Source organism: Neovison vison, chromosome 13, assembly GCF_020171115.1.
Source record: "Neovison vison isolate M4711 chromosome 13, ASM_NN_V1, whole genome shotgun sequence".
In the NCBI taxonomy this organism is placed as follows: Eukaryota; Metazoa; Chordata; class Mammalia; order Carnivora; family Mustelidae; genus Neogale; species Neogale vison.
The window spans coordinates 16,940,199-17,082,436 of NC_058103.1; the positions used below are offsets into that span (position 1 = coordinate 16,940,199).

Here is a 142,238-nt window from a genome sequence, read left to right on the forward strand (position 1 = left end):
AGGAGCAGAATCCCTGTGTGTTCCACTCAGTAAATGTGTGGGAAAGGCAACTGAATAAACGAATAGTAACTACTTTTTGTATGAGGCAAATGGCAGGGCAGGGAGATGCCTGCCCGGCTTAGTGGTTAGAGTACGTGACTCTGAATCTCAAGGTCATGAGCTTGAGCTCCACATTGGGGGTGGATATTACTTTAAAAAATACAAATATATATTTTTTATATAAATAAATATATATTTATAAATATAAATTATAAATATAAATTATAAATAGATAAATAAATATTTATATATTTTATATTTATATATAAAATATATATTTATATATTAAATATTATATATATTTCTGAGGTAAATGTGCTTCATCCCCAGGCAAATAAAACTCCTCTCCTGCCCACCCCAGGAAGCATACAGCTTGTCCTTCAGGCCAAAACGCTGGTGTTAGACAGTGGGAGTCCAAATAAATACTGGCTCTACCCCAGCTGTGTGACCAAATTCCTTTGCCTCTCAGTTTCTCCATCTGTAAAATGGGATCGTCGCAGTTCTGACCTGTTAGGGTTGCTGCGAAGAGGAAGCGAGTCGGTGTGTGTGCTGCCCTCAGAACGGTGCGGGTCGTAGCTCTGCATTTGATGGTGGATTTTCCCATCAGGCCCCGGGATTCTGCCTCCCCGGGTCCTCCCCAGACTACCCCCATCCCTGGTTTGCTGAGCGTGCTATTTCTCTCCCTTTTGCCTCACTCCGGTGATCGTCCTCCCTTCCCTACCCACCCCAACCCGTCAGCACAGAAATAATCTAATTTTACTTGATTATTAGTCATTACTTTCTGCTGGTGTCTTTATTACTATTTTTTTAAACCGTTCTAGATTTAATTGAGTTGATTGATCAGCACAGTCCCCGACTAGAAGGAGATGCTCTGTAACCCTCTCCTCCCCCCGTCTGTATTTCCCCCCAGAGAGGACAGGGGCTGACTGCTGGGGGTCCGGGGCTCAGCGGTTCTCAGGGCTCCCGACCAGAGTTGGTGTGGTGGGGCGGGGCGGGCTGGGAGCTGAACACCTGCCCTTGTCTGGCTGAGTGACCCGGGGCTCGTTCCTTACCCTCTCTGAGCCTGAGGTTCTTCATCTATAAGAAAAGGGATCGAGGGGCGCCTGGGTGGCTCAGTGGGTTGGGGCCTCTGCCTTCGGCTCAGGTCATGATCTCAGGATCCTGAGATCGAGCCCTGCATGGGGCTCTCTGCCCAGCAGGGAGCCTGCTTCTTCCCCTCTCTCTCTCTCTGCCTGTCTCTCTGCCTACTTGTGATCTCTGTCTGTCAAATAAATAAATAAAATCTTTAAAAAAGAAAGAAAGAAAGAAAGGGGATCGAACCGAAATGAGCCTTCTGATCCCTTCCTACCCTAAAATTCTGTGAAAACTCTAAATCTAAGCTCCCTGCTCATCTCCAGTCTATGAATCATTCATTCCCGTATTCAGCATCACTGAGACTCTGCCCAGACCCAGCCGTTTGCTAGGTGTTGTAGGATCTAGATGTGAGCAAGGCGAGGGTCCTGCCTTCTAGGAGGGGAAAGCCCAACAAGCAGCAAATCTAGTGTTTATATCCGTGTCCTGGGCTGAACAGGGTTGCAGAAGGGAGTCCCTGACTCTGGAAAGTTGTAGAAGGTGACAACGTGGATTCAGTCCAAATCAAAAACAAATGATAGAAAACAAAACTGAACAGACCGGTGTGAGGAACAGACTTTTATGGAGGCCCCCCGTGTGCCAAGTACTGTGCTGAACACTTTCTTCTCCTTTTCTCTTTAATTCTCATACCAGCTCTCTGAATAAGGGAATGTGATAGCAATTTGGCAGATGAGACAGCTGAAGCTCAGAGGTGCTAAGTGGCTCACCTGAAGTCACACAGCAAGTGCATGGGAGAAGGAGACATTGAAATGAGTATGAATGACATTAAAGAGTATCTGTGTTCTTTATACACTTTCACACTATGTTACAATAGTCAATTACTTGAGAAAGGTTAAATATTCAGCTAATTTTCCCAAGTAGCCTTTTCTCTTTTCATTTTTGCTCATTATTTTCCATGCTTACCCTTTTTATATTGCATGTATGTGTAGCTGGTGCAAAGGCCCTGAGGTAGAAATACCCTTGGGAGTATTTGGTGACAAGAAGGAGGCCCATGGGGCTGGAATGAGGGGAGAAGAGTGCAAGAGAGAATTTGGATGGGGAGCCAGGGCTAGCTCAAGGGGGCTTTGCAGACCAGAGTTGGGACTTGATTTTATTCTCAACATGTTCTGTCATCATCTTCCAATACCTGTTGTATCAACAGCTCTGCAGCTCAACCCAGTGGATGTGGCATTATTTACCAGCACTGAGGCTGTTTCCAGTGATGTTTGTACGTGTGCACACATGTGTGTGTGTTGGAAGTAAATACTACAGGTCACATTTCAAGCATGTGACTCTGCGTCTGATGAATGATCTGAGTCTAAGTCGGTAGGAATGAAGTAACTGGTTCAGTGTTTGATCATTTGTGTGGCTCTAGGCCAACAAGGCCACGCTGTGACCTCTGATGGAGAAAGGACAAGGGGTTCTAGGCGCAGGACTCGCGAGTGCAGAGGAGCAGAGCTAAGGAAGAGCCAGGCTTGCTCAGAGGCGTCTGGCCGGGAAGGAGGCACCGGGGATCGACAGGTAGAAGCCTCCTGAACACAGGTCAGCATGCATGGCTTTTCACCTTTTCAAGAGGCAGAGTAGGGGCTTTTATGGTTTCTATCAATTTTTAAAAACTTCTTATTGGACTAGCTTGGCATTTACAGAAAACTCCCAGAGCTCGTGCAGAGTTCCTATGTCCTCTGGTGGTTTCCCCGCTCAACTCGTTGCTTATATTACCCTGGTGCATCTGTCCCAGTGAAGAGACTCCCTTTGCCACGCGACAGTCGGCTGCACCCTGTACTGTATCCAGATTTGATTCCCTTTCCCACTGATGCCCTCTCTCTCCCAGGATCCAGCCCACAATCCTGCACTGCAATGGGTTGTCCTGTGTCTTTAAACTCCTCCGGTCTGTTTCTCAGACCTTCCTTAGTTTTCGTGACCTTGACAGCTGGGAGGTGTGCTGATCAGATATTCTGCCTTTGCATTTTTCAACTTTCTGTTTCCATTTGGAATCCTGATGTTGAGAGGCTGTGGAATGTGGAGGTTAAGCTGGGAACTCAGGAGTCCGAGGGGCCAGGGATCTCCAGCCTCTGACCCTGACAAGTGAAGCAACGATCAACAAGGAAACCTGCCATTACTGGAAGGGGGCGAATACTTACCTCCAGGGCCCTGGTGAAGGTTAACTGGGTAGACTGGGTAGAGTCGGTGCTGGTCAGCTGGGTTTCGGCTTCAGTTTCATTAGTGAGCGAGCACCTGGTGGGACTGATTGTCCCGAAGACCGTGGTCACTTCCTCTCCGGGAGCCAGTTGTGAAGTGCCACAGGGTGTGACAACATTGCAGGAGGCTGGCGCCTTGCCAAGTTCTTGAAAATAGTATCTTAATATGATCCTTATAATAACTCCATGAGGCAGCAAAGAGGGGTTTTCCCTGCTTTCGAGATGTGGGAACCGAGACTCAGAAGGTCCTCAGGAATCTACTGAAGGTCCTGGAGGGAGGAAGGGTGGAGTGGAGACTTGAATGTGGACTTGGGAGGGCCCAGAGTCGCTGCTCGGACCAGCTTCGCCTGGCTGAGAGGCCAGCGGCTTGGCACGCAGCTGTCAGTAGATGTGTGGGGAGAAGCCCGGCTCTGGGGATCCTGGGCTGGAGAGGTTCTGTCGTGGGGGCGGGGGGACTGGCATTTGGCTCAGCAGACGCGTCAGGGCGGGAGACTGGAGTTTGGATTCCCAGTCTTTACATGTCATATCGATCTCAGGCCATTGTATTATAGGCAGTGTTTCATCTTATAATGTGCTTTTTTTTTTTTTTTTTTTCCTTTAGGTGATTTCATTTTTAACCCTTGAGTTACCTGCAAAACCAGCATGAGCCAAAAGCTCATGACGGGCATCCCACTTCCCAGGTGACTCTCAGGACCCATGGTCCAGCTTTTTTCCACAGGCCCACGTGTCACCTCCTGTGTCATATGTCTTCAGATCTTTCTGGCAGATGGCTAAAGCTGTCTCCATTTTCCTGGAAGGGAAATAGAGTGACTGAGACCAGAGAAGGCAGGTAACTATGTCAGGGACACACAGCCTCTGAGCTGGGGCAGAAGCCAGACCACGTAGTCACTGGGCTTTTTCTACCAGACGTAGTAAGAACTTAGAAGACCCTTGTGCTGTTTATTCAAAAACAAAACAGAACAAAATGCAGCAATATAAACTATAAAAATGCATTTCTACCCTTGAAAGGCACTTGTGCATGTGGGTGTGCGTGTGTGTGTGTGTGTGTGTGTGTGTGTGATAAGGAAGAAATATACCAAGCAATTTTGGCACCTAGGCCAAAAGTAAAGTCAACCCTTAGTTTCATCAAGGCACACAGAGGTTGGAGGGGTGGCTAGTCCTTTCCAAAAGGGCCCCCCACCCCAGGGGACCTGTAACACCATTCCTTTGATAACGGTGGTGGTGAGGGGGGTTCCCATTCTATCCACTCTAAACTTTCTACATTCAAGGCTCACAGGTCACCCCCTGCCCAGCTCTGCACACAGACGATGTGGCCCTGGTAATTCTGCTTCTAGGTGACATCTCTCCCGCCTGTCCCCCATCACTCAGGCATGGCCAGGTGTTCAGATTCTGAACAGCTGAGTATCTTCCCATACAGGCTATGTTCACCTGCTGGTTCTGGGGGCTGGTCTTGATATTTGTAGGGGTTGGGGGCACCCAGAGTGGCTGAATTCCCAGATGTGGGTATTAGGATAGACTAGAGATCAAGGCATGACCCCTTAGTGGACCGTAGAAGCCGTATGCCTTGACATCTGTGTGCCTCAATGGATTTTCGCATGTGTAAAATGGGACTACAAATCCAGAGCTACTGTGAGGGTTAAATAAGCTTCTGTGTGTAAACTGCTTTGCACATGATAAATGCTTAGCCAGAAAGGAAATTCGGTGTTTGGGTTCCATTCAATCATACAGCAGCATGACTGTCCTTTTGTTTTCTCCAAAGGGCTTCCAGGTCTGTTTTCTCACTGAGTCTTTACAACAACCCAAGAGAAGAGGGTAGTTTTTTTGGACCCAGTTTTCCAGTGCGACAGCTGAGATCCAGATGAGTGTAGTGAAAATGGCCAAGGCCATTCATTAAAACAGTGCGGGCTGAGCCTGACGTCCCAGGGGGCAGCTGGCTAGGCTAGGTGTGTCCCCATCTACCTGCCACTCTCTACTCACAAGCCTTCCCAAGAGCAGCTATGTTCCCCAAGCCTACTCATACACTCATACTTCCCAGGGACAGAGAGCCCCACCAATCCTGTTTGGTGCTGGGTGGGAGGGTTTGGGGAGGGCTGGGGATGGGGTGGGAAGTGCCCCACCTCTCAAGCCAGCGGCAGAGCTGGTGTCATTGCCAGCAGCATCTTGGTGAGGATGAAGGTTGCATTAGTGAACAGTGATTGAAATGCAAAATAACATTTTGATCGAGCCAGCAGGCTGTTTATTTATCAGATCAATAGTCAAAATGCCCCATCTGGAGAAGTCCTGTGTGATAAGTGACAGTGGTTCCAAGGGCAAGCCTGGTGAGTCCAGCCTGGACCTCCACCAGCTCAGATGAGGGGAGGGCTAAGGGGCTTGGAGGACCCCCACGTCTGCCTTCCCCTTTGCTCATTTTCTTCTTATATATCCAGTTCCTAGAGAAGATGCCCGAGACCCACACTGTCAGAGCCCCGCCTTTGCTGAGGCAGAAGCTGAGGAATCCCAGTACAGCTTGTGTTTATTGAGCACTCACTGTATGCAGGGGTAGCCAGGGGCTTTGTGCTGATTGTGTCATTTAACCCTTTGACCCATTTTGCTGATGAGGAAACAGGTATGGGGAGGCTGGTTGCACGGCCAGTAAGTGACAAAGCCAGGGTCCAAACCCAGGGGACCTGAGTGCAGAACCCTGGTGCCTGGGCCCTGAGGTCCAGGCGAGGCCGTGAACCCTTCCTTCTTGTATGGAATCGGGGTTCTGGCTCTGGAGTCCAGACAAGCTTTTCCCAATCCTGCTTCTTCTTTTTTTTTTTTTTTTAAAGATTTTATTAATTTATTTGACAGAGAGAGATTACCAGTAGGCAGAGAGGCAGGCAGAGAGAGAGAGAGGAGGAAGCAGGCTCCCTGCAGAGCAGAGAGCCCGATGCAGGACTCGATCCCAGGACCCTGAGATCATGACCTGAGCCGAAGGCAGCGGCTTAACCCACTGAGCCACCCAGGCGCCCCCAATCCTGCTTCTTAAAGGTTTTCACACATGACATTGATTTCTGTATTAAAATATCTTATTTATTTATTTATTTATAACAATTTGAAACCCGGTTTCTCAGTTAGTGGGTCTGAGATGTTAACTTCTCTAAGGTCCTTTGAAATGCATTACATGATTTTGGGTTCTTAAAAAAATAGAAACACAGAGTAAGAAAAATCCATGCGTCATTCGTAAAGCCTCTAAACTAGGATTAGTGGAATTCGATGGGCGCTGAGGGCAAGGTTGATCCTTTAGGTCCTTTCATTGGGGCTTGTTGGACCCGGGTCTCTGGGCTCTGTTCTTACGGTGCTGGCTGGATTCCTTGCTCTGACTCTGGTCCTGTCCTGTGGCTCAGGCCCAGGAATGTCCCATCCTAAGAGGTTGCAAGGCTTGGGGATCCCTATCCCACCCAGTTCTCAGACCTCCTCGTTCATTTGTTCACTCAGCCCGTGTTTATGGAGCCTGTGTGCCTGGAGTGTTCTAGACAGAGGGAACAGGAGGAAAGAAAGAACAAGGGTCAGAGGCCCCTGCCGTGGGAGCACAGTGGTATTGTCCAGAAACAGCCCGGAGTCCTGTGGGGCTGGTCCAGAGTGAGCATGGGCAGAGCGGGCAGGGGACAGCATCTCTGGTGGTGGGGTCGGACCCTGGGGGCCTTCTGAGTTACAGTGAGGACTCCTGCTTTCCTGACAGTGGAATGGGAAGCCCCAGGCTGTTTCAAGCAGAGGAGTATTATGACTTACTCCCTTTTGCTTTGTAACTCTCTCCGGCACTTTCTGGCCCTGTGACCCCTGCCGGTTGTCCCCGGCTGCACAAAGGGGGAAATGATAGTACCCATCTCAACAGGTTGTTACACGGGGCATAAGGCATGTGGTCCCATGCCCAGCTTGGAGTAAGCCCTTGGCAGGTGGGCACCCTTATCCACATTATAGAAGTCAGAAGCAGTGCCAGTTCCCCGCCTGTCCAGCTGCGTTAAGATGTTTCTTTGTCATCTGCCCAGGCTGCCCATTAGCACAAAGATGAAAAATTGAGTCTAGAAGAGGAATGGGTGCAGGGAGCCCCAAGCCTCCTGTGTCATCCCTGCTGTGCACAAGGCCACATGGGAAGGCCCATTGCCTTGGCCAGGTGGTAGAAGGAAGCCTTGTCCCCCTCGTTGGGTTGGCGCCCTGCTCCATGGGAACACACGTGGGGAAGTGGGGCTCAAGCCCAGCAACAGGATGCACAAACCAGACCCAGGTGTGTGAGTGCACAGGGACAGAGGGGAGGCCAGCAGTGGGAGCCAGGCATCTTCCGTGCTCATTCAGTCTTGGGTTCCATCAACAGAGGTATAGTGTCTACGATGAGAAGGGTGTCAGTACAGCTCTGCTCTGTGCCTATCAGAATGTACCTGGAAGGCTGGGCTCCATTCAGATGTTCCTCTTTGTGGGGAGTAAACACAGCAGATAAACCACTCTTCAAGGAGGACAGAGGGTGGGCAGGAGTGACTTCAGGATTAGGGGACACTGAGCCTCCTGAGGACAGGGCTTCCCAGGGATCAGGAAGCTGCCTTCAGCAACATGGAGGGCTGTCATATAGAATGGGGGCGGGAGTGGGGAGGCGTCAGACTTGTTCTGTAGGTCCTGAGAGAGTTGCATAACTAGAAGTACCAGAGAGAGAAGAAACATTTTGGCTCTTGACACGTAACTTTTTTTTTTTTTTTATTGACAAATAACTTTCTTGAAAAACACACCCCCGAGTGGTGGGAGAATGGGAACAGCTGCTTCCTGAACTAGGGATCTCCTCATCCCTGGGGTCTTTAGCAAAGGCAGGCAGCCAGGAACGGGGCAGAGGCCCTTTGAGGTCCTGACCTCTGGCTGGAAGAGGGCCCTGCCTGTGTCTCCCTGCCTCCCCCTGCCTCCTCCTGCCTCCTCCTGCCTCCTCCTGCCTCCCCCGCCTCCCTGCTCTGCCTCCAACACAGCGCTTTCCCCCCTTTCCCCGAGTGTCTCCTTCCCTCTCCTCCAGGCTCTGCTTAAATGTCACCTCCTCTGAGAAGCCTTCTTTGGCCACCCTATCTGTCACTGCCCCATCCTACCCTCTGTCCCCTTCCCCTGCCCGATCACTAACTGAATGTATACTATTTTGGTTGTTTGCTTATTGTGTGTGTTGGGGGGCTAACCCTAGCTACTATTATGTACCATCCCACTGTTTCGATGGCTCAAAACAGCAGACGTTTCCAGCTTGCCCATAGGACATTTTCGGGAAGGTGTTTGACAGGTAGCCTTTCATGAGGTTATTCCCAGGCCCCACCTTCTTCCAGTTTGCAGCTCCACCTTAGGGACCCTGGGACGCCCTCCTGGACGCTCTGCCTGGGTCCTGCGTGGCCCGCTGATGGGGGAAGACAGAGTAGGGGGTACAGGATGGGGAGTACCATGGGAGATTTTGATGGGCCAGACAGGGAAGCGACCAACATCATTTTACCCACATGCCGTTCACCAGGACCTAGTCGGTGGCTGCGGCTCACCAAAAAGAGGCTGGGAAACGTAGTCTCTCTGTTGTCTAGGAAGAAAGGAAATTGCTTTTGGTGAACTCATAGCAACTCAGCTGCATATGTCTCCTATTTCATTGACTCCACGTCATCATCTGCTGTTAAAGGCACCATTATTCTTGGAACCACTAATCAAATTAAACTATAGCTATGCCATCGATTCAAGATACGTTCTGATCGCTAAGATGTTGAAATATGAAAAGAAGGTGTAGCTTTAAGTCACTCCCTGAGGGCAGGGACTTGTCCACCTTGTGCCCTGATCCATCCCCAGGGCTGGAATCTTGGGCACACAGTCGAGGTCCCAGGAATAATCCTGGAATGACTGAGCGAGGGAGGGAACGGGTGAATGGGTGAGGCGGTTTGTGAGTCGCTTTCCGGGTCAAGTATCAGAAGGCCCAGGCTTCTGTCCTATCAGGGAGTCAGAGGGTGCTGCGCGCCCCCCCCCCCGGGCAGAGGAGGTGCTGCTGGGTTTTTGAACAGCCGCCAACAGCAGCTAGGACTCCCCGGACTCTGCCCCTCGCCAGCACCCTTCTCCGCTGCCAGCTTCCACTTTCTTCTCCCTCGCTAAGTGTGACCTTGCTCACTCTCTAGCTGTCCACCTCTCCGTGCTTCTGCCCCTGGAGAGGCAGCCCGGAACCCACACATCTCAGAGGAGAGACTCGTTGGCCCAGCTGGGGAAAGGGGCACACCCTTGGGTCAATCAGCGGGGCCAGCGGGGTAGAACGTGTGAGCCCCCGCGTGAGCACACCCTCACTCCTGTTCACGCCAGTAGGAGACAGAGAGGGCGGGAGTGAGGTGTCAGCTCCCAGGAACGGGGCTAGTCAGTTCAGACAGTTGGTTCTGATAGTGCCTGAGTATGGAGCCCCTTTGCCTGAAAAGGGACTTTCTGGGAGGAAGGGCCCACGCGCAGAGAGGCCTGCAAGTGCACCATTCAGTGGTGGATAAGTAGGCTCCCGGATGGTTGAATGCTGGTAGGAGGAGAGAGGAATTGGTCTTGCTTGTGATGGGGTTGAACGTTTCAGGGACTCGGAGTGGAAGCCATCTCCTGACCCAAATCGGCGTGCTGGAACTTTGGCTGGCTTTTATTTACTGAGCACGTACTATGTGCCAGGCTCTGTTCTAAGCTCTCTTCGTGTTCACTCGCTAATCCTCAAGACCACCCTAGGACATGAATACCATGATGATCATCCCCATCTTGCAGATGAAGAAACTGAAGCAGAGAAGGGTTCGATACCCCAGAAGGGACCGAGCTGGAATTCAAACTCGGGCAGTCCAGCTTCAACCACTGAGCTCCAACATCGTGTCTACTGTGAGGTTTACGTGGCATCTGGAAGGTGCCAGATGTGTTCAGTGACAGTAGGTGGGCGGTTCATACCACAGCCGTGGCTTACTGGAGGGTGAAAATACGGCCATGTCCAAGAAGAGTTCAGATAAATTCACAGATGTCCAACCTCCAGTAGCTCATGGAAGGAAGGTTGCTTGTGTGTTTGGGAGCCTACACTGAACGCGTGATGCTGTCATTCCTCCAGACCCTCCGTTTCATGGTGTTCAGAGCCCAGAGCTGGCCAAGAGGGACCAAGGAAGGACCAACTCTGGGTCCTGCTGAGGGGTCCTCCACTGAGAGGACTGCGGTGAAGCCTGGCCTTTGGCATCGGCCTGTCCATACGAGCCCCTGTGTCTAAGTTACACAGAGCCACACTGAGCTGCCACCGCTGTCCACAGCCAACTGGAGCTCCGTCGGCAGATGGACCTGCCCAGCTGCCCCAGGACGGTGGCTCCACGTCCCCTTGCCTCCCCCCTGCTTTGGCAGGGCATCTCTCTTCTCATTATGACGGATGCAGCCTGGAAAATCATGGATAAAACGCTCCGATTGAAAGGCACTAATTACCCATCATTATTTTCCACGCCGTAATTTGTGTGGAACGAGATTTCAATCAGTTGTCTGGGACCAGCCCGGTTTTGACTAATCTTTCTAAGACAAGATGCTTAATTACAGATTTTTGCCATAGCCTCATGCAGCGGGAGACGGGCTTTCGCTGAAGCCGGTTTGCTCTTGGGTTGTTTTGCGGTCCCGGGTCCCAGAGGGAGGAAGGAGGGGTGTTAGCCAAGGATCCCTGAGGAGTTAAAAATCCAGATAAGGTCCAGACTGTGGTAGTGTCATGCAGAGGCGGGTGGCGGGTGGGCGGGTGGCTGCCGAGTCCCCACTCACTGTGGCTCTCAACCCCGAGCAGCCAGCCAGGCTCTCCAGTCAGGACCTTCCAGCGAGTCACTGCTCTCAAGGCTTCGGTTCCTCCTCTGCGGGTCACCGGGGTGGGCAGCAGAGGCTCTAGGGGGTGCTAGGGCGTCTGTTCAGGAAAACGGGTCTGTTGTAGGAAGACACACAGATGCCAGATTTCATTCGCATAGGAGGGATAAAAATACCATTTATTCAAAGAGGTGATTCAGACTATGTAGGGGGAAAATAATTTGAATTAAAGAAATATGTGAGTTTAACAAAACACATGTCGGACCGCATATGTACAGCATGGGATTGATTATAGCCCTTGTTCTTACACTTCTCACCATTGGTCACCTCACCCTTCCCTCCTTCTCCCTCCCTCCCTCCCTCCCTCCCTTCCTTCCTTCCCTCCTTCCATCTGTCCCTCCCTCCCACCCTCTTTCCTTCCTTCTTCCTCCCTCCCTCCCTTCCTCCTTCTTTCCTCCTTCCCTCCCTCCCTCCCTCCCTTCCATGTAGTAAGCACCCACGAATCCGAATCCGTATTCTAGCAGGAAGCTGGGAGGGCTATTCAGACACGGGGTCCTCCCCATCTTATCCCTCCTTAAGGGCTCCCCTGCATTCTTTCTAAAGGAAGTTTAGCTGTTCTGCTTTCAGGTTCCTTAAAGGGCTGGTTCATCACAAATAAAGCCTTGCTGGAGGGTCTGAGGGTCTGTTATAACGAATAGCTTGGTGCCCCCCGGTTAACGAATTAATTATGGAAATGTACATAAGAGTCTCTCAAGTGTTCAGAAACCATTTTTCTTCTGTATAGTGGATTCCCGTTTCAGGCTTATTTATCCTCTTCATTTGCCTAACGAACCACTTTCCCTCCTGGTAAATGGCAAGTTCCTTATGGAAATAGCCTCCGGTCTCTGTCTGGGGACTTGGCTGAGGGAAGAGCTTTGCTGGGTTTAACCACAGGTGGCCAGAGGCTGAGTTTTCTGGAAGGGGCTTCCTGGGAGGATCCCCACAGCTGGCAGCGTCCACCGAGTGACCGCTCGGCACCAGCTTGGGCTACGCGTTTTGCCTCCAGTCATTTATGCTCACTCAGAACAGCCGTAGGAAGGAGATGCTGTGATGGCGCCCATTTTACAGATGGGCACTCTGAGGCCGAGAGAGAGTGACCTCAAAGTCAACAGCTAGCATGTGGCAGAACTGGGTCATCTGCTCTCAGAGAGCTGACTGGGGTGGGAGGGAGGCCAGGCCTAATCAGATGCTGGTGAAATTGAGGCCAGAGGTGGCTCTGGCCATGTTCCTGTTACCCATGGATCGCAGGGGCAGGGATGCCTCCAGGGCCTCCGACCACTGGCCACTGCTCTTTCAAAGCCTGCTTCGTTGGGGCCTCTGTCCCTTCCCAAAAAGTCAATAGTCATCGACCCAGTTGGGAACTGGGTCCCGCCAGCCACAGATGATGGACTCGATGTGACGCCCTCCTCCCCAGCGTGGAGTGTCAGCCACCTCCCATCATCCCAAGGCTGCACCCGCCCTCCCTCCCTCCTGCCATCTGCTCCCCCCACCGCCCCTCCCCTCCATCCTCCTGGCCCTTGCATCCAGGCCCCCCCTCTGACATCTTCCCTGATCCCACCTCCAACTCCCCAGCTTTCTCGCTCCTTCCTTGGCTCTAACTCAGCCTACACCCCCAGAAACCACGTGCTCCTGGCCCTTCCCTCCACCATTTCCTCCCACTTCTACCCTGTCTGCTCTGACCCCCTGTGTCCAAGACTTGTGCCATTCATTGGCCCAACCCTCTGCCCCCGGACCCCCGGCTCCCCTTCTTCCCTCATACATCTCTGTCAGTGATGCCTGTCTTGGGCGGATATTCCCCCCGGGAACATTCAGCCATGTCTGGAGGTTTGGGTTGTCCTTTCTGGGGGCAGGGAGGGGGCTGCTACCGGCCTCTACAGGGTGGAGGCCAGGGATGCTCTGAAACGTCCCCCGCACACCTAGGACCGGCCCACGGTGAAGAGCTACCCTGCCCCAGGCGTCAGAAGGGCTGAGGCTGAGGAACCCGGAGGTAAGCTGCTGGAGGAGACAGGGCTCCCCTGCGTTGCTGCCCCCGCAGAGTGAACTAAGGGGCCTGGTAAGGCCTGTATGCCCCCATTTCTGCTCTCTCCTCCCACCACTGCTCCTGTGGCAAGCTTCCTTCCTTTGCCTGGACTTCCTGCCCGCAGCCTTCACTCCCTGTGCCACTGGCTTCCTGCACTGAGTGGAGGGGGCGGGGAGGGGAGGGGGTCTCAGCTCTCCCCTCTGCCACCCACACACCTCCCTCCCTCTCGTATGCTTCGGCTCCTTTCTGTTCCTGTGTTCCGGATTCCCGTCAACCCTCCAGCGCATCATTCCCACGCTTTGCAAACTTGATGCCCTGAAAAGTCACACCCAGGCTGCTAAAGCAAACCCATGGGAAAATGCAGACTTCTGGACCCCACTCGCAGGCGGCAGGTTCAGGTTGTGATGGAGGTGGGGTCAGGCCAGGGCAGTCACCCGTTCAACAAGCACCCCAGCGAACTCTGGTCAAGAGTAGACTAGAATTTGGGAGAAACTAACATTTTTTACCTTTTGTATTTTCCGTCTCTCCACCTTGATTTGGTGTTCACTGTTAACACTGAAGGGAGAGGCACCGTATCATTCATTGTCTGCTTTGGGGAGAGAAGGGGGGGATCGGTAATTATCCTGGGTCAGTGGGTAGAATCAGGATCGCCCAGGGCACACTGCAAAGTATGGGTTCCGTAATTTTTATTTTATTTTTAAAAAATTTTAAAAAAAATTTTTAAAAAATATTTTATTTATTTATTTCACAGAGAGAGAGATCACAAGTAGGCAGAGAGGCAGGCAGAGAGAGACGGAGAAGCAGGCTCCCCGCTGAGCAGAGTGTGAATTGTGACTGCTCTAAGTCCCCCTGAGGGCTCTATCCCAGGACCCTGGGATCATGACCTGAGCTGAAGGGAGAGGCTTAACCCACTGAGCCACCCAGGCACCCCGATTCTGTAATATTTAAATGCCTTAAATTCCATCCATTCTTTTTCTTTTTTTTATTGTTTTTAATTTTTTTTTTTTTAAGTAACCTCTAACCCTGGCATGGGACTTGAACTTACAACCCCAAGATCAAGAGCTGCGTGCTCCACCAACTGAGCCAGCCACATCAGCCACCAACACAGCCCTCCTCATCAGAGACCGACAGTTACTGACATGACAACAAAACATTCCTTCTCTGCCTCCCAAATCCCCCAAGTTCAAGTGGATGGTACCACCTCAAGGTGTACCAGGAGGAACCCCACCCTCACACCCTTCTCTACCCTTTGCAGCTGAACTTCTTCAAAGAACTGTCTCCTCCAGCCACAGCAATGTGGCTTCCATCCCCACCATGCCTTGACACTCCCCTGGTGAAGTCCCCAGCCCCCTGACTGCTCACTGCAGTGGACACTTGCCCAATCTGACTTCCTCTGACATTGTGACCACCTGTGACCTGCCGCCACTCCCTCCTCGTTGCATTTCCAAGTCATATGCTCGCTTTTTTTTCTTTTTAATATTTTATTTATTTATTTGACAGAGAGAGACACAGAGAGAGAGGGAAGACACAGAGAGAGGGGGAGTAGGAGAGGGAGAAGCAGGCTTTTTGCTGAGCAGAGGGCCAGACCTGTAGCTCCTGAGCTTGAAAAAACAGGCAGAAGAGTCTGGAAGGAACTTTCAACACAGAAAAGCAGCTGTGCCCTCTGGAGGAAGGTCTTCAGTCTACAAATACAAATGAATGAGCCAGTGAATGAATGCAGCAAGACCAGTGAGGCACAGCAGGGGAGCCCCTATGAGCCTGGTAGACCCCCTGGCCCTTTCTGGTGTTCTGCACACACTTTCTGGTGTTCTGCACACACTTTCTGGTGCTCTGCACACACTTTCTGGTGCTCTGCACACTTGTGTTTGTTTAGTGTCTGCCCTTCCTGAGAGAGAACGAGCTTCCTGAGATTGTGGGCTGTGCTTGTTATGACCGTTCTCTGGCCAGCACTTGGCACATAGTAGGTGCCTGAAATAGGCGTTGACTCTCCCTAGAAAAGACAATCTGGGGTTGGGGGGGCGTCAAAATAATGGTCACAGGAAAGAGAAGTCTGCAAGAATGAGATCCTCTGCAACCCCCCCCCCAACAACACACACAGCTGGGATGCAGACAATAAATTAGTGGCTGGATTTCCATGCAACGTGGAGGCCTGGATCATGTTTGCTTCCTTCACCCCTGGAGTCTCTGAAGATGAGATGATACAAGGCCTATGTGAGGAGGCCAAGTGGGGTGAACGACGTAGGCATTGTGAGGCAGTATTGTGAGGGAAGAGAAGAGATTACTGTAATTGCTACAATCAGTGCTTACATCAGGTGTATCTCCTGGAATCTTGAGTTCTGTCCAGTTTGGGGGAGGGGTGGGGATGGAGGGCTGGGGTCTCGGGGCTGTCTCCCCAGTAGAGCTTGTCACAGGGGGCCTGGGTGTTCCTGTGAGCTGCAGAGCCTAAAGCAATGAGCAGCAGAGAATTACAGATGAAGGGGCCCCTGGGTGGCTCTCCCTGATTGCCCTGTGTACGGGTGCTGCGGGGAGGTACCCCAGAAGTGCACTTGTGCTTACTCAGGCAGATTTTCTGTCTGGATTATGCCCTGCCAGGCTGATGGCTTTTCCTGTGGACATACCAGGGACCTGCCGGTAGATGGGGGGGGAGGCAGGAGGCCATGTGGAACCCAGGAAGATGACAGGGCACCACCCAGAGCTGTAAAAGGACCCAGAGGAGACCCCTGGCTGGGGCGCCCCCTACTGATGTGAGGGAAACACGGGGCTTGCCTGAGAAGCGTCTCGGAGGACTTGGGAACATTTGGTTTTGCACAGAAGACGCCGGAGAGCCTGTATCTTCAAACACGACATTCCAGTAGATAAACTTGAGAGCGGGAGCCTTATACCTATCTCTTATCTTTGCATCTGCAGTTCCCAGAGCCTGATTAGAACCGCCTGTGGGGCAGTAAGTTCCTTGTCTCTGGGCTCGTTCAAATGTAGATGAACGCGACCAGCCCTGGGGATGTGGGCTAACCAGGAAATCATTAGTGGCTTAAGGGATGGCGAGGGCCCCTCCCCATCATGAGATTGCATTTGGTGGGGTGGGGGTGGGCTTTTTGTGTGTGGGGGGGTGGTACGGGGGAGAGGTGGGCAAAGCAGCCCTTCCCTGGGTGCTGACCTGTCCTTTCCTCCAGGGACTGCTCAGGAAACAGGGGCTCGCTCTGAGTATTACTGGAGGTAGAACTGTGGCTGCTATCCAGGGGACCCGGCAGGGCTAAGACCCTCCCTCCCAGCCGGAGCCCTCTTTCCATTCACGGGGCTGTACCGCTGACTTCTCCAGGAACTTTCCTTCCACCTGCTCCGTGGGCATAAGCCTTGGGCTCCTCTTTACCTCCACAAAGCCAGGCCAGGTCAGGGACCCATGGACCCTGAGTCAGCCTCCCGACTGCAGATTCTGGCTGGCCGCGGAGGTCTTGAGTATGGGGCCACAGCTGGGTTTCCCTAAATGCCCACCTTCATCACCCTGCTGTGAGCTTTTCTTGCCCTTTTGTTGAAAGGCTCCTCCCCTTGTCCCCTGACCCCGTGGGAGAGTCACACCTTGCCTGCCTTCTCACACACCGGTGTGGGAAGAGGGACTTTTATTTTGGGAAACATTTGACCCTTCGCAGTGATCCTGTCGTGGTGGTAATGCTCCCTTGACTCTGGGGTGAGGCAGGGATGCTGAGAGCTTGAAATGTAGGGTTAAGAAGCCGCTGCGGACGCAGGGAGCTCATGCCGCCTGTTGGAGACCTTGTCTCTGGGGCCCGGTGGGGCTTGGACGCTAGCCTGCTGAAGGACTAGGATCAGGACAGGAGCCACCTTCCACACGGGCCCTGGGCCAGAGGCAAACCCCAAGGGGCAGCCTTTTTCACCAGCCCTACCTCTTGCCCTGGCCAAGCGCCTTGCTAGGCATCTCCAGTCCCAATCTCAGGGATGGTGACTGGCACATGGGGAAAGCTCCCAGCTGGGCTTACCAGAAGCCCCAGTGAGGCTGGTGAGATGGGTTATCAGGTCACCGCACCGAGGTGTCTGGTCCCGCGGCCGCACACCCAGACTTTCCCCGGTAGCCGCCATGGGGTCTTGTCGTGCAGGGAGGTCAGCCAACTATTTTGTGTGAATTGTGACTGCTCTAAGTCCCCCTGAGGCCAGCAGTGTACAGAGAGCCGGGGTGCCCGGTCTGAGGTTGACTGATCAAAGTTTCCTGTGTGGAATCAGAAGGTTCTGGGAGGTAAAGCCAGAATCTTGCTCTGGGCCGCGCAGTGTCCTGACCAGTTGACCTTCTGGGCCAGCATTTTTATCTCCCCAAGGCCTGAGCACAGAGCCCCTCCCAGCCACCCCGCCCACTCGGTGCCCGGAGCCCCAAGCTAATTCCTGGGGCGGGTGTCACACCCACCGCACCCTCGGTGGAGCTGACTTGCCCGCGCTCTGTGTGTCCCCAGGCTGCTGAACAGAATGTCTGCGGACGACCGGCACCTGGGCTCCAGCTGCGGCTCCTTCATCAAGACGGAGCCGTCCAGCCCGTCCTCGGGCATCGACGCCCTCAGCCACCACAGCCCCAGCGGCTCGTCCGACGCCAGCGGCGGCTTCGGCCTGGCCCTGGGCGCCCACGCCAATGGTCTGGACTCGCCGCCCATGTTCGCAGGCGCCGGGCTGGGCAGCACCCCGTGTCGCAAGAGCTACGAGGACTGTGCGGGCGGCCTCATGGAGGACTCGGCCATCAAGTGCGAGTACATGCTCAACGCCATCCCCAAGCGCCTGTGCCTCGTGTGCGGGGACATCGCCTCCGGCTACCACTACGGCGTGGCGTCCTGCGAGGCCTGCAAGGCCTTCTTCAAGAGGACCATCCAAGGTGCGTGACGGTGGGGCAGGGCCAGGGCGGGAGGGGCGGGGATGCCCTGTTGGCGGGGGCGACGGGAAACGGGCGGGGGGGGGCGGTGGGGGAGAATGCCCGCCAGCTGCCGGGTCGGCCGGGCACCGGGACAGCAGGGGTTCCATAGGGTCTCCCCCCGCCTCTCGGTTTCCCTTTCGGGATTCCAGGCAAGACTCGGAACCCCAGGACTGTCGTGCAGACGGCAGACATGCCTCTGTGGCACCCCAGAAAACCCAAAGGAAATCTGCACAATCGCCTCACTGTGCAGCATCTCTCAGTGGTAGGGGGAACAGCTGTCGAGGGCGTGTCCCTAAAAAGTTGATTTTGGGGGAGAAGATTGTGTTCTTGGCCCTGCCATTCCAGACCCCTAAGAGAAGAGTTCCTCATTTTGTTTTTGATTCTTTCCTTTCTTTCTTTTTTGGTTTTGTTTTAAGAGAAAGAGAGAAAGCAGGGGGGAGGGCCAGAGGGAGAGGGAGAAGCTCAAGCAGATTCCCTACTGAGCACAGAGCTGGACCCGGGACTCTCTTGGGAGCCAGAGATCAAGACCTGAGTGGAAATTGAGAGCCCCTGCCTTAACCGACTGAGCCTCCCAGGCACCCCTGTTTTGATCTTTTTTAATTGCACAAGTGAAACACGATTTTCTTAGTTGGGAGTGTCAGGCCACCAGAGCAAGGGAAACCCACTCACCCTGTCTGGTCCCAGCGTGGCCTGTCTTCGAGGGCTTTTTACGTGCATGGGTGTTACCAGCTGATTCGTGTTCTGATGGCCAGGAGGGCGGCTGTCTCTCTTAGAGGGTCCATGAGTGATTTATTCCTATGAACGTGTGCAGGATCCCTGGTGGGTGCTTTCTGTAAAGTCATCCCAAGGGTAACGGAGGCTACTCATGGGTCCACCCTCACAGAGCTATTGCCAAGTTCATGGTACAGGGGCTAGCCCAGAGCAATAGCCTGTGCGAGGTAGGCAGACTCTTAAAGCAGCCAGTCATGGGTAGAGCACTCACACCTTTTCATTCCGTTAACTTTCCCTTGAGCACCTACTAAGCACTAGCCCTTGTGCTGTGGATAGAGTAGACAAAAGCCCTCCTTGTGCATGTAACTGAGGTGAGCTGATGCCATTTCACTGGGATGGAATTCGTAACCTACTGGACAAAACCCGGGGGGCACCTATCCTGCCCTCCTGGTCCCGCCTGGCTGTCCTGAGGAGGGTGTCCTCCCTCCCCCACGTCCCCATTTCACTTTTGAAAGAGTCAGGTTGAGCTTTTCTGGGATGACTTGGCCGTTTATTCATTCAGCTATTTGTTGAAATTTCCTGTGATGATGTATTTATTAAATCCGTGGAGGCCCTTTGTGATGGGTCACATTTCCAGTTTACCTATTAGTGGAGATTTGGGATGTAGACTCTCCGCCTGGGTCCCTGGGTCAGACCGCTCTGTCCATTACACGCTGAATGCCCCTGGGCCTGCTGCCTCAGTTTCTCCATGGGTTCCTGTCCTCCTCAGTAAGGTGAGATACAGTCTTTCCTTCCTCCCATAGAGATGTTAAAAGAAGAGTAAGTGAATCAGTATGTACAAAGCACTTTGACTCTTACCCGGCAGCTTGTAAGTGTGAAATCAACGCTTCTAAGTACTATTTTCACTTTCGCGATACCACTTAGGACATACTCCTAAGACAACAGACACACAATTTATCTTACTGAGCTAGCTTTTGTCATGACATCTATTTAAATAAAGCCGTGTAATTATTTTGACTTAGGATTTAAATTATTTTAGCTATAGGTAATGGTTTTTCAATGAACCCTCAAAAAAAAAAATGGTAAAAGTTCAATCATTGCAGAAGAGTAAAGCAATAAAAAGTATGTTTTCCTAAAGCCCCAGACTCTGGTTCCTCATACGTTCCCCAGAAGGAGCTGTGACCCACAGTGCTTTCAGCAAATATTTACTGAGTGTGTTACGTCAGGTGCTGTGCTCGCCTCCAGGGCTGTGAATGAACGCATCCCCGTCCCTGCCAGCTTCAGACCCTTGAGTCTGGGAGGAGGCCCTGGAAACTCTATTGGAAAAGCACTGTGTGGCCACTCTGAGTCTCCTGCCTCCGTCGAGGTTGAAAACTTCCGGTCCGAGAGCCAGTCAGTATCACTGGATGTTTGACAAACAGATGTTTACATGTTCTTCCCCCTCAGGAGGTGGTCTCTTTAGTTTGGATTCTTTGGGGTCAGTTGAAAAATAGCTTTTTTTTAGGAGACTATCCTGTTTTCTTCACTTCGTATTGCTCTTAAATGAGGAGGAGGGGTTCTGGATCACATTTTCTGAACATAGAGGCTGGTGTAGCCTCAGCAGAGGCCTGGGTGCTGAGAATGTCAAGAGCCCACATAGGAAGGATTTGTAAATAGTCTTAATTATTTGTTCCACGAAGAGGATAATGATCTTTTACCTAGAAGTCAGAGGACAAACAGCAGCATTTAGTACCGTCAGGGCTGAACTGCTCTTGCCTCTTTTCTTTGTCCCAAGTCCTTGTTGGTCTTCTGAAGCAGGAAAAGGTTTCTGTCTAGAACAGGGAAGAAGTACCCTGTAAAGCTGATGGCCTCTTTGGGTTTTTTTTTATTAATTCTTTGTGTTAGTCTAACATCGATTTCGACTTTGTTGTTTTGGGACGTGATGGCTATAGAAAATCTGGGAACATGGAGAGGGGAATGTGACCTATTGAATGATCTCAGGGGCAAGTGGGAACTGTGTGCGTGTTCTGAGTGAGGTATGGGCTGGAAGCAGGAGAAGGAGACATGGCACCTGGCCTCCAGACCCTGCAATCTGATGTTTAGACCACGTGAGTCTGTAGGCCTGGCCTTGGGCTCCAAGCCAGTTTATGGTCCCCTAAGTACCTACCCCATTTAAGGAGGATATTCAGGCCATTGAAAAAAAAAAAAAGTCTGATCATTTGGACTGAGGGTCTTCCATCCCGGAATGATCCACTCACGAATTTATGTGGATGCTTGGAAGCCCTCAGGCTAATGCTAGCTCATTTCCCACCTCCCTCCTTAGACACTCCGGTCTCTTAGTGCTTATCCCAATATGGGAAGAAGTTTATAGAAACAAGGATGTCATGGTAGACTTAAGGAAAAAATTCTCAGGTGCCTATTTCTTTTCTTTCCTTCCCGCTCTTTGTTCTTTTTTTCTTTAGATTTTATTTATTTATTTATTTATTTTTAAAAAGATTATTTATTTATTTATTTGACACAGAGAGAGAGATCACAAGTAGGCAGAGAGGCAGTCAGAGAGAGAGGGGGGAAGCAGGCTCCCTGCTGAGCAGAGAGCCCGATGCGGGGCTCGATCCCAGAACACTGAGATCATGACCTGAGCTGAAGGCAGCGGCCCAATCCACTGAGCCACCCAGGCGCCCCTAGATTTTATTTTTAAGGAATTAATCTTTCACCCAAAGTGGGGTTTGAACCTACCGCCGCAAGGTCACTTGTCACAAGCGCCACTGACAGAGCCCACCAGGCGGTTCTGTAAGTACTTACTGAGCGCTCAGGTGCTGTGCTGGGTGCCGGCGCTCAGCCAGGAGTGGGCAGAGCCTGGAGAGGTGGGTTCAGCACAGCCTCCAGGCTGAAGCCTGCTTTTGGCAGTCAAGTTGGATTAGGACGCAGCCCCACCTGTTCATTTACGTAGAGTCTGGGGGCTTTGGTGGGGCAACCTGTGGATTGAGTAGTTTCCGTGGAGACCTTCTGGCTCCAAAACCTAGAACATTTTACTGCCTGGCCCTTTATGGAAACAGTTTGCACTCCCCTGTGTGACAGCACTGAACAGGGTGGGCACAGCCCTCTGCCCTCAGGGGGCTTGGAGTCAACAGGGTAGTGCCTGGTCTGCCCCATTCTCTGCCAAAAGGGCATTTGTTGTCAGTGCTGAGATGTGATGATGACACCCTGAACAGATGAACTTAGCCACAAAAGAAGGCACCTTCCTGAAGGGACGCGCGGAGGCTCCCCAGCAAAGGAGATAATCGTCAGCCTGATTGAATTTACTAGCATATCTAAAGAAAAAAAAATGTGCTCATCATAGAGGATTGATCCGCCCCAGAGGCACAGAAAAAAAGAAGGCAGACTTTGGCCAAGGCACCACCGCACTCCTAGGAGTCAGTCTGGGGATGGACTGATGTCATCATGATTAACATCTTTCTGATTCGGATCTAGTTCCCCTGTAGGTCTTCTGCTTGGAGTGAACTTGGCTGGTTAAGCACACCAGTTCCTCCTTGTACTTGACTGTACATGCCTGGGCTTATACATCAGGTTTTGGAATTGGGGCAATGGGCCTGTGCCCCTAAGAGATGGCCCCTCTCTGGACGATGATACTGACCTCACAGTAAGGAAAACCTCTGTGACAAGTGCCAAGGTAATGAGGTGGCCTTTGGGGGAGTCTCCTGGGGAACTTTTCCAAGCTGGATCCCCAAACCTTGAGAAATTAGAAGATGCCACCGACCTGCCTACTCTCCCTGCATCTGTGGTGCCTTCTATCAACTGATCGCCTGGTTATGGATGCTGCTGGCGAAGGCTGGGAGAGGTCTCCTACCCGGGCCTCTCAACCTCCTCCCCACTTCCTAGGGACCCTCCTACCCCCTATCTCCTCTCTCTTATCTTCTCACTTTCTAGTCTCTTCCTGCCATCTGCATTTAAATACCTCTAGTATTCCTGTCTAAAATGAAAACAAAACGGCATCCCCATCCCCTGATGCTTCTGCCTCCAGCCCTCATTACCTTCCTCGTGCCCAGTACATCCTGCCCCATGTTCCAGTTGCCTCTGGAGTTAGATGAGTCCCACTTCCAACTTCCAAAGCTCATGCATCAGCCTTCCTGTCGTGCTCCAGTGCCTTTGGGACCTAGAGAAATCTCCACTTGGGTGTCCCAGAAGCCCCCCAGATGCAACGAGTCCTAAACAGAAGCTGTGTTTAGAAGCTCAGGTGTTCCTGTGCTCCAGTCGCTGCTCCCTCCCCAGCAGGCCAGAAGTGGGTTTTAGCTTTTTTAAAATATTTTTAAAGATTTTATTTGTTCGTTTGACTGAGAGAAAGATCACAAGTAGGCAGAGAGTCAGGCAGAGAGGGAGGGGAAAACAGCTCCTTGCTGAGCAGAGAGCCCCATGTGGGGCTCGATCCCAGGACCCTGGGATCATGACCTGAGCCGAAGGCAGAGGCTTAACTCACTGAGTCACCCAGGTGCCCTGTGGGTCTTACCCTTAACTCTGCTTCCTGCCCCCCATCCCAAACTAACATCCCAGCCACCGCTGCCGGTGGAGTCTCCTTCTTCCTTCGTGTCCCCTGCCTGGATGCTTCTCTCCATTTGCCCCAGTCCATTCCAGGCACCCACTGACCACTGACCACGGTAATTTCTAGTCTGGTTTCCCAGCTGCCAGGCTCAGCCCTTCCCAGTCTGCTTTTTTTTAGTGCTGCTAGGGAGACGGTTCTGAACACACATCTGAACATGGCACTCGGCTGTCTTGCTTGTGGGTGGATGGCAGCTCCAGAACGTGGCTGAGGATGTCCTCTGGGATTGCCCCACGCTGACCCGGTCACCTCAGCCCCCGGCCACTTTCCTTTGCAGGCTGTGGGCCAGCCTGACTGCTCTATTTTCCAGTTCCCGGAACTGGTTGCATGCCATCGGTTTCTACATGTCACACGTAGTTGTCCCTTTATTCTGCCTCCCCCAACCCCTGGCCCCTACTTTCGTCCCTTAGGTGTCCAGTTAACTGGCATTTCCTTCGAGAAGTCTGCTTCCTCTTCCTCTGCTCATTTGGCATAGGGCACACCCCTCCCGGGCAGGAATAGGGTTGTATTTACTTTGATTTTTGCTGAACCCCACCTCCTCCAGCAGTGCCTGGTGCCTAGAAAGTTCTCCATGCATAGAAGGCAATCCCTGCAGTGATTCCCCCCACCCCTTTCCCAGGGAGGAGGAACCAGAGAAGTCTGGCCAATTTGCATGCACAAACTTGCAGGGATCTGGATAAACTAGGCCAAGGTCTACTTAAAACAATGTGTTAATTTTAGTTCTACTCGTATATTGAGAATCACATTTTGTAAAACACTTTTTTTTTTTCTGAAAACTTTTCCTTCTCACATTTCGTGAAGCAGGGTTTATCAAACTTTTTTTTTTTTAAAGATTTTATTTATTTATTTAACAGACAGAGATCATAATTAGGCAGAGAGACAGGCAGAGAGAGAGAGAGAGGAGGAAGCAGGCTCCCTGCCGAGCAGAGAGCCCGATGCGGGGCTCCATCCCAGGACTCTGGGATCATGACCTGAGCCAAAGGCAGAGACCAAACTTCTCACACGGACCTTTGACTAAAGTGCCTTTGCCTTTTCTAGGGAGTTCTTGGGTCATTTAACCCAGTTTTTTAGAGCACACTGTCTTTCCTTCCGTCTTGCTTACTTGAAATTTTATGAGCAGAGAGGGGCTTCTGACCCTGAAAATTTCACTTTGAGCTGTACGTCCGGTTCCCGGACCATTAGGACAGTTGTTTTTTTGTGTGTCGATTTACAGTCCTGATTTCCACGACGTTTTCGCTTTTGGCACTCAGCATTTGCAACCGTGAGGTTCTGTTCCTAGGAAGAACCACATTTGGGTGACGCTTCTTTATTCCCTTGTTACTGATTCAGTGGGCTGGCTGACTGGCACTGGTTGAGGTCTCCTTGGGGCCGTAGGCCTGTCCTGATGTTGGGTCAGTCTAAAGCGATGGTCACGGACCCTCTAGATGTCACAAAGGCTCGGATCATAAGAATTTCTTTTCTAAAGGACAGTGTTTGTTTTCTAAAGGACAGTCACCTGCCTTGCATGTGAGCTCATGAAGCAGTTACTCAGTTCTGTGTTGACTGTTGACGGAGTCCCAGCCACTGTGCTGGGAGCTGGGGATAGAGCCTGGGGGGTTGCCAGCTGGGGGGTGGGGGAAGGGCAGTCAACATGATAACTCGTAAAGATTCATCATGACACCCTCAAGACAAAGTGCTGGGCACGAGCAGGACCAGTGATGAGACCAGAGCGAGTGGGCAGAAAAGGTCTGATTTAGACGGGATTTGGAAGGGCCCTGCTGAGGAGGTGACTGTTAAGGTAAGGCAATGCACATGGAAGAGTCCTGGGGCCAGCCCTGGAGGCAGAGGAAACAGCAACTCATCTCAGGACCAGAAAGAAGGCCAAGGTGTCTGGTGGGAGGGAGGCCGAGGGAAGACCTGGAGGGTGGGGGGCATGGGGTGTGCTGCGCTTGGACTTTCTCCGAGGCCAAGTGGAAGCCATTGATGAATACATTGCTGTGGGAAAGGTGCAGCCACCCTTTACCCTTTCCTACATCCCCAGGGCATGTGGCCAACTTAGCAGGTCACCTGACTCCCTTGGGCAGCTCCTGGGTCTGTGACTTAAGATGAGGAAAGCAAGAAAGAAGCTCTGGCAGCCTCTGCTTCTGTTCACTGGTGGTCCAGATGCAGGCTTAGAAGGAAACTCCCCCAGGAAGGGGGCAGGGAGATGATTGATGGGTTATCCTGGCTTGGACCACCTCCAGGCCTTTTGTCCTGGAGAATGAACCTGGGGATCCCAGGGGACACGAGCTAACGGGGCTGCAAAGACAGAGGTAGCAGTGAGTGGGAGTCAGGAGCGGGTTGCTGTCCCCAGCCCTGCCCCTGACCAGCCAGCTGACCTTGGGCGGGGATTGGGTCCTCTGGTCTCTTGTTTCCTCATCTGTACAGAAAGAGTCTGGAACCGGGGCACCTGGGTGGCTCAGTGGGTTAAAGCCTCTGCCTTCAGCTGAGGTCATGATCCCAGGGTCCAGGGATGGAGCCCCGCATCCATCGGGCTCTCTGCTCAGCGGGAAGCCCGCTTCCCTTTCTCTCTGCCTGCCTCTCTGCCTACTTGTGATCTCTGTCTGTCAAATTAAAAAAAAAAAATCTCTTAAAAGAGTCCAGAACCCTGCGGATGCTGTGTGGTGTGCAGGGCACTGGGGCACTGAGGGGAAAAACTAATCACTGTTCCTCTTTGCAGAGAGACAGGGCCAGGGTGCAAGTCAGGTGAGACAGCCCAGTCAGGGCAGGGATGGCATCTGGAAGGCTGTGCAAGCAGGGGTGACCCGTGAACACGCCTGGCAGAAAGACGTGGAAGTGGGGCCCAGGGAGGGCTCAGGGAGGTGGGGCTCCGTGACAGAGGACAGACGGGGAAGGCAGCACGAGGCTGGATATCACAGGGCTCCCTGGGCTTTGTGAAGGAGGAGTATAGTGTTCAGGGGTGGTCTCACCTGGCTTAGAACCCCGATTTGACAATTCCTTCCTTGGTCAACTTGGTCAGCTTGGTCAAGTTAATTAGTTTCTCTGGGCCTAATTTCCCTGTCAAGGAAATGGGATTAGGGGGCTGATCAATGGTTTGTGCCACTGGAATGTCCTTGCAGAGTGCAGAAATCAAACGAGACCTGCGTGTCAAGTCTTCTGCTCGGTGCCTGGGGTATGAGAGCCCTTAAGTCCATTTTGTTTCTGCTGCTCCTGTTCAGCTACCGGAAGCCACTGACGGGATTTTAGAGCAGGGGATTAATCCCATCTCCTTTTGGTGGAGGGAATTCTGGCAAGATGGTTGGGGAAAAAGCTGGGTGAAGTAGGAGAGCTTATTGCCTAGGGGCAGGCGGTCGGGTCAGGAGGTGATTTTCATAGTTAGTTTAACAGATCCACGTAATCACGCTGCTGGGGGCATCCAAGTCAGCAGGGGCAGGAGGAGTAAAAGGAGAGGTTAGGCCGGAGAAATTTTTGGAAGTGGATTCAGTATAAAGAGAAGAGTGGCCGGATTGAGACTGACCCTTGGGTTTTAATTTTAGGCTGCTGTTGGGGGCACGGAAACCTAGAAAGAATTTTCCTGGTGGAAGAAGGGCCAGCTGGGAGGTCAGGGTCATGGACAAAGTTTGGGACGTGTTGAGTTGACCAGTTTACTAGTCTTACCCTGGAAGAGTTGGAAATTGGGGCCTAGAGCTCAAGAGTGGAATTTGTGTAAGGTTTTAGAGGCTAATGAGATCTTCTAGGCAGAGGTTCTCAAAGTGTGGTCCCGAGACTAGAAGCCCCTGGGAACTTGTTGGAAATGCAAATTTCTAGCCCCACCCAGGCCTCTAATCTGAGACTGGGGTAGGGCCCAACCTTCTTCTGTAATATGCCCTCCAGGAGAGCTTCTAGAGAAAGCTCTTCTGAAGGGGGGGGGTGGCGTAGTGCGAAGGAGCTGGTGAGAGGAAGGGGAGACTGAGCCTTGGAAGGAGACTGGGAAGCCCCGTCTTGCCCAGTTGTAAGATCAGTTTCCTGCTATAACTTCTCTGAACCGGGCTGTGCGCTGGTCACCCCCGTTCCCCCCGCCCCGCATGCATATCAGAACTTGCGGAAAGAGGCCAGCGACCATGGAGGAATCCCCGTGCCCAAGACAGTGGACATTCTTTCAACTCCCTTATTAGCCGAGAGGACGACTCTGTGGAGGAACACCAAAACAATGACTTTGATCAAAAATGACTCAGGAGAGTCCCACTCGGAGAAGTTTTAGTGACACCTTTAATTTGTTTTTCCTTTATTTTCTCTTCCGTGTATGCACAGGAATACTGTATGATCAAACCTCTATTTCTTTTTTTTTTTTTTTTTAAGGTTTTATTTATTTATTTGAGAGAGAGAGAGTGTGAGAGAGAGCATGAGCGAGGAGAAGGTCAGAGAGCAAAGCAGACTCCCCATGGAGCTGGGAGCCTGATGTGGGACTCGATCCCGGGACTCCAGGATCACGCCCTGAGCCGAAGGCAGTCGTCCAACCAACTGCGCCACCCAGGCGTCCCCAAACCTCTATTTCAAGCTCAAAGAGATCTCACAAGTAAAAAATGAAAATGCTAGTGGCAAGGGAGCATAGTCAGTCTGATGGGAAGATTTCCCTTTTTTCTTGATGCTACGTAAAATAATGGTGCGGTCTTCTCGTAGAAGCACCGTAGAGTCAGTGTGATGAGAAGTGATAGGAGACCTTGCGTGAGTCCCTGAAGGGGGAGGGGAGGGAAGATAAAATCAAACAGAGGGATTTAAGAACGAGGTGTCCTCCTGCAAGAAAGATTGGGGACGGGATACCTGCAGCATTTAGCTGAATTCTAAGGTTTTCTAGGTGGAGGTTCTTGGCTTTCAATTTGTTTGCTTTTTCCCCCCCTTAAGATATTTTTTTTTTTTTGTTGTTAAATGGAGCAGAGGGAGAAGGATACTCTCTGCTGAGCAGGGGACCCCCCCTCCCCAACGGGAGGGCTCGATCCCAGGACCCTGGGATTGTGACCTTAACTGAAGGCAGATGTTTAGCAGACTGACCGGTAGGAGAGGGCTTGGAGGTTCCGTGGGGGTTTTGCCGAGCGTACAGATTGTGGGCCCCCAGGTTGGGGAGATTAGGATGGACAGGTCAGAGGCAGTTCGATGATAAAGAGTTGGCTAGGCTTTGCCTTGGAGGTTAGATTTCATTCTTTACATAATAAGGAGCGGTTGGGCAATTTCTTGAGCTTAATTCTTAAGTTAATTTGTAACTTCTATCAAAATAATATATGTGTATAGTTTTTTTAAAGTACAATAGAAGTGTCAGTCCCCTCATAGTCCCTGGCCCTTCACATTGTCTCTCCTCCCCTCGGGATCTGGAGGTAGCCCTCCAAGAAGAACTTCCTCCTGGCATTTATTGTTGTAGCTACTAATAGGATTTTACAGCTACGTTTACTGAGTTGGAAGTTTTGGCATTATTTCTTGACTCCCTATTATGGACACTAAGAATTAGTTCCAGTTACACAGCCCATTCCACACACACACACACACACACACATGCGCGCGCGCGTGCACATTTCCCATCTTTCCATTGTTGGAATATGGTTGCATCACGGCTCTCGGTTCAGTTGCTGACTGCTAGTTCCTTCTCCACTTGTCCTTGACTCTTCTCCTGGGTTGGATCCCCTGTTTTCTGGATCCAAAGGCACAGGGGAGGTAAAATTGTCGAGGTCTTGAAGTGTGGAAGTGTCTTGACTCATTCCTTCAGCCCACCCATGAGATGTGTATCTTGGCTTGGTAGAAAATTCTGGCTGGAAGTGACCCATCCCCCGCCCCATGACACCATTGCTGGTTTTCTTGGTTTCCGGTGCTCCCCTCAAGAAGCTTGAGTCGTCCTTTAGAGACTGGATTTTGAGACCTCACTGTTGCACACGGTTCTGGGTGCTGGGGAAGCCTCCGTGAACAAAGCAGAGAAGAAACAAGAGACGTAAATGTGAAGTTGGGCAATGAGCGCTGGGAAGAGAAAGTGGCAGTGCTCACAAGGGCGGGGTGTGTGGCTTGGGCCTTTTTTCCCTTGTGGGTTCAGATACGGTGACTGATCTTACACTCCATCTCCTGTTTTTGACTTGTTTTTTTACTCTCCCTGAAAAATTTTTCTTTCTTTGTTTTCTCGGATTGAAATTTTACGGTTAAAGACTGTGTAGTAGGTTGCAGTTTTTTATTAATTATTTACTTAATTTATCTATTTCATATTTTTGTTTTGCGGTAAAGAGGCACATACAGTTTTAAGAAATAGTCTGGAAGGGGCGCCTGGGTGGCTCATTGGGTTAAAGTCTCTGCCTTCGGCTCAGGTCCTGATCTCAGGGTCCTGGGATTGAGTCCTGCCTCGGTCTCTCTGCTCAGCGGGGAGTCTGCTTCCTCCTCTCTGTCTACTTGTGATCTCTGTCAAATAAATAAATAAAATCTTTTAAAAAAAAAAGAAGGGGTAGAAATAGTCCAGAGAGATCCGGTAGACCTTTCACCCAGTTCCCCCTAAAGATAACATCTTACTCAGATTTTACCACTTGTACACACTGTGTGTTCTTTGCAATTCTACGCAATTTTATCTCCATGGACTCCTATGACCATCACCATCAGATAGAGAAAATCAGATAGGGAAGGGCTATAACCACCTCCCTCTTTCTCCCCTCCCTGACCCCGGGCAGCTACTAATTTGTTCTCCACCTCTCCAGTTCTATCCCGATCTTTTTTCATTCATTCTTCTGAACTTTTACTTTTTTTCTGGAAACTCCTACCTACTCTTTAGGTCTTGGAAATTTCCACCACCCTCCCCTCCCTCTCTCCTTTGATTTCTGCCTTTGTGATGACTTCCTCTTCAGGCTTTTCTCTCTTGAAAAGTTCTGGTGATTCGATTCTGAGCTTGTAGGATCAGCTAGGTGTCTAATGCTAACATCTTTTCTAGCCTGTTCCCGATGGCTTGGGTTTTTTGTTCTGTTTTAGAGTAGTTCCTCAGCTCTTCTGAATATTTTTATATATTTTTTAATTTCTGTGAACTCCATTTTATACTTTTTTTAACCCTTTGTTGCACGCTGTTCTTATTTCGTGAATGCAGTGGTGTTGTTTTTCTTCTCAAGTTGATAGTATGCTGATGATTGCTTTGTGAGCCTGTTTCTACTGACTACTTTGTCCTGGTTTCTTTCCACGTATTTTTCCCTCATTTATTTGTTTTGGTTAGTCTTTCATATTTGAAGTCTTTTTTATGAATGTATTGGTAATCCTTGGCTGTCTGTCTGTCTGTCTTAAATGCAAAGAGGGATAAAAAGAAGAGAAGGAGCTTTCCCTTGGTTTATCTTTATCTGCCGGTCTTCTCTCTGATGCTGTGCAATCTCCCAGGGGAAGAGCCCTATAAATTCCTACCTTTGGGTGAGCGATCGAGTGTATAGACTGCTAGAATTCTGGGAGTAGGCCTGCAGGTGGACTGGATGGTCTCACTCTCCAGTCATCCTGTTTTCAGCCCCTTTTGCCCATGGTGGAGTCTGAGTTCTTAAGTCTAGAACTTGACTTTCTCATATTCCCCAGGGATTAAGCTGGCTTCTCACCACTTCTCACCACTCCTTGGTGGCCACAACCCTACCAAGTACTTGGTAGCTAAGTACTCCCTAAGTACAGATTAGCAAATTCCCCTGTTTCTGGCCTTTACACTCCATTAAATCTTCTGTATCTTGAGTCATCACTGCCCGAGGCTTCTGAGGTTCTGCAGTACAAATGCTTTGTCAGTTAGAGCTCCTTCTTTGGCAGCTCTGGTTTTTTGGGGTTGGTTGGTTGGTTTTTGTTTTGTTTTTGAAAGAGTACCTGGGGGGTTGAGAGGGAGAGGAGAGGCATAGAATCTCAAGCAGGCTCAGCACAGAGCCTGCCTTGGGGGTTCAACCCCATGACCCCAAGATCACGACCCAAGCCAAAGTCAAGAGTTGGACACAACCAACTCCACGAGGTGCCCCTAGCTACTTTGGTTTTCGCTTCGTCCATTCTTTTGCGACCGTTCTCACCCCCATGCTGCCATTCAGCATGCCAGGAAGGGGGAGTTCTGCACAGGAAAGTTGTTAACTTTGCTCCAGGGGTGGTGTCGGGGGTAAACGGGAATGGGACCTGGAGACAAAGGCGAGTGCATAGACGTGAGGTTAGAGGTGATAAGTGTGGGTACTTGCTGTGGGCAGAGGGGAAGGAGGGATGTGACTTGAATTGAGTAGGATGAGAAGGACCTTAGGACTGAAGGAGGGGGAAGAACCCAGACTGCCTCAGTTTTTGACCTAGACAATGGGGCGGCTTAGTGATCCTTTTGCTATGTGATCAGGGCCACAGTGAGAGGAGCAGACCAGGTGCGGATGGGTTCCGTTGAGGAAGTGTGAGGAACCCGAGGGACTTCTGAGTGGAAATAGCCAAGAGGTAGGTGGAGGCACTGTCAGCGGGAGCCAGTGGCGGGAATGAGATCAGCCAGCCAGCAGGGAAAGAGGAAGGGAAGGGTATGGAGTTGACAGTGGGAGAAGAAAAAGAGAGTCTGGGTCCCCCAGAAGAGAGAGAAATAGGGGGGTTTAACCAGGTGACTGCCATCCCAGCCCTTCCAAGCAATGACCTAAAATGGGGATCGTTCAGGCTCTGATGTTAGCCAGAAGCCTCTGAGACATGCGTCCCCCCAGAGCCCTGTCTGAGCTCTGCGGCACCACTTCTGAGTCCTGGGAAAGGACTGCCTGCTGCCTGCAGCTGCTCAGGGACAGCTGATGGGGATGCCCTCGGGGTTTCCTTCTGAGGCATAGGATCAAAGAGACCTGATGGTGGGGATTTCCCCTCCGCCTTGAGGTCAGAGGTGCGGCGGAAGTCCAGGCCAGGTTCCAGGCATTCCTGCCTCCCCTCCACACCACAGGTGCAGGCACTCCAACTCCGAGGTCATTACGGGTCTTGAGGTTCTTGAATGTCAGAACGGATGGCTAGCCTCATGTCTGGCACCTAGGAAAGACTTAGCCTGGAGTCTTCTGCTGAATTCACTCGGGCAGCCCTGCTTGCATTGAAAGTAAGCACAGTTGCCTTGGTTCCTTGTTTGCCCACATGTTTCCCTCACTAAGCCCTTCACGTGCATTCTGTCCCTGTATCACACAGCTTTAGAAGGGGGAATGTGCTGTGCCCATTTTACAGATGAGGAAAGGGGCCCAGAGAAGTTCAGTAACTTGCCTGATGTAGTGTCTGCCTGTGTTAGAACTCCGGATTTATGCCAGCCACTGACTGTGTCCTTGTCCTCTGAGAGCCCACCTCCAAGACGCTCCGCTTCAGCTGCTGCTGATGGTGTGTGTTTGGGTGTATGTGTCCACGTACGTACCACAGAGGCTCCTCCCTGCTCCCCAAGCTCTCCTACACGGCCCTCCAGAGACCACAGGAATTCTGATGAATTAATCTCATCACTTTATCAAGGAGGCACTTACAGAAATTACAAGGCAAGGCCACCAGCCTGGCTTTGCTGGCAGCCAGCCGCTGGGGCCATAAAGCAAATTGAAAGGAACAAAAATAAATAAATAAAATTAGAACACTCTCTCTCTCTCTCTCTCTCTCTCTCTCTCTCACACACACACACACAACCCCCGGGGTCGAGACCGTTGCTCAGATTCTGGTTGTGAACGCTCAGTCCTCTTGTCCTGGGAGAACACCAGTGCCAAATCAACAGACTTTGATCGACCCCCTGCTGGAGCAACAATCCTGCCATACCTGGGACCCATCCTCCTTCAAGGGCTGACAGGCTGGCTGTGCCGCCGAGACCAGGGGAGGTGAAGGGCTAGAGCACATGGGCAGACTCCCAGGGCTGCAGGAGTTACCTGGCCAGGTGAATGCAGGGCCGCGACGGGCCCCGAGAGCTCCCGGCACAGTGGTCCGGAGCGAGACTCGAGCCAGACCATCTGGGTTCAAGTCCTCGCTCTGCCTCATGCTGGACTCTGCTCACCAGTCTCAGCTGTGAGATGGAGGGAAAAAGGCGTGAACTCCAGAGTTGTCGGGAAAAGGAAAGAGGCCGCGCAGGAAAAGCAGAGCTGTGGCTGCTCCACGAGGAGCTCTTGTCCACGTGGGTGGAGGCACCTGGAGGGCCACAGGTGAGAGGGGGAGCAGCAGCAGCTACGTAAGTGGGTCCTGGAGGTGTAGGCCACCAGGTGAGGAGGCAGAGGGAGCTCACTGGGATTGTTCTGGGCTGCTGGAACAAAGGCCTGGAAGCCTCGGTTCTCACGGAGTTCCAGGAACTGGGCAGTCGAGGCATGGGGTGAGAAGGCGGCCAAGGGCCAATTCTACAGAGCCTTCCTTCCAAGCCAAGACAGACTTGGATGAATTAGTTTATATCTTGTTTCCTCCTGTTTATCTTTTCAACTCTGTGCTTATGGGGGTACTGAACCTCGTTGCTAAGAAGTCACAGAAGCGAGTGTGAACTACAACAGGGACAGCATTGGATAAGAGAGGGGCCCCCTCCTGGCCTCTCCCACCCTCCAGCACAGAGCGTGACTCCTAGTCTCCCCTCCCCCACCGGAAGAGGGAGGGAGGAAGATGATAAGGTGAGGCCTAGAATTCACAGTGGATGGGGAGAGGCCGAGAGATAGAGATCTAAGGTGCCCCAGGCAAACCGGCAGCTTCCTCACCAATACGAAAGGCGAAAGGCGGCTAAGGTTACTGACTGAGCACTGACCTTGCACTTGGGATTCAACAATTTTACTACTTCAGAGCACTTTGTTGGGGGGTAGAAGTGGGTTCCTACTGGCTCTCAGAAAATCCAACAGTCAGTGTTTTCCATCTGCCACATGGGGAAGCTGAGGCACAGGAACACTAGAAGGCAGCCCCCTCCCTTCCTTCCTCCAGACCACTTCCGCTACTGGGTTGGCAGCAGGAAGGGACCTGTCTGGTCTCCCCAAGCTTCCCGTGGGGTGCAAGGGTGGCGCAGGCACTCTGTGGCCTTGAGTAACTCATTTCAGCTCCCTCAGTCTCAGGTTTGTGAAATGAGGTCTGGGTGGGCTCACCCCTGGGCAGGGGCATGGTAAAAGTGACTGTTTAAACTGCTAATGCGAGGGGTGGGGTGGGGTCGGGGCCAGAGGGGGAAGGCAATTCAGAGGCCAGGCGGGCCTGGAACTGCCCTTTCAAACCCTGTCCCAGGCTGGGAGTGACCTTTCTGAGGCTGCTCTGTGCAGGACAGTGTCCTTGCTGTGTAAGATGGGCCAAACAGCGCCCCAGCTTCAAAGGAGTGGCCCTCGACCTCAGGATTGGGGATCGGGCAGACAGCCTTCTGGGCATCTGGGTGGGGTGGGGGTAGGAGGTTTGCACTAGTTTCGTGTATGTTCTTTGAAAACCACAGGCATGGGAGGTAGGGACAGGGTTGGGACAGTGGCCAGGAAGACCGTACAAAAACAAAACACTAGGGTCGCTCGCTGTCTTGGATTTTACCTTCCAGTTGCCTTTCTCTCCAACTGTTCTGTGCCCCCTTTCCCTCCTGTTGCTTTTCTCTGCATTGATAGCGGCACAATGCATATTTGTTAAGTAACTGTAGAAAGGTAAGAGGATGAAGCATAGAGGTGTTCTGTGTTAGAAAGGCAGGCACAGCTCTCCTGTAGGATGGGGCGGGATCAGTACCTGCTTGGGGGGATTGCTCCAAGGATTCCGTAGGTGACGTGAAGGTGACTCACCCAACCAGCTTTTCTTGCATGGCTTCTGCATGGCAGGGGCTGACCTCAGGGCGGCTGGAGTCTGAGTGGTAAACAGTGGCAGCCGTCACTATAATTCATTAAAGGGACGAGAGAGAAAATGATCACGAGCGCACCCCTGTAGTAATGCACTGTGGTTATACAATCATCAGTTCCATGTTGAATCGTGCTTTACACCATTTTCTTTTTCTTCTATTTTTTTTTTTTTAAGTGAGCTCTATGTCCTGCATGGGGCCTGAACTCACCACCCTGAGACCAAGAGTCCCATGTTCCACCAGGCGAGCCAGCCGGGTGCACCCGTGTTTTACAGTTGTGAAAGCAATCTCATAACCATGATCTTGCTAATCTTTCCTTTTGGAGCTAGCGCACGGCTTTGTAGAGGAGGAAACAGATCTGCGAGAGGAAAGTGATTTCCTTGTGGTCTGCAGGCTGAGAGGCCTGGGGTCCGTGGGGCTAGAACTCCCAGAGGGCTTTGCCCCTGACTGGGGACCTGGGGCTGGACGCCGTAGGGGACGGCTGGTCTGCACCTACATCCTGGTCAGCACAAGGGCATGTTCTCTGCCTGGGATAAAATGCTAGCTCAGGGGTGCCTTCGGAGCTGGGGGTTACCATTCCCCCAAGCTGTGGCTGCCAGGCCCACCCAGACCCCCAGGACTCCGGGATCTCTGTGTTGAAGGAAGGCAGAAAGATTTTGACAAGCGCCTCAGAGCACCTGCTTTGGGAGCCCCTGCCCTGTGGGAACCTCGGGACGAGGGGCAGTTGTAGGTCCGGCCGGTTGATCCCCGGCCGGCCTGTGCTTGGCCGAGAGGGCCCGGGACGCCGCCCGCAACCCCGTGTGTGTCTGGTTACAGGGAACATCGAGTACAGCTGCCCCGCCACCAACGAGTGCGAGATCACGAAACGGAGGCGCAAGTCCTGCCAGGCCTGCCGCTTCATGAAATGCCTCAAAGTGGGGATGCTGAAGGAAGGTAAGAGGCCCGCACAGTCACGCTGCACCCTCGCTGAGGCCTGGGTTCCCTGCTCCCGGGGGGTGTCTCGAGTCCCTGCATCCCTGTCCCCGGGCTGGTGCAGAGCCCTGGATGTCTCTCCCCACATCCCAGCTAAGGACCCTGTTCCCGGGGGGCACCCACCCCTCCTCCCTCACACACACGCTTCACAGAGGTTTACAGCAGCCTCGGAGCTGCACTCTGAAGGGAGATGTGGGGCATCAGGATCCTTGGGGAAGGACCCCACCTGGGCCCCGAAAAGCTGGCTGGGGAAGGCCCTCCTCTCGGGTTGAGCCCCCAGTTTGCAGTCGGCTTGGATGCTGCTCTCCCTGGTGGGTCCCTGTGTCTAGGTGGCCAAAGAGCAGAGACACTAAAGCCCAGAGTGACAGAGCATGTCCTCTTCACCTGAGCAGGGTAGCTGTGCTCTGCCGCACGTGGGCAAGACACTGGCGTCACCTTGTGGAGGTCCCGTTCGTCCCCACGTTCCTCGCCACCTCATCCTCAAGCACAGGCCATGGGCTCCAAACAGTAGCCAGGATGATAAGAAGTAGAGTAACGTGATAGTGTAGTAATTATTTTTTAAAAAACTGATTGCACGTTGAGGTGATAATATGGTGGATATATTGGGTGAAACAAAAGATAGTGTGATGTTAATATCACCTGCTGTTTTTTACTGTCTTTAAAGGGGTTACTGGCAAATTTCAAATGACCTGGGGCTCTCCTTTGGACGGCGCTGTGCTGGGGCTCCTTGTCACCTGCCCTGTTGATGTGCTCAGATAGATGACCCTTGTTGAGGACCATTTGGGGGATGGTTTGTGTGTGTGTGTGTGTGTGTGTGTGTGTGTCCTCTGCCTGAGCTTTAGAGGGAGCAGGTGCAGGTTCTTACACATCAGCTTTTATGATGCTGGGTCCTGGGATCCTTCCAGAAGTGGAAAGAGGCAGGAAAAGAGGGGTGTGCTGATGATCGCATGACGGGGAGAGGCTGGGAGAGAAAGGGAAGGGGCAGGCAAGTCTGGAATGTAGTCCTCCTCTCAGAGGGGGCTTCTGGAAGCCCAGCCCAGCCTTTGAGGGCCCCACGGCACTCCTCTCATTGTCCTTTCCCTGCATCCACCTGGGAAGAAGGCACGAATTTTAGGATGTTTTGTAGGTAGGACCATCTGGACCTTGTGGAAATCAGAGACCCCTCCCCTGGTTTCTATCTCCAGCAGCCCCCTCTGGCCCAGCCCCACGTGTGGACCTCTAAAACAAGCTGCTGATGTGGTTCCTCAGCTACACTCCCCCCCACCCCCAACGTGGCATGTTGGCCTTGGGATTGCCTTTCTCATTCTGCTTGGCTGTTAGAAACATGCCAGGGGCTTCATGGGGGGGGGTGTCAACGAAGAACAGTCCTCTTTCTAGATTAACAATGGGCTGTCGTAGACCTGCTAAAAGATTGTGAGTTCCTTCATTTTGATTCTACACGGTTTTGGTCTTACCTTGCTGTAGGGTATGACCCACGCTGGTAGCTGAACTAGGTCCTCAGACTCTAACACTAGGCTCGTTCTGCTCCTTCAGAGCCCTCTGGGGCTCACAGGGGAGGAAACAGAGGCTTAAAGGCCCTTGGTATTTGCTTTGGTGCTGGCCTCTTGACTTCCTTTCCATTTGCTGCTGGAAACCAGCCTCACAGTGTCTAGGTCGTAGGCTCCTCCATCCTGAGTCCTGAGGATGGGGGCTTCCACCGCGTTGGGGGAGGCTCGGTGTGAGGGGGCCGGGGCAGGTCAGGGGCCAGCTGTCCAGTGGCCTTTCCTGGTTATAGTCTGTGGCTTCTCTCTTCTTACTTACCAGCATCTGAGGGACTTAGGGCAGAGGGGAGCTGCTGGGCTAGCAACACGCTCTGGGGCTTGAGGTCTCTCAAGAGACCTGACGTTTGTGGGGCTCTGGGCCCAGAGCCTGGAGCTTCCCAGTGCTCTGTGCTGTGTCTGCCCCAACCCCAGGCCGCCCCAACCCCAGGCCACCCCACCCGCAGCCCTGGATTGTGGCGTGGAGAGCAGGGGAGGGAGGAGGAGGGATGAAAACGGGAGGACCGCCACTTGAAATCCCTGTCATTTTCTAAAGACAGTGTCTGACGAAGACTCTCCTTAGGGACTCCCCAGTACTGGGAAGAGAGTGGGAGTGCCTTCTAGTGACCCCCCCCAGAACAGGGGGTGGCCCGGGGGGGGACCCACTGGTGGCAGAGAAGTGCATGTGGCCAAGTGCATACTGGAGGCAAAGGTAGCTCAGGTACCCAGTGGGCCTCTTCAGAGAAGCCAAGCAGATGCCAGACCCCAGTGTGGGGTGCTCAGGGCATGTGGGCCTGACAGAAACTCTGCCTCGGGAAGACGGGCATGGTGGGCCCCTACTTTGGGCTCCCTCTGCTCCGTGTAGCCCTGTGGTTGGCCCAGGACTCGGTTGCAGGCAAGGGTGCAGGACGGCATGTCTCTTTGGTGGCAGCCAGGGGCATCTGAGACGGCTGGCAGGAGTGCGGCAGGTGTGCTGAGGTAAACTGCCTGGGCCCCAGCCTGGTGAGGCCCTTTCTGGAGCTCTTCCTGTAGGAGGAGGGAGCACTCACCCACCCCCACCCTCCCCCAGAGCTGGCAGTTCCAAATCCAGAGGGGGCAGGGTGACACAAAGGCACCTGAGTGTGGACAAAGCCCAGCGCCTCCATTTAGTTTTTCCCCAGCCCCCCAGCCCCCCTGCAATGCTGAGCCTTGGCGGGATCCTGCGATCAGAAGCTCCACGGGGACCATCCCCCTTAGAAGCTTGCCTCATGGAGGCGCCTGGGTCCCTGCCAGGCAGGGGCTCTTGGCAGCAGCTCTGGCTCCTGCTTTTGTTTGGTTGTCCCCCCCCCCACTTGGTGAGCAGGAGCCCAGGCCCCTGGGACAGGCGCAGGCTCCCTGCTTCCCTCAGGCTGACCTGACTCTGAAAGGCAGACTCGAGTCTTCCCAGGAGTGGCTGCTCCTCCACAAGCTTCCACAGTGGGCCTCTCACAGAGGAACGGGGGACTGGGGGCCCGGGTCCTGGGTCCGGCACACGGCTATGGGGGTGGCGGGAGGCCGGGGAAAGGATGGGAATGCCAGCTCCTCTTCCTCCCCATCCCACCTACACATCTGAAGGCTGTTTCCTGCCTTCTGCCCAGCAGCTCCAGAAGTCTCTCACAGGTTTTCTTTTCTCAAGTAAAACAACCTGAGAGAGTGTTTCATGATGGGGGAGGGGGCCAGCAACTGGGGGGCTGGGGGTGGGGGGAGATGTCTCGTCATGTGGCTTCCTTTGGCTCAGCCTCTGCCTTGAGGCCACCGTAGGCTCTGGATTCATCGACTGAGCAATGTAGGCGATGCCCATGGGTCTGTCTCGCTTAAAGCAAATCCAGCGCGTGAAAGTCTGTATTTTCAGAGCGAAAAAAAATGATTTTTCTCTTTATAAAACGTTGACTACAAAATCCACACTAGGTTGGGAGTTGGTCCCTGCGCCCTCCTCCTGGCCCTGAGGGGATCTCGCCCTGCGTGTTGTTTCCACATGCTCTTGGGCCTCCGTGTTGTCACGTGTAGGGCCTCGGAGTTCGGGGTGCGGCCCAGCTGGAACAGCTCCTCGGCGAAACCCGCTGTGGGACTGCTGTAAGCTATCACCTCTTGGGCACCTTGGCTGCCCCGATCTTCCTCCTGGATCCCCTGGTGGGAATCTCAGAGGTGGTACCCATCAGGGCTGTGCCTCTGTCTGGGGTCGAAAGTCAGGATGAGCCTGACCCTTGGGACGCCCCTGGAGAAGCTCTCCCCTGAGAGACGGGCTAACTGGCCTGGCTGCGGTGTGGCCTGATAGCCTCTCGTTGAAGAGCCTGAAGAACCGCTCGCTGGCTTTCTCAGAGAGCCCTCAGGCTTCAGTACAGCTCTGGGCTTCCAGCAGCTCCCCCTCGAAGGACGCGGTCCTGCTGGTTCACTTCTCCTCACCTCACTTCACCTGCCTCAGGCCGGCAGCCTCCCTGTCCTGCTCTCCGTTTGCTCTTCCCTCGGCCCCTGCCCCCCTTTCCCCAAGTGTTTTCTAAAAGATATTTGATTTCAGTGAAAGCTGGGCTGACATCCGTGCAATATGCTCTCACTGTCTTTGTGCTTGTTGGGCGGGCGGAGGGCTCCTGCGGGGATTCTGGGTAATTGGGTTAGTGGCCAGCTCATGTCAGGAAATTAAAAGGAGGCTCCGATCAGGTTCCCGCTGCATGGGATTTAATGGCTTTGTATTTATAGAGTATTTCTGCCTCTAGCCCCTGCCAGAAATACCACTTTGCTGGCCCTGTGAATGAAGAACGAGGATGAGAGGTGACTTGCTTTTAAAAATTCTTTTTTTCTTTTCCAAAATGCATTAGCGTTCAGAAACAAGCCAGCTCTCCGGCACTTCAGAGAGTAGTTTTGAACTAGAGCCCAAGAACCCCGATACATATTTGTATCTCCCCCCCCACCCCCAACCACTTGCCATCTTACATGCGTGCACACCGACGCACACACGTGCACACGTGCGTGTACACACTCAAGTCTGACGGCTCACGAGCTCTTCTCATGCGGCTGCAGCGTCTGGTCTGGTCAGGCACGATGATCGGGGGTGACCTTTGGTTGGGAGCTGTTAACCTGTTGAAGCCATAGGGCCTGATCTTCTCTGTGCTGAATCCTTATTACGGTCCGAGTAGGACTTCGTTGTGCTGAAGCATGAAACAATGGGTTCGGTGGTTGTACAGACCCAGCGAGACCCAGCGTCACCACTGCTCAGCTCCTCTGGTGCCTTACTTAAACCTCCGTAAGCCTCCTTTTCCTGTAAATGGGGAATCCTAATCATAGTCATTTTCATCTCGCTCCCAACTCTTCAGGGAAAGCCCCAGAGTTGTACCCCAAAGTAGCATGTCAGTCACTGATTGGAGAGCCATGGTCTTCACCATATTACATGGTTGATTTTCTTCTGTGATCCAGGAGGCAGTTTTGAACCTCCCGTAGCCTCGCTCCCCCATCCTTGGCCAATGACCTTGCTGCCTATTTTCTTGAAAAAATAGAAACAGTCAAGTGGGGGAGTTTCTTACCCACCAGCTATCGAATCCACAAACCTACCCGCTGTTTCCTGTCCTCACCCCTGTTTAGAGTTGTCTCTGCTCCTGTCAAAAGCCTGTCTCCCCACCTGTGCTCTGACTCGTTCTTCGTCAAGGACTTCAGTCCTGTGGCATCATTTCTGCTTCCAGCCTCATCACTCTGTCCCTCACTGCCGGATCATCTTCCTCAGCACACAAACATACTTTTATTCTCCCCTTATAACATCAAAATTTAAATTTAAGCCCCCACCACTGTATTTTGACCCTTCACCTTCATCCTCACCTGCTCTCACCTCGTTCCCCATCCCAGCAAAACTTCCCCGAAGACCTGATAGCATTTACTGTATCCACTTCCTTACCCCATCCACTTAAAAAAAAAAAAAATCCTTAAAAAGTAAACATTGAGTAAATTCAGGAAAATATTCATAGTATATTAGGCTGAGGCTGAGCTTCTATAAAAAAGAGACTCCCTTCCCCTCTCCAAACAAATGAACCAACACCAGAAGCTTAAACAGGATAGTTGTGTAGCCCTCTCATCTCTCATGTAACAGTCCAGAAGTCAGAGGTGGACTGGGACTGGCTGGCAGCTTGGCCAGCCTTAGCGGGTGGACCCAGTTAATACCATCTCTCAGGTAGCCGAAGGAAGCATAAGCTGGCCAGCTCATTGGAAGGATGGGATCCAGAAGTGGCATGTGTTCCTTCTACTCATAGCTCATTGGTGGAACCTGGTCATATGGCCATGCCCTTGCAGGGAAGTCTGGGAATTGTAGTCTTCAGCCAGTGGGATGCTATGTGTCCTACTAAAAGTCTATTGGTATGGAAAAGGGGAATAATGTATTTGGGTAGGCAAGCACTGTTATATGTCAGAAATATATGTAAAGTATGATGAATACTGATACCTTCCATTTTTTTAAATAGCTTTTTTTTTTTTTAAGATTTTATTTGTTTATTTGACAGAGAGATCACAAGTAGGCAGAGAGGCAGGCAGAGAGAGAGGGGGAAGCAGGCTCCCTGCTGAGCAGAGAGCCCAATGCGGGGCTCAATCCCAGGACCCTGGGATCATGACCAGAGCTGAAGGCAGAGGCTTAACCCACTGAGCCACCCAGTCTCCTGAAAAAATTTTTTGCCCTGACTTTTCAGGTTCCCTTTGTGCCCTCCCCCATTTTCATTACCCTCAAAGGTAACTTAACCCTTGTTTCACACTGGTTTTCCTTCACTTTTTAAAATAGTTTGATCGTGTTTATATCTCTGTGGGTATTAAAGTGGGGGGATTTGTTTAAATGAAATGACACCCTACGTGTCCTGCATCTGGAATGTTTTAGATGATGTTTCTGAGATGAATACCACTGTGCTGTAATTCATTCATTTTCATTGCTGCTTAGCAGGAGGTGGCCAGAGGATGAACATTTGAGGCTTTAGGAACCTGAAGGCCTCTGTGGCAGCTGTGGAACTCACCATTGTTCCAGGGCTGAAGCAGCCACAGACGGTGGAGAGATGAATGAACAGAACTATGCTCTGATGGACAGGCAGAGAGCCCTGGGTTTAGCCCAGAGACCTTAGTTTGCACACTGCTGCACTGTGGTGTCACTGGGTGAGTTTGGGGGAGTTGGTTTTTCCTTTCTACTGCCGAGAGAGGAGTGCTTCACACGCCCAGTGTCCTGGTGGTTGCACAACAGGGATTTCAGGCCCCGGGGGAGGGTAGAAGTGCCGGATCGGTGCAGCCTCAGCTTCATCAGACGCTACGAAATTGTTCTTGATTCCGTTGTACTGACTTAGTACTTGGGTTCAGACCTTGTGGTTGCTCCCTACCTCACCAGCTTGTCTTAATTTTTGCTGGTGTGGGTAAAGTGGTATCTTGCTACGGCTTTTCATGTGTATGTTCGCCAGTATTGGAGAAGCGTGTTTCCTACGCGTACTAGCCACTCGGGATTATTTCTCTGTGAGGGGCTTGTCTGAGCCTTTTCCCTGTTTTTCTGCTTTATTTTTTCACTCTGGTCCTTTTCACTCCATGTGATGTAGCCCCTCCTACCTTTTCAGGGTCATCTGGTCTCCTTCATTCCTCTCCTGTTCACTGGGCTCCAGCCTCACTGGTTTTCTTTTTTTTTTTTTTTTAAATTTAAAGATTTTATTTATTTATTTGACAGACAGAGATCACAGGCAGAGAGGCAGGCAGAGAGCCTGATGCGTGACTTGATCTCAGGACCCTGGGATCAAGGCAGAGGCTTTAGCCCACTGAGCCACCCAGGTGCCCCTCACTGGTTTCCTTTTGATCCTCAAGCATGACAGACTCTCTCCCTCTCTAGGGGCGCCATCTCACAAAGGCCTTTCTTCCCACTTCCCTTTGTTATCATTCCCTTTTGTTTACTTCCTGGCTGAAGTTCTCCCAACTTGAAATTATTCATTTGTTTGTTTACATGCTCTCTACTGTGGCCGCTTCTAATCCAATTGTAACTGATTCAAGGATTGATGAATTGCTTTGAAAATCTGCAAGTACTTAAAAAAAAAAAAGGAAAGAAAAGAAAAGAAAATCTGCAAGTACTTACCCGTAAAATTTTGCAGACAATTTTAGGAGCTTCACAGAAGCCTAACTAAGAGGTTCCTGAAGTACAACTAAGACCTATGATTACAGGGTGCCTGGACCACTCCGCTGGTTGGGCTCAGGTCATGATGCTGGAGACCCTGCTCAGTGGGGAGTCTCCTTCTCTCTCTGACCCTCCCTGCTGTCATGTGTGTGCACTCTTCTCCCTCATTCTCTCTCTCTCAAACAAATAAATTAAAAAAAAAAAAAAGACGTATGATTACAGACCCAGAGTTTTAGAGATAGAAGGATTCTAAGAAGTAATTCAGGCTCCTGGTGGTAAATTACCTTTTAGTTGATCTGTTACATGTTGAGTGGGGTGGGGGTGGCTGCTTAGATACATGATCTAAAGGCTTATGCACAATTGGGATCCGTAGGCGGGAGGGTGAGCGATTAGCAATGTCTGCCACAGACGAGGAAATGGAAGGCCCTGGCATAGCTGACAGCTGTGGGCCATGCCTGATGTGGTGAGTTTAATTTGCCTGAGGCCACGCTGCCAGTAAGTAACAGAGCTGAGTGGTAGCTAGTCTCCTTGGTTATGTGAGAAATCCTTTTAAGAACCCCATTCCAACTCAGTGTGCTTAGCTTGGCCAGTAGCAAAGCTTGTAGTTTTTCCTCAAAGGGGAGAGAAGAGGAAGGGAAAGGAAGGGGAAACTGGGTCTAAATAGCTTTGCTCTGTTGGGTGCACAGTATTGGAGCCAACTTGGCAGTTGGAAATGCAGGGACAGCTCTGGCTTGCTGAAATGCCCTTGGTCATACGATGGCCTGAGTGAGAAGGGTCCAGAGAACAGAGCAGCTGGTGGAAAATTTAATGGACAGGGGGCCAGGGGCTCATCATGCAGAACCATTGTATCCATCCAGGAGCCACTGGCACAAGCCCCAGGACATTAGATAGCATGTGGTTTCACTACAAGGCTCCCTTGACTTCTAGTGAATCAGGTATGAGATTCCCTCTTCACCATGAGGATATGGCACCAGGGTAAGAGGCAGCTCCAAATAGCCATACTGTCCTAGGCAGCAGGATGAGCTCACCTGTCACCCAGAACCCCCTTCAGGACAGGTAGCTAAAGGAGGCTGGGAATGTGCAGGAGCGTAGATGAGGGCATTCTGCTGTGCTGGGACAGTGGTCAGCATTCCCCCATGACCCGCAGCCTCTGGGTACCCACATCCCCTTCTCGGTGGTTTCCTCTTTCTAGAGCTGAGTCAGCTATAATTTGGTAGAACTTACAGGCAGAGTCAGACCCTAAGTCCCCAAGGAAGAACACTGGTCAGATTAAGTCCTGAATAAAACAGGTCTAGCACAGAGCTCCCCAGACATGGCAAGTTCTCAGAATCGCTGGAGGAAGATTGAGAGATTACCTGTTCCTGGACATCACCCCAGACCTACTGACTCAGAACCTCAAGGGGGTTAAGTACTCTTGTCTGTATCTTTCGGAGGCTTTCCGTGGCCTCCCAATGATCCCACTGTCTGGTGGTCTCAAGTTTAAAGCCAAGCAGATAGGACTTGGAGGTCAAGGTTCATTTCCTGCTTTCTGGTATTTCCTGGCTGTGTGTCCCTGAGCAGGTTACCTGTCCTTTCTGGGCTTCAGTTTCACGTGGGAATAACAGTCATGGAATCTCCCTCCCTTAGAATTGTTATGCAGAATTAATGAGATGTGGAAATCGCTTTCTAAACTGTGAAGCATGGTACCCACGTGAACCTGCTTGCATCATTCATAAAGCAAGGACACTGAATGGAGTTGGGGGCAGGGTGGGAGGGGGGACTTGTGGGTCCGGTGAAGAGAAGGGTCCTGACCCTGTATATTTTGCAATGTCAGGAGAGATCCTGCCCTTAGACACAAACAGCAGCTCTGCAGAGGAGACGCCGGGGAGGACATGGGCTCAGAGGCCTTTCCCTCTCCAGCCTGGTCCAGACGTTTCCTGTGGGAGGAGAAATGTGACAGGAGCAGCGCGCCGGGGCCAGGCTCTGGGCCAGGTGCAGGGCCACGCTCCTCAGAGCTCTCGCCGGTTATTTTTAGTGCCTGGGCAGAAAAGAAAGAAACTTGAACTGCCCCCGGCTACTGTGCCCCTGCACTCTTGGCTATTTTTACTTCTGAAAGCCTGGGATCTTGTCCAGCTAAGGGAGAGAAAAATGAGAAGAAAGGAGGGAGGTGAAGGGAAGCAGGAGTTACTTTACTTCCATTAAGAAAAAAGTCAGGCTGATCTTATCAAGTCGGCAAGTGGACATCTGATGAGGATGAGGCAGCTGCCGTCTCTGGGCATGGACAGAGCTGCAGGCGGCTGGAGAAGTCAGCAGACGGGCGCGGATGGCATCAAGAGGTTGGGGGAGCCTGGCATCTCCTCCCTCCAAAGGATTTTCTGCCCCAGAGTGGTCCTGCAGCTACTGGAGTGTTTCCTGTGCCCTGACCTAGGACATGGGATTGGCCACTGTGGGTAGAGGAGCACCAGCCCAGGGAGGAGGCTGATGGGTCTGTGGGCCATACAGCTACAGGCAGAGCCTCTGTCCTGGGTGGGATGGAGACAGCGCTGCACCCTGTGGGTGTATTCCAGAAAGAAGCCTGTTTGGAGCTGTGTGATCCTGGGCCCAATAATCAACCTCTCTGAACCTTACTTCCTTAAGGTGTTTTTTTTTTTTTTTCCCTGCTGTTGTTTTGTTTTTAAATGTGTCTGACTCAGGTAGTTAAAACTAAGGGGGCGTGTTTCTCTCTCTTCCCAAGAAGGAGGCTGTCAGTTCCTTCTAAACCTTACCACCTTCCATAGGCAGGTGAAAGGAAAGCAGTGACTATTAAGCGCCTACTGTGTACCAAGCACTTGGCTACTTTCACACATTTTGTTATTTAATGCCATGAACCTGAGAAAGATGAAGTATTTTTAACTGACAAAATACAGTAACGAAGTCTGCCATTTTGTACGATTCAGAGGTGCAAAGCACACGGACAATGATTCTAGTTCCCCATTTTCATCATCTCAGTCAGAAACCCCGTACTCAGGAAACAGTGACCCCCCCCCCCGTTCTCCCCACCCCACTTCCCCTGGTAACCTCCAATCTGCCCTCCGTCGACTCCAAGTATTTCTTATAAGTCGACTCATACAACATCTCTCCTTTTGACTGAGTCTAATGTCTTCAAAGTTCGTCCATGCCGTAGCAGGTCAGAACAGTGTCTCTTTTTCTGGCTGGCTTGTAGTCCATTGAATAGATAGACCACATTTTGTTCACCCGGTCATCTACCAGCAGATTGTTGGGTTGCTTCCACCTTTTTGACTCTCGTGAGTGTTAATGGCCGTGAACACTGAGATCCTATTGTCGGCTGGAATTCCCGATTTCTGTTCCTTTGGGGACGTACCTGGAACTCGTTGCTGCACCATGTGATACGATGTGGTGGACAGTCCTGTCACTGAGGAATTGCCAGGCTGCTTTCTGTAACAGCTGCATCATTTTACATTTCCACTAGCAGCTAACAGTCTTGTTAATTAATCTTTTTATTTTTGAGATAAGTGAAGATTGACATGTAGTTATAAGAAATACATTACCGAGTTCCTCCCAGTGCTAGCATCTTGCAGAACTGCAGGGCAGTACCATGGCCAGGAGGCTGCTAGTGATATGGTCAAAATAGGCAACATGATTTTTTTTTTTTTTTTAAAGATTTTATTTATTTATTTGACAGAGAGAGATCACAAGCAGGCAGAGAGGCAGGCAGAGAGAGAGGAGGAAGCAGTCTCCCTGCTGAGCAGAGAGCCTGATGCGGGCCTCGATCCCAGGACCCTGAGATCATGACCTGAGCCGAAGGCAGCGGCTTAACCCACTGAGCCACCCAGGCGCCCGGCAACATGATTTTTAATACTAATTATATGATTAACTGAGACTTACTGACCACTTACTAGTGTTCACAGTGTTACAAGTGGTTTACGCGTGCCAGCTCCTTCAGTCCTCAAAATGATCCTGCAAGGTACATACTGTTTTTTTTTTTCAAAAATTTTTCCTTTTTATTTATTTGATAGAGAAATCACAAGTAGGCAGAGAAGCAGGCAGAGAGAGACAGGGATGCAGGCTCCCACTGAGCAGAGAGCCCAATGCGGAGCTCGATCCCAGGACCCTCAGACCATGACCCGAGCCAAAGGCAGAGGCGCAACCCACTGAGCCACCCAGGCGCCCCCATACTGTTATTTTTGTACAGGTACCGCAGTCGAGGCACAGAGAGGTGAGGAAACTTGCTCAAGGTCACTGAGGCGCTAAGAGGGATTGCATCCAGGTCCGACCCTGATGCTAATGCTTCTCTCTCTGCTTTGGAGGCACAGACTTCTCTGGGCGATCCGCACAGATGCTGCCCTCAAACATAGTCACCAGGCAAGCCTCACAAGCCACAGCCAGGAGGGCCCTGGGTCTTTGCTTTCCAGGTGTTGTGATGGAGAATCTCAGCATGAACTTGGCTACTCTTCCCGTTCTTGATGCCTTTCCCCTCTGTTCCTTGCGAGGGTGACCAAGCGCATCTCACCTCCCCACTGCCTTGGTCAGGGCTGGGAAGGAAGAGATGTCTCCTCCCGGGGTCACCAGAGAGGACTTAAAGAAGGAACTATTTATAGAGGGGTGAGCAGGATGGAGGGAACCAGTCAGAAGTGGGGATGCACCTCAGGGCTAGCAGAAGTGAGGAGCCTTTAGTAACGCCAGCCTGAAGAGACCTGGTGGGAATTGCCCCAGCAAGCAGGGGAGAGAACTGTAGCTGTCTTCGGAGGTCAAAGTCCACTGCCTTCCTACCTCTGTGGTTTTGGCAAGGTCCTCACCCTCTCTTAACCTCAATTTCTCCATCTGTAGAATGGGCTAAGGTGTTGCATAGGGTGTTGCAATCCCTAAGTAAAACAACATACATACAATTCTTAGAGCAGAGGCCAGCACCAAGTGAGAGCTGCTTAGTAGATGAGAACTTCTGCTTACGCTTGAGTCGTATCTGTGTCTACACCGGTATTATCTGTCGTAATCTTTTACAGGATTTAGAGGGGTTACCATGCTGGCCCAGGACAGCTCCCTGTCCAGTCCTGGGTTCAGCTACAGGACTCAGTCTGCATAGGAACGTGGATTCTAGTGATCATCAGTCTTTCTGTATTCTTAGCAAATTTAGGAATACTTAAATTTTGTCCTATACATGTTCAGGGATTAACAGTGTTGAACAGTGGTTAAAATGAAGGCTATGTATTTATTAACTTAGAGATCTGGAATATTTTACATGTAAGTATTAATTTTTTTTTTAGATTTTTAAATTTATTTATTTGACAGAGAGAGCACAAGCAAGGGGAGCAGCAGGCAAAGGGAGAAGCAGGCTCCCCAGTGAGCAGGGTGCCTGATGCAAAACTCGATCCCAGGACCCGGAGATCATGACCTGAGCTGAAGGCACACGCTTTACGACTGAGCCACCCAGGCGCCCCTTATTAGTTCCTTTTTTTTTTTTTTTAATTGTATTTATTTATTTGACAGAGAGAGAAGCAGGCTCCCTGCTGGGCTCTCGGGGCTCGATCCCAGGACCCTGACACCATGATCTGAGCTGAAGGCAGAGGCTTAACTCAACTGAGCCACCCCAGGTGCCCCTTATTAGTGCTTTTTTAAATCCAGAAAGTATCAATGAGATGATACAATCTAATAATCCCAGACAGTAATTTTAAGTTAAGTAGTACTTTACTATGCTCTGAGCCTGCTTTCTAGATATTTTGCCAAAACTGTAAGGACAAACAGTAAGGCAACTCTCATTTCAAGTTCAAGATGCCTTCTCTTCCCCCACCCCCACTGGGTGTTTGTAAGACTTAAAAATCCTAATTTAGAAAGTAATTGTTCATTTTATCAGTGAAAATTGCTTTCTGCTGCAAGTTATGAAGAACTTGACTGCTTAGTGGCTTAGGCATCAATAAATGAGATTGATCCCCCCACCTGCCAAGGACTCTGGAGATGGGAGTTTGCTGGCATTTTACAGGCTTCTCAGTCATAGCATCAAGGACTCTCAGTCCTTTTGTCTTTCTTTGATGTGCTTTGGGGTCCTCGCTTGGCTTCCTCATGGTTGCAAGGTGGTTGCCGTAGCTCTGACCGTCACCTTCCAGGTCAGGGGAGGAGAAAGGCAGAGTTGCACTGAACATGTCTGTCCCTTGTATCAGAAAAGCAAAACCATTCCCAGAAGGTCCCCCAGCATGGACTTCCATTATAACCCATTGGCCAGAACCAGGTTGTAGGACCAGCACTTGGTATCACAGCAACTGAAAAGGTAGGGAGGAACCAGGATTGGCAGGACTGGCTAGGACACAAACAAAATCCAGGTTCCCTTACCATGAAAGACACAGAATGGAAAGGCACTCAGGTATACAACTAATAATGTCTGCCAGACCCCACCACTAGAATTTGGTGATTTGTTTTTAAAGGATTCATGATGTAGCATCTTGTTGCAGCACTCAGCATGGGAACAGTCTGTGCTATTACCTTGTTTTCCTAAAATTGTGAGCAGGGTACTCTAGAAAATATAAAAACATATTGCCAGGTAGGAAGTATAAACATAGTTGACCAGTGTCTGTTTAGGCAGCATGCAGACGAATTCAGACCTCTGTCCACTGTCTCTACTCCTTGAGATGCTGTTGGTGCTCAGTTCAGAGCAGACCACATCAACAAAGACAGATGTGTAGAAGGCAGGGAGGTGACTGGCCTGAAATACTATCCAGATCGAGAAAATAAAGAGTGCTTGGCTAAAGAAGGAGGCTACCGAAGGATGTTCAAGTCCATAAAAGATTGTCTTGTGAAAGGGGGTTGGTCTCATTGGTGGGATGGAGGGTAGAAAGTGATCGGGAGACAGACTTTAGCTCAGTACAGAGGAAGACCTTCCTGAGGAATGGGTTCGCCTAAGGGAGTAAATTTCTGGTTGCTGGGAAAAGGACCAGACCCTGAGATTCTTTTGTTCCCTAAGTGTGAGGGCTGGTTTGACCTGGTGCATCATTCTACTCAGATATTTGGCTGCCTCCCATGGGCTGGGTGCTGAGCTTGGGCGACAAAGATGAAAGTCCTTGCCCAGGAGGTGCCCATAGTCCAGCAGGGGGATGAGCACAATGTACTGTGAAGAGTTGTTTTGACGGTAGTTGCCGTAATAGAGAGTAAGCAAAGGGAGCTCAAGAAGGGCGTGGCCAGCTCTGCTCCGGGGAGTCTGGAAGGCTTCTCAGTAGAGCTGATACTTGAACTGGGCTTTTGAGGGTGAATCCAGATCTTCATTGGCCTTTGGGAACAGCGTGGACTGGAAGAATACGGCTGTGTCACTTAGGTGGGGGCGGAGCCTGTGGGAAGGGGGGCTCTGGGCTGGGAAGCCCAGGCCTACACCTCAGGATTCCTCCACCCTAAATATGATGACCTCTTTACCCTTGGGACAGTATCGGGGGAGGAGAGCTCAGAAAGCAGAGCTGACGTGGGCTCTTTCCCTTAAGACCCTACTGAAGAGTGGATGGGAGCAGAGGGAAACACGTGCAAGGTGGCGTGGGAAAGTCCCCATGAAGGCTGCCGAGCGTGGAGGTGGGAGGGACGGCCCCCCTGGCCTACTGGAACCAAGCATGGCCAACTGACCAAGCATTTTCCCACTAAGATGATCACAAAAGCATTATTCGGCGAGCAGAGTTGGTGTCACCATTGCCCCCTCGCCCATACCTGATGATGAGACGGACGCTATGAGAGCCAACTGCACCAAAGCCCTTCAAGCCATCAAGATGGGCGTGGGTCCTTGCCCGCTGGACCTGGAGCCCTTATGGGCTTGTGGCTGGGGTGAGACCTGGGAAAGCAGGCAGGAAGCCAGGAGGCAAGCCTGGCTCATGTTAGGCATCAGTTTGGGCATAATCAAACCCAGTGGGCTACTTTTCTTAAGAAAACAGAATAAGCTGATAATTGATAATGTGTATTGATTGGAGCCATTGACCATTCTGCTGTGAAGATCTAAAGGAGAAAATGTAGATGGAAGATGACACAAGCTGGGTCCTGGGGGGTGGTACCCTGGTGTAGCCAAGAATTGGTGGGTCCTGGCTCCTTTACTGGGCAGATCCCTCAACCATCCCCCGAGCCTCAGTGGTTCTTAATCATAAAATGGGGATAATTGTGCCAGCTTCATATGCTGTAGATGAAAAAGGGTAACACATAGCAAAAGTCTTCCATAAATTAGGCTGTTTACATGATTGTTCTTTTTTTAATATATTTTTTTATTTATTTGAGAGAGAGAGCTTGAGCAAAGGGAGGAGCAGGGGAAAGGGAGAAGCAGGCTCCCTGCTAAGCAAGGATCTGGGCGAGACTCGATCCCAGAACCCTGGGATTGTGACCTGAGCTGAAGGCAGACGCTTAACCGACTGAGCCACCCAGATGCCTCCTCGTGATTGTTCTCACTGTGACTTACCAGAGACATGTACACAGTGTCGGGAAAAGGAGTAATAATAATGGTGATGATGTCAGTAACAGCTCTGGCTTTCTCAACATCTGCTGGGCATTGGGCGCCATGACAGACCCTGGAATGGGACGGAGAGCAGCCCACTGGGTAGGGGCTCCTGGTCGGGAGGGGAAGCCACGGTGCTGTTGGAGCCCTGGAGGAAGCACCTGGCCCTCCTGGGGATCAGGGGAAGGAGGCCCATCGGTTCCTGTATGCACCGAGACTTCTTGAACACCCGCTAAAGGCTGGGCCCTGTGTCAGGACCGAGAACATTGCAGATCGAGGTAGTGGCTGAAGTGGCAAGTGCCAGCCTTGCCAAGGGACGCCTGCCTCATTCTTTGTTTTGTCGAGCAGTTCCCACTCCTGCTGACAGCCGCGGGGTGGAGGGGAGAACCGGGAGAGAAAGTCAAAGTGGGGAAGGGGCTCCTCCTGGACTCCAGGCAGACCCTGCTGTGTAGGAGATGGCGCAGAAAAGGGGTGACCTCATTGTCCTCTGAAGGACATTGACAAAGCTCGGCATTTTCGCTTTTCATCTTAACAGCTTTTCAGGAAGAAGCAGAGCTTGGTAGAGGGTTTGGCTCTCAGTGTTGTAGGCAGGGGTGAGCCGCTCGGTGGCTGGGTCACAGGAGGGGGTCAGGAGACCAGGGACCTTTGCCCCCAAAACCTTCAAGGGAGGAGCTGTCCTTCCTACGTTTCTGTGCCTGCTTCTTCTGCCCTGAGCAGCCGGGAGGGGTGGAGGGTGGGAGCCAAAGTCCTCCCAGCACGTGGGTGTTAGTTCCTGCGCGGATGGGCCTCTGCTGTCCCCTTCAAGGTCCAAGGCACGGCTGGTCGCTCGGATAATTCCTTCCCAGACTCACCGGCCTCTGTACCCAGAGTCACCTTGTCAGCATGCTGACTCGGATTCGTGGCGGGGGGACAGCCTGAGATGTTTGCATTTCAGACTCGCTCCCAGGTGAGGCCTGGCTGGGACCACCCCAGAGAAGGAGGAGGGCAGCAGCCATTCCATGTCCCACCTGCATCCACGCAGCCCTCTGTCACACGCACATGCTGACCCAAGTGCTACCTCATGAGCACCGCTTGGCCGGGGGCTTTCTCTGGGCACCTGCGTGAATGCCCCAAGGCCCTCATCTGCTGTAGAGGTCCCTGGGGCGTGTCCTACCCTGTCTCCCAGGGTCCTCAGTGAGGCCGAGCCTCCGTGGCCGACACCCAGAACCCAGAGACCCCTGCTCGGGAACCCACTGGTTACTGGCTGTCTTCCCGAGTTCACCTTCTGGATAAAGTCTACTCGTCTCAGGGTCTGGAGAACCCAGGTGCAGGTGTGGTCAGTTGCAGTCCATTCTGCCCCTCAATGCAAAAGGGGAGTTCACTGGAAGCTTCTCTGGAGGCTCCAAGAGCACACTGAGAGGCCAGCAAGGGCCAGGGAAAGCTCAGGCACAGGAGATTTTGGTGGCAGGGAGCGTGTGGCCTGGGGCTGCCCTGACCACGTGCCATTTGATCAAAGCCTCTCATGGACTGGGCCTATATGTCCCAGGGCCATGCTTCGACCTCCAGACGGGGGCCAGCAGGAGGACCTGCCGCACTTGGATATCCAGAGTCGGGGGTGGGCAAAGGCCTCCTCCGAGATGACGCACCACAGCGGGATTGAATTACCTTCACGCAAGGAGCAGGGGTGGGATGCCGGGTCGACCCTTTCCCCCCGAAAAAGTTCACTGCAGCCATGTCCAGCATCGAGTACAGGAGCACCTGTCTGTAGTAAAAAGGATACTGCCGCTGGGAATGTGGAGCAGTGACTAGCCAAAGACACCATCCCCTTGGGCGGTCTGGTTGGGTGCCCCTGGGGGAAGAGGTGGTCTGAGCCCTCAACCTGAGGCATTCGTCACCCCAAGTTCCTTTAGGGCAGTTAGCAGTTGAAGGGCTGGCCCCTGCCATTTAGAAAACAGTGATTTTTACTTCTAGTGGCACCTGTGGCTCTAGGGGACTTGTCTCTGGTCCCAGGGACTGAACTGGACGAGCTGTGCATTCTAAGAAACCGCCAGAAAATCGCCCCTGGCATGAAGGGGATCCAAATCCTCATCCTATCCAGTTACCGTCCCTTCCTCCTGCCTCTCCCCGAGAAGGGCCTGAGCCGACAGGACCAGCGGCCGCCCCTGCCACCCTGGGAGGACAGGCAGGAGGAGGTGCTGGGGAAAGTGCCGGACGGGGCCCTGGATGAAGATGCACCGCTGGGGCTCTGTGAGGGCGATGCCGTTGACCTTTGGGAGAGGAAAAGGGGTTGAGTTGGGCCTGTCAGCTCAGAGGCTGAGGAGACCACCCCGCTGTCCTCTCCTCAGGACTCCGGCTCTGTCGGACATACTAGGTGTTTTATTTATTTATTTTAAAAAAAGATTTTATTTATTCATTTGACACAGAGCGACACAGTGAGGGAGGGAACACAAGCAGGGGGTGTGGGAGAGGGAGAAGCAGGCTTCCCGCTGAGCAGGGAGCCCTATGTGGGTCTCGATCCCAGGATTGTGATCTGAGCCGAAGGCAGCTGCTTAATGACTGAGCCACCCAGGCGTCCCTTATTAATGTGTTTTAGTCAAGACCTGTTTCAAGGGAAGGAAACTGGAGCCTGTCGCTCTGCTAATTTGTTGGGTCCCATCCGTTTTCTAGGCCAGGCCGCGGAGGTTGGTGGCCTGTGTGAATGCGTGTGCCTGTGGATGAGGAACCCATCTGAGGTCCTGTCCACCCTGTGAGCTGGTAGGGGTATCAGATGGTACCAGCAGGTCTCTCTAGATAGCAGGAGCTGAGGGGTGGAGTGGGTTTCTGGAAGGCCCTAGAGACCCGGGGAAATAGCCGATCTCTCTGAGAGAGGTCCTCTCTCCTGGGGAGGGATGTTACGGGGGCGTGGCCACACCTGCTTTTTGCACCTGCTGCTGGGAGACTCGGCGGTGTTCGCTCACTAGCTGCGGTCAGGACTTCCTCACCTGCATCCCCGTCGAGGGCTGCCCACACTTCTGCTGCTGAGGGTACTCCCACTGCCCTGACCAGTCTTCACCCTCCCTCTGTTCTAGAAGAGACCGTAGAATGCCATCCTGTAGTCTCGGAAGGTGGGATCCAGAAACTGCTGTTTGTCATGAACCCCTGTGCGGATGCCGTGTATGTGAAAAGTCTGAAAATTCTTGTTTAAAAAAAAAAAAAATCTTGTTTTCATATTTGAGGTGCCTGCTAGAGGCCGAGATTCCTTTCCTCTCTTGCAAACCAACTCAGCACTCCTGGGTTCCCAGCAGATCTACAATAAGGAATGTCCCTTCCCCGACACCTAGAGGAGCGCTTCTGTTGTGTTTCCCTCTAGAGACAGAACAACTCAAGAGCTGAAGGTTGATCAGGATTGGTTGGGTTCAGGAGGATGCCAAACCGGAGTCAAGGCCAGGCCCAGGGGCTGTTGGTATTAGAGTTGAGTGAGGATTGCCCAACTCTGGCCCGAGGCTGGCCCCAGGGCAGCTGGAAAGACATCGAGTCCGGGGGCACAAAGCCAGAGTTGAAATTCAGAGCTAGTGCTAAGTCCCCTGATGTTGGAAAACCTAATACCTTTTCCCCTTCTTCCCCCAGGTGTGCGCCTTGACCGCGTGCGTGGAGGCCGTCAGAAATACAAACGGCGGCTGGACTCGGAGAGCAGCCCGTACCTGAGCTTACAGATTTCTCCGCCTGCTAAAAAGCCATGTGAGTGCCAGGGTCGCCCGTGCCCCTTCTGCCCACATCATGCCTGGAACATCTGGCATCCTTTGGAGGCAATGCCACCTTCCCACGGCTGGGTCTGGGACAGTGTGCATCTCGGGGAGGTGGCCTCAGGGCCTGGCTTGGTGCCTTCATTTAGAAGGCTTTTCCATGTGGGGTTTATAGAATATGGCTCCAAGCGAAGCATGATCCTACGAAGGCCTGGGCCAGCATCCAGAATACCGCCCTCACCTCCCACTCAAAGCAGGGTCCTCTCGAGAGAATTCACCAGCTTCCCTTGGATATTTGTCAGGAACCCAAATCACCACGGCCAATAAGTTTACAAAGTCAGAGGGGAGGGAGGTGACCTTCTAGGACTCCCCAGATCCCGAATTTTCTTCCCGAGTACCTTCCTGTTTTCCCCAACATTTACATTCCTCCTCTGGTCATTGGCAGTGACCAAGATTGTCTCCTACCTGCTGGTGGCGGAGCCCGACAAGCTGTATGCCATGCCTCCCCCTGGCATGCCCGAGGGCGACATCAAGGCCCTGACCACTCTCTGTGACCTGGCCGACAGGGAGCTCGTGGTCATCATCGGCTGGGCCAAGCACATCCCAGGTGAGTCCTGTGGGGCCAGGGACACTCAGCTACTGTCCCCACGGCCATGATCCTGATGCCTGGGAGCCTGGGCTCCTGGAAGCCATCTTTTCTTCTGGGCTCCTCTTCTCTCCTTGTGGGATTGGAGGTGAGCAGGTGTGGGAAGGTACGGTAATGTTCTTGAACATTCTTGGTACTACTCTTCAGAACCAGTTACCATCCTAGAGGGGTGGCAATTGCATCCACGATAGGTTAAGATCCAGAGAGCAAGTTTTTTGAATCCTTGAAGGCCAAGGAAGGGTTTCCTTGCAGATCTTACTGGAGATGCACGAGGAAACAAGGCAGGCGAGAATTGAGGCTCTTGCTTCCTTTAGAGGCTGGGGGACTGGTGTGGTTAAGAACACAGGCTGGGGGGGGCGCCTGGGTGGCTCAGTGAGTTAAGCCGCTGCCTTCAGCTCAGGTCATGATCTCAGGGTCCTGGGATCGAGTCCCGCATCGGGCTCTCTGCTCAGCGGGGAGCCTGCTTCCCTCCCTCTCTCTGCCTGCCTCTCTGCCTACTTGTGATCTCTCTCTGTCAAATAAATAAATAAAATCTTAAAAAAAAAACACGGGCTGGGGAAAGGGACTGGGATTCGGGTTCTGGGTCTGTAACTTATGAACTGTGTCTCCCTGAGCGGGTCCCCTGCGCCCTCCGTGAATAGGGAATGCCAATGGTGCTTCTTCGTGGGCTTTGATGAGGACGAACCATGAGCATGAGTGATGTGCGGGACACGCTAGTGTTCATTGCGGACTCACTGTCACGCTGTGCCTGATGGGGAGGGAGGCCTCTCTCCTAACAGGCAGCATGGAGAGTTATGTGTGAACAGGCTTCGCATGATACGGACTTCATTTGCTGTATGTGGCCCAGACCTGTCTTTCAGCTTCCTCCTGGATAAACGGTGGAAACTGATCCTTAGTTTTGTTTTTGTAGACACCGATACCCACGTACGTTGCATTACACACATGTTGGGCAGTTTGCAAAGGTTGTGCAGTGAATCCCTTGTTCGGTTCTAACAGCGTGTCTCGTGTGTGCTGGGGACATCCCGTGTTCCGCCGTGGACTTGGAGTCTTACTAGCTCTGTGACACGGGGCAGTTTATCTTCCTGTCTATAGATCCTTCTCATGTTTGTCACCAGCTCTGAGAAATGGATACAGTGCGCCTGGCGGTAGTAGCCAACGTGTCTCAGACTTCGCATGCCAAGGCCCACAGTGGATGGGAGTGAGTCAGAATGTCCTTGTGTAAGAGGCGTGCTCAGCCCTTAGGAAGGAGTTGTCCTGTCCCGACCAGGCCTCAGGAGGTGATGCTGGTGTCACTTAGCTGGCAGGAAGCGTAGGATTTCTTCCGCGGGGACTCCCTGGTGGCCCCTGGGGTTCTGACTCGGGGTGGGTTCCCAGGGGATCTGAGCTGGAGCGCCCTTACTAAGGAGCTCAGTCTCTTGGGATGACACACTCAGTGGCTTTGAATCTGGCCTGTGCTGATTCAGCACAGATGTGGGGTCAAGCCACTGCTTAAGACACCTCAGCCTGGATTGCTCCACTAACCCAGGGCCAAATCTGGTACAGCTCCCTCTCTCCCTCCCCGTTCTGTCCCGGGTCCACAAGCTCAGTCCTCTGCTGTGTCCCAGCAATGGCTCAGGAGTGGCTCCTGGCGGCACCCCCAGGTCACTGCTGCTTCTCCTGCCGCCAGTGCCCTCGACACCTCCGAGGGCGGGTGTTGAACCAGGAGGCACGGTCTCCCTTGCACCCCTCCTCTCCCACATCTTCCTGCCCCCCCCCCCAACTCCATCTCCCGCTGGTGCCCACCAAGAGGGCAGTGGGCCGAGCAGGGTGGTTGTTAGGGGCACAGACTTCGGGTTCAGACCGACCTGAGCTTTAGTGTCCTTGCCTGTGACTCAGGAATCGTAACAGAGGGTATGGCACAAGTGGCGCGACTGTGACCGGGTCATTGTCTTTGCTAGTAGTATGAAAAGCCTCCTTTCCCATCTCCATTTTCCTTGTCCAAAGCTGAATTCATTTTGATTAAAAAATAAAATAAACATAGGGGCTCATTTGTCTGTCTGAAACACTAATTTGCCTATTCTGCATAAATTTGCATGCTGAATTATTTGGGCCTGACCTTCTAGTGTTTAAGGTAAAATTAATTAAGAGTCTCCTGCCGCCACATGTAAACCTCCTATTAGGGGCGATGACATATCAAGTGCCTGATATATTTAAACTAATCGACTTATTTCCATCTCAGATTAGACAGAAAACTCACCTGCAGACCTGCTCGCTAGCCCTTAAGGGAGAGAGGGAGAGAAAGCCAGAAGAGGTTTTAGCAGGGCAGGTGCAAGCCAGCAATGCCACCCCCACTGGGGCTGCTATCTGCCCTTGCCCATCCTGTCCTCGACCACAGGACTTTCTTCTTAAGACAGCGCAGGTTGGCACCCAGCCCACTTAACTTAAGCACAGGAAACCCTATTTCGTGGGCCAGTATGGGCTAGCCTCTCAGGATCTTTTCAGAGCCTGGCACACAGAGGGTGCTTCATACTTGCCTTTGCATGCATTTATTGAGCATTAGCTGTATGTAAGGTTTCTTGCTAGGAGTTGGGGCTGATACAAAGAATTCGATTAATTTCTGCCCTGAGGACCTCATTTGGGAATCAGATGGATAATTTAAACAAAAAACAAAAACAACAAAATACCTTTTCATGGAAAATTTTAACCATATGAAAAGAGACCAAATAGTGTCTGGCACGTCCATGCATGCCGCTGCATGGCCCGTGTCACTTCCCCTCTGCCCTGTTTGCCATCTCCTATCCCGCATACTTAGAATGCAGCAAGAAGAACCACGGGCTAGAGTCACCAGGCAGGAGGGACCCCAGGGGCTGCAGCGACAGAGAGTGGAACCTGAGCTAGGCCTTCGGGATGGTGGGCCATGGCCATCAGAAGGCATTGGGGTGCCGAGAACACGAGTTTTAAGGCTGAGCCCAGAAACTGACCTGTGCACATGGGCACTGAGTGACTGGCGTGGCCAGGAGGAAGGATCATTTGAACACAAACTCCTTTCCCAGCAGCCCGCTCCTTTCACTCCTGTTTTTGAGCACACATGTTGCAGGGGTGAGTTCTGGGGGGAGCCAAGGCTGATGGCGACTCATGCAGTACTGCGGCTGCACGTTCGAGTCCATCTACCGCTGCCTTACACCGCACGCAGCCTTCTCCCTTGAGTCGAATTTCCCGAGCCCTGCATTGCTCAGGGGACGAGCCCAAGTCAATAGAGTGCCCACGTCCTGTTCCCAGTGAGCAACACAGCGCACACCAGAGGCAGCAGCCTTGAAGAGGCAGTGGGTGTCCCTTGACAGACTACAGCCTCTGGACTATTAGCCAGTTATCCCGCCACCCCAGGCGGCCTGCAGGCTGCCCCAGCCCGGGAGAGCCTTGTCCTGCCAGCTCTGGGGTCTGCAGGGGATCCCCCAGAGGCTTCCTCCAGAAACCCTGCTGCCAGGTAGCCACCATCTAGCTCCCACGGGGGAGGGAATGCCAGCGGCCAGTGAAATATGGGCTGCCGAGTGACAGCAGCTGTGTCTGGAGTGGCCTCAGATCCTATAATTACATCTCCCTTTATTACCTCTGCTAATGGCCCTCCAGGTCGACAGAAACGATAATAAATTAACAGATTATGAACTCCACTTGCCACAAATTATGTGCTCTTTTTTTTTTTTTTTTTTCTTAAATTCTAGGAGATCATGCTGTCACATCACTGGGGGATGGGGCTTGGGAAGAGCCTGAATGTTATCAGATCAGTTGGTGCAGATAAAGCAGCTTTGGGGGTGGGGGATGAGGGGGTGGGGGCAGAGCTCGAGGTGGGAGACCTGGGGAGACCGACGGGAGCGGCCAGCAGGACCTCAAGGGGGCAGTGTGTGATGTCAGGGCCCCGGGCCACACCAGCCTCTCTGGGCAGCAAGCCCTGACCCAGGCCCAGAATTGCTGATTGCTTGATGGAGGAGACCCAGCCCAGCACAGAAGAGCGGAAGTGGAGGGTGCTGGGTGGAAGGGCAGGGAGGAGGAGTGCTTCAGCCCTGCATTTGGGTTTAAATAAAAGAAAGGATATGTGCTTCTAGTACAGATGTCAGATGTGACAGAGGAATGGATATTAGGAGTTCCAAATTCCTCATCTTTCTTAAAACATCCCTGGGAATTTCCTGTGCACGTAGAACCCCTGTGTGCATGTCTGTGTGCACCTGTGCCTGCGCCTGTGTGTTCTCCCCCAACCATAGGGCTGTTCTTTTTTTTTTTTTTTTTTAAAGATTTTATTTATTTATTTGACAGATCACAAGTAGGCAGAGAGGCAGGAAGTGGGGGGGGGAAGCAGGGTCCCCATTGAGCAGAGAGCCCAATGCGGGGCTCGATCCCAGGACCCTGAGATCATGACCTGAGCCGAAGGCAAAGGCTTAATCCACTGAGGCACCCAGGAGCCCCATAGGACTGTTCTTTAACACTGCTTTATATCCTGCTTTCATTTAATTATGTAACACAGTAGCACTTTCCTGGGGCCAGGCACTGTACTAAGTGTTCTCTGTGATAGCTCATTTCATCCCACAGTCCCATGAAGGAAGTATTAATATTATTCCCATTTTACAGAGGAGGAAACTGAGGCACAGAGAAGTGGACATGCCCAGGGTCACAGCCAGTGGCCAGCAGGGCTAGAATTCCATCAGACAGTCTGGCTCTGGTGTCTGTGCCCTTAATACAGTTATATCTTCCTTACACTCGTGGGTATCTTTCCACACCCACAAAAACAGTTCTGCCTCATTCTTTCTGGTGGCTTCTAATGTGCCATTCATTTAGCTAATATTTAGGTTTATATGGTAATTACATGTATCACATTTGTTACATTTAGGTTGTTTCCTGTTTGGGGTCATTACAGACAGATCTAACAAACACCCTTCCCCAGTTATCTATGTGAGAGAAATTCCCAGTGTGGACTTGCTAGGTTGACGGGGGCAAGCCTTTTGTTTTATGCTCGATTGAGTTTTATTTTGGGAACATCTTAGTATGGACAGATTCAAAAGCCAAAACTAGATACACATGTGTCCACAAAACCCTCCCCTCCATCCCTTTCGCCTCCCCTTCTTTTTCCTAGAGCTGTTTTTATTTTTCATTTTCCCTTCTAGTGTTTTCTTTCTTCAAGGAGGTCTAGCCTTGGAGGGAGGCACAGACACTCAGAGGCGCCGGCTCCCTTCCTCCTGCCACCTGCTCTGCCCTTACCCAGAGGACCTGTCACTGGCTTGTGCCCAAGGGGCCGAGGTGGCGGAATCTGAACCTGTGTCTCAAGGATGAAGAGGGTCTCACTGATTCTTTGGGGGTCCATATTCTGGTCCCCTAAGAGTCAGGGCCCACTGGCATTGGTGCATCGATTCTGTTAGGAATATGCATTGGGTGTCCCCTTTGTCCCAGGCCAGTTGCTGGGCAGTGGGGAAGTTGTCCCAGGCCAGTTGCTGGGCAGCACAGGGAAGCCCATCCCGGCACGCAGGTGCGCTCACCCGGACGTCCTCACCACCCCCGACAGAGCTCTCTCACTTTGCAGGACTCAGCCTCCCGCACTTTCCAGTTGGGGCCACATTCGCCCATGGTGTGTCCTCAGAGCCCCTCCATCTCTCTGGCCCTTCGAACTGTCCTGACCTTGAGATCCCAGCCGAGCTCGGGGCTTGGGCGACCCTTTCCCTCCGGACTGCAAGATCTTGCACACGGGAGCCTGTTCTGGTTCCATCTTGCCATTCTGTCCCCAGTGCCTGGTGCAGGTGCCCAGTGAGGATTTGCCCAAGGAACAAAGAGACAGAAGCACGCTGTTACCTCTAGGGGTCGTACCTGCGTGGTGGGTCTCACGGCATTTTCTCCTTTCCGGAAGCCCCTGCTCTTCCCTCACCTCCCCTTTTGCAGCCTTCCGATTCAATTGTCTGTTGATTTCGCCCTGTCCACCTCCTACGTCTCCCTTCCTGATCTGTCCGCTTCCCGTGCAGCCCCCCGTGTCCCCCTGTACCCCCCCTCCCCGTGTCCCCGTGTGCACACACCCTCACGAGCCGGCTGATTGGGATCTGTTAATTAATGTCGCCCAAGGCCTCTCCCGCTCAGAGGCCCGATAAGGGAAATTGGATGTCCATTCTATCTGCCTTTTATTACCTCCCGGCTGTCCCTGCCACCACAGACTGCCACACACCCCTTGTGCACTGGGATCCAGACAGCACGCACGCACCTTACCCGCCCCCCCCGCCACCCGGTGCCACAGCCTGTCCCCGAGGAGAGGCCGGTCAGTCCAGGCCCAGCCCTCTCCATCAGCATCATTGTCTGTCGGTCACTGTGGATGCCAGCAGCCAGTGATGAGCCTGGGCGGGGGCAGGGGCAGTATAGATCGCACTCAGGAGCCATGATGACTGGCCTGAGAGGGTGCTCCCCAGCAGAGGGGAGCCCACCTGGTGAAGTGGCTTCCACCTCGGACTGCCCCCTAAAGTTGACCACGTCTGTGCTGGTTGGGAGAGGGTCAGTGGAGTTTAGACTCAGGGGACAGCAGGGGAGAGTAGGACAGACTCCGTGGAAACCCAGAGCAGTGGGCCTATGCCGAAGCTCGGGACCACCCCTGGCCTCCAGCCATGCCCAGAAAGGAGAGGGGAGTCAGGCTGACAGCATGCTAATAACAACAAAAGCAGTAATCCTAGTGACCTCCTCAGGCATCACCCTGGCTCCGGCTTGCTGGGCGATGACGCTCTGGGCTTTTTGTCTCATCAGTAACATTTGTGTGAGCTCCGAGAACATGATACCGGTTCTGCAACCATTGTCTCATTTAGATGTCCTGCGACTCTGAAGCAGGCGCTACTGTTCTGCCCATTTTATAAAAGAGGACGCTGAGTTTGTGGCAGTTAACATAGCTTTCACGTGGTCAGCCTACAGCTAGGAGAGGGGAAGTCAGGACTCAGGCCCAGGCAGTCTCCCGAGCACGCTGGACCAGACGGTGACATAATTCTGGAGCCTTCCCCATCGCTGACCTCCTTCTGCTCTGGAGTCGGCGTCCTTGCTAGCCGGCAGGGACACTCCCGTGATTCTAAGCTCACAGAATGCAGGACAGCTCAGGTCATTGTTAGGTGGAGAGTGATGGCGGGGGCAGCAAGGGTCTGACCCCTTGGGGGACAGGCTGCCTGTGAGAAAGTGCCCTCTGACCCTGGAGGCTCTTGAGCTCTTAGTGGCCCCAGGCTGTGGTCATGGGGAGCGGGGGTGGTCCCTGGCCAGGAACAGCTGAGTCCTCTTTCCTGATTGGGCCCTTGGGTCAGCACACACAGCTGAGACTTTGCACTGAGGATCAGGTGTCCCTTTAAAACACCAAAGCCTCCCCTGGCTGAGCAGAGAGAAAAATCCGCAAAGTCCCCTGGGGGAAGGGGACCCTATACTGCTGCCTCTTGATTCTGCTGTGAATTTAATAATTCCTTAAATTACAGATGCATTTAATTAATCAAAAAGCCTCTACAGACATTTCGAAAAAACAGCATAGAACTAACAATAATAGTGATAGCAACTGTCAACATTGACTGAGCTCTTGTTGTGTAAGTCTTTTCGCATTAATTTCCCATCTGACTCCTTGATCGAGGGAAGGACGAGGAGTCCAGCGGGGACAGAGGACGGGGTGGGATCCGGAGGTGCCCGGGACCCCCTTTTCCAGCCAGCCCACCTGATTGCTGCCTCCCTCCTTGCCCCTTCTCTTGCCGCAGGCTTCTCGAACCTGTCTCTCGGAGACCAGATGAGCCTGCTGCAGAGTGCCTGGATGGAGATCCTGATCCTGGGCATCGTGTACCGCTCGCTGCCCTACGACGACAAGCTGGTGTTCGCTGAGGACTACGTCATGGACGAGGAGCACTCCCGCCTCGCTGGGCTGCTGGAGCTGTACCGGGCCATCCTGCAGCTGGTGCGCAGGTACAAGAAGCTCAAGGTGGAGAAGGAGGAGTTTGTGACACTCAAGGCCCTGGCTCTGGCCAACTCAGGTAAGGGCGAGTATGGGTCCTGCAGCAGGCGCTCCCAGAGGTCTTGGTGGGCGGGGCCTGTGAGCAGGGCCACCGTGGGTGGGGGGCAGCGATGGCGAGAAGATGCTGGAGCTTCTTATCACCGGAGGCTGTGCACAGGTTGTCCTGAAGCTGAGAGGCTGGTGATGAAGGCCAGCAATCGGCAGGTGCTTCCCGAGCCCTGGATTTGTAGGGTACTAGACTGGGCCTCTGATGCCTAGCCTGGCACGCTGGTTAAGAACGCAGATTCCATAGCCAAGCTGCTAAGAGTCAAATCCTGCTCCCCCACCCCCCACCTTGGGCAAGTCGCTTTCCTCTTTGCCTCATTTTCTTTATCAATAAAATGGGAGCACTGAAGAGTTCCTACCCCACCAGACTGGGGAGGGATTTGTTCATACAGGATTATATTATACTCACAACATGCCTGGCGCATAAGTATTCAGCTTGTTCGGTAAATTAGTTAGGAACTTACTTAATTCTTACACACAACCCTATGAGCAAGGGTCTCGTGATTCTCTCCCCATTTTACAGATGGGGATATTGAGGCCTGGGGAGGTGAAAATTGCCCAGGGTGACACTGTTAAGGGGTGCCCAAGCTAGGACTCGATCCAAAGTCCTCTGCAAAATCAACCCCCAAGCTTATAAAACTGCTCCTTGAGTCTCCTAGTCAAACTGCCCAGATACAAAAGAGAAAAACCTGCCCAACCGAGTTGGTCTGGACTCTCATTAAAAAGGAGGCTTCAAAAAAAAAAAAAAAAAAAAAAAGGGGAGGCTTCAGGGGCGCCTGGGTGGCTCAGTGGGTTAGGCCGCTGCCTTCAGCTCAGGTCATGATCTCAGGGTCCTGGGATCGAGTCCCACATCAGGCTCTCTGCTCAGCAGGGAGCCTGCTTCCTCCTCTCTCTCTGCCTGCCTGTCTGCCTACTTATGATCTCTCTCCGTCAAATAAATAAATAAAATCTTTAAAAAAAAAAAAAAAAAAAAGGAGGCTTCAGGCCGCCTGGGTGGCTCACTAGGTTAAGCCTCTGCCTTCAGCCTGCATTGGGCTCTCTGCTCGAGCAGGAGTCTGCTTCCCACCCCCCACCCCCATCTGTCTCTCTGCCTACTTGTGACCCCTCTCTCTGTCAAATAAATAAATAAAATCTTTTAAAAAAAAAAAAAAAAAAGGAGGCTTCATGGGGCACCTGGGTGGCTTAGCTCAGTCAGTTAAGCATCTGATTCCTGATTTCCGCTCAAGTCATGATCTCGGGGTCCTGGGGTCAAGCCCCATATCTGGCTCTGTCCTCAGTGGGGAGTCTGCTCGAGGATTCCCTCTCCTCCTTCCGCTGCTCCTGCCCCTGCTCTCTAGCATTCTCTCTCTAAAATAAATAAATCTTTTTAAAAATTTATTTTTAATTAAAAAAATGAAAAGAAGGTTTCACTCCATTCCTTCAGCCCCTTCCAGCTCCTGGCTGGAATCCCTGGGGAGAGGGTCTGGGCATTGGCGATGCAGGTGAGCGAGTTGGAGTGTAATCTGTGTCCACAGTTAGGGAGCGGCCCCCACTGAGCCAGGTGGGGGCAGGTGGAGAATGCAGGGAAAAGTCAGGCTCCCTGTCCTAAAGAGAGTGTGTCAGGCAAGTTTGCTGTAGGGCGGCGTGTGCCAGAGTTCTTGCTCAAGTCCGGGTCCGAGGGACCCAGGTTCAAATTACAGCTCTGATGCTTAGTAGCAGTGTGACCCTGGGCAAGTTGGCAACCTTCCTCAGCCCTGTCCTTGTGTGTAAAATGGGGATATCCCAGTACCTCCTCCAAGCACTTTGCTGTTAAATGATCAGCTGAAGATAAAGCACTTAGGTCAGTGCCTGGCCTCGAGGAAATGTTCAATAAATATTAATTATTATCATTACTATTAATATTAGAGGAAACAAAGTGTTATCAGCACAGGGAAGAGGGAGAGCTGGTTCCCAGGGAGAGACAGAAGAGATAGGATGACCAAGTGGTTTGCTTGATCCTGTTGTTCCATGTTCCGGGAGCCCTCCATCGCCGGCAAACCCAGATTGTTGGCCCCCCAGCAGATCGCTTCATAGAGAAGGCAGGGGATGCCGCAGATGCCCTGGTCAGCCTCCCTTTACTGGGTTAGCGCTCCCGTGCCCCAGCAGCTGAGTTCCGCTGCTAACAACTCCCACTGTCCTTTCCCCAAGACCTGCCCTCACCTGTCTTGCCTAGAAAGCTGTGTACGTTGGCGCGTTTAGCCAGCGGTGACCCACATGAGGGAACAAAACTTCTGCAGGGTGGGATCAGAGCTCTGCATGGATCAGGCCAAAGTCAAGGCCATGTCCTCACTTTGCTTGCTTCCACACTCACTCTCGCCTGCCTCTCTCCCTCCCTTTCTCCTGAAAGCACCCCCGCCCCAGACATCCCAAGCACCTGAACCCTGGTTTGGGGCTCTGCTTTTGGGGAACCTGATCTAATCCAGACAGGCAAGCATTTTTTTTTTTTTTTTAGAACTCCCTTTTATTATTAAACAAATGCAAAATGATAATGAAAATTTTACAGGCTTTTATAACAGACTCTTTACATTTTAAGATTCCAAAATGGTAGTATATTCTTTGTGAGAGAATGCCAGTCCTGTTGTTGTTGTTGTTGTTGTTTTTAATTTATTTGACAGAAAAATCACAAGTAGGCAGAGAGGCAGGCAGAGCGGGGTGGGGGAGCAGGTTCCCTGCTGAGCAGAGTGCCCGATGCAGGGCTCGATCCCAGGACCCTGAAATCATGACCTGAGCCGAAGGCAGAGGCTTAGCCCACTGAGCCACCCAGGCGTCCCCCTGTTGGGTTTTTTAAAAATGGTTTTAAATTTCCAGAATAATTGAGCAGCTGGTGCCGTAGGTCTGTGCCTCTGTTCCACCCCGTCCACCACTGTACCCATGACTCCTCATCTTGTATTGGTGCAGTAATTTGTTACAATGAATGAGCCAATATTGATACATTGTTATTAACCGAAGTCCCTAGATGCCATCAGGGTTTACTTCCTGTGTGGTGTGGGTCTGCAGATTTGATAAATGGGTAGTGACAAAGCTCCCCCCTTTCCTGCCCTGCAGAACAGCCCCCTGCCCCGTAAGCCTGCACTCAACAACTCAGAGGGAAGCACGGGGACCAGCCCTGGCAAGAGGGGCTAGGAGCTTGTGTGGGCAGAGGAACCACAGGCAGCAGAGGAAATGGGAGTGGGAACGGTGCAGTCAGCAGGCTGCCAGGCCTCCGAGGGTACATCCTTGATTTTAGACTTCTCCAGACCTTTTCGTCATTGACCTAGAGCTTGGGCTGGCCCGTGCTGGGGGAGGGGAGTGAAGAGGTGGGAGGCAGGTCAACTGTCAACCTCCTCCCCGCTGGCCTCGGTGCCTGGTTGGGCCAGTTTTCAGCCGGCATTTTAGCTTTGCCATCTGCTTGCTCTGATCTCACAGGCACACGTGTGCACACACACACACACACACGTATACACATGAAGACAGGCACACAAATACAGATGTGTGCACACACATACAGAGACATGTGTGCACAAATGCACATATGCTCACAGACATTTGCTTGTGTGCACACCGATACGTGCACACGTAGACACGCATGTAGATAGACGTGGTCACGAGTATAGGCATGTGCATGCATAGACACTTGAACACATACAGACACAGGCATGGGCACACTCAACACACACATATGTATGCTCAAGTACACACACATACGCACATGTACCCATGTGCACACACACATGCGGACACAGAACTTGATGACTGGCCGTGGCTTAGAAACATGAGCTCAGCAGCACCCTTGCTAGCATCAAGTGTGGCCTGAGTACACACTTTGTCACACGAGAAAAAGTACCAGGGATCTGCCTTTCTTGCCCCATCTCCCAGACCACCGAGCAGGTACAGGTAGTTCAGGAAGTAGGCGGAGTTTGTGCAGCCCAGGGCAGGGGCAGGGGGAGAGCACAGGGCGGAACCACTCACCTGACTGAGGGGGCTGGCGCGAGGCAGAAGCGTGAAGCACATCAGAGGCTGGGGTCTTAAACCCCAGCCCCTCAGGAGCCCGTGGCTGTCTTTCACCCCAAGTCCTGGGCATCTCCAAGGCTCCCTGACAGCAGAAAAAATTCATAGCCATTGATTTTGTAATTAACAGTTTATCAATGCCATCGATACAGACTCGCTGATGGATTGCAAAGAAATTAATCTTGCAATGTTATTTTATTTCATTTTTGGTCGAAGGCAGCTGCCAATTTTGGTCTCCTTGGGGAGGGTAGGGGGAGGAGCAAGGAAGCTGTTGGAGAGGCAGGGGGTCTGGATGGCCACATCCCCAGCCTTAGAGGGACCAGCGCATCGTGGGTGCACGTTCTGGAACCTGCCGGGAGTGTAGGAGTAGAGGCATCTTGGGTATGAGGCCGGTAACACCCCAGCATGCTGAAGGCACTCGCCCTAGGCTGAGTCCTCATGGTAATGATGATAATACATTTATCAGGTGCTTACTAAGTGCCTGGTAATGTGCTGTTTCTTTTAATCCTCACCACTACCCTCTGAGGCATGGAGGCATTTGCTCCGTTTTACAGATGAGGATACAATCTCAGAGAGCCGGAGTAACTTGGCCAGAGTAACACAGCATCAAAGATTCCAGTCTTATCTGCCTCATTTGGCACTTTTCCCAGGAGGAAGAGGCAGGACCCTGGAGGCATGGGCTGAGTGTGGCTGCAAAAGATCAGACAGAAGGAGTCACGAGGGTCAGCCAGATAGAACAGCTGCTTTTGGCGGTTTGGTACCTAAACTAACCCGGCATGCAAGGGCATTGCCCTGCTCTCTTGAGGACCTCAGGAGCCTTGCCCCGCCTGCCTTGGCCGCCTGCCCAGAGCTCCCAGTTCACTTGATCGATGTGACCCCCGGGGCTTCATGCCTTTGGCAGGTTGAGCACTGCAGTTCAGGGTGCTGGCTCGGGCTCTTTAAGGAACATCAGAAGAAGGTGGGCTCTTTCCCTTGAGTCCAGGGATTGGGTGCCAGGAAATGGCCTTGGCTTCATCTCAGACCCTACTGTAAGCCAGCTGTCAGCAGATGCCCGCCTGCCCTGCTGGGATTTAGGCAACTTCCATTTGAACCCGTGACTCATGGCTGAGTCCAAAGCCCTCCTCGGGATTTGTAGAGGACTCCCAATAGCATCCGCTGTCACTGTGGCCCGTGCATCTGGCCATGCTGTCTCGGGCCCCCGCCCAGACCCCTGCCACAGGGCACTTGGGCACAGAGCTCAGCCCCTTCCTCCGTGTTTGCATGCTGTAAGCAGCGGACAGGCTGGTGCCTGGTGTCGGCAGCAGTGACAGTCCCAGTGATGATGCTGGTCATGGTGCCACCAGTGGGGCACTCAGTTCGGGACAAAGACTGTTTTTAGTCCTCAACTTGCATTAATTCACTTAACCTCTTGAGGTACATGTGGCTATTCTCTCAGAAAAGTGAGGCACAGAGAAGTTAAATCACTTGCCTAAAGTCACCCAGCTAGCAAGGGAGGTACACAGGACTCCAGCTCCAGTGATCTGGCTCCACAGTCCACCTGGCATCTCCAGGGCAGTGACCGGTCTGCTCACGTCCAAGTCCTTCAGGATCTCTGCTGACCCCTCTTGGTGGTTTCTCAAGAGATGACCTTCCAAGGTGCAGATGGCTCCCTGGCTCCAAGCCTTGGCTCTGTCACGGGCCTCTGTGACCTCAGGCTGGCAGTTTAGCGTCTGTAGTCAAGTGAGGGGAGGGGGGCAACAGCCCAGGGCCCCAAGCCACCCCCCTCACATCACCCCCGCTGAGATCTGGCCGCGCCCCCCCCCCCAGGGCTGCGCCTGCTGACGCTCTCCCTGTGCCCGCAGATTCCATGTACATCGAGGATCTGGAGGCCGTGCAGAAGCTGCAGGACCTGCTGCACGAGGCGCTGCAGGACTACGAGCTGAGCCAGCGCCACGAGGAGCCCCGGAGGACGGGCAAGCTGCTGCTGACGCTGCCCCTGCTGCGGCAGACGGCCGCCAAGGCCGTGCAGCACTTCTACAGCGTCAAACTGCAGGGCAAGGTGCCCATGCACAAACTCTTCCTGGAGATGCTGGAGGCCAAGGTCTGATGGCCCGGCACCTGGACTGACTCCCACCCGCGGACAGACCGGCGGACGGACCGCCACGGAGACCTCCACAGCCACCAGCCTCAACCTTCAAGCCCTGTATCATGGCCACGGGCAGTCCCAGAGGAAGGGCTCTCTCGCCTCCTGGCTGTGCGTGGAGTCCGGAGTATAGCGGGGCAGGGGAACAGGGAGGGGAGGGCAGGACGTGGGCTCATCTGTAACTGGCTTTTTCTTGGGTATGTTTTTCCTTCTCCATGGGCAGTGCTGAGGTCTGGGCCAGGGCTGACTCCCTTGAAACTGGAGACCATCGAGGAAGTGCTTCTTCCGCCCATGAAAGCCCCAGGAGACAGTAGTGTATCCTAACCCCACCCCCACGCCCCCACCCCACAGGGTGGGCAGTGCTCAGCGCCCAGGACCCCACCCAATTGGGTGGGTGCCACTGGAAGTTGTCCCTTCCCAGAGGGCAGGGGCTTTCTTCCAGAGGCCGTGCCTACTCTGCTACTTGGGGCTCCTCCAGCGGCCCCACGCCTTCCCCAGTCCCAGGGCCCCCTGCCCTGCAGCCTTTCTGCCTGGTGCACACTCCCCTCCCGATAGGGACCCCATCCAGAGAGCAGCTGCCAGAGCTCGGGCATCTTCCTGGGCACCCACCCCTTGGTACCCGCACACCTGCTTGTCACCACAGCACCAAAACCCACCTGTCCTCCTCTTCTTTCCCCTCTCCTCTCCTCGGAGATCCTGCTACTTCCTGCCCCTACCTCAGCTCACATGGTGGGTTCAGCCAGCAAAGGGGATTTCAGGTCCATAGCTGGGAACAGTGCTGCCTCTGAAAAGAGCAGGGCCAGGCAGTATTCCACAGAGCTCCTCCTCTTGCTTGGCCCTGTCAGCCTTCCGGCCAGCTCAGAGCAGATGGGCCTGTGGCAGTTTGGGGGAGACTAGGGGCCTGGCCACCTCTGAGGGCACCCTAGGCACTGATTTCCAGGCTGGCAGTCCTGGGAGGATTGGGGCAAAATGGGGAAAGGCTCAAACCAATATTTGCTGAGCACAGAAAATCCCAGAAGCAAGATAAGCAGGTGGGGAACCCTGAAGATGGTGTGCTCAGGAAGTTGCCGGCCGGGATCCCCGTGGGGCTAGCTTCTGAGGGCAGTAGACATCAGGTCACCTTGTGCCCTGCCTTCTGAACGGTTAGGCCAATAGTGTCACAGGAAGGGCTGTTGCTACCATCCTGAGACTAAGGCGTGACATAGCTCCCCAAATGCATTGCGAAGGGCCAGCCCTGTGGGGGGGCCCCTTGCCCCGTCTTCCTGGCCGCTGTGTCACGTGACTGACCACTCCAGTTTGCCCAGGATGTTCCTGGTTTTAGCACTGAAAAGCTTGTCCCGGGAAACCCCTCAGCCCCAGGCAGATGGGGACAGTCACCAGATTACTGTGAGTGGCCTTGAGAGAAGGTCCACTCCGGACAGCTCTTACCAGCCCATCTGCTGAGCACAGACTGGCCGATGGCAGCTCAGAGGGTCCCCCGACAAGGAAGGTGGGGTCAGGCATGGTGGGGAAGGCACCCTCTGAAGCAAAGATCAGAGAAGCCCTACCTGGGGGATCCACGCCCACTGACCCAGACCTCCTGGCACCTGGAGAGGCTGGTGGATCGGCCTGCAGGTGCTGGCTCCCATGGCCCTGCAGCCTTCCATGGGAAGCAGGTGTTGCTGGTTTCACCTTGCTGCCTCTCTGCCCCAGACCCACCCCCTGAACTGTGCTGTGAGGTCGCCCCAGGCCTGAGGGTTGGCTGAGACCCAGAGGCTGCAGAGGGGCTCTCCGCTGGCCTCATGAGCAAGATAGAGTGTTCCAAGAGGCCTCACAGCCAGGTGAAGTGTGCTGTCCTGTTAGCCTGTGGGGAGTGCAAGGCCAAAGCCGCGTGACGGTCTGCACTGGAATTACTGTCCAGGACGCTTCATCCTTAGCTACCTGGGCAGTCCTGAGGCGGGCTCACAAGCACGGAGGCATTAAGGGACCCACGCAAAGCCCCCCAGTGTGAGAGCTGTTAGGAGCCACACCCTAAGGTCAGAGCCCGAGATCCCTCGTGGTGAGAGGAACTGGGGTATGCTCCTTGGGAGCGTCTCCCCCCGCCTTCTGCTGTGCTGTGTGCTTTGGTGGGGTGGGGGGGGGCGGCACCTTCTCCCCGGGGTGGCACTTCTGGTGCCAGCGTGAGGCCCGAGCTGGCGGCCAGGGCCTGTGCGAGGCTGGTATCTGCGACCAGCCGTTTTTAGGAGAAGCATCTTCACTGCACGGGTTTGGGGTGGGTGGGAGTCCGTGTGTGGATGGGTCCGGGGCTTCTGCAAGCGTCCTGCCATCAGATCCTCCCTCTAGCCGTGAGGGGGAGGTGGCTCTGTGCCAGCATGCGGGGCTCTGCTCTTCCTCTGAAACCCCAGTGGCCGCGGGAGATGGCTCCGGCGCGCTGGGAGCTCTGGCCGGTGGGAAAGGCCCTGGTGTGCACTGACGGAGCCATCAGACGGTCAGAGAGAAAATGTAGGCCAGCTTTTTAGTTGGAGGTCTTGCCAGCTCTGGGGCCTCCCTGGGAAAGGGGACCCTGACTTACCCTGACTTAGTGGGGGATGGGGAAGCGAGGAGAGTTTAGGATGCCAGCCCTTCCCCTCCAAATGGGCAGAACTTGCTTGCCTCCCTCCCTGTCCCCAAATCTGCTGTTCATGGAAAATCTGTAAAGACGAAATTGCCCTTCTCACTTGTACTCTCGTGATACAGGTCATTGAAATGAACCAAGAAATAAAATGTAAAAATCCAACCATGGAGAAGGTGGTATTGGCTGGGTTTTGTTTGGTTCCCGTGTCCCCACCCTTCCTAGAGCTTCTAGACTGTGTCACACATGAACCTGGGTGGTGGCCCCCCGTTTCTGCATCCAGAAAACCGAGGATTTCCCAGGCCACGACTGAAGAACCGAGTAGAAGACTCGAGACCGGACCCGGGTGCTGGTGGGGAGGCCAGGCAGGGCTTCAGAGTAGCCAGAATCGACACCCAGCTCCGTGGCAGGGGCTCCCCTCTTCCCTCCGCCAGGCCCCCCGTTACCCCTGTGTGGATGGGAGAAGTCCGGGGCGGGGCGCAGGGCAGGGGTGACAAACGGGACGGGAAGACAGAAGGGCCCAGGCCCGTGGAAGAGCACCAAAGAAACGCACGATGTGGAAAGATTGTTTTATTTTCTGATAATGATTAAATGGCTGGAATGGCTTCATAAGATGTATATATTTTTTGAAATGGCAGTCCTTCTTTGCTTCCCCCCGTGTATGTATTTCTGCCTCTTGTCTGTGTTCTCCCCTGGGACACCCCCCCCCCACCCCATGTAAATCACATGCCTTAGGAGTCTTCTGTCCTGGTCCCGTGTATCTGGCATCTAATAAATAAGGAACGGCCTGTTGGAGAGTTTCTTCACCCGTGACCTTTCCGGGCTTGCTGTCCCTTGGACAGCGCTGCCTTTAGACCTCAGGCCAATGCTGGGCCTGGCTGGCTGGAGAACCAGCCTCAGAGTTCTCCGGGCGTTGAAGTAGGCATTTTATTTATTTATTTATTTATTTTAAAAGATTTTTATTTATTTATTTGACAGACAGAGACCACAAGTAGGCAGAGAGGCAGGCAGAGAGAGAAGGAGAAGCAGGCTCCCTGCTGAGCAGATAGCCCAATGTGGAACTTGATCCCAGGACCCTGGGATCATGACCTGAGCTGAAGGCAGAGGCTTTAACCCACTGAGCCACCCAGGCATCCCGGCATTTTATTTTTTAATTTTAAGATTTTATTTATTTGATAGAGACACAGCGTGAGAGAGAACACAAGCAGGGGGAGTGGAAGAGAGAGAAGCAGAACCCCCTGCCAAGCCAAGCAGGGAGCCTGATGGGGGGCTCAATCCTAGGATCCTGGGATTATGATCTGAGCCAAAGGCAGACACTTAACAACTGAGCCACCCAGGTGCCCCCAAGTAGGCATTTTAAAAGCATGTTCAGCAAAGCTTCAGAAATGCAACTTGAAAAACGTAGGTAGGTCTGTGAGGCCCCCTGCTACTCAAGTTTTAACATTAACGTGAGGCATTCTAGTTAATCTACATTTTGCCAGAAAAACGGAACATCACATGTATGTGAACCAAAAAGAGTTCACTTCCTTAGGACTCTGAAATGCGTCTGTGTATGCGTGATCATAATGCTGGCTGCACGAAGGACACAGATGTCATCCACATTTGGGAGTAGTGAGAAGCAGAGGGGATGGCCTAAAAGAAAGTGAGGAGTACTGTATCAGGATGTCTTTCATTGCAAATAAAAGACATCCTGGTTCATACCAACTTAGTGGATTTATTGTCTTGGATTTATGTGAAGTGCAGAAATGGTGCAGCATCAGGTAGGGTTTGATCCAGAGATTCACAAAGTCAATAGGGCTGTGGCTCTGCTTCTCTGGTTCTTGGTTCTGCCCTCTGCTGTCTGCTTTGTCCTCAAGCTAGCCTCTTTCTTAGTAGCAGAGGGCTGCCAGCGTTTTATTTCACATCGTAAGCAGAGAAAGAACATCTCTTCCTACAACCATGGAAAATATCTGAGCATCATTCTGAATCTGAATGGCTCTTGTGCTTTTCTCTTAAGGGATCACTTGTACCAGCTTCAGGGGAGCACTAGTCCCCCTTAACTGTCCAGCTATTACACAAGAAGAGTAGAATTGGAAGTCTAGAAGACAACCAGCCAATCTTGATGCCCACAGAACTCATATACCTGGGTAGTTCAGGCTCTGGTCAACTTTCAATGAGCTGTTTTTTAAGTTTCCTGAAGCTCTTGGAAGGTCGTATTCACATAGTAGTCTTTTTGAACTTGATACTTAGCAAGTCCTATGCGTGAAATGTTTTGTAGGAATGAAAGTACCCAGTTTGTGGATTATTTTTAGGTAATTTCCCCAATGTAATTTCCCCTCACTACCTCACAGGTGTGTATGCATACACACTTAACACATACAGACACACACAAACACAAACACACAGCTGGTATTCATACTGCCACCTTAAGAAAAAATAGGAAAGAGTAACCATAACATCACATAACATAATCAAAATAGAAATACTTCTCGGACTATCTGTATTTTAGGATTTTCTGTACTAATTCTTCCCATCTGTATGGATAATTGTGATCAGACTAGCTAATAAACCTCATTAATATCTTTATCTCTCTTCATTAATTCTCCAAATACTCTCCCCTTTTTGTTACCAAAGAAGTGAAAGGGGAAAATACAACTTAGGGTCATTCATTCCTTCAACAAATATTTACCAAGGGTCTGCCCTGTGCCAGGCACTGTTCTGGGCATGGAGACTATATCAGTAAAGAGAACAAGCACAATCTCTTTTTTTCATGGAGCACACACTCCAGTGAGAGGAAGAAAGAGACAATGAGCCCAATAAATAACCAAATAGTTTATTAGGTAAGTTCCATGAGGGAAAAAGCAGGGTATGGGGGATCAGAAATGGGGAGGCAGGATACAATTTTAAAAGGAATGGTCAGAGCAGCCTCAGTGAGAATGTCACATGTAATAGTAAGGTGAAGAAAGTGAGGGCCATGAGGGTATCTAGAGAAAAAGCTCTCCAGGCAGGACCAGCATGTGCAAAGGCCCTGAGGTAGCAGCATGCCATGTGTGTTCAATGAACATCAAGGAAGCAAGTGTGGCTAAAGTGGAATGGGTTGAGGCAAGAGGGAGTGGGGCAAGTCATACAGAGAACATGAGGCCATAGTAAGTGAGGTTTTCACTCTTAAGTGAAAGATTTTGAATAGAGGAATGCCATGATTGCACATCTCAACAGGCGACTTCGGCTGCTGGATTGATAAGAACAGGATGGTGAATGGCTTAGACCAGAGCAGGTATGAAGGAACACTTGGGTCCTCGCTCTAATTTGAAGCCACCAGGGTTGTCATCCACTGAGGTGGAAAGAAGCAGAGAAGGCAAGTCTGGGGGCCAGGTGGGAGAATCAGCCACGTTAAGTTGGAGATGCTGCTGAATGTCCAGGCAGAGACGCCAGGAAGGGAGCAGGCCCTAGGGGCAGGTAATAGGGAGCAGTGAATAAACTTCATTGATCACAGATGTTCAGACAGGATCTTTGTCAGCCATGAATTTCCTTTCACACCCAGCCACCGCCCTCGGTTGCTCTCTCTCTAGCCTCAAAAGCAGTCAGCCAAATGCCCATCCCATCTGTGCCAAGAGCCCTTTCCCAGCTGTCACAAGGCAAAGTGAAGGCACCGGGGCTCTCATTTGGGTCCTGAAGAGTCTCTCCCCACTTCCCGTGTGGAGAAGAGAGAAAACCAGACCTTCCCACAGGCAGACGTGACAAACCCCCACGATAAAGCTTGGAGCGAGGCCAAAATAGGGTAGAAAGGAGGGGGCAAGCCAGGCTCTTTGGCTGGCCCAGGAAGACTAGAGAATGGACTGCACTTCCACTCTGGGGCCCATTCTTAAGGCCCCGCATTAAATGGAAGTCCCAGACGAAGCCCCAGTGCCCAGCCACTCACTGCTAAAGAAAACAACAATCCAGTGAGCTACAGAATAGCCCAAAGTGCCCCAAATCTCTGCTCCCCTCAGCTTGGTCCACACCATTTGCAGGACATCACATTTTTAATGCGCTGCAAAGCTTCATCAGAACCTCTTTCCTCGTCTCCCTGTCCCGTGCAGAGCCGCTCCCGCAGATCTTTCTCGGGCATCTCCAGACTGCCCCAGCTTGGCTGGCTCAGCCTCGGGGGCTCTTCCCAGCTTGGCCGGCTCAGCCTCGGGGGCTCTTCCTCGCCTAGGCCGGCTTAGTCTCTGGACTTCCTTCCATTCTCCTGCAGGACCCAAGGGAGGGCCAGAAGCTGATCCAGGGAGCAAAATGTCCTCTCTTGCACAGGGTATGTCGGGGCCAACCGAAGGAAGAGTGAAGACCCTACCACCTCCTACACTTTATTCTGCCTCTGCTGCAAATTTACTTCGCTCCCAAAGGACAGAAGCCCCTGGAATCCCAGGGAACCCCTGCCCGTGGGCTTGGCCAGGCACAGGAGAGTTGCACAGAACTGGGACGAGCCCTTCCGGGGACCGGCCTCCGAGTTCCCAGGCAGGGAGTTGTATCTTCTCTCAGCAAAACACCAGAAAGGCAAATTCTTTCCGATCCCAGGTGTGCCGCCCTCGTTTTTCCCGAGCGACTCTGGTCACTTCGGCCTGCCGTCTTTGCACATTCATTCATCACCTGGCAGGGAGTGAGATCTGGGGAGCACAGTGGGTGCTGCTGCTTTGGCAGAGAAGATGAACTTCGAACTAGCGGTTTGCAAGGGTCTCTTATGCGGGAGACTTTCCGTGACACCTGGGAGCAGGAGTAGGTAACAAGGGACCAATGCAGCCTTTGGATGGGGGAGGTTTGGCCAAGGAAGCCACATGGCAGAAGCAGGCAGAGACTGAAATTTGAAGTGGAAGGAGCGAGGGCAGGCCGAGCGGGGTGTTTCAGGAAAGAGAGAGCTGTCCAGGACGAGACAGAGAGAAAGAGGTGTTCCAGGATTGCTCAAGAGACCGGAAGACAAGACTGTCTGATTGGTGGGTGGCAGAGGAGTGGCAAAGAAGAGGGGCCAAAAAAAAAAAAAAAAAAAGAAGAGGGGACAGCCTGCCTGGCACTTGGGCAGCCTTGTTCAGGACATTGCTACCTTAGAACAAAGGGGAAACCCTGGCAGAGTTTGAAGCAAGGGAGGAACATCATCATACCTGTCTCTCCCACTGAGATACAGTGGTTCAAGCTTCCTGTCCTCAACGGATTGGCTCCCGAGCCAAGGAGGAACTTCGGATTCAAACTGGCCTCAGCTCAGGAGTCCCCGCTCTGCCCTTCCTGGGGGTGTGGCCCGGAGCCAGCCAACTCCCTCCCCAGCTGCGCAGTGAACTGATCAGACCCTGTCTCGATGCTAACAGGTTGCATGAATGGGATGTTACTGTATCCCGGACACTTTACACAGGTTGTCCCCTCCATTCCCCATGAGTGTTTGACGTACATGCCGCCGTCTTCATTTTATGGGAGCTTTCAGCTTCAGAAAGCTTAACAAACTTGCTTACAGTCATAGAGCACAGATTTGAATCCAGATGCATACAGGTTCATTTCAAGCCTCTTCTCTTAACTGCCATGCCGTGTTTCAGACCAGCCACCTGAAGGGTCAAATAGTAGGTGCTCAACACGTGTCGATTCCTCTCGCCCACTCCTCCCACAGCAGGGAAGCACCCAGCCTCACAGAAGCCACCCCCTGCTGCAGCTGTCTGCCCCCACCCCTGCCAAGGACAGCTTGCTGCCCGTCCACCTCAGCTCACTCATATTTGTAGCCGGACAGGAAGGGAAGGAGAGGCCCGGAACAAGCATCTTCAGCAGGCTTCTGTGCCCTGTTGCTCATGTGCCCTACAGCGGTATTAGACCCCAAGTCATGCCCCTTGTAAACAACTGAGCTGGGAGGGTGCTGCTGGCCTTCAGACCATATTCCTGGGGACAAAATTCCAGGGACTTCCTACCTTATTCTTTCCTGCTTGTCTTCGGGCCGTGGGGGGGAACGTTCAGCCTAACATTATGGACCAATATTATGGTGCCTTTTTTATCATCAACACTAAAGGTCTCTGGGGAGAAGGCTTAGCCTTGTGAAGAGGAGAAGTCTCAGCTGTGTGATATCAGAAGTGAGAGCTTCGAGAAGGAATCCAGGGTCCCCCAGACAGAACACTGAGGACATTAGGGGCGACTGGCATCTTGGGAGGGGGAGGTGGACATAGATGTTTGGAGCCAGTATCTTGTGTCTCTCAAACCACGTTGGCAGGTGGTTGGCTCCGGCCAAGGTTACTCTGCAGGATCTCCCGCAGGGCGGGCCTGGGAGAGGGTGTCGATGCCAGGCACCTCTGAGGGGGCCAGGGATCGACGTCCTTCCTCATCCTAGGGAACACGCAACCCGCCCCTGCTCCACACCAGGGTCAGTACTGTGCGGATGTAGTGGGATGTGGGGAGTGAGCAGGAGGCCAGTGGAAGAGAGGGACTGGGGACCGATGTGGTGGAAAATGCTGGCCAAAAGGAAAGAGAACTTGGCTCTGAGGAAATGTTCCTGGAAGGAGACAAAGCTCCCCGGGCTTCCTCTGGAAATTGCTTTGTTTAAAATGCAAAGTGCCGATGTGTTTAGATGACATCTCTGCATCCATCACCCTATGCAAATGCCGACCCTGGGGAAGAGGAGCCCCTGTAAGTCACTCCGATCCCCCTAATCGAGTGTGTGTGCTGACGGCAGGGTGAGGGAGCAGCGCGGGGGCGGGTGACTTAGCTCGCCACCCAGGAGAGGCGTTTGATAAAGGGTGAGGAGGGAGAAGGAAGCCCAGCCCTGGGGGGCAGGTGGGTCGGTGGGGCCACATCTGTGTCCAGCCCAGTGGTAGGAATGAGCTTGGCTCCCCCTGCACCACCAACCCCTCCCCAGGCTAGCTGCTCATGGATGCGGGATGTGGGGTGCGGGATGCAAGCCGCTGAAGGACAGAGCTCTAAACAAGGAACTGCCAGGCTCAGGGACAGTGAATTAAATCCTCTGGTGGAGCCCTTGCCTCAACACTCTGCCCCAGGAAGAGAGGCTGCAGAAACTGACTCCGGGTTGGGGGGTAGGATGGGGATCCTCAGCTAAAGGCCCCCATCCCTTGTCTCTATCAATCACCATACCAGAGCCTTCTGTGCAGTGTTCCAGACTTAGCTTGTATACCTCCAGGGACAGAAACTCACCGTCCTTGTAGGATTCCTGGAGAAGATCCGCGATGCCCGGATACATCTGAATGTCAGATAAACAAGGAATGATCTTATTATAGTCTAAGCATGTCCCAAATATTGCATGGGATTATTAGTTTTTTTTGTCTGAAATTTCAATATAACTGGGTGCCCCACATGCTCCTTTGCTCAGTCTGGCAAGCCTACATCCTGACAATCCATTCCATTTTCTGCAAACATCTGATCACTAACTCCTGGGTTGAGCCTACCTCTGCTTTTCTTTTGTTTCTACCCAGCTCCCTACCTCCCCGCCAATCCTACTCCTCTCCCCCCAACTCCATCCATTTCTGTGTTATGGGCCACATGCTATGAATTCGCCTCCTTTTATCTGTCACAGATTACCCCCTACCTCCCACCACCCATAAGTTTCTCATCCTCATCTCCTTAGCTTCTGCCTGCTGCCCTCAACCCTGGGGGGCTCTGCTCAGCCTGGCTGCTGCTCCCCTAGCTACACGCCTTCTTTAATATGCATTCCTGGACTCAAACAGGTAGGTATTCGCTGAGTTCCTGCTACGCGTCTGACCCGTGGCTAGACACTGAGGATATACTAGTAAACCAGACAGGTGGGTCTCTGCTCCCCCGACCTTCCTTACTAGCTGGGTGAGACAAATTTAAGAAAAAGGAGCAGGAGCTAATGAAGTAATTATAAGCGTGAGCACTAGAAAAGAATAAAGGAACAGAGATGGAGAATAATGGGATGGGGAGGGCTGTTCTGAAAGGCAACATTAAAACCAAGATCTGAAAGAGGAGACAATGCTAACCATGTAAAGAGAGGGTGGTGTCATGCTCCCAGTAGAGGAAGCAGCATATGCAAAGGCCCAGGGGTGAGAATGACTCTGCAGTGGCCTTAATGTTAAACAGCTCTTTTATTCCTCAGGGGTTTTATTTTATATTTCCCCCTATATTTTTATTTTATTCTCTGTGGATATTCCAGTTCTCAGCATTCTTAAGAGCTCAAACACATCCATCCTTTAGCAGGTGACATCACTTCTGATTCACCTCAAAGATGGAGCCAATAGAGCTCCCTTCTATCACCCAGTTTCCCCCATGACCACATACCAGTCTTCCTTTTCTTTGCCCTTGAAATAAGATGTTTTCTTATTTCTTCAAACAAGGTGTCTCCCTCCATAGCCAGCCTGACTTCCTCCCTGCCTCACCAGCCCCTTTTGGGCCTGTGCACCATCGATGATGTTCTCTCTTGTCCCATCAACCTTGCCCGTTCCACGGCCACTCCTCCCCCACCTTCAAGCCTGCTCACCTCTGACAGCTCCTCTTCCAGCTGTGACTTCATCTCTTTCTTTGTGCTCTCAGCCGTCTTTTCCTGAAGATCTCCATGCTCAGTCTTTGTCCACGCCTCTGTCTTCCACCATTGTCCACCCTCCTGCTTCTATTCTTTAAAAGGCTCTTGACTCTGCCTTTCCCAGACTCTCTGGACGTGTGGTTCTCCTCCATCTCTCCCCGTGCAGACCAGTGTTTTGTTGCGAGGAGCTTCATAGTTATGTCCTTGCTGGAATGCAAGGTGCCTGAAGTCAGGGTCTTTTACCATCCAAAGCACAGTAGTTTGCCCACAGGAATTGCTCAGCAACTGTTTGTGTTGAATTGAACTTGGGTGTCTCTTGGGCTTCTGGAAACCAATGTGGGAGCCTTCTCCCTAGGGTGAAATACAAGAGGCTCCTCCTCAGAGGCAGGGGATACAGGCAGGATGGGGAGGTTGGATTGGAGGTGGGGATTGGGAGACAGTGAGAAGGAAGAGGGGACAGGTGGAGGGTGCCAGCTTTTACAAAAGGATGATAAATGATAACAGCACTGGGAACAAAACCAAACATCCTTCATGCTGTCAGAGCAATGAAGCCAGCACGTTCCAAGACGCGGGCACCAGACAGTGCCTTGCTTCTGGAAGAGGCAGAGGCTCTCAGTCTCCTTCTGCTCAGAGTCAACAGCCCAATTCATCTTCCTTGGGGTGTCTTCTGGAACTGGGGGGAGACGGGTACCCTGGGGTTGGTGAGAAGAAGGGAAGTCAACCTGAGCCATCTGTCCTCAATGGCTCCTTGTTGGGGCAGTAGTGGTCTCAAGTGACCCTACTGGACCCTTTCATGCCTGGGGTCAACTAGATGGTTTGGCTTCCATTTATGTTGTGGGCTTTTGTCCTGCCCTCTTTTATGGACCACTAAAATATTAAGGTAAAGATGCTCTAAGAATAAGCAAATGGAAATACACCTGCTGGGAGTGAGGAGAAGATCCCAGAGACTCAACTGCCACACGTTTTCTTTCTTTGTCCACAGACAGAGCATGTGAAATAGAAGAAAACCCTCCCTAAGAGTCAGAGAACCTCCCTGTCATTTGGGGCGCAGCTTTGTCAGGGAAGAGCCAGGGAGCTCAGACAATTATTTCACCTCTCTGGGTCTTGATTTCCTAATCTCCAGCTTGTTGGGTTGAGTTAAGGAGCCCTACATTACCTCCCAGTTTTCTCATTTTGTTATTCCTTGTGTGACTCGGCAGCAGACATCTGGCTTTTCTCAAACTTAGCTTTCTTTTCTTCCTTTTATGATAACAGCACCCCACTTCCCCGTTTCCCCTTTCAGAATCCTGTCAACCATATTGTCCTGCCCCCCCCCCCCGCATAAGGGATGGGGCCAGGATATGAGCTCAGCCAATCAGATTCTGAGACTGGGTCACATGACGGCAGCCCTCTAAGGATCCTATGGTTTCCAACTACCTACCTGCTCAGGTTCCTGCCCCACCTGAAGTCGCATTGCCCATCTCCTCCCTAGTCCTGCAAACTCTCCAGTGTTGCTCTAATAAAATCCCCCTTTTCTCCAGGGTCAGTGCCTGGTGCTTGTAAGCAATGACCTTAATGATATATTGTTGGAATCCTGAGTCCAGCGCCAGAAAGTGACTGCAAAAGACACAGGTTAACTTGTCAATGAAGCCTAAGGAGGCTTTCAATAGAGAAACTGGGAGTAACCCGGCTGAGCTGCACTGCCTGCCTCCTGAGAGGAAAAGGCACACGTCCAGCAACTGGGGAGCCCTTGGAGCAGGGAACTTTGAGGCCCCCTGAGAACATTCCATGTACATAAGTGATTCCTGGCATTTCACACCAAGTGAATTCGTCTGTGGTGATGCCGAAACAGGGGTATCCCTGCTACCTAAATGATGCTTCTCATCTCAGCACGGGCCCAGGTAAATCAGCAGTGCACTTGACCAGACACTGTCCAATCATGTTGGCAAGGAAGTAGCCACTGGCACCCTCCATGAGCTTATAGGGTGGGCCTGGCCCACAGGAAACCCTTAACATGTGTACTGTTGAATGTCTAAAGCTTGGGTAGTTGGGAAGGGCTTGGAGCAAGAGCAAAGGTTAGGGACTACATCTTTGCCAAAAGGATCAGAGTACAAAACTGATGAAGAAAGGTCATTTGTCCACCTAGAGAGTAAGCCTGAAAAAAAAAAAAATCACAATTTTGGACTTAATCTAGGCCCTTCCTTACAGGACAGTGTTTTTCAAAGTGCAGTTGCAAGATGTTTTCTGGTGACACGTGGACATTGAAAAATTTTTATTTTTAAATTTCTTTTGTTTTATTTTAATGTGTATTACATAAAATATTGCTAGTGTATCCAAACATATGATCTATAGATATTTTGCTTAGGAAGGAGTTAAGTAGATATATTAAGCTTAACAAGTGAGTTGGTTTTAATAAAGATATTAAGGAAATAACAATATAAGGGGGAGATGGGTTTGGTGAACTTTGTGAAGATGGAGCTAGGATAAATGAAGTTGGGCAGCACCTGTGCAAGGCAAGTCTAGACCCCCCGCCCCCACCCCACTCCTGCATCTAGCCAGCCCTCTCCCTCCCCAGCATGGCTGGGAAGGAAGCAAGGATTCACATTGAATCCCCTGTGTCTAGTGCACTGCTGGCAAATAAGAAATACTGACAGATTGAATAATAGTTTTATGCCCTGCCTTGTTCTAGACAACAGTTAAAGCAGACAACACAGAGTAAATTTACACAGAAAGAAAATAGGCCCTCTTTCATAACAGGTGTACCCTGTCCAACTGGTCAACCAATCCTACCCACTTGATAGGCGGCTTTAAGCTATACACTTCTGTCTGCTACCATCCAACCTCATTTGCTTCTGCCTGGGTCAGACCACCAGCATCTCTCACCGGACTTCCTATCTGCCACCATCTCCCAACTGTTCTTCCTGACTCCATTCTCATCCCAGTGAAGTGATTTTTCCCACCACATAATAGTCAAAGAGTTGTCCAAAATGCAGCTCAAAGTCTGATGTCTTCTTGCTACACACAGGGTGAAGGACAGTCTTTAGGAAGGCGGGAAATGCCTTTCTGACCTGGCCTCTGCCTACCCCTCCAACATCATGTCTTACTGATTGTATTCCATACACCACGTGACAGCCATATTTTAGTCTTTCCCGAAAGCATCTTGCCTGTAGGCCTTTACATATACCATTCCCACTCCTTCAAATGCCCTTCCCTTTCTTCTTCTGCCTCACTCATCCTTAAGCCTCAGGATCCACTCAAGCATCATCTCCTTCTGAAGCCAGCCCAGACTTCTCAGTATAGATCTTGTGTTCCCATAGTACCAGCATTTACTTATAGCACTTACAATAATGGGTCCCAGGTGTTTGTTTGTCTCTCTACATGCCACATAAGTCTTTAGGGTCTTAGAAGGCAGAGGCCATTCTTTTCACCTTTGTATTCCCAGAATCTTGCTCAGTGATAGACTGAGAATAGGCTCTCAGCAAATATTTGATGACTGACTTGCTGATGCCCACAGGTCTGGGAAACTGCCTGGGCAATGGGTTTGAGACCATGGACCTCTTTTTTTTTTTTTTTTTTTTTTTTAAATTTGACAGAGATCACAAGCAGACAGAAAAGCAGGCAGAGAGAGAGAGAGAGAGAGAGAGGGAAGTAGGTTCCCTGCTGAGCAGAGAGCCTGATGCGGGGCTTGATCCCAGGACCCTGGGATCATGACCTGAGCCGAAGGCAGAGGCTCTAACCCACTGAGCCACCCAGGCACGCCAAGACCACGGACCTCTTAAACTCATTCGTGCTGCTCACCATATATTTCTAACTCTCCACCTGCTTGGCACACAGTAGGTTTGCACTCCTTGGCCTCCTTATGGTTGGGTAGGAACCATGTGATCATTCTGGTCAATGAGTTATGTGCAGAATTACCATGTGTCACTTCTAGGCTGAAGCATTTTAATTGCTAGAGTTCTCTTTCCCTCTGCTTTGACAACCTGCAGTAATCCAGATGGCAGCTTCTCTTATCAGTTGGGGTCCTGGAGTGACGACAACACTGAGTAGAGCCCCCAGCTAGCCTGTGAATAGCATGTAAGATAAATGAGAATAAGACTTTGTTATAGGAAGCTCCTGAATTTTTTTAAACCAACATAACTTAAGCTGTCCCAACTGGCATACACATGCAGCCCTCAGGGCTCAAAGGAACGAATCTAAACTATATTCTACTCTTCTGTACTCGCTCTGGTCTGGATCATGGCCTATGTTGCCCTCAGTCTGAATAATCCCCTTTCCACCCAAAACTTGGAGGAGGGAAGGGAGAGAGAGAGGGAGGGAAGAAGGCCATCATACTGGTAACCAGGAATCCAGCTGAATAGCTCTTGAGAGACATGGCCTCAAAAACCACAAAGTCCATGGTGAATTCATCAACATGAAGGCAGACCCTAGCTCAGACAGCAAAGGGAGGGCTAGGTAGTTTTCCCCTCTATCTTCTCTGTAGCCAGTTATTTGGGGATCTTGAAACCTCCTAGGGCATTTACCCACTAAATCCGACCCTTGCCCCATTCCTAACTCAAACATATCCTGTGATATCCTTTATAGGTAGGTATATGGGGGGAGGGGGTCACAACTCACACAATACCACACCTGTGCCACCTATCCCTCTGCCTTCCACAGCAAGAGTCTGTACTACTCACAGCTCACAGGGGTGTCATTCTGCTAGTCCCCACTCCTCACCTGCCAAGGACTATTTTTTTTTTTAAAGATTTTGTTTATTTGACAGGCAGAGATCACAAGTAGGCAGAGAGGCAGGCAGGGAGAGAGGGGGAAGTAGACTCTCCGCCGAGCAGAGAGCCCAATGTGGGACTCGATCCCAGGACCCTGAGATCATGACCTGAGCCGAAGGCAGAGGCTTAGCACCAGTTATGGAACATGGCATCAAATGTTGCCAGTGGAGATGAGCATCAAACAGAGAGGAGGAGAATGATCATGATGGGGTGTATACACTGGGAAGCTTCCCTGGATGTTTGCTCACTTAATGTTTTCTTGTCAACCATGCAGTGTAAATGATGACAACTATCATGGAAGGATTGTCCAAACTAGAGAGTATGGACCTGTAAGGTCAGGGTGGGTGTTAAGAGGGCAGAGGGGGAAAAAAAAAGAGGGCAGAGGAAAGAAAAGGCAGGAGAATAGATTGGGCTGCTCTTCCCAGAACCCTGCCCCCAGAGCATCGTGTAGGACATCACCACATGTAGAAAGCTCCTCCTCCCCAAATCCTGATCGCTTGTCTAAACGGTTTTATCCAGATTTGCTGGATGGAAGTGGTAAACTCGAAGTCTGGGAGTTTGAAGCTACCTCTCCTCAAACGTGAAGACTTGTCTTAAAAAAAAAAAAATGTCCATCCTGAAACCAGCCTTTAAATAGGATCCTGGAAAGATCGCTGTCAATCTAAGATGTGTCTCCTTGATAAAGGGTAAAAGGCATGGACTCTGGAATCAGAGGGATCTGGGCAAGTCTCTCAGTTTCTCTGAGCCTCAGTTTTCCCATACAAAAGATGGGAATTATGATGCCTTCCTCATAAGACTGTGATGGTTCATACAGCATGTTTAGCCTATAGTAGCTACTTACTAAAATATTTACTGAAAGTAAACGTAGTCTTTAATCATGAGAAAATGTATTACTTAACTTTAGATCTGAAAAGATAGTTTCACTGGGTATAGATTTTAGGTTGACATATTGAAGACAGTATCATCACTGTCTTCTAGCTTCCATTACTATTACTGCTAAGTGAACCATCACCCAGTTGCTGTCCTTTTCTGTAGGTGATCTGTCTTCTTGCTTTTTGGAAAATCTCTTTTTCTCTGATGTTTTGCAATTTTATTGTGCTGCATTTGGTATGAATTTCTTTTAATTTATTGTACTTAGAGTTTGTTGAGCCTCCAGGATGTAGGATTGATGTCTTTGAACAACTCTAGGAAGTCCTCAGGCACATTGTCTTCAAACATTGTTTCTTCCCCCTTCCCCTTCTCTCCTTTATTGACTCCAAGTCAGGCTTATCTTAGACCCTCTCACTCTGCCCTCTGTGCCTCTGTAATATCTCTTTCATATTTTCCATTTCTGTCTTTTTGAGCTAAATTCTAGGAAATATTTGAATCTTTGTTTCAGATTACTAGGATTTTTCTCCTTAGTTGTATCTAAGCTTCTATTTAATCTTTCCACTGAGACTTTAATTATTATGTTTTCCATGTTTACAACTTCCATTTGTTTTCTCTTCATATTCGTTGGTCTTATTTTTTTAAATTATTTTTATTTTTAAAGAAAGGCAGACTACCACATGCAATGCCTCATTTGGATGTGTCTAGAGTCGTGGAAGCTTGACTACCCGACATTCTCCTATAAATGGACTTTGAAAGCTTATTTGAAGGTTCTAGCAGGGAAGAACAGCTACTCATATACCCTTGACCTAAGACAGCTCTCCTCTATCAGGGAAGGTTGTCCTTTTGAACGAAGCACGCTTCAGAAGGGACACACATGGAACAATGAGGGAGGAAGGGGATACCCGACCAGCCAAGTAGATGAGCCAAATCAACCCTGGGAATCAATGGGGTGACAAATGTTGCAGCCAGATGGCCCTTGCAAATATTAATCTGAAGAAGATAGAAGTATCTATATTAATATCAGATAAATTAGAGTTCAGAGCAAAGAAAATTACCAAACAAAAGCAGTACATTACAAAGTGACAGATGTCAACCCACAAGAAGATATGGCCTTTTAAAAACTTTGATCTTATTTTAAAACTTTGATTTCTTTAGATATATTTGTGGCAGGCAGAATAATGGCCTCCCAAAAATGTCTCTGTCCTAATTCTTGGAGCCTAGAATGTGTTAGAAATCATAACAAAAGGGAATTAAGGTTGGGTATGTTTGTTTGATGTTCTATTTCTGGGCTTTTGTCTTCTTTTCTCTTATCTATATGTTGGTCCCTCTGCCATTTCTACCGTTTTGATTATAATAGAATTGATACTAATTCTTTTTTAAGCATTTGGAGAATTCTCCAGTGAAACTATCTGAGCTTAGAGAGTTCTATTTTGGGAGTTTTTAAATTACTATGCCAATTTTCTCAAAAGTTATAGGGTTATTCATATCTTGGGTGTTTTAAATAATGCTGCAATAAACATACAGGTGTGTATATCTTTTTGAATTAGCATTTTTGTTTTCTTTGGGTTAAAAACCCAGTAGTGGAATTACTGGATCATATGATAATTCTATTTTGAATTTTGTCATTTGCAACAACGTGGATGAACCTAGAGGGTATAATGCTAAGTGAAATAAGTCAGACAGAAAAAGACAAATACCATATGATCTCACTCATATGTGGAATTTAAGAAACAAAACAAACAAAAGGAAAAGGCCAAAACAACAGACACTTTACTGGTGTCTGTTTCCACAAACTGGTGGTTGCCAGAAGGGATATGGTAGGGGGATGGGTGAAATAGATAAAGGGGATTAACAGTGCACTGAGGAAATGTGTAGAATTGTTGAACTCTTATATTGTACACCTCAAACTGATGTAACACTGTATGTTAATTTATATTTCAATTTAAAAAAATAAGAGGAAAAGTGTACATGGCCATTCAAATGATTTCATATTGGGTGATTTGTGGTGGTTTATGTTTTTTAAGGAACAGGTTCATTTCATCTAAGTTGTCAAATTTATGTGCATAGAGTTGCTTGTCATATTCTCTTATTTTTCTGTTGATAACTGCAGCATGTACAGTGGTATTCCTTGTTTCATTCCTGTATTGGCAACATGCATTTTGTCCCTTTTTTTCTTTATCAGATTTGCTAGATGTTTGTCAATTTTGTTGATATTTTCAAAGAATGAGCTCTTTTCCGATTAATTTTTTTTGTTTTCAATTTCACTAATTTCTGTTCCTACCTTTAAGATTTCCTTCTTTATGCTTACTTTGCGTCTATTTTGATCTTATTTTTCTAAGATCTTGAGGTGGGGGTTTGACTGCTTAATTTAAGACTTTTCCTCTTTTCTAATACAAGCATTAATGCTACACATTTCCCTGTTGGCACGGCTTTAACAACAAAATGACAAATTTTAATATGCTGTACTTTCATTTTAATTCAATTCAATATACTTTTTAAAATTTCCTGTGGAAATTTCCTCTTTGACCCATAGATTATGTGGAGGTGTACTGTTTAGTTTCCAGATTGTTAGAGACTTTTCTGCTAGTTTCTGTTTTGATTTCTAGCTCGGTTCTGTTTTTTGTCAGATACTTTTGAATGATCCCAACTCTTTTTTTTTTTTTTAAGATTTTATTTATTTATTTGACAGACAGAGATCACAAGTAGGCAGAGAGGCTGGCAGAGAGAGAGAGAGGAGGAAGCAGGCTCCCCGCGGAGCAGAGAGCCGAATGTGGGGCTCGATCCCAGGACCCTGGGATCATGACCTGAGCCAAAGGCAGAGGCTTTAACTCACTGAGCCACCCAGGTGCCCCATGAATGACCCCAACTCTTGTCCATTTATTTGTTGAGGTTTATTTTATGGTCCAGGATGATCTATCTTGGTATACGTTCCATGGGCACTTGAGAAGAATGTGTTTTCTGCTTTGGGGAGTGTTCTATAAATGTTGATCAGAGTCCGTTGGTTTAGCTTTCTGTTTAGTTGTTCTATCAATTATTGAGAGAAGGGTACTAAAGTTTCCAAGCTTATTATGAATTTCCTTATTCCTTTGCTCATTTTTGTTAGATTTTGCCTTATGCATTTTGCAGCTCTGTTCTTGGTCTGTACAAATTGAGGATTGCCATGTCTTCTTGGTGGGTTGACATCTGTCATTTTGTAATGTACTGCTTTTGTCTGGTAATTTTCTTTGCTCTGAACTCTAATTTATCTGACATTAATATAGATACTTCTGTTTTCTTCAGATTAATATTTGCAAGGCACATCTTTTTCACCCTTTTACTTTCAACCTTCCTGTACAATTATATATAAATTGAATTTCTTATAGCTAGCACACAGTTGGTGTTATGGGCTGAATATTTGTGTCCCTTCCCAAATTCGTATGTTGGAATATTAATCCCAATGTGAAGATATTTGTTTTTTGTTTGTCTGTTTGGTTTTAGTTTATTTTTAAGTAGGCTTCATGCCCAGTATGGAGCCCAGTGCAGGGCTTTAACTCACAACCTTGAGGTCAAGACCCGAGTTGAGATCAAGAGCTTCACACTTACTCAACTGAACCACCCAGGTACCCCAAAGTGTTGGTATTTGGAGGTGGGCCTTTGAAGGTCATTAGGTCGTGAGGATAGAACCCTTGTGAATTTGACTAGTATCCTTAGGAAAAGAAGCCAGAGAACCAGCTAGCTCTGTCTCCATTGTGTGAAAATACAGAAAGTCAGCTGTCTGCAACTCATAAGAGGGGTCTTTACCAGAAATGGACCATGCTAGCACCTAATCTGGACTCTCCAACCTGCAGAACTGTGAGAAATAAATTTCTGTTGTTTAAGCTGCTTGGTTGATGTCATTTTGTTATAGCAGCCTGAGCTAAGATAGTTGGGTCATTTAAAAAAATCTACTCTCTGTCTTTTAAATAGTGCTATGGGCCATTTACATTTAATGTTATTATTGACATGTGAAGGCTTAAGTTTTTGTTTTGTTTATTCTCTGTTTTGTTTCTCTGTTCTCTTTTTCTTTCCCTCTGCTGGGTTACTGACATATTTTAGAAATTCACTTTTATTCATCTATAGTTTTTTTGAGTGTATCTCTTGGTATAGCATTGCTATTGTTGCTCTAGATATTATATTATATATATATATATATATGTACACATAATTTTTTACAGTTTACTGGTGTCATCGTTTTATCAGTTCACATAAAGTATAAAAACTACTTCTCTTTCTGTTTCTTTACCTTCCTCTATTTATTATATAATTGTCTTAAATATTTTCTCTACACACATTTAAAGCCACATCAGAACATGTTGTAATTTTTGTTTCAACTATCAAATGCAATTTAGAAAACCCAAGAGGAGAAACAAAGTCTATGGTATTTACCCATAATTCTGCATACCATGTTTTTTCTTCCTGGTGTTCCAGAATTCCTTCTTTTATTCTTTCCTTTCTGTTTAAATAACTTTTCTTAGCCATTCTTTTAGATATCTCAGTTTTCCTTCACCTTCAAATGCCTTGACTTCCCCTTTTATTTTTGCTGGAAATAGGATTCTAGGTCAGTGGTTCTTTGAGCACTTTGAAAACTATTGTGTCACTGCCTCTGGCCCCATGGTTTCTGATGAGAAATCTGTTGTCATTTAAGCTGGTTTTCCCCTATAAGGTACTATTTCTCTATTGTTGCTTGCAAGGTTGTCTTTAGGTTTCAGAAGTTGACTGTGTTGTACTGATGTGAATCTTTAGGTTCATCCCATTTGTGGTTCAGTCAGCTTTTGAATCTGTATGTTTATGTCCTTTCCCAAATTTGGGGATCTCTTCATCATTATTTCTTTGAGTACTTTTTTAGCTCCACCCCCCTTCTTCTCTCCTTCTAGAACTCTGATGACACAAATGTTAGCTTTTTCTTTCAAAGTCTTTGAGACACTCCATTTTTTTTTTTTTTTTTTAGGCCTGTTGTTCAGATTGGATGATTTTCACTGTTTTATCTTCAAACTTATTGGTTCTTTCCTTTGTCCTCTCCATTCTACATCCCCTCCCATCTGTTGAGTGGTTTGTTATTGCTACTGTTGTAGTACATTTTGGCTCTAAAAATTCAAATTTTTTCCTGGTTATTTTTAGTATTATTTTATTGAGACTTTCATTTCTCAGCTGAGACTTTCTTCTTCTTCTTCTTCTTCTTCTTCTTCTTCTTTTTTCATTTGTTTCAAGCAGGTTTGTTGCTTTTTGAGACCTTCTTTTTCTGATGGCTCCTTTAAAATCTTTGTCAGCTAATGCTAACATCTATGTCATTTTGGTGCTGGCATCTATTGACTGTCTTTTTCTATTCAGTTTGAGATCTTGTTGGATCTTGGTATGATAAATTTAAAAAATCTTTAACAAGTTGAAGAAGGATAGAGTGGCTGGGGCCATTGTGCAGGGTATGTGCTAGTCAGTGCTGTGAATTGTGTAAAATTGATGAATCACAGACACATACCCCTGAAACAAATAATACATTTATATGTTATTTTAAAAATATTTTTTAAAAAAGAAGTATTTTAGGGGCATCTGGGTGGCTCAGTTGTTAAACGTTTGCCTTCAGCTCAGGTCATGATCCCAGGGTCCTGTAATTGAGCCCCATGTTGGGCTCCCTGCTTAGCGGGGAGCATGCTTCTCCCTCTCCCTCTGCCACTTCCCAACTCTCCCCCACCCCACCCTTGCTCTCTCTCAAATAAATATAAAAATCTTTTTTAAAAAGTATTTTAGGGTGCCTGGGTGGCTCAGTGGGTTAAGCCTCTGCCTTCAGTTCAGGTCATGATCTCAGGGTTCTGGAATCAAGTCCTGCATCAGGCTCTCTGCTCAGCAGGGAGCCTGCTTCCCCTCTCTCTCTGCCTTTCTCTCTGCCTACTTGTGATCTCTTTCTCTCTCTGCCAAATAAATAACTAAAAACTTTTTTTAAAAAGTATTTTAGATAGAAAGAGAGCAAGAGAGTAATCAGTAGGAGGGTGGGGAGGAGCAGAGGGAGAGGGACAGCAGACACCACACTGAATGTGGAGCCCAATATGGGGCTTAATCTCAGGACTCTGAAATCATGATCTGAGCCAAAATCAAGAGCTCAACCAACTGAGCCCCCCAGGATCCCATGTATGATAACTTTTTATTGAAATCTGGACATCTGGTATTGTAAGACTCAAGATCTTGTTTATGACTTCTTTTAACTACCTTTTTTTACACCCCGCTGGTAGGGGAAGAGGGACTGCTGCCTTACACTGCCAGGTGTGGGTAGAAGATGGTGCTCTTCATCACTTCTGAGGGGGATGAGAGCTTGGTGTCCCCATAGTCCTCCACTGATACCTCCATGGCTGGGAGGGGTAGAAGTACCTCACTACTCTTTTCCACCTTGACTCTATGTAATGAGGGATCTCATTACAACTGGGGATGAAAACCTTAGCTCCCTGTGTGGCCTTCTCTGCTACTGCCCTGATGGAGGGGTTAGGGTGCTGTCATAACCTGGAAAGGTTAGTAATCTAGGCTCTCCACGTGGTCTTCATTGCTGGGAGCGGGGTGTGGCCTCAGTCGTTTCTATAGCATTTGGCTAAAATAGGGTAGTTATAGTCTAAAAGCATTCTGTCTTGCTAGGCACCCCTTTCCCAATCCTTTGGCTGGAAAGAATAGGCTTTTGTTTGGGCTTTTTAAAATCCATGCCCATTGGTGTTTCCAGTTGCTTCAGCTTAAAGTCTGGGGGATATGAGGCAAAAAGAAAACACACTGACCTCACCACTATGTCATTCTTTGGGTCTTAGCATCCCTACTTGGTCTGCCTTCTTTGTCTACATTTCAGAATCTTCTTATGTTTTATATATACTGTCTAGAACTCCTAGTTATTGTTGGAAATACTAGAGAAATGTATGTCTGGCCCATCTTCCCAGAAGTAAATGTCCTACTATAACTTGTATAATTAGGAAAAAAGTATGAGTGCATGTGTGCACGCGTGTGTGTGCCTGTGTGTGTGTGAGCATTAAGTTACAGGCACATCGTGGCTGTCAAGCCTTTTGGTTAGGTGCCGGGCACTGTATTAGAACTTGCAGAGACAAAACAAAATAAAGCACAAATCCAGCTTCAGGAAGCACACCCTGGAGAGCTAAAGCAGGCATGTAGTAAATAAGTGCAATTGTACTTATTTTACCTGTTACACTTCTGAGGGCTGGTCAGATGCTCCTGGAGCCTGGCTTCATGGAGGAGACGAGTCCAATGGAGTTCCCAATCCATCCCCAGAAAAGGCCTTTCTTTTAGTGTGTCAAGCTGAGGTCATCAAGGTGGGAGGAATGGGGAGCGGAAGAGAATAGAGCACGCTAGTTTAGAGCAGCACTTCTTAAACTTGACTGTGTTCAGGAATCACCTGGGTCTCTCATTAAGAATGCAGATCTGATTCAGTAGGTCTGTATGAGCTGGAGCCCAAGATCCTGTATTTCCAACTAGCTCCCAGGTAAAGCCCATAACGTTACTGGTCCGGGGTCCACACTATGAGTAGCAAGAGTAAGTAGGGTGTGTGTGTGTGTGTGTGTGTGTGTGTGTGTGTGTGTGTGTGTACTTTGCAGTCAGACAGTGTTTGGATCCCAGCACAGGCACAAATGACTTGGAAAAGTCACTTAACCACCCTCGGCTCTACATTTGTAAAATGAAGACATTAATAGCTCGTGCCCCATCTGGGCATGGAGAGGACAGAAGACGCAATGCAGGAACAGTGCCTGGCACATGATCAGCTCACGGTAAGGTCCTACCTCTGCCTTTCTCCAGCTGCTCCCTGATCCCATCACTGTCTGCACGCACGTGGCTGCAAGGACAGTGGGGGCCTGGCAACAGCGGCAGATGCAGGGTTAATGCTCCTGCTCCTGCCCAGAGACAAATGTTTTGTGTTGAGAAGTTGCTGCTGGGAAGGAAAAGGAGGGGGAAGAAGGCCCCTTTTTTATTATTCTGAGGTGCATTTTAATTTGCACAAGAGACGTTGTGTCTGTGATGGATGACACAGAGGGAAAAATTACAGCCCAGGAAGCCCAGCAAAGGGGGAAAAAAATAAAAGAGATCCAGCAAGGATTAAAACCAGCCCACTGTGACTCTGCCTCCTGGTCAGGGGCTGGGGGATGGGAGGCCGGGGAGGGGCTGCCTGGGAAGGTAGGTGCCCGCAGAACCCGTCTTTAGTAAACAGAATTTGAGGGTAGTTTGCTTTTCTTGCATCCGGCTTCCTTTTTCTGCCTTTGCTTCTCCCCTCCATAACATCACCACCATCACTGGGTCACCCAACCTGGAACCTTTTTTTGGGAACTCTTTTGATCTCTTCTCCCATTAACAAAACTCAGGAGCCTTGGAGCTCCTATTCTCCTGGGGTTTCCTGCATCATAGCCATCACAAAAGGGCAGAATCAGAGTAGCCAAGAGTTTGGGATCTAAATGAGGAAGCTCATGTCCTGATTGCTCAGGGGCAGATCATCGAAGGCCGCCAAGGGCATTGCAGACATTCTTCTCTTTGACTACTGATGAGCAGGAGTTCAGAGCATGGGTTCCAGAACTGGAAGCACAGACCTGGGTTTGCCACCCGACTTTTCTCTTTAGTAGCTGTGTGACTTTGAGCAAGTTACTTAACTTCTCTGTGTTTCTGTTCCTGTAACTCTAGAATAGAGACAAAATAGTACCCACCTCAGGAGGGCTATTGTAAAGACCAAATAAAATAGGGAGATTCTTCTGCCCTGAAAGAAAACAGACCAAGCAAGATTCAGAAGAAAGGGCGATGACCCCCAAAATATAATTGGCTGACCCCAGTGGAGATAGGCGGCCTCCAAGTTCATCCTCAAGACTCTCAGGGAAGGAGATGTCAAAGCATGGCTGAGCACCAGCTGACCTCAGGCCTGCCCTCAGCTCAGAGCACTCTGCTCTCCACAAGTTCTTGGAGACAGAGAAGAAGGGGCTGTTGTTCTACTGTCCAATGAGCCCAGCCAAACTAAAGGAGGCTGTCTACTCTCTTTCCTTTTGGGAGCGAAATTCAAGCAAATCTAAAACTTCTCTATAGCAGACACTTGCTCCAGAGCCCGGCGTCTCTGAGCCACAGCTGGGCAGGAAACTGCAAGGAAGTGATACCACACCATGGTCAGCTCACCAAACGTTGATGGAGTAAAACTACCCAACGAGTCTCGGGTTGGGGGCTCTCCTCTAGAGCTGGGCGCCTTTCACACAATCTCTGTGACTCGTCCACATAGCTAACATCTATGGAGTTCTTCCTATGCATCAGTTTTAAGGAATTTATATGTATTTATTTTAATTCTCAAAACCACCCAAGAGATAGGTACTGTTGTTACCTGCTTTCTACAGAGGAGAGGAAGCAAAGGCACAAGGGAGGTTACGAGTCTTGCCCAAGATCATAAAACCTGGGAGTACTAGAGCCAGGACTCACACTCAGCCTGACTTCTGAGCCCGACTTCACTGGCCACTGCCGCCTCACACAAAGGCAGGTAAGAGGATCGCAGCCCCCCGTGGGCACGGAGAGGTGTTCTAAGTCCTTCCTCTCCCCCTGGGAGCGGCTGTCCTCTGGATGTCAATGCTGGTGAATTGATTTGAGTTGACTGGCTGGTATGGTTGAGGGTGAGGGACAGTTTGGTGGCATGGGTGCCCAGAGGTATGGTGACCCAGAAAGATCCTGTTTTCTGGGACATGTAGGACCTTTACCTTGTACTTTTATAAGAGGGCACAGAGGGGGCAGACATGCTCTGTCAAGTGACTACAAAATCAGCAATGAAATGCTTTTAGAGACTCTGGGACATCTGTGGTCCCGTTTTCCTAGCGACTGGCTGGCCCTTATCACTAGTAGTGTTCTTTTCAACTTGGCTTCTGGGGTCCCATGCTTTCCTCCCACTCCGCCCCTTTCCATTCTGACAGCGGCCCCTGGATGGGATCTGGATTTAGGGGGAGGCTTAGGGCCACGGGGAAAGTCTTAAAGGAATGTGCCCTGGGTTGGACGGATAAAGTCCCACCACCCAGTTCCCTGTCAAAGCCTTTTGTCCCAGGTGGAATGACAACAGGGGACTCTCACTGTGGTCAGATAAGCTGGAGGCTTGCTCTGCGGTGTGACCACCTTGAACCTCAAAGTGGGATGTTACTTACTCATCCTGTCTTATGGATTATTTATTAAAAGATCTAAAGTTGTCAGTGTTTCTTATTAGCTGTGGTCCCATCATCTTTTATGTCATTAGTCGTAGAGGAGGACTCTCTGTGGGGTAGCAAGGCCAGTAAGGTCCCTCTTCCCGAGAATCTCCACCCTGGGAACAATACTTGTGGAGAGGCTACCATCAGCGATCAGTGACCAGTGTTGGGTGCCATCATTATTCCCTATTAATACAAATCCTTCTCCTTCCAGAATTAAGATCCACTCTAGTTTGAGTGGCCACTGAAACCTCTAGATGTTCTGTTCAGAAACATGCACAAATATGGGGGGTGGGTGCCAGAAATCCACTTCCCTGTCTGGTCCAGGGCATATTCTGTCAGGACCCTGGTGGCCAAGACGTCAGCTCTTCACGCCTGTCCCACGTTCCTGCCATCTGCCTGTGGTAACCGCCTCTTACTTTCCCTTGGGGACTATCTACAGCAGGAGAGTGCAAACGGCCTGCCCGTTTTCCCTCCGCACTCGGTCTCCAGGCACATCGGTGACTTCCGGAAGGCTCTCTCTGGCCTCAGGAGCACGCTCAGTCCCTGACGTATCATGAGGCCTTAATAAATGCCAGCTATTACTCTCACTATTACTATGACTACTTTCATGGCCCTCTTTGGGTCGGGTCCTGTTCACTCTTCCTCGCACTTTGGCCACATCCTTCTAAATTTATCCGGGCACCTGTACTCCCTCCGCGTCACGTGCCAACGGTACCGGAGAGCCCCTGTCCCTTGCTGGCAGGCCCTGCTCTTCTTTCCAGCAATTTTTTCCTCATTCACAGCCACGCCTTTCCCGGAGCAGGCTGTCCCCACATCTCTCACTCACGCGGTTCTGTCTGCCTGGACTGTCTCTCTTATCTTCCTGTTAAAATGCTGCCGGTCCTTCCAGATCATACAGTGGTCTCTGTGTCAGCCAGAGAGGCCTGAGTAACAACCAGCCCCCAGATCTCAGTGGCACCTGGAAGGGACCCTTTCTCACTCATGTTGCCTGTTTACCCCGGAGGCTGGCAGGCTCGTCCCCATCCCACCCTCACAGGGGACGCAGGCTGTGAGGCTCCACAGGCTGCCACCCCATTCCACCCAGGTGGTAAGTGGAAGCCACGTGATAGGGTCTCCACCCCCTTGCCCATGACAGATTCGGGGACAAGGCTGGACTAACATCAATCAGTGAGATGTGACGGGAGGCTTGCTTGGGCTCATGGGAAAGTAAGTCCTTCATGCTCACCAGAGAGCCACACGACGCTAGTCGGCCTGAGTGTGAGGAAGCACACAGCTTCCTAGCAGCCACTGTGTTCACTTCCTGAAACTTCTATAGCAAATTACCACAAGGAGGTGGGTTAAAAGAACAGAAATTTAGTCTCTTATGGTTCAGAGGACCGAAGTCTGAAATCAAGGTGTTGGCGGGGTAATGCTGTCTCCAAAGGCTCCAGGAGAGGAGCCCTTCTTGCCTCTACCAGCTTCTGGAGGCTCCGGGCATGACTCCAGTCTCTGCCTCTGTCCTCACGTGGTCTCCTCCTCTGTCCTGTCCTCGTCCGTCTTAAGGAGAGTTGTCACTGGACCTAGGGCCCACACGGCCAAACCAGGATGATCTCATCTCAAGATCCTTGCCTTCATTACATCTGCAAAGACCCTTCTCCCAAATGAGATCATATTCACAGGCCCCAGAACAGGGACCTATCTTTTCAGAAACCACCACTCACCCCTTGCAATCTTGAGCAAAGCCAGCCTGAGGACAACATGAACGTGTGGAAGAGGGCAGAGTCAGCAAATGGCAAGGAAACTAACTCAGAGCCCTGATCATTCTGTGCCTGAAGCTAACCCCATGTGTCTAATTTCTACATAGGAGATAAATTGCTTCATTGTTCAAGGCAGATTTTCTGTGACTTGCACCCCCTTCCACCTTAGACTACTTCTCATCCCTGGAAGATCTTACTAGAAATTTACTTAGACTCATTTTCTCCTGCCAGGTGGACCTTGGGTCTTCAGGTCTTAGGGACCTGCTACGCAGCACACACTGTTTCCTGGGAATAATTCTGTCCTTTCCGTGCCTGTCAGTGCTCCCTTCCTCTGCCCCGCCAACCCCGTTTGTGTCACGCTGGTTAAATTATATATGCAGATTTAATTGATCAGTCATTAACTTCATCTTCAGGGAGACCATCAGTGTGATGGGGTACCCACTTCCGCTTCACTCACACTGCCGGTGGCGGCCTGGCCCGCCCCTTCGCCCCTCCGGTTTGTGACTCCCATTCATCACACCTTTGTTTATAGCCTTTCAGCCGAACCCCATCCCTGAGACGGTCCCTGTCCGTGCCAATTTAAATTAATTTTGCCAGTCAGATTTCATGAGACACTGAATCAAAGGCTTTTCTAAAAATCAAAGAGCACTAAATCTTCGGCAGACCCTCTTCCCACTAATATTACAAATTAGTTAGAATAAAACAGTGTTACAGTTTCCCGGCATGACTTCTGCGTAAACCTGCCAGTTCAGTTTATGGCTCAGGCCTCTGTTGCCCTCCAGCAGCTTACTGGATTTTCTATTCGTAAGATTTATCGTAAATTTTTAATCATAAAATTTGTTCTATGGCTTGCCTACAAACGGAACTTATGGCTTCCCTGGGGGGAAATTGCTGGAATTGGTTTTCTTCCTGTTTTTCAAGTTCAGTCCCGCATTTTCCTTCTCTGTGCTGCCCCCATGGTTCACTCTCACTTCTGAAAGTAGACGTCAAGGGTCCCTCAAGTTCATTAGCTAATTCTGGCCAGACCTTTTGGTTTGCACGCCAGAGGACCCCCTGATTTATGTATCTCCCTAGCATTTAATTTTTCTAAGTGACCCTTTACCTGTTTTTTATTATGACTTACTAATTGCACCCATTTCCTAACTTTATTTTTCTGATTAAAGACAGGTTTTAATAGGTAGTTCATTTCTCGGCCACTTAAGGACCCTGATTAATGTCACTCACCTCCTAGTCATTCAGGAATGGATCACCTTTCTCACTAATACTTCTTTGTCCCTGACCTGACAGGTCCGACGTTTGCACTTGAGAGGCAGGTGAACTCCTGGTAAGCGCAGAGGCTTCGGTTCAGGTCCTGCCTCTGCCACATCCTGGTTGCATGACATTATTTAAATTGCCTATGCCTCAGTTTCCTCATCTAGAAGGAGGATGATAGAACTGTGCTCACACCCTGTGGTGGGATTCAGTGAGAGTGCAAAGCAGACGAGGTCCTGGCACGTAGCAAGTGCTCTGGGGACATTTCCCACACGTAGTAAGCACTAACTATGCTCGGAGAAAGGCGCTTTCCCATCCAAATGTTCTCACGTAATTGATTATTTTCTGAGCAACTTCAGTGTTCACAGCATTGAGCCAGGTCAAAGGGGAGGGTTACAGGGCTGAGGACTATTATCTGTTCCCCGCCCCACGGAACTCTCGTCTTGGTGAGAGACAGCAAGCAAACAACTGCCTATAATTCCAGGCAGAATGAAAGAAATGCTAGAACAGATAAAAGCAAGGTGCTGGTGGAAAGAATATTTCATTCTCAGGAGAAGTCGGAGAACACATCATAGAGCAAAAAGCTGAGCTTTCAAGGACAAGTAGGGTTTGGTTGCAGAAGAACAGGAAGAAGGGGCATTGCGAGGTGAGGGACTGGTGGGGGCAAAGGCTTGGAGGGTTAAGCAAGTATGTGGGAATGGGGGAATTTTCCACCCTGCTGTGGACTGGGAGGTTGGGAGTCCAAGACAGTATTGGAGGAGCAGTTGGGGTCAGATTGTTAAGGGCCCTCAAGTAGTAGTCTAAGCCCCATTCTGTGCATCAGTGGTTCTCAAAGTGTGGTCCCCAAACCAGTAGCCCCGGCATCACCTGGGGGCTTGTTAGCAATGCAACACAAATTCCCAGCCCCATGCCAGTCTTAGGGAATCAGAATCTCAGGGGGTAGGGCTCAGCAACCAAGTTCTTATAAGCCTCCAGGGTAATTCTGCTGCAAGCTCAAGTTTAAGGATACTGCTGTTGGTAACAGTGAACTGTTGTGACTGCCCACTAAGGTGAACCTATAAGGATACGTGATCCTCTGTTTATTAGGTACGGCATTTGGCTGCATATAACAGAAGCCAAAATGCAGTTGCTCAGCCAATTAAGGCTTGTACCTTCCCCTTGTAATAAGAAGTCCAGGGGAAGGTAGTCTAGGACTAGTGCAGCTATCAAGGACATCATCAAAACCCAGCCTCTAATTCTCTTGATGTGTGACTTTCATCCTCATGGCTGTAAAATGGCTGCAGCACCTCCAGATTTCTCTACCACGTTTCTCTACCATGAGAAAGAACGAGAAAAGGGCAATGGCACAAAGGCTTGTACCACCTGACTCTGTTCCCATTTAGTCTTGCTGGGCATCTTTCTGGATGAAAGAGTCTTCCTCAAAGCCCTATTCTGTAGCTTATTTCTTATTACTTAGAACCTTGTCACCACCCCCATTCCAAGTGTGCCACCTGGCAGCAAAGAAATCTGGGAAAATGAGTTTGTTTTTTTTAAATATGATAAGTCGCAGTCCTAAATAAAATCGGGGTTCTAGGATCAGGGATGAAATGGAGACTAGATCCCAGGTGGAGAATTATCAGTGTCTGCCACATCCCATTCCATGTGGTATGCTTGGCGCAGCAAAAGGAGGTTTAATAGAGTGTTAAAACCTAAGCTTCAAAGCCAGTCTGAATTTGAATCTCTTCTCTGTGCAGCTATGAAACCCTGGACGGTTACTGAATCTTTCTGTGTCTCAGTTTCCTTATCTATAAAATGGACATAATAACGGTCCCTACACTCAAAGGTTTGTAAAGATTAAACACTTTAATACCTGTAAAGCCAATAGAACAGAACCAGGCTTGTGGTGAGTTCGTATAGCACAAAGATGATACTCGTGAAGGCGAAAATAGGTCATTCAATGAATGACGAGAGCCTGAACTTGACATCTGAAATGGGAATGGAAAGAAGGGGGCGGGGAATGAAAGTCTCACCTAATATTTCTGTTGGAAAAGCACTTGGAAAACCAATGGCTTGAAATTTTCCCTCAGGTTCTACTGCCCTGAGCACAAGGGGCCTGTGTGAGGGGCTCAGCCGCCTGCATCCCCCCATGCCTGGAGCACGCCCTGAACCAGCAGGCCCCCTGTGGCTTTCCTGCTCATTTCCGGTTTGCTTCCCATCTCTGAGGAAGAGCAATTCCCTCCTGGACCCCCAAGGCCCGGCACCTCCATCCCTTCCCCGCCCTCATTTACACCCACCAGATTCAGAACAATTTTCACTGACTCTAACTGTAATGACTCACTTGGCAATTTGTATCTACATCCTATGGTCCAGTTTTGCAAGGGTTTTTGGGAAATGCCAAGTAACACAGCCCAGTATGGAAGAGTCGAGAAAACCTCCTGGTGGAGGTGAAGTCCGAGCAGACACTTAAAGATGGAAGGAGTCCATTGGAAGAAGAGGAAGGAAGTAGGGCATGGGGTGGGAGGCCATACCATGTGAATGAGATATCCCAAACCAAGGCATAGAGAGGGGAAGAGCATGGAGTGAGCCAAGAACCCCAGGAAGTCTGGGAACCAGATTGGGACTTCCGAGGAGGATGGTGGAGAGGGTGGAGCTGGGCTTGCGAGCCACGGGAAAGAGCTGGGCTCACAGTCACCACACGTGTCTGTGGCTCCGCAAGGCTCTAAGAGCATGGAGAAGGAGGCTTTGGGGTGGGCCATAGCTGGTCAGGGAGAACGTGTCTGGAGCCAAGCATTAGCTAAGGACCAGGTCAGCAGCAGGTGACCATCTGAGCTTTGAGCCCCTGACATGGCCCTGACCAAAGACACTCTTGGTCCCAGAGCCCAAGGTATGGTTAAGTGGCCCCAGCGGGGGTGAGGCAGCCAGAGGTGCAGGCAGGTAGGAGACTTCAGGCATGGGAGGCGGAATCCCTTCCCAGAGGCATCGTTGTGATAAAGAAGAGGGCAAGTTTGACCCTCAACCTCCTGTCAGTTTGGAGGCCAAGCCCTGGCCTCCTGGAGGAGAGAGAGAGAGAGAAGGGTTGAGCCAGGCTCAAGGTAAGCCTGTTGGGAAACATCTCTTCACCCGAACTAACCCAACAAGTGTGGTAGGCGAACTGAACCAGGTCACAGTGCTGCATCCTAGCTCTGCAAATGCTCCCAAGGGCACAGAGCTTTGGCGGGGCTCCCGACACCATAGCTCAAGGGTCTTGTTTTGCCTTTACTGACAGACCGAGAACCTTAGTTTGGCAACTTGGGGTCCCATTCCTGGTCACTGTGTCTTGCACCAGCTGACAACTCTCTTCCTACATCTCAGGATGCAGACAGAGCCTGGCCCCCTCCCATCTCAGGATGCGGACAGAGCCTGGCTCCCTCCTGCTGGGATCCCCATCCCCTGTGGGGACATCCCAACAGTCCCTTTGCTGGATCTTCCTCTCCATGCCAGGACACACATTTTCATACACTGCTCATTGCTTGGTCTTATCCCAAATCCTTGCCATGCCAGCATGTGAATCCAGTTTCTAGGGGACCCTTTCTCCTCTGAACCCTTCTACCACCACAGGACAGACTCGAGGCTACCTTCCCCTCATCCTTTCCGCTAGCCTCATCACTTGGAACACCACCATTCACCTTACTCCTTTTCCCTGACCTTGTGGGTCACCGTGGAACCCCCTACATTCATGGTTCCCTTTGGCCAGTTTGCATTTTTTAAAAACCATGTCCTCTGCCTGGTGAGTTACACCCCACCACCAGCCACTGCCCTTGGGCCTTATCCACAGTGGTGGAAGCAAGTGTTAATCCCACGATTTTGCAGCTCAGAATCAGGCTAAAAGGGGTCACATAGCTCATCAGTGGTGGGTGTAGTAGGGTTTGCACTAGGCTCCCAAGTCTTTCCAATTCCAGATTCTTTTCTTGATAGCACACTACCTCCTTACTTCCAGTACCTTAACTCTAAACCTTTAAGCTGAGAAGAATTTCAGAGCAAAGTGACAACTTTGAATTCTTGAGACCATGGGAGCCCCCAGTATCCTGTCACTGGGGGGCACCAATCCAGGGTGAGGTCCCGGGTCCTCTGACCTCTAAACCAGGGTCCTCTGACCTCTAAACCTTTTCAACCTTGGCTGCCCTCTAGAATCAACTGGGGAACTTAAAAAACTCCCCATGCCCAGTCACATGGCACACCCTGGGGTAAGACGTAAGTGCTGGTGTTTCTTAAAGCTCTCCAGGTGTGTGTGGGGGGGTGCTTGGGTAGCTCAGTGGGTTAAAGCCTCTGCCTTCGGCTCAGGTCATGATCTCAGGGTGCTGGGATCGAGCCCCGCATCGGGGGGTCTCTGCTCAGCAGGGAGCCTGCTTCCTCCTCTCTCTCTCTGCCCGCCTCTCTGCCTACTTGTGATCTCTCTCTGTCAAATAAATAAATAAAATCTTAAAAAAAAAAAAAAAAAGCTCTCCAGGTGGTTCCAATGCGCAGCCATAGCTGAAAACTACTAAACCCAGTTAAACCTCAAATTGGACACCCCAGTGTCCAATTCAGTGCAGCTGGGCTGGGGCCCAAGGATTACAGACCTGATGAATTCCCAGGTGCTGCTGCAGGGCCGCACTTGGGGAACTGCCACGCTAGACAGCCTCACTCAAACCCCACTCAATCACGCAGATACTCCTGGACACCCCACTGCGCCGGGTCTCTCCCTTACTATGTCTCCCCTCCCTGGGCTCCCCTCCCCAAACACACAGGAAGGACGGACGTTGATAAACTGGGGACATGGAGACATTCTGCCTTCCATCAACCAAGGCTGACTATGAAATAAAAGAGCAGGAGGTAAAACAGTGAATGAACAATGTCACTTATTTAAGTGGTTATGAGGTGATTTTCCTCCTGTGACCAGCAGCCTCTACCTTCTAGATGGAGCAGTCAAGGAAGACTGGCCACTTTGGAAAAACCTGGTTTCCATCCCATCTGCCACTTCTGACCATAGGATCATGACCAAGTTGCTGGATGGCTCAGTTTCCCACTCTTACAGGGTTACAGTAATACTCATAGGGTAACTGTGAGGATTCGATTATATCACATTTGGAAATACCTTTTCAATAAATGGTAGCTATTGTTGTTATTATTATTATTACTATATTATTATTTTTGGCTTTGCTGCTGTCAATGGCCCCTATGATTCTCACCCTAGCTCATTTTGTTTCCCAACTGGCTTCTCAGATCCCCAAAAAGAAGTTTCACAATTTTCTGCTGTGTCTGTCTGGATGTCTAGTGGGTCATGTTCGACGGGCAGAGGGATGTGAGGGGTCTAAATGAGCACCAGCGACCCAAAACCCTACTCGGCAGTGAGTGATTTAAAAGTGGTAAATGATTAAGTGCAGAGAAAACAGGAGGGATTTGGGTCTTGTCTGCCTCCTCCATGAGATGAAATCAGTTCTTGTTTAACTAATGCTGCGTGAGAAAGGGGAAGTTGAAAGAACACAGGCAGCTCTGAGCTCGAATTCTGGATCTATCAGTTCCTTCTTTCCTCTCCTTTTATTGGGCAGGTTCCTCCATGTCGCCAAGCCCAGAGGTCCTTGGGTGCTCCATGAATGAATGATGCCCCCTCAGAGACCAAAGGCTCTGATGTGCCCCAGGCATGGTGCCTTTTCCCCTGGACATTCAGTTAGCTCTGGGGTCTTTCTCTTGACTTCACGCTGCCCTGCAAGGACTTGCATCCAGGAACACCATGGCTTCTGCAGAGCTGGGCAGACACCAAGGCACAGAATTTAAGGAAACCTTCACCTTGGGTTTGTGCAAGACCAGGGCCAGCCCCTGACAGTGGGGGCCTCTTTAAATGTCGCCCACTACACCCTTGCATGGCCCCACTCTGGCGCCCACCCTGGGCTTCCGGGTGACTCTTGGTATCTCCATACCCCATGCACATCTGGATTTAAATGACCATCATGAAACTCGCTTGGAATCTACTTTGGGGGCTCTCAAGCCCATAGGAATCTGTAGATTTCAAAGCCAATCAAAACAGATGGCCAGGTGGGGACTGCAGGTCAGCACACAGAAGCCCATGGTGGGCGGGGCTGGGTCCGGTCCCCATGTAGCCACTGTAGGTAGCAAGTCATGCCTCCCTATCCCACCTGAACAAAGCTGGGCACCTTTCAAAACCCATCCTGTGCTTCATTTGTCCAGTTAGGGTCTTCTCGGACCTCCAGAAGGTAGGATGGCTAGGATTCTCCCAGCTGACACAATTGAGATATGGAGAAAGAAGCAATTATCCTAAGGTCACAAAGCAGATTAGGCTTGTAGTACAGCTGGACTCGTACTTCCAAAAGCAGGGGCAGAGGCCCCCAGGGGGACTTTTCCAACTCTGGGTTTCTGGACCTATGCCAAGCCTCCTGATTCGGTCCCTGGAGGTGGGCCTGGAATGGGCAGTGAGGAATGGGCATTCTCAGAAGCCCAAGCTGCTCTGACTTCTGTGTCTTGGTCCTCTACCTGCCATCATGGAGAGAGCGAAGCCCAACGTGTAGTATGCGGGCAGGCACTGCTTGATAGGGCTATGTTCATTGGTTAGTAGCTAAGCTTTTGTTTTCATATGTACTGGGGGAAATAGACCCATCACTTCAAACACATGAGTACATGAATTTTTGCTTAAGTCAAAGTTAAGTTTCAAAATCAATGGACAATTGATTTTTAAGAACACATGGTCCATGTGGCAAAAAACGAGAAAGTGCCCCAGTCTACTGAAGGCTGGGGATCGCCATGCTGGGTCGTTCTGTGTCTGAGCCAGAAGGCAGTGCTTCCTCGAAGGGGTGTCAGAGCCCTGCAGAGACCTACCTCTGTGCTCCCACATGGCCAGCAGTCAACACAGATCACAGTGACCATTGTCCTCACTGGCAGGTGCTAGGGTGTGGGGGTGGGGGTGGTGGAAAGCTGTCCCCATAGGGACAAATGATGGCCCTTTCCAACAGGTTGTCAGAACCGTAGACTCCAAATCCATCCAGCTCTGCAGACCAAAAAGCAGGCCAGGGACGGATGTGACATGTGCCCCTCTCATCCCTTCCCCAAGCCTTCTGGGGGTCACTGCTCCCCGAGGTGGCCTTCCCTCCCTTCCCAAGGGACCCCTGCAGGTGGCCAGGTGGTCAGGGGCCCCAGGGAGGAGGAGGCGCCTTAGGCACGTAAGAGATGACAGAGGACAGGAAGAGAAGGAGAGAGGGAGAGAATGGTAGGCTGGGGGAGGGGAGAGACTGGAGGAGAAAGAAGAGAGAAAAAGTGGGGGGAAGAAAGGCATTTGTAAAATTAAAAGGCAGGGCCCCATCAGATGGTGTTGGGCAAGGAATGCGTGTTACAGGCAGGAGTAATTGGTAATCGGAGCTGATGTGAAGAAGGGATGATTTATGGGAGCGCGCGGACAGGGGTGGAATAATTTTTGGAGCAGAACGGGGAACTCACTGAACGCCTGAAACTCAGCTACTTATCCACTCGTTCTTGTGATGAATTAGCTCTTGTTTAAAGTAACCGCGGCTCCATTTTTCATTCTGATTACTACACTTGATATCTTTCTCTCCCTCTGTTTCCCTCTGACCACTGCCCCCGTACCAGGTTCTGGGTGCAGAGGCACTGGGATTGCAGGAACTCATCACCCCTCCTCACACGCCCCCACCCCCCGGAGCAGCATTAACTCTAAAGGGCCAAGCCTAAAGCCCGGCAGCTTGAAATATTGCTAAGATTAGGAAGGTGCAGAATTAGTGAAGGCTGTAGACGCAAGCCCGGGGCTTATGCATCAGGAATGGTTGCCACGCATTTGCCAATCTGATGAGGGAACTCCCTTTCCAAACCTGCCTCTGTATTCTCCAAGGTGGGAAGTAGGGAACACACTTCCTACTGGGGTGCAGCCCTCCTTTTGGAGAAGAAGAGCCTCCTGAGGACCCCGGCAAGCCCTGATGAGTGGTAAACTCAAGATAAATGATACCCTCTACCAACACTTTACCAACACTTTTTAAAAATCAGTTTTATATTTACATTATGCAGAGAGGGAGTAGTGGAAGCTCAAGCCGTATTACATCCTTTTATTATCTCTGATTCCCCCCGCCCCCCGGATTTCAAATACAGCCCTTAAAAATTCAAGCTCCTGTGCGGTCTGGATCGCAACACAAATTTCCATTAAAAAACAAAAAACAGTCTTACAAAAAAGTGATCAATACAAGTTAAATATTTATGACAGTTACTTGTGAAAATAGCAGAGGGGAAAATATTTATCTAACGTGAGAAAAGACCTCTGAGATGCTCTGGACATTTTCCTTCCCAACTCTCACCTGGAAACCAAGAAGCCCTCCGAGCTCCCCCAGCAGGCGAGGCTCACGGCTTGCTGGGCGGACGGAGCTGACCATGCACTGAAGCAACCCCCCGCTCCACCCCCTACTCCCGTGGCTGCCACCCCTGCCGCCAACATGGCTGCCTCTGTGTTCTCCCCTGTAGTAACTAGGACACACGCCTCCTTCCACCACCAGGACTTGCTGCCCCCAAACCTCTGCCTTTGCCCTTTGCTGGCACCTTTTTCTTTTGGTGCGTCTAACTCAAGCCCGTTGGGATCTTTCCTGCCTCAGCAAACCCTGGGCCCTGCCACCTTCTGTTCCAAAGTGTCCTCAGCCCATGGTCCTCCTGGCCGCCGCCTTCATGGATTTCTTGAACCTTGACCTACCTGGCTGGGCCCTCCCACCCCTGCACACTCCCCATTTCCCGGCTGTTTTGGCCTCTGACTCTGGCTTCCGTTAGGCAAACCAGCATCCTGCAGCTCCCAGGGGCTCCAGGCAATGCCTGCTGGCTTGTTTGCCAACGTTTTGCTCATATCCTGACCCCCGCTCTCCCAGCTGCAGGTTCTGTCTCTGCCTTCATGATCCCCCTCGGCCTTGGAGGGACTGGGGAGAGGAAGGGAGAACCCATTCCTGGTGAACAGGGGGCGCAGTAGAGAAAAGCTTTGGATCTGGAATTAGGGTACTCAGAATCCAGTCCCTGCCCTGCCAGGTTCCAGGCGATGAGTTTCCCTCGCTGGAGAGTAAGGAAATAAAGTCTCCTCGTGGGAGAGATGGAGTGCCTGATCGCAGAGATCTTTCCCAGAGTAATGCTTAAGAGCGTGTGGTCTGGAGTGAGGCTCGGGTTCGGATCCCCTTTCTGCCTCTCATGGTTGATTCCTCTGAGCCTCTGTAACCCACTCGCTGGGGTAAGTAAATGCTTATCACAGGGCCTGGCACAGAGTGTACACTTGGTGTTAGCTGCTCTTGTAACCGTGATGATAATGATTTATTATCACTCTATCCTTGAGCTAATCTTAGAAGGCGTTTCTTTTCCCTTCACTTTACACAATCTTCTTAGAGCAGCATCTCAGCCTTTATTCTGCCTCGTCACACTTGTGGAGTAAGACCCACGCCCAACAGTGTGCAGCACTGAGTCCCACTGTGGCCAGCAGGGTATCTGGCATAAGGAAGAAGTGGAAACAGCTGGCAACAGTGGCTGGAACTGCCCACTTCAGACTCCTGTCTCTCCTAGTAAGAAAACCCCCATTGAGAAGGAGCTGGTTCAGCCTGACAACTAAATCCTCAAAGAAGCCAGACAGGTGCCGGTGCTCTTGGAGATGCCCAAGTTCACCCCATGTCAGGGGCCAGGCATCCTTCCTGGGCTGAGGGAAGGGTGGCGGGGTGCAGGGGTGGGGTTGGTCCTGGTTGGCAGGGAAAGGAATTGGGATCCTGGAAAGACAGCCAGCAAGGCTGAAGCCTAAACTGAGAAGCAGTCAGATGGTTCCATCCAAGTTCAAGTGGGCAGGCCAGGGACCAGGAGAGACAGGGGAGGCGCTGGCCAGGCTAGTAGAGCATGACTGCCATGACTCATCTCACCCCAGGCCTCCTCCAGCACCCCGCAGGCCTCTGCAATGGACCACCTCCCAGGTTGGGCCCAGAGAGAGTGTGTGTCCCTTCCCCTCCCCCTCCCTCTCCTGCTGGTTGGTAGGTGCCATGATTTCTGGTCATCAGGCAGAAGTTCCAGAAAGAAGACAATCACTCTGGCTCACAGGCAGGAGCAGGGACTTCAGTGCCTTGCTTATACCCAGCAACAACGGGCAATTTCCTTCCGACTGGAGGTCATCTGGCCTGTCTGGGGCTCTGAGCTGGCCCATTCCCCTGAGCTGAGCCAGCAGCCTCTGTTTGCTAGAAAGCAGAGGCTGACTGTACCTTGGGGCCAGTGAGACTCAGCAAGCCTCTGCCTGTGTCCCCGGGGGATGGCATTGGCTACTTTGGCCATCCATTCCCCCATTCCAAAGACCATGAGCACTGATTGCGTGCCATGCACTTGATGAAGCTGACAGACCAAAGGCCGGCGAGCCAGCGTGTCCTCGGGGACAAAACCATCATAAGCACTTGCTTTTCCCCTCTGGAGAATAGCAGGCCAGCCCGTCCGATGTGAACAGCTGGAGAGCAGGAGCTCGGTTCGTTATGTTCATTCCCGTCTAGTCAGCACTTAACGCAGTGCCTGGAAAACGAAGGCACTTGGCAAACATTTCTAGAAGGAAGGTTTTTTCCAAAAGGGAATATGGTGGATGACCCTCAGGCATCCCTAACCAAATGGTCCCTATTGGCAGCCGATACTCTGCATGGCACATGTCAACCCACAAGCTCACACACGCTACCCACAAAGTCCTACACCAAGTCCCAGCCAGTCCTGACCCGACGCTTTACAACAGCAACCCCGGGGAAGGTCGGCAGTCCCGTCACATTCCTACTGCAGCTGAGGCCACAGAAACTAGGAACGTTTATAAAGACTTGCCTACCATCATCCCGGTTTCCAAAGGCTGTCTTTTCTGGAAACTGCTAGCACAGAGGACCACAGGGAGGCCGGGTCGAGGGTGTGGAGGTTGGAAAGGGCAAAGGAAGGGCAGGAGCAGAGATGACTTTGGGAACTCCGCCAGCAGGGGACAGCCATGCATTCTCAGGATGTACCTTTGGGGTGTGCGTTTTGGGAGGGGGCTGTAGGTGAAGACCTCCAGGCCTCTGTCCCTTCCCAGAGCCCACGATTGGCAGCTCTGATTGGCTGCCTGCTGTCGGAATGGTCAGGGAGGGCCCAGGGGAGCCTGGCGTGGGCCGCTCAGGATTCCCCGCGCCCCCCCACCCCGCCCCGCCGTGGCCTGGGCAGGATGGGGATGGGCCTAGAGTCCAGTTTACCAGGTGGGACCAAAGAGGGTCTGCCAACCCCCCTCCACCCCATGATTGTTCAATAACCAAGCTTCCCTCTTCCCTTTCCCCTTTTAAGGGGAAATGTGTAACGCTAGTTAATAATTAACTTGTCACAGGCCCACCAGTCGCCCCTGGAGGAAGAGCCAGAGGCAGAGGGAGGAGAGGTGGAGGTGGGAGAAGGGGGTCCAGCCCGCACCCCTGCGTGCACCCCTGCGTGCACCCCTGCTGCCCGCAGTCCCGAGCTCACCAGGCCCATAATAAATAAGATGAAAGGCACTCCTGATAAATGCCCGTGTCGGGGAGAGATTTTACCTTCACTCAGAAACAATGTAATATCTCGGCTATTACCCAAAATAATTTATCAATGTGTAATAGCTTCGTGCAGACCTCAGATAGGAGGGGAGCTGCGCTCCCAGAGATGGATGTAGCCTACCTTCGGCTTTTAATTTTTAATGTTCGCAGCCAGCTTTGCATTAAAGGCCAGGTGTCATATAAAGACTTAATGTGGGAAGGGAGTTCATGAATTCTAATCAAGGGAGGAGCACTCCCCGGCTGGCTGCTGTCACCTCCTGATGGTCCTTATTGATCTTTTGTTTTCTCCCCTCCTGCTCTTCCGGCTCTTCCCTCTCCTCTCTACCCACCCCGCCCCACTCCACCCCATCCCACAGCACCCTCCCCACCCTGCAGCCCAGCCCAACCCTCCCCCGCCCTACCTTGGGCTTGTCCCTTCCCAAAGCACCTCCTTTTCTTCCTGAGGGGGGAAGAGGGGAGTCTCTGCCTGGCCAAGCCAGGGCTACCTTGCAAAGACTGTAACTACCGGCTTAGATGCCCAAACTCCAGATGGCTGGAAGGCAGGACCCTTTTTCTATTTTTCTCCTTCCTTCATTCCATTTTTGTTTATGTATTCATTTCTTTTTCCTTTCCTCACCCAGAAAGTAGTTTCGAATGCTCGCAAAGGGCTCAACCCTGTGCTGGGTCTTGAGGACAGTGGCAGAGGGAAGATAGTCGCTGCCCCTAGAGGAGTTTACGGTGGCAAAAAACTCACAGAGCATGGCAAAAACTCATACGGACACACATGTGTAAACAGGAGTGGAGACGGGTGTGTGAGATATCAAAGGGAAGCCTTCCCTCACAGGCTTTTAAAATTCATGCAGCTAAGCACACACCCTCGCGCACTTGCACTTACCCACGTTCATTGTCACTCCCTAGACGCCACTCTCCTCCAGTGGACTTCCCACCTGCTGTATTGTGTAAACTGCCTGTTGATTTTGCTTATGATCGGTCTCCTACAAGAACGCAGGCATCACGACGACAGGAATTCGGGTCTATTTTGTTCCCTGATGTGGTCCTGGCACACAGAACAACGCTCAACGCATAGAAGACTCTTAATAGATACCTACTGACTGACATAAGCAGCCAAGAGTCACACTCATTGGTGCTCAAGGACAAGAACAGAGGGAGGGGAAGGGGCAAGCGTGGCTTTAGGCGGCAGGGCCGCTCCAACCCTCCTGCCCATTGTTCTCTGCTCCAGAGGCCTCTCTGGAAAATGCCCAAAACATGAAAATGCCCGTGTACCTCCCCCAGCCATGCATCCTGTCCCCACCAGGCCCCAGGCTGCCTCTCTTTGCCGGGCTCCTCCCAGCGTCTTCCACATGCCCTTCCCACCCCCACACCTCTGGATTCACATAAAAGTTTACGTGGGTGGGGGGGGCGCCTGGGTGGCTCAGTGGGTTAAGCCTCTGCCTTCGGCTCAGGTCATAATCTCAGGGTCCTGGGATTAAGCCCCACATCAGGCTCTCTGCTCAGCGGGGAGCCTACTTCCTTCTCTCTCTCTGCCTGCCTCTCTGCCTACTTGTGATCTCTGTCAAATAAATAAATAAAATCTTTAATTTAAAAAAAAAAGTTTACGTGGGTTGGGGAGGAGGACTAGGGATGGGGCAGAGCCTTCTGCTTCTCTGGAACCCGGGGTGGGGTGGAGGCGTCCCCGGTGTGAAGCAGGTGCTCACTTCTGGGCAGGCTAGATTTTGTGTGAGGGAGGCATTCCTGAAAACCTCTCCTAATTTCAAACTCAAAGAGTTCAGGACTAACTTTCCTATAGAAATTGATACAAAGTAGGACCTGCATTATTTCAAATTTTGGACAAACGAGACTTCATGCAAATTGCTTGCATTACCCATTTTCAAAGATGCTTGAAAATGCAGCTGTGCTGTGCAGCTGGTCGAAAAATGGTGGTGGAAAAATGTTGAGTCAGGAGAGGGCAAGTCCCCTCTCACCCTCTCTCTGGACCTGCTGCCTCCCTTGCCTGCCAAGAGACGTCCTACTACTGTTTGTGGGGTCAAGAATGCAGGCTTTTCCTTCCTAAGGTTCCCTTCTTATCCTTTAAGACTAGAAGGTCCACCTCCTCCTTGAAGCCCTCAGGCACAGCCGGTCCCTCTCCACTTTGTGCTCCGGAAGAATTTTGCTCAGACCTTCTCAAAAGGCAGTGGAATTGCTTATGAGTTGCTAGTGGATCTACCTTCCTTACTAGATCTTGAGTCCTTGCAGGTGGACTCTGTGTCTAACTCATCTCTTCAATGTTAGCACCTTGAATATAAATGAACGAACGAATGAATGAATGAGTGCCCAGGCAACTCCCACAGAGAATTCCCAAAGCTGATGTAAACTTTGAAGCTGGTTTCATCAGAATCACTTTTGGGAGCTTAAACAAACAACAAAATTGCCCAGATTCCAGAACCCCACCCCCAACCTTGCTTAGAAAGCCCCTGGGGGATTCTGATAGTGAGCTGGGTGGACCCTCCCCACCAACCTGAGTTTTCATTAGACTCCAGTTGGGCTCCTGTTACAGGTATGTATTCCTGGGCCCTGCCCTGAACCCACCCCGGGAAGGACTGGGGAGCGGGGGAGAGTGTCTGTGGTTAACAAGTACCCCTAGCGATTGGAGCAGTCAGATAATTTTGGAAACACCCTCTATGCTCTAGTCTGTCCTCCTCAGGGGTTCCCAAGTTGGGGTAAGGACCCCTCCTCCAGGACTCAAACAGTGAGTCACTCCGGAAGTCCCCGGAAATGTTCAGAGCCCAAAGGCACTTTAGCGATCACTGTATTCCAAGTTTTCCAAACTTTTGGAAGATTGGAAGATTGACTGACATTTTGGACCCGGTAACCCTGTAGTGGGGGCTGTCCTATGTATGAGAGGATGTTTCGCAGCATCCTTGGTTTCTACCCACTGGGTGCCTGCAGCAGTCTCTCTGTCCTCCAGCTGTGATAACCAAAAACGTCTCCAGATACTGCCAAATGTTCCCCAAGGGACAAAATCACAAAATTGTCCCTGGTTGGAATGGGTTCCAGCCTTGCCTGGGGCTAAGAAAGGCTAAATTCTTTGCCCAAGGGGAAGTCAGGCAGCTTAGATTTCAGGAAATAACTGTAGGGCAGGCAAATTTTACCTTTACTTTGGGTTCTTTTTGGCCGGCCCTGAGAATTAAGTTGACATAAGACAGGTCAAGAGGAGAAAAGCATACAGTTATTTAATCCGATTTTACGTGACATGGGAGAATTCATAAGGAGTGAAGACCCAAAGAAATAACAAAATCTACTTGCTTTTATATTAGGTTGAAAGAGGAGAGGCAATTGTGGAACAGTGACTTAATGATGTGGGCAGGGAAATGAAAGCTGAGAGTTATTTCCACGAGATCTGTTTGGGTAGAATTCTCTCTGTCTCAACTTCTTGTTCTTGATGATAAGAATGTTACCTTCCCACTGGTATAGTAAAGGTACCTTTCTTATGGGAATATATCTGCTTTCAAGAAAAAGAGGAAAAGTTGGAATGTTTTTCTTGTATTTGCTGTTTTTCAAGTGCCTTTAATTCAAAATAGCGGATGTGCCCAAATGGCGTATTTTGGAGTGATACGTTCCGAACTGCTTCATAATCAAATGTCAAGACGACCTAGGTGCAACTGAGATGTAGCACAATACTGTTTGTCAGAGCAAAACCCTGGAAGCAGCCAAAATGAATAAAAGCACAGGACTGATTTTTCAAAATATACAGCACTTTGTATGATGGAATATTAGGCAGTCAGGAAAAAGTGCTATTGAAAATTAATGACACAGAAAAATCATTCAGGGTCTAATGAAAATATCCAGTGCCAATGTTAACCCAGCAGAACAGAGGAACAGCGTCTCAGTCTCATTCGGAAAATAGCTTTGACCTTGCAGGTCCCCTGGAAGCACCTCAGGGATCCCCAGGAATCTGGGATTCCACTTTGAGAACTGCTGCTCCCGGGTGTTTAACCACGAGACAAATTGCTGGGGAACTGGTTGGGTGGGTACATTTTACCTTTACTGGTCACTCCCAAATCAGTCCTAAGAGCGTTTACTAACTTCAATCCCAACCAGCGATGGATAAGTATTTTCAATTCCCCATATCCCAGTCATCACTCGTAATCCAACTTACATTTTGCCAATCCAATGGGTGTGAAATAGTGCCTCGTCACTAATGTATTAATCGGGGCGTGGAATTTCGAACATATTTGGAATGGTCTTTCAAATCAGTTTTCTAATCACTCATAGTTAGAAGGTGTTTACTGTGCTCACTAATAATTGAGGTAATTTGCAAAGACCCAGATATAAAACATAAAGTCTCTTTCAACATATGTTCAAGAGGGCTTTTCTTCGAGCTAAAATGTTGGCAAAACATTTTCCTCTTCTCTTCAATTTCCTTTTGCAATTTTCCAAATGAGAGAGCTTCTGGGGGAGTGCTATTCTAGGGTTTTTAATCATTTATTCCCCGTAAACACTGCCAGCCCATATGTGATTTGGTTTCAGAATTGCAGTTGATTACGCGGCAGATTTGAGCCTGCTGGTCTCAGGGCTGGTGACGCTGCCTAGAGCAGCTCCAAGCACCTTGCCTGTACTTGGTGTTGAGATGCTCCATGCGGATTTGTAGATGCTGCCAAGGCTGTCTGCGCTGGACTTTGTAAGCAAGAGTGATCGGTCTCCAACGTGCCAATGTTCCGGAGACTTTCCAGGGTGAGTCTGACTGTATGTGATTTTCACTTTACATGTTGATTTCACAAGCTGTGCCCCGTGGAAGAAGCAAGGCTGTTCTAAGCAGTCGCATGTGGGAGCCTGAATTCACAGGCATGGAGGTCCTCATTTCTTTCAGCAATGTTTAGCTCTTCTTATTGGTTTGGTTTCTCAACATCTGTTCATCTAGAGGAGGGGCCGGCAAACATTTTTGGTAGAAATCCAGATAGTAAATATTTGAGGCTTTGTGGGCCACACAACCTGATGTGACTACTGTACCCCGTGGAGTAGGGTGCACGCAGCCGTCGATCACAGGTGACCTGACAAGTATGGCTGTGTGGCAATAAAACTTTATTTACAAAAACAGGAGAAGGGGGCACCTGGGTGGCTCAGTGGGTTAAGCCTCTGCCTTTGGCTCGGGTCATGGTCTCAGGGTCGTGGGATAGAGCCCCATGTCGGGCTCTCTGCTCAGCGGGGAGCCTGCTTCCCCATCTCTCTCTGACTGCATCTCTGCCTACTTGTGATCTCTCCCTCTGTCAAATAAATAAATAAGTAAAATACTAAAAAAAAGAAAAAAAAAAAACAGGAGAAGGTTGTAGTTTGCTGACCTCCTAGTCTAGACTGCTTCTTCATCTGGTTCTTTGGAGGAGGACTTTGCTAATCCTTCAGCATCTCATCTTGCAATATGATGGTCTGTAGTTTACATTGCATATCAGTTTGTGTGTGTGTGTGTGTGGTGTGTGTGCGTGTGTGTGTATGTGTGTGTGTGTGTGTGTGTGTGTGTGTTTGAATCTTTGATGAAAAAGGTAGGGGCACCCAAGTGGCTCAGTTGTTAAGCATCATCAGGTCATAATCCCAGGGTCCTGGGATTGAGCCCCACATTGGGCTGTCTGCTCAGCGGGGAGCCTGCTTCTCCCTCTCCCACTCCCCCGCTTGTATTCCCTCTCTCACTGTGTGTCTCTCTCTGTGTCAAATACATAAATAAAAACTTTTTAAAAAAAGAAAATGGTAAACCCAAGAAGTCAAAAAAGAAAGTAGTGCAGATAACAAATAAGATTATTATTATTACTATATATTACTAAACCACAAATACTGTAGGAGAGCGTAACACAACACATGCCAGCTGGACCATGGCGACAATGACAGATGCGTGACAATTGTTTTTTTTGAGCCCCACCACTGCTCTTCAGATAACTGAACTCAAATGGGTCCTAGAAGCCTCCTTGGAGAAAGGAAAGAACAAGAGGGTCCCCAAACATCTGGTGGTGCCAGACCATAGGTTCTGCTCAAAGAATAAAGGAGACATGAAACCTTCTTGAAGGGCTGGCCAAGTCTGGGACAATCTGATCATCAAAATTAGTAATAATGGCCATGGATCTAAGCTCAATGGATGAAGTAAGAATCCCCCAAACCATATGGATTTGAATAGATAAACAAGTAAACGGGAAAGAATGAAAAGTGTTTCCCTGTAGTGGTAAGCCAAGTAGTAAACACGGAAGGGATGGCGGAGCTAGAAGCCATCAATGAAGGCTCACATCCATTGGTGAAAGTTTGAGGAGGAGCAGGATATTTTCTTAACCTCAAAATGCCTTACCATACATGACTGATCCATTCCAGAGGAACTGTAGTGATGTCGCAGTGGTGTAGCCTGGTGGACATCCCTTTACCAAATGATCACAGTCAATACTGCTAATATTGGGGCAAAGCAACATCATTTGCCTCCTGGTAGGAGAAGCTGAGAAGAAGACGGTACCACTTCTGCAAGGTTCCTGTCCACATGCATCCACTGATCATGAAAAAACATCAGACAAACCCCAGATGAGGCACTACAAAACAACTGGGCTGCTCTCTTAAAAAACAATGTCAAGATCAAGAAACGCGAGGAAAAGCTGAAGAAGATCAGCCCTTTACTTACAGACCAAAGGAGAGGGAAAGAAACATGACAGCCAAATGCACCAAAATGGGAATAAACCAGGAATTGGAGACTGGTGTCAGATCATTGTTAAACGAATTGATGATTATGATGTCATTTAATTTTAATAATTATACTAAGGTGATGTAAGAGAATGTCTTTGTTCTTAGGGGAAAAAAACACTAGAAGAAAATACGGTTCTGGTAATGGGAAATACCTTATAAGCCAAAGTCAGGCTTTAAAAGCAAGCTCTCCATAGGGCTGAATTCTAAAGTGAGGTTAACTGGGGCTGTGGGGGCATTTTCTGGGTAATATCATGCCTTGGATTAAAAGACCCCACAGGGGCATCTGGGTGGCTCAGTGGGTTAAAGATCTGCCTTTGGCTCGGGTCATGATCTCAGGGTCCTGGGATCGAGCACCACATCGGGTTCTCTGCTCAGCAGGGAGCCTGCTACCCCCTCTCTCTCTTTGCCTGCCTCTCTCTGCCTGCTTCTGATCTCTGTCTGTCAAATAAATAAATAAATAAATCCTGAAATAAAATAAAAGACCCCACAGATTTTATTGACAATTTACTGTAATTTCCATATATTTTGTAATCAGAAAAACATTAACTTTTTATTCATTTTATTTTATTTTTTAAATTTTTAAAAAGGATTTTATTTATTTATTTCACCGACAGAGATCACAAGTCAGACAGAGATCACAAGTAGGCAGAGGCGGGCAGAGAGAGAGGGGGAAGCAGGCACCCTGCCGAACAGAGAGCCCGATGCGGGGCTCGATCCCAGGACCCTGGAATCATGACCTGAGCCCAAGGCAGAGGCTTTAACCCACTGAGCCACCCAGGTGCCCCCAAAATTAACTTTTTTAAAGCTTGGGAGGATATTCTGGGTGGGGGGGTGGGAATGAGCAAATTTACAGAGGTGAGATAGGTAAGTGGTTTGAGGCTTAAAACATGTCAAGGTTGTAGCAAGTAAGTCGTGGGAAAAAAAAAGACTTAAAAGGTAGTTAATGGTCAGATTACAAGGGACCTTAAATGCTATAGTAAGGAGTGTTAATTTTGCTCAAGGGCAAAGGGAAGCCATTTGAGAGCAACTGAGCAGCAAAGTGACATAGAGCTGAACTTTGAGGCAATGACTCTGGCTACATGTTCAGGTTGGATTTGAAGGTGTGGAGCCTAGATTTAGAGAGAGTTTCACAAAAGTAAGGTGACAACACACATATGTTGTAAATCTGGAACCAGGGAAATAGGAAGAGATGGACATAGAGTCATCTGCCTTGAGGTGCTCTTCGAGGTTATGGGAGCAAGTGGACTTACGCTATGGACTGCATGTCTGTGCCCCCCAAATTCAAATGTTGAAGCCCCAATCCCCAAAGCAATGGTATGAGCAGCCAGAGCCTTTGGGAGGTAAACTAGGGTTAGATGAGGCCATGAAAGTCCAGCCCCCAGGATGGGATTAGGGTCCTTACAAGAAGAGGATGAGCCCTCTCTCTCTCTCTGCACAGTCGAGGACATGGCAAGAAGGCGGCCATCTGCAAACCTCACCCCGCGCTAAACCTGTTGGCACCCTGATCCTGAACTTGCAGCCTCCAGAACTGTGAGAAATAAGTGTTCATTGTTGAAGCCCGCAGTCTAAGGCACTTTGTTACCGCAGCCCCAGCAGACCGAGAAAAAACTCATCCAGGGGAAGAAGTAGGAATGGTCGGGAAACAAAGAAGAACTTTGTTAAGTACCTGAATTTAGGGTGCAGAAGGAGAAAGAATAGCCAGAGTCAGGTGGAGAGCCAGGAGGGGCAAGGTCATACAGACCTGTGGGGACAAGTGTCATAGAGGATGAACAGGAAGTGGCCAGCGGGTGCGGGTGCTGCTGGGAAGCTGGGTAGGGCTTCTGGACTCGATGGCTGTGTTCTTACTGATGCTGTAGGATCCTGTTCTGGGGAGCAGGAGAGGGGAAGCCAGGCTGGAGAAGAAATTGAGGCGGTGGGTGAAGGCTACTGAAGACCTTGGAAGAGGTTTAGTAGTATGATGAAACTGGAAGGTGAGGAAGTAAAACTTGAAGAAAATGAGGCCGAGCAGACCCCTTTCTTGCTGCTCTGTAAGGCTCTCAGAAGACAGGGACACTGCCCGGGGTCAGGGGGACGCGCGGGTACACACAGCCATCCTGCTGTCTGGCCCCCACAATGGCTGCATTCTGCCCGAGACGATGGCGGAGTGGCAACTTGGGCCTGGCCAGTATCTCCTTGTACTTGGTCATCAACATGGACACTTGAACTCACTTGAACTATAGATTACGGAAAGAGATGATGCCTCTACAAAAAGACATTAATGAGAGAAGAAAATCACAGGAATCTCAGCCAGAAGCAGACAAACAGTGACAAATGTACATCATACATAGGCGGTGATAAGAAACAAATTGTTTCCTCGTCTCCTCACCCAGGACACTGTTGGTCAAAGGCATCTTCCATTAGTCTAGAATTCCCTGTTCCTTTAAAAATCCCACTACCTGACCGTGATGATAATGACCATGGACTGAGGGTGTGAGGCCTGCCTGGCTCTGTCTGCAGGTCCCTGGAACTATGGAGCTGAAAGTGAGGCCTTCGGGATGCAGAAAGCAACACAATGTGGAGGTGGAGAGCACAGTTTTTGGAGTCCCACAGAACCTCGGTTCAAGTTGCAGCTCCGCCACTTATTAGCCGTGTGACTGTGGGCACCACGCATGGGTAACACCTACAGCCTCAGTATCTCCATCTGTGAAATGGGCATGACAATGAGAGAACCCATTTTACAGGGTTGTTGAAAACGACATCACGTGTCCAAATGTATTCAGCAAAGTGCCCAGCCCACTGGACGTGATTTATTCTAGTGATAAGAGATGATCATTATTCCCAAGGCCTGATGAGGAGGAAAAGCTCTAAGGAAGATTCTTGAATGTAAGGCACTGGACTCTTTCTTCCCTTTGAAAGCCAGAAGGTGTAGACAGAGGGAATGTGGTGCTCTTCTGGGGTGATGAAAAAGGTTTGAAGCTGGAGAGAGGAGGCAGAATGTCATAAAAGCCCCACACACCACTACATCCTATACATTCAAATGGCCATTTGTGCGTTATACGAGTTTTGCCACAATTAAACATAAAATAAAAAGAAAGAAAGACTCCTAACTAACATACGGAGGGAGTGGGGCAGGGGGTGCTTCTGTCCTTCCCTAGTGCCCTAGGATTTCCCTGAGCTCACCGGGGAAGAATGCCTCCTGGAGGAAACCTGGCTCCACTCCAGCCAACTGAGTTCCTGGGAAGTCCTATTTGGAGGGAGAGGGAGAGAGAGAGAGAGAGAGAGAGAGAGAGAGAGAGAGAAGAGAGAGAGAGAGAGAGAGAAGCTCTCTGGCTCCCTAGCCTCTAAGCGTGCTGTGTGACAGCTGGGGGCCTCCTCCCCTGGGGGCGGATGGGGCAGCCCTAGACGGTTGACAGGCTTTGTGGTCTTGAGCTCAATGAGGGTCTTTGGTGTTCCTCTGACCCCCTTCCCAGACCTCCCAGGGACCTGCAAGGTGCCCACCGGCCCCGGCTCCTCCAGTCAGGGTCCCTGGCTGTGGAGTCTGTTGCTAACCCCGTGACTCTAACTGCCGTGTACTACAAATTAATTCATTCCTTCAGGCCTTGCTGTTCGGTAACTGGCTGTCACAGCGATCGCCCCGGGAGCTAATTGAGAGTTGCGATCCGTGGCAGTATTTCCATTAGCAAAGTAATGACAGCAGCCACGGTGCACACACAAATACACACGGAGGCAAAAAACATAGGTCCATGTACACGCACACGCACATGGAAATGAAACATACACACATGCTCACAAGTGCCAGGCACACAGACACGAGTGATCACCTGCTCAGCCCCAGCTTGTTAGCCTGGAAATAACCAGATCATGCTGCCAGGACTGCCCATATTTTGGGAGCCCCTGGAAGAGGATGTGGATGTGAAATCCCGGGGCTGGGCCCACAGGTGACCTGTGAAAGCCAAGCTCCCCTGGTCCCAGCCCTTGCTGCTGGGCTGTGTGTGAAGGTGCTCTGTGGGCCACGGGGACCTGGGTCCTCAGTTGGCTTCCTCTGAAGGTCACCTGGGAAAGTCAAGGGTTCCTCCCCGGAGAGTCAGCTCCCTGGTACTTCCAGCCTAACCCCATGCAGACCAAGCATGCTTCCTTGGCCGGTCAGGTCCCCAGCAAGTACCTGCAAGGTAAACGCAAAGGGGATGCAGAGGGGAGGGGTGAGGACGCAGAGGCTAGGCCACACCAGCATCCTTTTCCTCAGGGGTGCACAAGACAGACCCAGTCGCTTTCTCTAAGAAACAGATATCCGATGAGTAAGACCAGAGTGTCAAGGTTAGGAGTCAGGAGACCCATGGAGCAGGCTAGAGGGCATCCCTGCCGTGAGTCCCTCCTGCTGGTGCTCTTGCTAGGGCCTGACCCAAGGCCTCTAAATCTCACCCTAGAGCATCTCCAGCCACTCCCCAGCACCCGGAGCTCTGGCTGCGTCCATAGGCAAGAGAATGACTACTCAGGGAACTCGAGCCCAGCCTCTTCTCCACGCCCCAGTGTTGGGTGTCTGGCCCCCTAAAAGATACACCTCTGCTCGTGGGCAGCTTATGCCCTAGTGTGGCCCCCTATCTGACATCCACACCCAGAAGCTGGGGAGGCATGAGACACTAAACACAGTCAAAACCAAACTGACCATGCCCCTTGTCCCCAGACACCTGGTCATCTGTAATGTTCCCCATCTCAGGCCGAGGCCAGCCTTTCCATTCTCAAGCCAGAAGCCTAAGACCCAGCCAGGACACCTCCTTTTCCACAACACCGATGGCCAATCTAGACCAAGTTCTGTTGGTTTTACCTGCCACTGCCTTCGGTGGTATCTCCACCACCCTAGTCTAAGCCCTTCCCCAGCCAAACACAAGATGGGCACTCCAGAAATATCTGCTGAAGCATCACACAGATGGCCTTGCACCTCTATAAAGACTCTTGAGACTGGCTACTCTGCTGGGGCTTCCAGGGACATGCCCCCATCCCTGGCCATTTTGAGTGGACATACTGTGGGATCTCAAGAGTCCATCTAGAGGGAAACAGAGGCCCTAGAGGAGAGGGACCTGCCTGGGGCCACCCAGCAGGTGGCAAAGCAGCTGAGCCCAGAACGGGTTCTCCAGCTTCTCCCAGCCCTGTCTGCAGTGGTGAGACTTGGGAGCAGGCAGAGCAGATGCTGCCTACAGCACATGGCGTGTGCTTTTTGAAAGCATTGTCCTTACCTGGTGGCTAAGGTTTTCACAAAATTTCCTGTTTAAACTGGATCTCAGACTGTCTCCAAAGGACTCTGGTTAAAAGGGACACACACTGCCTCCCAGGGAGTCTATTGTCAGCATTTGGCAATAATGTAATGATAAGTCCTTACAAGAAGGACATCTTACACATTTAGACTTACAGAGGGCTTTTCCATATAACTCAGCCTGCACTGATTTTGTCTCCCAGAGGACATTTGGCAATGTCTGAAAACACTCTTTGATTGTCACAACTGGGAGTTGTTACTGGCATCCAGTGGGTAGAATCCAGAGACACCGCTAACCATTCTACAAAGTCTAGAACGATACCCACAACAAAGAATTTTCTAGCTTAAAATGCCAGTAGTGCAGCGGTTAAGAAACACGGTCATGGATCATGTCTTTTAGTCCTCCTGACAACTTTCCAAGGTGGAACTTTCTAGCCCAGGTGCCAGGGGGCACAAATGGGTTATAGAGAGTGAAACCTCCGCTTACCCCTTGAGGCAGACAGGGAGGTTTGGAAGGGCTTGTGGGCTCACTTAATCTCTGGCTGCTTACAGACTCCTCCTGGGCTCTTGCCAAAGTGGCCAAAACCAAGCATAAAATGTTTATCAAGCATTCCTTCAGTCTCTAAATTCCCTCCTGCTGGGCTTGACATCCCTATTACAAAGATAGGTAAACTGAGACCCGGGAGCCCTGGCAGTTACACAGTCCACAATTAAGTGCTGGTTCCAGGATTAGGGAAAAATTAAAGCAGTTGTTTTTGATGCTCACTATGTAATATAAAGGATTAAAGATAATTACTATTTTATGAACGAAAAAATTATCATCGAGATTAATTTTCCCAGGGTCCTATAGCTAGTAAGTAGAAAAACTGGACTCAAACTCAATGTCTGCCCTATTCCAAAGCTTGTGCCTTTTTTCCAATGTATAATATGTCCCTTCCAGGAGTCTCTCCCCTAGGTAGGTGTTGGGTCTTACTCCCCTCGTGGCTGAGCTCAACACAACACTTGAATAGAAAAAGAGGCACTCAATAAATACTTGTAACCGGAACAGAACCTTCATTCCTTCCATCCTTGGCTCAGGTATCCAGATGGAAGACTATTTGGAAACTCCTCTGTGAACTGGCATTTCCCGCAGCTCCTCCTGCTAGGACTCTGTACCCACCAAACCTTACACTTCCTTTGCAGGATAGTAGGTAGGATAGAAAGAGGATGAGGCCCCATGCCAGGAGACCCCTTTGGACCTCCTTCTCTTTTTCTATAATGTGAAGAAAGCTGAAAAGACTATTTATAAGATCCCTTCTGAGGTAGGCTGAATAAGTACCCCAAAGATGTCCTATTTTAATCTCCAGGGGAGGACTAATTCCTCTAAAAGCAACTTATTGGACACCCACCAAGGCTGGCACTGACATGGGCACAGGAGGAGCACTGGTGAACAAAATAAGATACACCTCTGCTCGTGGGCAGCTTATGCCCTAGTGTGGACATGGCTTTGGTATCGCTGAAACGTGAACATACACACAGGGCTTTGTGGTCTTTGTCATTCCTCAGTCACCACATGTAATGACTCTGTGGGGTGGATGCTGGAGCCCAGGCAGGGGAACCACCAATTCCCTCACTGGACCCTGCAGTTCGGGTCCCCCTCCCAAGGGACACATCCGCTATCCAATTGAAAGAGGATTTTCACATATAAAGCCTCACGAAAGATAAGCTCACAATCCAAAATCACAAAATGCATGAGGGAAACAATCCACCATGCAGGAATGATGACAGATCTAAGAGAAGACCAGATCCTCAAGAAATTCAGGTAAAGGGACTACAGGCACAAGTCTCTGAATATACTAAAATCCACTGAATTGTACTCCTTAAAAGGGTGAATTTATGGTGTGTGAATTAGATCTCAACAAAGCTCTTATGAAAGAGAAAGACTACGGTTTAGGGACTATAATCTACACATGTTTAAAAATGATTAAAGTCACATTATCTTCTTGTGGGGATTATTTAGGAATTAGAGAAAATGTACAATTGGCATAAAACAAGCACCCCAGTAAGTAGCATCAATTGTGCTTATTAATTTATCCTCATTTCCACACTTCCTAAGCTCCTGACCATCTATCAAAATGTACCTGTGCTGTGTGTGTCCCCTCCCAGGAGAAACTTAATGCCATATTCTCTCAACTCTAAGATGCCATCAACTGTAACACACACCACCAATTCAAGTTTTTAAAAAATAAAAGCAATCTATCAAAGGTACTTATCTCTTGTAAGTTGCACTCTAATTTTGGAAATACTAAAATGAGAAAAACACATTTAAATGTATAGTATTTGATAAAATTATTGGTGACCATGTGATCATGGATACTGTTGAGTAGCTGACATAATGTTTCTTGGCTCTAAATCCTACATCATCGAAAGGGTGGCAGCCAGAGGCCAGCAATGTTAGAGGCTGGAGCATGAGACTAGTGTCACAGCCATGGTTGTTTGCCCCCAAGGCAGTGGGGCCCACAAGCCTGAACAGAAAGGGAGAGACAACACCCAGGTTCAACATGGGAAATTGTTTTGGGAACATGTAGGCATTCTCTGGCCCAGCATGTCATCTTCCCGTCAAGGACCTGACACTACCCAGTGTTTGTTGTTCTCAGTTGACACGGGACCTCTTCTCCCTCCTGAGCCTCAGTTTGCCAAGCTCTGTGACTCTATTTTTTAATGAACCACAGTAAGTAAAGGCTTCTTTGGCTCAAAGTTTGGGAGGATCGAGTTCTCTTTTTTCCTCATCCTCTTTGTTCTTCCCAGTGAGAGGGGAATCAACTCTTCAAGAGACTATCATGGCCAAGGGCAGTGCCCAATCTGAAGGTTTCAAGGATCCATCATTGGCCAGGACTACAAAGCTGGAACCTGTAGGGAGGGCAGAGGGCGGAAAAGTAAAGGGGCAGGGAGACAAAAAAAGAAAGGATTTGCAGGTGCCCAACCATGGCTGATTCGGGCCCCTCCCCACAGAATGACCATATAATGGCGGTGATTTAACAATGGGATTTAATGACGCATGGCATAAAGCACTATCGCAGAAGTAAATGTGAAATTCAACCTCCCTTTACCATGATGATGAAGCAAGAAAGCTTGGGTCATCGAGACCAAGGGTCTCAAACTTCAGCATGCATATGAATTACTGAGAAGCTTGCTGAAGTGCCCATTCTGATTCAGGAGGTCTGGGGTGACACTTGAGATCCTGCCTTTCTAATAAGCTTCCAGGTGATACCAATGCTACTGGTCCACGAACCACACTTTAGCTACCATACTGACTGGACCAATAGTCATTCATTCACTCAACCATTCAACAAATATTTATTTATTTTAAGGTTTTATTTATTTATTTGTCAGAGAGAAAGAGAGCACAAGCAGGGGAAGCATCAGACAGAGGGAGAAGAAGGCTCCTCACTGAGCAAGGAGCCCGGTGAGGGACTTGATCCCAAGACCCCAGGATCATGACCTGAGCCGAAGGCAGACACTTAACCGACTGAGCCATTCAGGCCTCCCTCAACGAGTATTTATTGAGCACCTACTCTATGCCAGGCAATGAATGTTCCAAGTGCTAGAGATGCTGAATAGAAAAAAAATAAACAAAACATAGAGCTTACATTCTAAATGGGACAATATAGGACTGAATCAAGGATGGGTGCAACACAGTAACAAAGATGCAAAAAAGCCAGATTTCTCCCGTGACAATTTATCGTGCCGACCCAAACTCCAATATTTGTTCACTGAAGAAGAGGGCAGGAAGGGGTGGAAGGAGAGAGAGGATCCTGGCCCCTCTCCAGCAGTGTGACTCGAGGCGTGTTTCTTAACCCCTTTGGCCCTCAGGTTCTTTTAAAGAAGGAGCCTGTTCAAACTTCACATGATCATCGTGAGGCCCATGATGGGGGCGGCTGCTCTCATTTGATTATTACTGGTCAAAGTGTGGAAGCACAGCTGCCGGGGCCTGTGTCCGCCCCGGCCACCCCCACCTGGAGTTCTCCATCCCCCACCCACCACCACCAGCACCCTTGCCTCCTGGAGCCACAAGGCTACTCTGATGAGCTGTGCAGCTTACTGTGAAATGTGCTGCATTTTCTCCCCAGCTGCCTCCTGATTGCAGTATTTACTTTTAATCTCCTGTGCCTCAATGCCCGATAAAAACTTTGTCACATTAGATGGTGACAGATGGGGGAGCGGAGGGGGGGAACCCTGCGAGGGAGCGTCGGGGCCGCGCGACAATCCTTCACCACGCCAATTACGTCCTTCGGTGCTCCCCAGCGTGGGCACCCATGTCAGCGCAGAGGGAAATGGAAAAGCATAAATAAAGACAAAACCAGGCTTGGCGAGGCTTTAATCTGCAGAATAACATTTCTCATTTGTGTGAAATATCACTGGATCCTCTCCCTATGCTCCGGGGGCACACATGAGTGCACACGCACACACCGGAGGGAGACAGGGGTTCCCAGCACCCCCCCTGCAGGGAGTGGTAACTATTCGCTGCCTACCTCGAAGCTGGGTTAACCCATCCCGTGTCCCTAACTGGGCTGTCAGGGACGATTGTGTCTTCCTGTTTGTGAGGCATTCAGGGGGAAGAAGGAAGACAGAAACCAGCAGAGAGAGGACCCTCAATGGTTAAGAAATTACCAGAAGCCTGGGCAGAGGCAGAAAAGGCCAGTGATCAGAATCAGTTCTGCTTTCACAATAACGGGATAATTATTTCATGATAATATCTGTGATTGGTGCTTAACACTTTCCAAACCTCCCAAACCTCCTCAAACAGGCAAAAACTTCTTGGTCCTCACCAATGCCAGGAAGCAATTAAAAACACACCCTCCTACGTGTGCGGAAATTTTCTGTTTTCAAAATGCATCCATTTTCTCTTTCTTTATGGTGGTGAAGTGTGGAGGAGGGCACTGGTTGTCTTAGGGCTGGGGGAGCACCGAGGGTTCCTTGGACTGGGCCCCTCTTTGTTCTCCATAACCTGGGTGTCTGCATGAGAAGGTGAGATGCAGCTATGGAAAGACCGAGGCAGAGAGAGAGAGCCTGGCAGTCTATTCAGCTAGTCAGCAAGACCTCAAGTAACTTGGGGTGACTCCATAATATTATTCTTAATTCACTACATGTTTCTACATTTAACAAAACTACCCACAGTTCATTCTCATGGAGATTCGAGTTTTCTCAAATAATCCTTCTCTTGCCTTCATTAAGATCCTAAGTTAAAGCCACCCCCAGGACCGGGCCAGGTATGGGATTCAGGTTGAGAGTCCAACAAACGACACCCATGCCGTGTTTCTCAAAGTGGGGCCAGTAGATGTGCCATGCCACAAGCTGGAGTACTTGCTCCAAATTTAGGTTCCCGCATCTACCGTGAGAAGAGCGTCTCTTTCTCCATGGTTGTCCGCCCATGGAAGTCCAAGAACTGGGTCCCACTGGTTCCGGTTTTTCTGGCCGAGTTGTGCGCCATCCCGAAACAGCCCCTATGACCAGGGGTGGGGGCAGGGGCCCGCCACTCTGTTGGGCAAGAGAACTGCCACGCAAGGAAAGGTGTTTCCCAAGACCAACTGAGAGCTACAGGGGAGAGATGTTGAGTCCACAAAGGAAGCTTTTTCCGAAAGGATAGCAGATCAGTATCCAGCAAGCTATGTGCTAAAGATTGAGCTCCGGATTCCTGGAAGAGGCTGGATGACCCGAAATCTTCTGGTTTCAGAGCAAAGCCCAGATGATTGTTTGCTTTGAAACCAGAAGGCAGGTTACACACTAATTACCTCTTTGCCCACTAGAAGCAGCTACACTCAAGTCGGTAGGGGTTCTAGAATGACTCGTGGATGCAACCTCCTTCTCAGGAAATTCTATTGAGTGTCTGTGTAACTAAAAAGTTATTATACAGCACTTGAAATTATAGTGTCACCTGCCTTAAAAAAAAAATCCCTGCCACCTCCCAGAGAGGGGAGAGGGGTGAGGCAGCAGGCTGGCAGTGGGGAGAAGGTCTTCTCCCCTTGAATCCTCATGGTCCCATGAAAGTTGGAGCAATCGGGGCTTTGGCAGTGCTCAAAGGTGGTGATATATATAATAGTGGCTATTCATTGCTATTTCCTGGGTGACAGGCAGAGAGCTGGGACTCTATTCACCCCAGAGCCAAGTTCCTGAGTAATGCTCACTCCCTAGGGCCTTCCCAGGCTGAGAGGAACACACTGAACCTGTGTTTCAAGGACAGAGGAGCTGTGGCCACCAGGGATGGGGCCAAGAGGTCCAAGTGTGAACTGGGAAAGGTGCTCTGGCTTCAGCCCACCAGAACGTGTCCTTGGCAAATGCACGGAGCAAGAAACAACACTGAGCAAGGGAACTGCAAGAAAGAAGCTTGTCTTCTAAAGCACATGGTTTGAAGAGTGAGGCTGGGCGGAGGGGGCTGCGACAGGCTGTGCGCGCTTTGCTTTCCATGCTAAAGCTTCTCCTCCGTTGTCACCAGCAACCGCTGAAGGGATGGGTAGGGATGTGGCCGTCCCCTGTAGACAGATTGTTCTGTTGACTGTAGCGACCAGAGGTCAGCAAAATTCTCTGGTGAAGGACTAGAAAATAACTATTTTAGGATTTGCAGGCCTTCGGCTGTCTGTCACCATCAATGAACTCTACTGTTGTTGTGCAAAAACAGCCAAGACACCATATAACTGAAGGAGCATGGCTTTGTTCTGATAGAAGTTTATTTATAAAAGCAGGCTGTGGGCCAGATTTTCACCTCAGGCCATGGTTTGCCAATCCCTGGACTCAGTGATGGAACATGTATTCTGTTCCTGCAACTCATGTGGATTCCCAATGACTCCTCTTTTATTCATTGCCATGTTTTTTTTCATTTAATGATTTTACTCATTTATTTACTTTTGAGAGAGAGCGAGCGAGCGAACAGGGACAGAGGCAGAGGAAGAGGGAAAGAATCTCAAGCAGACTCCACTCTGAACCCAATGTGAGGCTCTCATGACCCTGAGATTTTTGACCTGAGCCAAAACCAAGAGTCAGACGCTTAATGACTGAGCCACTCAGGCGCCCTAATTCATCGGCCTGTTTAAATGGATCATTGGACTGGTGCAAATAACAATTAACAGTGATGGCTACTTATCATTTTAATATAATTTTACAGTTTGCAAAGCCCTTTCCTATCAACTATCTCATGTGATCGGTACATGAGTTGAGCACATAAAGAAGACTCAGAGATGTTAAGTGACCTGCTCAGAGCTGCCCAGCTTACAAGCACTTTGGGTTCTGTTTGAGATCCGTTTGGCCAAGGGTAGCATGTCCCAGCCCCGCACATTCCTTTTATTAGTAAGGAAATGTGAAACCTGATTGGGTGGTTCTCTGAGGACGTATTAGGATGGCAGGAAGGACTACCCAGTTTCTAGGTTCCAGACTAGTGAGCAGGGGTATGTGTCAGACATGGGGCTGGGCTGCGTGGTGGGGAAGGTCTTTGGGATTGTGGCTAGGCCTCCTCTCTGATGAGTGCTAGCTCAGGAGGATGGCGGCTGTATCCAGGAGTTCAGCTCCTAGCACCTGGCTTCCAAAGGATGGTGTTGATGGACATGGGCCAGACTACAGGAAAGCAGAGTTGAAAAAACACATGCAGGGAGGGGGTTGCGAGCCATTTCCTGGAGTGGAAGGGATAAGGAAAGCCTGGCATTATAGGCCCAGATTCAAGACAATTAATATTAAATAAGCCTCCCTCCCCAGCCTCATGTTAGGAATCCCGTTCGTGATAATGGCTCTTTGCATCTGAGGGGGAAGGGTTGGCTCTTCCAATGATTAGCTTTCCATGTTGGCACTTTGTGGATATGTCCAGGGAGATGAGCATCCAAAACACATAGTGTAACCCTGCCCAACAAAGATGGTCCCCTGTCCCATGTGAACTTCGGACATTCCTCTGGACCATCATGTATGTGAAAACCCAAATTTGAATGATCTGAGTCTGGACCTAACAGTTTTTTACACGGAAACACAAGGGAACTTTTTGCAAGGTTTTAATATTGCCAAATTTTCCAGCAATTCATCTCTTGTAAATCAAGGTGAAAGTGGACTTTGTTTTGTTCAGGACCTTGCTGAGAATTGCTCACTATTTCAGAAAATGAAATCACAGAACGGGGACAACACTCAGAGCATATCTCTTGTCTGGCAGGATGGATCTGTCTGTATTTGAGGCTGTCAAATTCACAGGGAATCTACAAAGAGGTGCACTTCCAACTTCTTTTAACAATTTTAGTTCATATTTTGACATAATTACAGACTCACAATAAACTGCAGAAATAGTACTGAGGAGGGCTATATACCCACCACCCAGCTTCCCCAGGGGAAACATCTCACCTACCCATAGTTCATTATCAAAATCAGGAAACTGGTTGGCACAGTGCAACTAACTAGACTATAGACCTTACTGAGATTTCTCCAAATGACTTTTCCTTTATGTCGGCTAGTGTCATTGAACTGGATCATGATGTAAATGGTTTTGTTATAAATTATACAAATCCCATTTTTTCTTTAAATTATACCTAAAGTCACATTATTTTTACATACATGACTTTCATTTTATTTCTTCCTTACATTATGCTTAGAACCTGCAATATTATTGTTTAATTATGCATTTTTACATAGGTTAGATTATTTATGGAGTTCATGTTAGAGTGCTAAAGGAAACACTAAAATATTTGGTGGAAGCGTGGGCTGGGGATCAAAAGCTGATAGGGTGAATGTCTGCCACAGCTCCCTAAGCGTCCCCAAGCTCTCGCCTAGCACTGCTGGGTCCCTCCCTGCGAGTTAGCCATATTTGTCCAAAAATATTTTGGCCCTTTGGCCTCTCCCTTTGTACTGAGTCAGCTCAGGCTGTTAGAAATGATGCTGCAGATGGAGTGGTTTAAATGACAGACTTTTATTTCTCATAGTTCTAGAGAGTGGAAGTCCAAGTTCTGATGAAGGCCCTCTTCCTGGCTCATAGGAGCCATCTTCACACGGAGAGAGTGTGTGAGCTCTGCTGTCTTCTTTTTCTTATAAGGACACTAATCCCACCATGGGGGCCCTACCTCATGACCTCATCTAAACCTAATTAGACTGAGAAAAGCCCCCACCTCCAAATCCCATCACACTGGAGATTAGGCTTCAGTGTATGAACTGGTGGGGGGAGGGTGGCACAAACTTTCAGCCCATTACCATTTTCATTCCTTGCTTTAGATTAATTTATTCCAAAAGCAGAGGAGCCCCGTTAATTGTAAGACAGGGTGGTACTTCTTGTGGGGAACACAGAAATGAATGGAGTATGGCTCCTGTCCTCCAGGAATTCACAACCTCACTGGGGTGTACAAAGACCCACTCCCTCCCCTCCCTAGGACATGGACATAAAAATGCAATAGCATTACCAGCGATGATTGGCCAAAGTTCATCCTGGAGGTTTCTGGGAGTTCCTAGCAGATATGTCTTAGGGTCTCTGGCCAGCAGGCAATGCCAGCCTGCCTCCATGGATGGGTGCAGCCCAGTGACCAGGAAGTACTCACCCTTGGGCACTACTGCCACCATGGCTGGGAGGGTGCCATGTGGGCACAGAATGCACAGCAGCTGGCATTGGTGTCGGGCAACACCCAGGCACCCCAAAGCACCCAGCCCCCTTCTTGCACCATGAGCTCCCACAACTGCTTTAGCCAACACATCCTGCACCAGAGACCCCCACCTGTGATGGGTGCTGTCCCCTCAGTCGCACAGAGGAGGGAGAAGTCCCCTCTTACCTTCCACCCACCTCACCCCCAACAGTGCTGACTCAGAGTGCAAAGAGTGTCAGCACGCCTGCGTTCACATCCCAGATCTGCTAGTTACTCCATGACCTTGGGCAACAAACTAAAGCTCTGAGCTTTAGTTTACACATCAGTAACACAGGTGAGACAACTAACTATTTCAGAGTTCTCTTAAAAAAACTAATAATAAGACTTAAACAAGAACTATTCTAAGAGATTCAATCCTTGCAACAGCTATTATCATTCCCTTTTTACAGACGGGGAAACGAAGGCATCCAGTAGCGAACTTTAACTGCCAGAGCTAATAAATTGCCCAGCCAGACCTTCTACTTCCCACAGACACGTGCTTAAGCTCTGTGCCCCATTGCCCCTCATAGGGAGCCCTCTTCTAAGGGCCTTGCTTGAAAGAACTCACTTCATCCTCACACAACCCCAGGATATAACTGTTATTATACCCATTTTACAGAGATGGCAACTGAGGCGAAGAGAGACAAAGCAGATAGAATGCATGAGATAATGTATAGCACTAATCACATGTTAGCTTACTGTTCCCAGGATTCAGACGTGCAAATGTGGTTAGTGCATCAGGAGTGGCTTGGAGAACAATCAAATTTTTGTGTATTGACACTGTTCAGATCCCAAATAGGTTTCCTCAGGCTCCCATGGAATCAAAATGCCTTTGTTTGAATCCCAGGTCTATCATTTGGTCTTGGTCAAGATGTGCAAGGAGCATGACCTGTTTGAAATTCCATTTGCACATCAGTCATGGAGGTAAGACAATGCCTTGCTTCTCAAAGTGTGGTCCATGGACCAGCAGCAGCATCTGGAAACTGGACAGGGATGCAGACATCTCAAGACTCTCTAGAACGGCTGGGCGGGAAAATCATCTCAGCAAGATCCCTCAGGATTTGCGCCCGTTGCCACACTCATCCCATCGAGCTTGTGAGAGCGGTGATACTGATGAATCCCACATATTGAGATGGGGTTCCAGACACTTAACACGTGTCTCCAGGCTCACCACATGCTAACCCTAACATGCATTATCCCACTTCATTAGTATAATGTCTTATGAGAGGATCTCTTTTTTTTGCAAATGAGAAAACCAAGGCACGGGAAGGTGATGTGGTTTGAATACAACCCCCCAGCAAGTAATAGGTAGAAACAGGTATCTCCTGAGTCTTCAGTATCAACCACAAGCCTGGATATCTCCAAAGCACTGTCATTAGGTCTCCTAATACTGCTGCCATTAATAGAATAATAATCACTTCTACTAATTGAATCCCTGACATGCCTTGCACATGTTACCTAACTCTTAACAGTCCTATGAGGAAAGAATTTCTATCCCAATCATAAAACCAAACCACCAAGACCGGAGAAGTTAAGGAACTTGCACGTAATTGCCAGAAAGTGGTTGAGTCAGGATTCCAACCGAGCAGTCCTGCTTCAAAGCCCAGGCACTCAACCCAAATATCATGCTGCCTCCTTGGCTTCACCTGTCCCCCTTAAAATTTCAAATTGTGTTTCCATCAAAATAATCTTGTAAGATCTGCCCTTACATCCAGGCAACAGGTTCCCTATCCCCCCCACCCTCACTGTCACTTTGCTCTAGCTGTGCTCTTCCCCATGAGACAAGGAATCCTGGAACCAAGCTCATGCCCCTTTATAGACCATATTCTACCTCCTCAGAATCCCCTGTCTGCTTGCGCCTGAGTGGCTTCCTGTGTCTATGTGGGCCTTCTTCTTGGCTCTACCCTGGGGAGATGGGTTGAGCTACCAACATGCTTACCCTGCCCTGCTGGAAGGTCAAGAAGCAGTTGGATGGCACGGGGGAGGGGGCGGTCAAAGCATGGGGTGCAGACTAGGGTGTCCTGTGGGAACAGGAGGGGGAGAACTGCAGCTGGGGGACCCCCGCTCCCGAAGCACTCTTATTCCAGCCCATACAGGTGAGGGGTGGGCCTGGTCTTGGGCTTTGCCTTCCATTTGTGTCCTGCATATGGGTCCTGTCTCTCTTAAGTTCCTGCTTTAGCAGCACTTTGACTTAAAGTCCTCTTGGCCACCGGTGCCCAGAACCTGAACAAGGGACTGTGCCCTCTGGGGGCATGTTGAGCCAACATGAAGCCAAGGGGTCTTTCGATTGAGCTCCAGCTTCAATCCCAGTAATTAACAAGGTGGGAGACAAAAGGATCCATGATTGGCTACAGGCCCCCAGGTCCAGTGGATACACCAATGGGCAGAGACCCACTGAGGCCGGCTCTCAGCCCTCCGGGGGCCCTGCCTAGGTGGGAGGGGAGGAGAGGGCACAGCTTGTCAGGGTGCATGAACAATGCAGGGTTGGGGGGGGGCTCAGAAAGATTATCTCACAGTTCAAACTCGTTAATGAAAGAAATAAATTAACCAAGCTCATTTTTCAGGGAATTCTTGTGTAAACTGGAAATTTTCCAGTCTGTGAGCCCTGTGCCAGGTCCTCCCATAAATCACAGCAAGTAGGCTGTCTGCCTGGCAGACAGGGAAGGGGCCAAGGGGGAGAGCAGCCAAACAGAGGGGAAGCAAGCCATGGGCTGGGCAGCCGCGCTGGGAGGACCCCGTTCTCTGGGCGCCTTCTCCCTCCACCAAGCGCTGGGAGAAGAAAAAGGAAAAGAAAGAGTAGCCACCACCACCAGCTTGTGCCAGCATGTCTGCAAACACCCTAGTCCCCTATGCCCCCAACCTGGGAGAAGCCCCCGAAACAGGTCATTTTTTAATTGAATACGATATTAATTACCGCGTGCACCATTAACGGTTTGTGGGATTTGACTAATTAATGTAATAGTTTTTGAGTCACGCTCATTAAATATGAAAATTACGCTGGTGAAAGGTATTGGTTTCATTATCAATCTTGTATGGACAGGATGGGGGCAGGGAGCGGCAGAAGGGAGGGACCCCTGCCTGTCTCTCCCTTTCTGGAAGCTCTGTGGGACTGATCCGCAGTTGAGGGGAGTGTGCAAGGGGCCCTGGCTGAGGAGGGAGGGGAGACGGGCCCGAGGGAAAGTCGTAAGTGAACTCTCATCAGGTGTAACCCAGTGACCACCAGACCTGAAAACCAAAATCCCTGACTTCCTTTCTATCCTGCACTTGTCCAGGTGGGAACTCTGTCTTAGAGCCATCACTCATGCATTCTCTCATGGAGAGTGCACTAGGCCCCAGTGTCTGGCTCTCTGATACGGTCCCTTGTTCCTAGTGGCCTCCACTTCAGAGGCTGGAAAAAAAAAAAATCCATGGATTCCCAACCTCCTTTGCAGCTGAGGATGGTCACATGACCCCCTGTGGCCAATGAGATTCAGGAGGGGGGGCAAGACTGAAAAGACAGTTACTGCTGAGGACACTGGCAGCTGTTTGTAGAAGATGAGGGGAAAGCCAAGGGATGTATCGAGGCGCTGGCAATGGGGAGCCACCAAACCACCCGCCCCGGAGTCATGCACTCTCAGACTCCTTGTTTTTTGAGGGCAAAATAAGCCTTTATTTCCCTAAAACACAGACAACTGTTTTCTCTCTTATTTGCATCTAAGAGTGTCCCTAATAAATACACACAATGAAAGCTCTAAACCGGTGCTGTGAGAAATTCAAACAAGCTTACAAGTTAGTCACGGAGAAAGAGCAAAGAGGTGGAAAGACTTGGCAAGCGCCAAGCCCAAGAGCCAGCCAAGTGACCTCCAAGGCTTGCTCCTCAGCTGGGCTGGGGAAGGGGCATAGAGCCTTGGGATTCCTTACCACTGGGGAGTGTTCTCACCCACCAATGCCCATGACATGCTCTTCTCCAATATTCAGACAACTCCCCATGGATGCAGCAGCCTGGGTTGTTCAAAGAAAGATCCAGAAAACTATCCAGGAAGGCTCTGTGGCCCCTGCGGGATGGGGATGAGTAGATGATTTGAGCTCTGAAGGATGGATGGGATTTTCAAAGGCAGAAATGGGAAAGGGGAGGATAAAGAAGTAGCAGCAAGCCAGGCCCAGGGGTTAGAAAGGGAAAGTCTATTTCCAGAGATGAAAACCAGCCCTGATAGGTTACAATGGAGGCCAGAGAGTAGGCTCCTTGCCAGGTGACCTGTTGCCCCCCATCCCTACCCCTGTGGATAGGCTGCACTATTGTCATTAAGCTACAGAAACTGTGGTTAAAGAGGATCGATAAAGTGCATTCTCCCTGCTTGGCACAGGATTTGATACGAAAGTAGCCAGCCCTCAATAAATGTTAACGGAATGATCAGCCAGATATCAGGGTAGTAGAAATAGTGATGGTTTCCACTCAACGAGAAACTGTTCTGGGCCAGGCACTGTTTCCCTGCATGGTTCCCTTTCACTGAACCGGAGGGATTTGAGTTCCAAGTCTAACTGCACCCTCTCTAACTCTGTAATCTCAAGTAAAGTTGTTGAACTCTTTGAACATCAGGTTCCTCGACACCAAAATGGTGAGAGGAACACCCATCATACCAATACACTTCCTATGGTGAGTAATAATACCACACCACCACCAAGAAAAGGGATACATATCGCGCATGTGCTGTGCGTCTGATACCGTGCATGGTATTTATGGCCCACTCCCTCATGCGTTCCTTACACGAAGCCAATGAGGTAAGTACTTTATCTTCTGCTTATTATGGACACATAACGTGAGGTTCAGAGAGGCTAAGTAACTTGTCCAAGGTCACAAAGCTTGGGAGAAGACAGTGCTAGAGAAAGCTGATTCATACATTGGATGGTGTGGGGAGATATGAGGAAAATAGAAGACACAGCTCCTTGCCCTGAAAGGCTTAGCATGTGGCCAGGGAAACTCAAAGGGAGAAGCTGACAGACAAGGCTGACAACCAGCGGGTTGTACAGTCCCACCGAGGAGGAACGTGGGGAGGGAATGACGGATCACCCCTGGGAGGGGAAGGCTCAGAATCCAAGCCAGACAGGACCAGAACAGGCCTAGAGCACCAGGTACAATACCTGCACACTCCCTCCTTTCCCGGAGATGAACTGAATGTCCAGGGGAGAAGCTGGCATTCCCAAGTGAATGTTTGGGGTGTTCTGGGCTGCAAGTACTTGGAAAAAACCTGAACCCACAGTGGCTGCGTTCATTCCTGTGACCAAAGGCTTAGTGGCCTGACACATTTGATCGTCACACAGTTCCAGAGGCTAGAAGTCCTAGAAGGGTCTTACCAGGTGTGACAAGACCATGTTGCAGTCTAGAGGGTCTAGAGGAAAACCAGTTTCTTGCCTTTCTGGTTTCCAGAGGCTGCCCACATTCCCTGGCACATTCCTGGGAAGCACTCAGGGACCCCCTCCCTCTTTGAGGCCAGCAATGGCCAGGCATGTCTTCATCATGTGGAATGGCTCTGGTGCTCCCCCTTCAGCCTCTCTTCCACAGGTGAAGGGACATGGTCATTACTGATAGTTAATCTTAAGTGCCAGCTTGACCAGGCCATGAGGCCCAGTTCTTTGGTCAAACAACAGTGTAGATGTTCCTGGGAAGGTACTATTTATATATTGATTGATTGATAAAGATTTTATTTATTTACTTGACAGAGAGAGAGAGAACACAAGCAGGGGTGTGGCAGGGAGAGGGAGAAACAAGTTCCCTGCTGAGCAGGGAGCCTGACGTGGGGCTTGATCCCAGGATCCTGGGATTATGACCTGAGCTGAAGGCAGACGCTTAATGACTGAGCCACCCAAGTGCCTAGGGAAGGTACTTTTTAGATGTGATCGACATTTGAATCAGTACACCAAACAAAGCAGATTACTCTCCATAATGAAGGTGAGCCTCATCCAGTCAGTTGAAGGCCTTAAGAGCGAAGCCCGAGATTTTTAAAAATTTTGCTTCAAAATTACAACGTGGAGCCCTGCCTGAGTTTACAGCCTGCAGATTCCGCACTCAGCACTGTAATATCTACTCTTCTCTGAATTTCCAGTCAGCTGGCCTACTCACACATTTCAAACTTGCCAGCCCCCACAATCCCATGAGCCAATTCCTTATATATATCCCATATGGTTCTCCTCACCTATCAATTACATTGGACACCCAGCTAATCCATGATAATCTCCCTGTTTAGAAGTCAGCTGATTAGTAGCCTTAATTTCTTCCAACTGCTACCTTTATTCCCTATTGTTAGGTAAGTTAAGATATTCATAGGTTCTACAGACTAAGACATGAACATATTAGGGATGAGGGACATTATTCTGCTTATGGTAACAACATAAACAAATAGGGGTTTATTCTCCTACCAAAATAAGAAGTCTGGAGGTAGGAATTGAGGTTTGGGGGCAGTGCTTGATGACTTGGACTCCTCATATCCTTTGATACGTTGGCTTTGGTCCTAAAACTTGGCACCTCATGCTCACAAAATGGCTGCCTCAGCTCCCAACATGGTATCCTTACACCACCTTGGCAAGGAGGAAGGAAAAGAACAGGCAGAAAATCCCTCTCCTTTATTTTTTTTTTAATTTTCCCCCCAGTGGCCCATTTTACTTTTTTAAATTTTTTATTTTTTATTAACATATAATGCATTATTATATCTCCTTTATTTTTTTATCTTCTTAGAGATTTTTATTTATTTATTTGAGAGAGAGTGCATAAGTGGGAAGGAGAGGAAGAAGCAGGATCCCCAGTGAGCAGGGAGCCAGACGCAGGGCTCAGTCATGACCTGACCTGAAGGCAGACACTTAACCAACGGAGGCACCCAGCTGCCCCAGAGAAGCCCTCTCTTTTAATCCAACAAGACAACAAACCTTCCTTGGAGCTTTCTACAAACTTCTCTTTGCATGCACCCATGGGACTTGAGTTTCATGGCCATCTCTCATTGGAAGACACATGGAGAATGTGCGTACATGGCTTTCCGTCCTGTATAAAGACAGGCAGTTGAAGCATGGCTACCCAAAGCCATTTCCAAAGCCACACAGGTTCACATGGCTTTGCTCAGCAGAGCTGGGCCTGAACACAGTCCTGCCTCAGGCTGGGGGCCGCTCCTGCCCTCCATGGTCCTCCCTGGTCCTCCCTTGCGGTAGGAGCAGGAGCGTGGCTCTCACTGCTGAACTGGGGGCCCTGCCTCATCCACGAAGAGGGTTTGCTTGGAGGCTGAAGAAGAGAAGCTGCATGGATCCGTCCAATAGCAGAGCCAGTTCCTTTTTACACAGAGCTCACAGCCTTGGGGTTGGAGCAGGTGCAGCAGGGGGGTGGGGGGGTGGTACAGGAGACCCAGGCCTGGGGGCCAGCCCCCCACCCCCACAGAACAGGCAGCCCTCCGTTCCCCAAATGCAGTCTCTACCCCACAAGCTCTTTATTGGTTCTATTGATTATTCTTGTTAATTAATGAGTGTTTGCTGAGTGAAGAAGAGAGGCCCATTTAGGCCACACGCTCTTTCCAGCTGCCAGCGGGCCTGGAGGAGGGCCAAAAGACTCACAGCAGTTACTTGGAAGGCAGAGCTCCCTCGGAGGAAAATCAAAGTCCCCTTCACTCCCGGCTCTCTCCTCCCAAGCACGGTGAAGGGAACTGGGGACGTGGGCCTGTTAGCCACAGTGAGTGACTGCCGGCCCTGGGGAGGGGGCCCTGCCAGCTCCATTATGTTTATGGCCCTAGCTTAGCGCTGTGGCTCTGGGCCTGCTCCCTGGGTGAGCTCAGGGGGTGGCTGTGTGCCAGGTGGGGGCTGGGGGAGGCAGTGTCTGGAGGGGGATGAGGGGAGAGAGGAGGGAGGAGAAAGGTGGGGAAGGAGGGAGCAGGGCAGTGGGAGTGTGCAAAAAGTAAGCCTTGGCTGCAAGACTGTTTCTTTCATCGTAAAGAAAGGATTAAGGATGATTTTAAAGAAAGGATGTTGTTTCAGCAAAACAGAAGGGAACAACAGAAATAGAGGGGAACACAGAAAAACAGAAAGAGGGACAGGGAAAGACAGGATGGACAGGATAGGGACCAGGAAGTAACAAGGCTGGGTATGGGAGAAGGGGGTACAATGAGCCTCAGAGGCGGGGGAACTCAGATCTCCAAGAGCCTGGACTTGGCCTCTCTGACCCCAAAGCCCAAGCTCTTGCACCAGCCCACAGGCTGTAGAGATGGGGCTTGGACACAGGGCTTCTGGGGACCTGAAATAAAGCAGGGTCATACTGACTGGCTACCACTGAGGGCAAAGGGGCCCAGTTGGAAAACAGCCTGAGTGAGGAGAAGCCTGGTGCTCTTTTTCTCTCTGATCTTGTGGTGGCACCTGCCATCTCTCGGGGAACTAGACTGCCTCCCCTGCTTCCTTGAGGCTAAGGGTTAACCTCTTACATACTTATGCCTCAGTTTCCCCTTAAGGAAAAGAAGAGTAATTGTGGTTTTTGTCTTACGGAGTTGTTCTGAGTATTCAATGAGGTAGTGCATGTGGAGTGTGTAGAACAAGTATAAGGTACGCACCCAGTAAGGGGTAGGTGCTAGATCATTCTTTACGGACAAAATAGTCGTGTCGTTGAAGATGGCAATGTGCCCAGCTTAAACACATTTCCTAGCTTCCCTTGAGGTGGGACAGCCCATGAGATAGATGTTAGAGGAAGTCACTGGGTGGTGTTTCCAGGAAATCTCTATAACGGGGGCCAACTCTTCTCAAAAACTCCCCCCTTCCC

General features: G+C 50.3%; 1 protein-coding gene and 1 long non-coding RNA gene across 2 annotated transcripts; one reads left to right on the forward strand and one right to left on the reverse strand.

The window, feature by feature from the left end:
* Window positions 1-17,599: 17,599 nt before the first annotated feature.
* Window positions 17,600-73,339, forward strand: ESRRB (estrogen related receptor beta). The gene is made up of 6 exons (XM_044229586.1): window positions 17,600-18,049; window positions 35,884-36,000; window positions 55,685-55,795; window positions 56,246-56,407; window positions 64,162-64,431; window positions 70,304-73,339. The coding sequence occupies exons 1-6, from the start codon at window positions 17,653-17,655 to the stop codon at window positions 70,546-70,548; spliced, it is 1,302 nt and encodes a 433-aa protein (XP_044085521.1). The 5' UTR covers window positions 17,600-17,652; the 3' UTR covers window positions 70,549-73,339.
* A 5,342-nt stretch (window positions 73,340-78,681) lies between these two features.
* LOC122893050 lies at window positions 78,682-81,640 on the reverse strand. Its single transcript, XR_006381574.1, has 3 exons — window positions 81,603-81,640; window positions 80,303-80,348; window positions 78,682-78,717 (listed from the first exon to the last, which is right to left on the reverse strand). It is a non-coding gene; the product is annotated as an uncharacterized LOC122893050 (long non-coding RNA).
* Between the last annotated feature and the right edge of the window lie 60,598 nt (window positions 81,641-142,238).

Bases quoted from the DNA above. Each gene is read 5' to 3' on its own strand.
- ESRRB (XM_044229586.1), top strand. From the start codon at position 17,653: ATGTCTGCGGACGACCGGCACCTGGGCTCCAGCTGCGGCTCCTTCATC. The intron at 18,050-35,883 runs GTGCGTGACGGT...GTCTGGTTACAG, and splicing joins CTTCAAGAGGACCATCCAAG to GGAACATCGAGTACAGCTGC. The intron at 64,432-70,303 runs GTAAGGGCGAGT...CTGTGCCCGCAG, and splicing joins CCTGGCTCTGGCCAACTCAG to ATTCCATGTACATCGAGGAT.